The 144,179-nt window shown below is 41.0% G+C and overlaps 1 pseudogene; it reads left to right on the forward strand.

The window, feature by feature from the left end:
- The first annotated feature begins 81,394 nt into the window (after positions 1 to 81,394).
- Positions 81,395 to 84,156, forward strand: LOC142426715 (ATP synthase F(1) complex subunit beta, mitochondrial pseudogene; annotated as a pseudogene).
- Positions 84,157 to 144,179: the final 60,023 nt, after the last annotated feature.

Here is a 144,179-nt window from a genome sequence, read left to right on the forward strand (position 1 = left end):
TGGGTCTAGATGTAAGGATTTTTTCTTCTCTCTCTTTTTTTTAAATTGCTTAACACCCCCCTCCCCTCTTTATTCCCCACCCCCACCATATCCGTAAAGCTGTTGTCTTTTTCTTCTCTTTTATATCAAAGTGGAAATCATATTGAATACTGTAGTCTTTGATATTTATCAGAGTGATTTAAATCCTCTTTGCTGTCAGCAAGCAAGGTGAGGTCGTCTACGTATTGTAGGCCCTTGAGCCTTTCTCTAACCCTGCTGCCACCCCATCCTGCTGCATACAGTCCACCTTCTCAGATTATTTTCTCTACATTATTCATTTATAACGTATATCTGAAGGTGTAGTGCAAAAAGGATACAATCCTAGCACACCTTTCTTTATTTTTAAAAATTCACCCTTCCTTTATTGTGCTTGAACGACCATCTCTTGGCCTCTGCAGAGGTTCCCATGGGCACACTTCAGTGTTCTGGACTTGTCATTCTTCCTAGGGTTTTCCATCGCTTCTCATGTTCCACACAGGCTATCGTCTTTGCGTAGTCAAGGCAACACGAGTCAAACACTTCCTGCGAGTCTCTGCTTTCAACCCGCCCCGAGCCGGTGTCAGACTTGAGATCCCTTGTCGTTTATCCACTTCTGAATGCGGTCTGATTTACAGGTGGCCCCCCATTCATGTAATGCTGGGGTCGTTTTTAAAGGAAGTGTCACCAGTAAAATTTTACCTCCATATGATATTAATGATATTGTTGGATAATTTCTCCAGTTTGTTAGGTTACTTCCTTGGAATGTCCAGTGCACCAAATGTATTCTTGAGCTGGTTTCTATATTGAGTTTACAGACACTCAAAAAGAAAAGACCATAACCATTTTCAGAGGAGACCCTTAGGCATTAGGATGGAAGAAGACTCATTAACAACCTGTAAGATGCAGACGGCCACACCTTGCTGGCCGATATAGTAAAGTGAACTTTGTTTTTATTTAATCAGTGTGCTCAGATTATAGTGCTCAAATAATCTGAGCACTATATGAAGAAGAATGCTGAGGTTTTAGGATTGGAGGAAGACTCGTTAACAGCCTGTGATAGGCAACTTGCTCTTGTGTCTAATTTATGCCAAGAAACCCAAACAAAAATTACTTGGTCAACCAACTGAAAGGGATTTACTTTTGTACTATTCAAAATAAAAGTGACTCAACAAAATGGGATCATTAAACAATATCACTAATATTACTTACAAATAAAGGTTTGAAGATCATTCAAAATGGCTGCAGCAGCATATCAACAGGGAGCTGCCAGAAATCCAAGTTGGATTCAGAAGAGGACGTTGAATGAAGGTCCTGAAAGAATTACCCCATCCACATCATAAAGATCAATTCTATTATTAGGAGGAAATTATTTTCCCTGGTAGAACTTTGAGTCCATTCTAATTTGAGTGGCTCATCTTCTGGCATGATGTCAATCAAATTTCTACTGTTATTCATAATATTTTTACTGGTCCATTTGTAATAGAAGCTGGTCCCCAGGCCCTCCTTCATAGCCGGTGTTAGAGCTCCGTTGAATTCTGGACACCATGGGTGACTCTGCTGGTATTTAATGTACTGCTGACATCTAAGCCACCATAATGTAACAAACTGAAAGTAATAAAGAATGTTGTGTTGTGGTTATTGCTGTTTTCCTTATGCTGTTGTGCTATTGTTCTATGTAATTTTCAGCTTAGTAAAATGACATAGGAGGTTTAGTAAATATCAGCCCTTAATGCCTTATTGGCAATTTAGAAATGTGAAAATTTCTGTAAAATGTGTGTTTTATATCTTATTTTTGTCAAAACTAACCTGAGCAGATATAATATGCAAACACTTCATTGCAATGTATGATTACAGGGTAATTCTCAAACCACCAAAGTTTCTAGCATCATATATAATGTATCTACCATACTTAAGGAGTACTACTAACTCAAAGGTTAACCAGTCATTATCTTAAAACAAGCAGCCATCAGCTTAGTGAGGAATGTGGTAGTTACATAATCATGTGCAAACTTGAGGCTATTAAGAATGAAGGAATAAAGTTTAGCCTGTCAATCAGGTCACTGTTTGATGACTTCATTTGGAGGCACTACCTCGATAAAGAGCTCACTGGAGGTGGGACACACACACACGTTGCTTGGTATTCCTGATGACAAGACACATGAAGCTACACTAGAGCCCTGGAGCTGAAGGAGCCACACGGAGACCCATGCCAGCACTGAGATGCTTATACCACCACTGGATCCCCAAGACTTCCCACCCACTGACCTGTGATCTTCCTGCATTCAGCACCATTTCATGTGTTTCATGAGTTTGAAGAGGAATTTATAGACTGGTATGGGGCATATGGGGTAATATCAGACTTATGGACTTGATCTGGACTGGGCTGGGATGTTTTCTCAACATTCAATTTCTCTTCTATCAAAAAGCTCTTTCTTATACACATATGAGTGTCTCCCTGGATTTGTTTCTCTAGTCAACCCGGACTAACACAGACATCAGCTAAGTCCACATGGAAGAAGCACACTAGCCTGTAAACAATTAAGACCAAGAGTGGAGGAGGGAATATTATTAAAGCTTAAATTCTGAACACCTAGTTTGCAGAAGGCTATGGATGGTCATGTGGGTTAGTCTAGGTAGATTAGAGAAACAAATTCATAGACACTCATATGTGTGTAATAAAGAGGTTTATATACAAGAGCAATTGAAGACTGAGAAAACATCCCAGCCCAGTCCAGATCCAGTCCATAAGTCCAATATTAGCCAATATGTCTGCTATCAATCTATAAGTCCTCTTCAGACTTAGGAAACACATGTAATGATGCCAGATGTAGAAGACCACAGGCCAGTGGGTAGAAAGATCCAGTGGTGTTGTATGCATCTCAGTGCTGGCAGGGGTCTCCACGTAGCTTGTCCAGTTCCCAGGGCATGGGGTCTAGCAGCATTGTGCCATGTGCCTACTCAGTAGAGCATCTCTCAGCAAGTGAGATGAGAGAGAAAGTGTCTCCCACCTCCAAGGAGGAAAATAAAGGCGTTCCTAGAATTCTCAGGGGAAGGGCATGACCATACAGAGGCCTCATTAGCTATGACCTGATTGACAAACTAGACTAGACTCACTCTTAATCCTCTCAAGCCCCCAGTTGACAACAGAGTATGTAACTACCACACTGTGAAAGCCCGAAATCCATTTGTAGTGTTCTCACATGGATTATGTCACCAGTGAAACCTCTTTGACTATGACAGTTGACCAGGAATGAGACTACACTTGGTATCAGACAGAATGGATTAATGCAGATGTAGTTAGGTTAAATTTAACACTTTATCTATGTTCTCTCTTTTCCACTTTTAAAAATTTTGTTCTACTTTTTAATATTGTATGCTTTCTTTTTTATTGCGCTTTTCTGTTTGATTTTGTTATTGTTGTTGGAATTTTGTTTTGCTTTTGGTATGCTTTTTTCTGCGCATGAAATCCAGGATCGGTAAGATTAACAGTTATTTAGGATTACGGCAGGGGAAGTTGGGGGAAATGATGCACTAATAACAGTTAGTACAAGAAAGAAGAAAATGTATTAAAATGTAGTGTAGATTTTTACACAACATTTTCAATATAATTGCCCAACACTTTTAACATGATTAAACCATTGAATTGTATGATATATAGATAGAAGATAGATAGATAGATAGATAGATAGATAGATAGATAGATAGATAGATGATAGATAGATAGAAGCACTCAGCTGTCAAAACAAGAGGTTGGTGATTTGTAGAGGACCCCCACGGTTACATAGTGATTATACATTGGGCTACTAACTGCAAGGACAGCAGTTTAAATCCACCAGCCTCCTCATAGGAGAAAGATGAGACTTTCTAATCCCAAGAATTACAGTCTTCGAAACCCACGAGGGCACTTCTACCCTGCCCTAGACGGTTGCTATAATTCAGGATTGCCTCGGTGAGAGTAAATTAGATAATCCACTGATGAACACCCTGGCAATCTGTTCTTATAAAGATGAAAAGCTAAACAACTTCAAGAGACAGTTTTACTCTGTCACATGGAATCGATATGCACCAGAATCAGCATATCGCACCGACAACAAGACAATTCAAAAAGGATGTAAAATTCAGAAAGTGTTCATCTTGAACCTTTCCAGCCTCCTCCTGTGCTTCAGATAAAGAAAATATTGGTCCATATTCCTATTATCGAGCCATTGGTCTTTCCCTGGGCCTCTTAGGAACTTTGAATAATTGTGTCAAAATCAAGCAAATGGTTAGAGTGCCATGAACTTCATTTAGGCTCCTAGTAAATTCTTTATTCCACATGGCTAGCATCGGAGGAGGAAAGAATAAAGGAGCTTACAAACATGTATTTAAACAGGACCATGGATCAAATAGTCTTTAAGTAAGTTGTTAGGAAGTATGTCCAAATATAAGCTGCAATGGGAGCAAATCTGGCAAGTCCTTAGAACACACTGACATGTGGCCAGGATGTTCAGCATCAATCTCACCTTGAACTTTGACTGCAACCGTATGTGTGTGTGCTCACTTATTCATTTAATCTTTATCGATAAAATAGGCCCGCTCTCACCGACTGAGGTTTCTGTTTTGTTTTGTTGTGATCAGAGTGTCTTTAAGGTTGAGTGGCTATGTTTGAAGGACGGTGTGCTAATAGCAATCATGTCCTTTTCTGTCCAGTCCCAAATGGGTTTCATGCGACAAGATAATGCCTGTTTGGGAGCTAATAAGATTAACACAACTTTGCATGAGACAAAACACAAAATAACAATGAAGTGTTTAGACACTCTCAATCCCTGAGGTCTTATAACAAAGGGCAAGCATGGCATCTCCTGGGCCCTGGCCTCATTCTTACATCAATGATTACATTCAACCTTCCCGAATCCCCTCAGAGCTGTGCTTCATTTTTTATTCTCAGCTCTTGTATCACGAGCACCTGCCAAGTTTCTCTTAAATTCCTCTTGGATGAATTTTCAGGCAGTTTCCAAAGTCTCTCCCTTTTGTGCTAAGGGCTCTGCAATGTATTTCAGGTGAGGCATTTAAAATCCCACTCATAATTGTTTGAAATCTTCTCTCATTCCAGCTGTCAGGGCTTGACAGCCCAGGTTCTGTTGTTATGCGCTAGTAAATGGGAGCTGCTCACCAGCCTAGGGGTGCCTCTCTGTTTCCGTGGTGGGAAAATGGGTGAAGCTTATTGGGGATCCTTGGGGAAAGCTGCACCACAGAAATGGGAGTTTCAGCAAAAGCAATGAAAATAATCAGCCCCTTCCTGAAAGCTCGAGCCTACAAAATTGTTGAATGTGTTGACAATGTTGCATTTTGATGCTCCCATTGCTGTTTCTGAGTTTCAAAATAACTTTGAAAGGTGTGAATTTGTAGGTCAGAAGAGATGAAAATCACGTGGTGTGCTTGTATTTTAAGTTTGGGGTTCTCTTTAAAAACCCTGGAAGAGTAAATGTTTTGAAGACATTTAGCGTTTGGGGGTTTTTTTTGCATTTAGGTGAAGGTGCAGAGAAAGGAAACAATGAGTTGGCTTTTCTATCTGATTTCTATTTTCCATGGCTACCATCATGCCTTCTATTGCTAGATGCGGAGGTCATTAGAAAACAGCATTACTAGTCTAGAGGAAACAAATTTCAATCTGGACCAGTAATATATCTTACAGCTTCTAAACATATTGTATCCAATCACTTTGATATGCTTTACATGATAAGAGCAATTACAGAATATCTACAAGTGATGCTCTGAAGGTAATTGTTTTAATTTGTTCACACCTAGACACTGAATCAGGCTATGAGAAATGCTTCCATCAGTAGTTCTTTCTTCTGGAAATAGTCATTCGTTCAATAGATACAGCATGACATTCTTTTTCTGATATTGTGCTAAAAATAGACCCTGCAGCACATGTAACAAATGAGGAACTATATTTTCTAGCCCAAAAAGCTCAGAAGATGTGAAACCTGGTCATAACTAGTGATATTCATTAAGTCAGTTCATGACTAGGTAGGCTGTGCACCACACTGGTTTCAATGACTGGCTTTTGGGAAATAGATGAGAGGCCTTTTATCTGAGGCACTCGAACCACCAGCTGGTGGTTGGCAGCCAATCACATTAAATGCTTGCATCACTCAGGGGCTCCTAAGAGACTAAAATGCACAATAAGACATGCAGTCCCAAAAAAAAAAAAAAAAAAGACATGCAGTCAAGGTACAAAATACTTTGTTGTTGTTCCAACACATAGCAACTCTGTACAACACAGTAAAACAGTGCTATAGAGTTTTCTTGGCTGTACTGCTAACAGCATGATCAGTGGTTCAAACCCACCAGCAGCTAGTTTCTCAGGAAAAAGATAAGGCTGTTGCCCAAAAGATTTAGAGCCAAACTGGACAGCGTGACTCAAGACAAAAAGATTGGGAAGCACAACGAATAATCCAGACAAAAGGTGTCTAAACATGAATTGTTGGAGTTGTTAAAAACTCAGAAAAACACAAAAAACCTCACTGCCGTCGAGTCTGTTCTGACTCATCATTATCCCCGGGGACATGGTAGAGCTGGCGCTGTGGGGTTCCGAGACTGTGGCTCTTCACAGGAGTCGAAAGCTCATCTTTCTCTCAGGGAGTAGCTGGTGGTTTCAAACGGCAGACCTCATGGTTGGCAGCCCAACACGTAATCACTACATCACCAGGGTACCGACAAATCTATTTCGACTCATCGTGACGCTGGGTGACAGAGTGGAGTCACTTCACTGGGTTTTCTCGCTGTAATTTTTACAGGAGATCACCAGGTCTTTCTGCTGCAGATTCTTTGGAACGGAAAACCTTTTGGTTAGTCCATTCCCACCCATTGCCATCACATTGATTCAGATTCATAGCAACCCCACGAGAGGACGGAGAACTGCCCTGAAGTGTTTCCAAGGTTATAAGTCCTTAGGGAGGCCTATTGCCACATTTTCACCACTAGCCTTTCAATCTGCAGCCACGCACTTAACCAACCACTGAGCATCGTCGTTAGCAATGAAGTGGTTAGCCATTATGTCACCAGGCATCCTATAAAGGTAGGTAAATCGAGGGTGATTAGGCCGATAAAGTTAGCAATAGCCAAGTCGTGAGGCAAGATAGCCAAGAAGCACAATGCTAAGGAGTGTGAACTTTAATAATAAGCACTGGTGACTCGGTAAGAGTTTGGGGAACGAAATGGCCACAGCAGTATTTTGAGGCAGGGGAACCAAACAGATCGTCACTGTCCCAGCCCAGGTGAAAATAAATGGAGGCAGGAAGTAGAATGGTGGCAGGGGGCTGTGTGGTGAGTAAGTTTTAGAATAGGCCAAAATAAGAGGTCTGTTAGGTTGAAGGGGCCCGTGGAGCTGGGAGACATTGAGGATGTTGAGAAAATAATGAATTCCCAATGAAGGTAGAAGCAGGGGTCCAACTGCCTTAGACATGATTTCATACTTAGGAATGCTGGTGATCCATCAGCGGAGAAGTAGGAGGAGGCTTGGAGCACAATCCATTTTTCACCAAGAGACGAAAACGGTCTAGAACAGATAAGCCCCCAGGAGGTAAGTGTGCAGATTGTCAAATAACAGACCTTAGGAAAACAGTTTGGATGGAAAATGTGGCTAAAAAGTGTAAGTAAAAGTAGATAAATAACATTGGGGTAGCTTCAAATTTTCAACAACAGCTTTGAAGAGTACGTAAAAACTGTTTAGCCTACAGCAGCAACATGCTGAAAGTCAAAAAAGTTGGAAAACTAATGATTCTACCTAAATGAAGTAAATAGTATATTTACTTCCCCTATTAAACTGGCTGAGTCTGTATAACTAGATGTAAAGCTATATTAATTACATATATATTAATGTATAGAGAAAACCTATTGTTTTAATACTAAGTACTACATATGAAGGGGCGTCCACAAGTTTGTGGAACACGCAATTGAAAGATAATAGAACAGTTCCACAAACTATCGGAAACCTAATCATGTTACTATATGATTGACTTTCACACAAAATACATATTTTCTCCCTACAAAAATCACCCTGGTAATAAAAAACCAAAAGGTGTCAGCACTAATCAAGCAAAGACGGTGGACGGCAATGAAGGACGTGCTGTGACACGGTCTCTGGAGCCAGTGGCGAGAGAAAGGACGCAGAGGGAAAGGTCTCCCCCATATCCCCTGCTCTTCATAAGGTAGTTTGTGTCTTCCAGGTTCAGGGGTCTAGATGCATCAGGTTGTACCCCTTCTCCATCAGTAATGAAAAGGTCTAGTACCTCTGTCTTTCTCTGTGTGTCCCCTCTTGGGAAGGTTAGGGTGTGTTTTTGGGAAAATGCAACTATTGCTCACTCCCCAGCACCCAGGGCAGGACTACAGACATAGTCGATATTGGATATCTATTCATGCAACGAAGGAAGGAAGGAAAGAGAAACAGATGATGAAGCTTGCAATAAAAAAAGCCAGGTGTCGGCTACCTGGTGCTTTCACTGTGGATGGGCAAGTCCTAACACTCGGCAAAGGTAAACCGCAGTGGCTTAGTGACTTCTAGCTTGACTCTTAGGGATTGGGGCAACCTGCTGCTCTCCCTAATTTCACGTCCTCTGAAAAGGAACGCCCACCTGATGTGTTTCTGTCCAATAGAAACTAAGCACAGCTGACATTTTGAATATTCAGCAGACTGTCCAAGCAGAGTTGGCCCTTAAATCCTTTTTCTAATGGAACTGCCATCTCAGGTAAACTCGATCCACTGTTCCATGTTGACTACAAGATTTAAGTAAAAAATTAATTATTTGATAGATTTAAAAAATATTCATTTTTGTGTCAAAGTAACCGGTGTTGTTGATAGGTGTCATTGGGGTGGTTCTGGAGAAGATTGAAAGTACCCTGGACCACTAAAAGGACAAACTGACCTATATTGGAAGAAATAATTCCACAGTACCCCTTAGCTAGAAAGAGGGCAAGACTTTATCTTACATACTTTGCACACAGTGTCAGTAGAGACCAGTCCCTGGAGAAGGGCAAAGAAAAAAAGAGGAAGAACCTGAATGAGATGGATTCCCACAGTGGCTGCATCCATGGACTCAGACATAGGAACAATTGTGAGGCTGGTGCAGGATCATGCTGTGTTTCATTCTGTGGTGCACAGGATGGCTGTGGGGCAGAGCTGACTCAATGGCATCTAACAACAACAACAACAACATGGCATGGCAGAAGAACAGAGCATTCGGTTTTGGAAAAAGTACCGTCTGAATGCTCCTTAGATGCAAGGGTGTGGAGACTTCTGATGTTCTTTGGACACGTTACTGAGAAAGACTAGTTTCTAGAGAAGGACACTATGTTTGGAGAAACAGAGGGGCAGCAAAAAGAGAAAGGCCTTCAACAAGATGAACTGACACAATGACGGCAACCATGGGCTGAAATGCAAGTACCAGGCTGAAGATGGTGCAGGGCCAGCAGTGTGTATTCTGTTGTTTATAGTCACTGTGGATCAGAACTACCTGGACAGCACTTGACAACAACACTGCTTGTTCTGACATAAAACCGACATTTTAAAAATCTATCAAATAATTAATTTTTACCTAAAACTTGTAGTACACATAGAACAGTGGGTTGAGTTTACCAAAGATGACAGTTACGTTAGAAAAAGAATTTGATAGAGTATCTCTGATCATACATTTTGCTGAATATTCAAAAATTGTCTTCAATCGTCCTTATTCAATAGCCACCTTACACAGGTATATGATGCCACGGAGAATACCACTATTAGGGTCAGGCACACCTTAGTCCTCAAAGTAACATCCTTGCTCATCAACACTCTAAAGAGGTCTAGTGCAGCGGGTTTACCTAATTCAATATGTCTTTTGATCTCGTGACTGCTGCTTCTGTGAGCATTGATTGTGAATCCAAGTGAGACAAAATTCTTGGCGATTTCAAACTTTTCTGCATTGATCATCTTACCTCCTGGCCCAATTGTGAGGATAGAGGGCTTCTTGCATTGAGTTGTCACCCACACTGACGTCTACAGTCCTTAATCTACATCAGCAAATGCTTCAATTCTTCCTTACTTTCGGCAAGCAAGGTTGTGCCATCTGCATTCTGCAGGTTGTTAATAAGCTTTCCTCCAGACCTGAAGGCACACATTTCTTATAATTTAGCCTCTCATCAGAGAAGCAGGTAGTCCATGGTACGTTTAATATTCTTTTCCAGAACCTTAACTCAAATGTATTGATGTTTCTTCACTCTGTCTTATTCAAGTTTCGACTTTTACATGCCTTTGAGGTGAGTGAACATGGTATAGTTTGGCTCCGGCGGCACCTTAATTCTCAAAGTAACATTGTCATTTTCAAGACTTTAAAGAGATCTAGTGTAGTAGATTTACCCAGCGTGATCTCTGGACTCCCGCTTCCATGAGCATTGATGGTGGATCCAAGCAAGACAAGATCCTTGAGAACTTCAGTCTTTTCTTGGCTTGGTCCAGTTGTGAGTAGTTCAGTTTTCTTTATCTTGAGTTGCAATCCATATCGAAGGCTGCCATCCTGGATTTTCATCAGCAAGCGCTTCAAGTCCTTCTTACTTGCAGCAAGCAAGGTTGTGTCATCTGCATATAGCAGGTGGTCAGAAGAATTGGCCAAGGGTTAAAAATCTTCCAGGATTCCTTTCTCCAGAGTTATTAGTATTCCTCTATTTCTTAACGTGGTGAACTCCTACATCCAGACTCATATTGAAGATCATCACCTACCCCTATGGTCTTTCACAACTCTAATAAAATGCACCTTGCTCAGTATTCCAAAATATCAAGTGCTTGTTCAATGCCAGGCAGGACAGTCAATGGTTGATTTTCAAAAGAACCCTCCAAAAATTACTTTTTGAAGATACAAAAGTAAAGATTTAGAGAAGTAGCTACTAGGCCAAGATCACAAACAAGGAAGTGTCACAGATGTCTTTGCTTTGAGAACCATACATTCTTAGGCATAAGAAGTAGATGGAGGTTCAAAACCTAAGCCAGGGGGTTAAACTTTAAGGTCAGCGCTCTAGTTCCAAACTGTGTAAGGCAGAAGTCCAAACACAGTGACACACATGGAAGAAGTCGGAGGAAAACAAACAATTCACTGGGCACAAATGTCCAGGACCTGCAATTTGGGGGCATCAAAACCAATTTTAGTTCCCTAGGAAGAAGATAGGAAAAGAGAAAATAGAATTAAATGCACCATAAAATATTTTAGAAATACAAAATATAAAGACTATTTCCCTTAATGTATTTGACATTGGAAATATATCGGTCTTGAATGTCCTCTTTTTAACATCTTTGAAAACAGGATTTGCATATGAAATGGTGTAGCTAAACCAACATCAGGAGTCACATGAGATGTAGAATTACAGAAAGAGTAATTCTATCAATTTGATAAGAGTCAAAGAAGAAATTGCGTATAGACAAAACTAAATAGCTTTCTTTGAATATAAGATGCTATAAAAATCTTCATAAATAAGTTGAGTTGATAAGACTAACTTTGGCTTATTACCTCTTTCTATAAAACTCCTTTTCTGAGGGGCAAGAGATGCGCCGAAAGCACTGACAGGAATCAATCACATTGCTGAAAGGTTGCTGTTGGCCTACCTGATGCACCCATTGAGCTTCCAAAATGGCTTCTGTTCCCAGCATGCCTTACTCCGTTACTCCATTGAAATAGAAGGAGTAGACGCTATCATTTTGACACTAGATGGCACTACTACAAATTGGGATAGATGGTACTCTGTGGACCCTAAGCTTATAAATATAACACTTTAAAGAAAAAGCAATAAAGATTAAATATACACCAAAATACAATAAACATTACAGTGATGCCGAGAACAGTGCAAGAAACAAACAAAATACACTGAAATAGCATTGTCCCAATGGGGTATAAATCAATAAAGATCCTTCTTTATGACTAGATTCTCTCCCAGATATGCCAAGATATAATGTTATTTGCCCAGCATATTTTGGTCCCCACTATTTTTCCTCTCAAGCTACTGAAGTTAATATTTAACAAACACATTTTCTGCCAAGTTTTAATGTGATATCATCCTCGGAAGAAATAAAGTCCAGACATAATTTGTCTTTTTGGGCAATATTTATTAGTATTTTGACATAAAACCTGAATTATGATTTAAGTAAAAAAGGAAACCAAAGATCTAGAGCTCTTGGATTTTTTAAAAGATGCTTTCAAGGTTAGCAGGTACTGAATGGCAATGAAAAGTTGGACAAATAAAAGCTATATAGTGTCACATAATCTGTAATATTTCCTATAACTGCGGCTATTTTCAAAATAAAATTTTCTCACTGACAAATTTCATTTCCTCCTTTGGTTTTGTTTATACTTTGCAGTCCCAGCCGGCACAGAATTAAACCCAAAACTAGGTGTCTCTACTTCCTTTTTGACTCTTGATCGGTCCTTTGCAGCTGTGAACGTCCCATAAGACCTTTTTTGTTAAAAGATAATTTTTTTCGTGTGGTTGTGTGTATGTGTATTTCTACTTCACACAAAGAAAAGCCTCAACTTAGCGAGGAAACAACACCGCAGAGTTCCAATCAGGACGTTTCTGAGACGCCTTCTGGAACATCGTGGAAGACAGCGAGCTCCACGCTTCCCACAGCTGGCCATGCTTAAAAGCACCACAGGAAATGATCCAACTTCCAACCTGTCAGACTCTTCCAAGGGCAAATAGCTGCAAGCCCCTGAGGACTGAGGTAGATCATTTGCGATAGCTCGCTGGAGCTGGCGACTGGCTTTGGCCCAGCAACATCTTCAGCCTTGCATAACTATGTGTATGTGTGTGTACACAGACACAGAAAGAGCCAATCAACATGATAGGAACCCCATTGACATTCTGGTCTTAATTTACAGGAAAATAAAGTTAGGTGATAGCCTTTGGGTGAAAGCAAACATGACAATTACCAAAACAAAAACAAGGAGGCAGAAGAGGTGGCAGTCATTGAAAAGTCTACCCAAACAGCCCCGGAACTATTTATAATAAACATCCCTGGTCCAGCGAGAGGCAGTGAACAACACGACATGCTCCATCTTCCAGTGATGCCTTGACGACGGTGCTGTCTTTAATTGGGGCTGTTCTGCAGGAGCAGCAGAGGGATGGGGAGCATGTTTGTGAACATTAGCTTCTCTTCCAATGGTAAAACGGCCCAGGGAGCTACAGAGAGCTTGACGCCTTACAGCGCTACCATTTCTTCACAGTTGTTTGTTCTGCGAATACAGAGAGACCAAGGAAAATCTGAAACCCAAACAGAAGCAGTCCTTTCACAATGAGCCCCTACACTGAAGCAGATAACATTTGACAGGCTTTTGTGAGTAGCATAGTCTGTGGATTTTTTTCTCTCTCCAGCAGTGATATCCTTTCACCTCATTATAAAATATAACCTGTCATTGCTAAATTGGGGAGTTTTTCAACAGGGCTGGAAAGCTCATCTTTAATTATTGTATCGGAGAAAGCTTCTGAATTATCAGCTATGCAGAGAAAGGCTGAAAGACAGCCTGATCAGTGCAGGAAGCAGAGCCTCTCCTTAGTAAAGAAGCCACCGTGTTGGGTTTTCTGTTTCTCAAGTGATGGGGCTTTGATAGAGATGGCTTTGAAATCCCCATAAGAGAAAAAAAAGGGGGGGTGGGGAGCACTTCCCCTCGCCTAGGAGTATTCTGTATACAATTGACTGTCCATGCACAAATTGATGTAAGGGTTTTATTTGATTGCCAATCTCTGACTGTAAATAACTAGGCATGCACTCTAGGATAGACTTCAACAGGAGCTCTCCTTATACCAGCTAACAAATAGAAAAGTTTAGGTCAGATGGATCTGGTTCCAAATTCAAATTGCCACAAATCCAAAATCAGTTGAATATCTTGGCAATTGCTAGACCTCCCTAAGCTTCAATAACCTATGTTCAAACAATGGAGCTAAATAGCATAGTTATACCATTTCTTGCTGCCAGAGAGTCAATTATGACTCATTGACCCTGTAAAACATGGTTTCTGAGTTGTAACTGTTTAAGGAAGTAGAATGCCTCAGATTTTTCCTAGAGCCTGGCTGGTGGTTTCAAACTATAGACCTGTTGGTTACCAGCCCAATGCCTAACCCCTATGCCACCAGGGCTCCCTTACAATAGGACTGTTAAAATTAACTAGAATTTGGGGGACACTTATGTCACTTGATGCTATCCACAAAGATAATATTCTCCATACCGTTTTGATAAGTATCAACTGGGGCCCCAAATAAGCTAGGCCCAGATGTACCACTAATTATATTCCTTTTAGCGTATTTGTCGGCACATTACAATTATGTGTTGATGATTTTCTTTCTTCCACCTTGGGTTTTTCAGCATAAGTCATATACCTGAATTGTTACATTTTACCTGACACCCAACTATTGGTGTCTCCCCATCAGTATAAAAGAAGAGGGAGGAAAATAGACCACACTGAAAGTCATCGAAGAGAAAAGACTTCCTGGTTTTTAGAGATTGGTGGGATCCCAGAACTGTGGCCCTTGGTCACCCTTCAGGTCCAGAATCTGGCTCAATTTTCAATCAAACAGTAGACAAATCTTTAAGGGGGACAATCATGCGATTGAGGTACACATTTCAAGCATGCAATCATTTCCGATCAAAAGGGTAGCATTTACTGGAGTTCAGAAGGGGAAGGCAAGAAGGAAGGATGACAACTGGAAAGACAGGGTGAAGTGTGATAAGTGTTGCTACATGGAGAAGTTTGCAATGAATTTAGGTGCCGTCAAGTAGGCTATGACCGGAGAGACACGATGCACAACCGAAGGAAACCCTGCACAGTCCTGCTGCCCAGCTTACAAGTGCCCCTATGCTCAAACCCTTGTTGCAGTCACTTGCAATGAATGAGTGGAAGAAAAATGAGTATGAATTGTTGAAAGCAAAATGGGTAGTATGCTCCATAACTCTTAACCCAATCCACAACAGAAAGCTAAAAGTAGATAATAAAAAATAAAATGACTAAATGAGATCATGCAAGTGAAGTATTTGGCATGAGATGGAATGCATCCCAATCATCACCTTTTACTTAGATGACATTACTATGCATTATAATTACCACTCAATAAATGGTAGATAGTGTTACTAGAAATACATTGTACTAAATTTCTGATAATGTTAATGATAGTTTTGGATACAAATAAAAATTACATTTTCAAAGTCAGACTTAGTATTATATGTAGAGATTGCATGAAAATCTTTCAAGCTTATATCCCCTAGCTGCATAAATAGGATAAAGTAATAAATGAGTCAAACCAACAGACCCTTGGACATTTGAAGCACAAAACCTTATTTTAATTTTTAATTTATGTTCTATCAAAGTCAGTATTTCCTGAAATACACCTGTCAGAAGATGGGTTAGTTGCTGAAACTGTTTCTAAAACAAAAAAGCAAAACCTCAAAATAATAAGTCTCCATGAAACTTACTGGTATATTGCCCATAAGTCTGGGCAATAATAGTATATTCAACATCTTTATCTTGTAGATTCTGCAGATAAACAATGTGGAAAAGTCGTGTAGATAAGAAATCATGTTGGGAACCAGTAAAGAGGTCTGAAGGGCTGGACCCAATCTCAACTACATGGACAGTCCCCTTCTTCCCCCCAGAAGAATTTACTTCAGAGGACAGCACTGAAGTTACAGCTCAGGGAGAGAGACATGTCTGATCAGAGCACACAGAGCAAATGAAGGGGGAGGAAGAGAAAGAAGAGCACATCCTGGACCACCAAGCCTAGAGGATGATATCCCTGCTCAGAACAGCCATTGCACAGAGAGGTCCATATGGCAGGTCCCACAATGAAACACGACATCCCTCACTGACCTATAGGGGACAACACTGGAGACACAGAGTGGGAATTGCACCAGATCTGATCCCACCACACCAAGGCAAAACACTAAGGACGTGCAACAGAACAGCAAGGGGAGCAGAGCAAGGAAGTCCCAAGGGAATACCAAAAATAGACTTTGGGCCCAGGGCATGGCACCCCATCAGACTCAACTGGAAAACACTCCAAAAGGTCAACAGACCTTGAACCATTTACAAGTTTTCTCTCTTTTGTCACTTTTGTTGTTGTTTTCTTTTCTTTTCTTTTGTTGGTTTGTTTTGCTCTGTCTCGTTTTTTGTGCATGTTATTATCTCTGCAGGTCTATCTAGATAAGATAGGCTGGATAAACAATCTGGAGGTGAAAACAACCTGATGATTCCAGGAGGGACAGGGGAGAGGGGGAGGTAGGGGAAAGGAAGTGGATGTTAACAAACCCAGGAACAAGGGAAAAACAAGTGTTCCAAAATCAGCGGTGAGGAGGGTGTAGGAGACCTGGTAGGGCTTGATCCGGGGCAATGTAACTGAGAGGAATTACTGAAACCCAAATGAAGGCTGAGCATGACAGTGGGACAAGAGGGAAGTAAAATAAAATAGAGGAAAGAACTAGGAGGCAAAGGGCACTCATAGAGCTCTAAACACAGGCATGTACATATGTAAATATATTTAAATGTGATGATGGGAAAATAGATCTATATGCATATACTTATAGGCTAGGTAATAAGGTAGCAGATGGACATTGGGCTTCCACTCAAGTAATCCCTCAATGCAAGAACACTTTTTTCTATTAAACTGGCATTCTCTGACGCTCACCTTCCCGACAAGATCACTGAAGACAAAGCAGGTACATAAACAAATGTGGTGAAGAAAGGTGATGGAGCCCGGCTATCAAAAGATATAGCATCTGGGGTCTTAAAGGCTTGAAGATAAACAAGAGACCATCTACCTCAGAAGAAACAAAGCCCACATGGAAGAAGCACACCAGCCTGCGTGATCACCAGGTGTTGATGGGATCAGTTAGCAGGCATCAAAGAACAAAAAATCACATCACTGTAGTGGCAGTTAGATACTTGTCAATTTAAGGATTAAGTGTGGAGGGGTGGAGTCATTCAGGTCATAATCAATGAGGTGTCTGTGTGACCATAACCTTTTCCTACAGATTCTGGGAATTCTGGTATTTCCTCCTTTAGAGGTGGGAGACTCTCTGCTCACACCCTGGGAGACATAGCAGCTGACAAGACACATGGACCCACCCTGACGCAGCCCTGGGGGCTGGAGAAGCCATGCAGAGACCCCTGCCAGCACTGAGATGTTTCCAATGCCACTGATTCAAAGACTTCTTACCCACTGGCCTGTGATCTACATTCTGTGGGAGCCAGCCGACGAGTCGAACAGTCCTGAAAGGGGGAGCAAGGATTAAGGAAAAAAAGAGACAGAAAGTATTGGGAGGGCAACAGTCTGATGGACTGAAGCGCCCGAGTTTATTCTACCCACTCCTTATACCCATGCAGGAACAACCCGGGGTTAATTATCTCATTGTTAAGCAAGCACATTTGATACGCATAGCAACTCTATCTTCTGCCAAACTAGCCATCCTTGAGAAAATTAAACAACCTGTTTTTCCCAGACCTTGCTTACTTTCTTGTCCTTGACAGTCTGTTCAAAGCGTAAAGTCACAGAAGAAATCAGCAAACACTTAGGTCATGAGACTTCTCAGCCATTTCAAGGCTGAGTCTTAATGGGCTTCAACAACATTCAGCATCATTGCATGTGTTTCATGAGTCTGAAAGGACTTTATAGATTGGTATCGGATATATGGGCTAATATTGGACTTATGGACTTGATCTGGACTGGGCTGGGATGTTTTCTCAGTGTTCAATTACTCTTGTATATAAATCTCTTTCTTATATACATATGTGTGTCCATGGATTTGTTTCTCTAGTCTACTCAGACTAGCACAATTGTGAATGAGGGGGAGGGTGGAGTGGGACCCAAGGCAACTGGACATCCCCTTACAGAAGGGTCTTGGGGAGATGAGCCAGTCAGAGTGCAGTGTAGCAACGATGAAACATACAACATTACTCTAGTTCTTTAATGCTTCCTCCCCCCCACTATCATGATTCCAATTCTACCTTACAAATCCGGTTAGACCAGAGGATGTACACTGGTACAGATAGGAACTGGAAACACAGGGAATCCAGGACAGATAAAACCCGCAGGGCCAACAATGAGAGTAGTGCTACCAGGAGAGTAAGGGGAAGGTGAGGTAGAAAGGGGGAACCTATCACAAGGATCTACATATAATCCCCTCCCTCGGGAACGGACAACATATAAGTAGGTGAAGGGAGACATCGGACAGTGTAAGACATGACAAAATAATTTATAAACCAGCAAGTGTTCATGAGGGAGAGGGGAGGGAGAGGGAAAATGAGGAGCTCATACCAACAGCTCAAGTTGAAAGAAAATGTTTTGAAAGGCCAATTCCCTTTGGACTCTGCATCCCTGCTACACCGGGGAGCGGAGGGAGGAAGCCCTAGCTCTAGCTAATAAGCTCCGTTTGCCGCTTTTGCATCTTAACTGGTCATGCGTGCACCCAATTATGATTATTGCGAGCGCCCAAGGCAAACTCGCCTTCCTTCCCCAATCTAATACTTGGGGACTCGTCCGGGATTGGAGATTGAGAGCACGGGCCCTGCAGCGGACGCACGGACCGACCTTGAGGTAGGAGGGGTTTTTTTTGTTTTTTTATTTTCTAAAACTCTGTCCGGACACGTCTATGGGTGGCGCCATTAATTGGGACCAGAATACAACCGAGGCACACACACCAGAGCCGTCATTGGTTGGGTTCAAAGTGGAAGACATCCTCCTGTCCCCCTGGTAAGTTCCGGTTAGAGTCCTGACATGCCTTGAAACTCTTTATTGGGAAAAGTAGCTGTTTCACCACAACTTTCCATGAGAAATGGCTTTTACTTCCGTACCATTGTGATTCAAGCAGTTTCACATATCTCAGCTCCAAGTGTATCTCCAGGAGATTCATGAATATAAAGGAAGAGGCAATAATTCTGGCGTTTTGCCCGCCTCTAGTGAATGTGGCCTCAAACAGTTTTACTTCTCTCAGCTCGACTCTTAGTTTATCAACTTGCTTGGATGTAAAGAAAACAGAAAATCTTGCATTTCATGGGCTTCCCTTCTGTGTTGCCTCACCCAGAGTTACGCTTGTCATTTCTAGAGTGCCCCCAGCAACTGTGTTTTCTTTGGTCAACAAGCATTATCATTCCCCATAGTCAGTAGGTTATGGGAAACTTTGAATCCTGCAGGTTCCCGTACGTACTAATTACATTAAACAATGGAGCTTTATGTATCTTCCTGTTTTTCACAACAGGTTATGCTCATTGACATTGTTAGTTTATCATTCCAAAAGCCAATAAGCACAGGTGGTGTTAATTGAAGGGCGGAAGGATACATGCCTTGTCAGCTTAGCTTTTCAGGTTCTCAGGTATCTTGCTTTTGGAAAGTCAGTCCAAGGTGAAGATGCCTTAGCCAGTTAACTGCTATTGCTTCCAAGGCTCACGTACATCAAGAAGAAGCAAAAAAGAAAACGTTTTGAGAATGATGATGGCAACAAATGTACAAATGTGCGTGACAAAATGGATGGATTTATGGATTGTGCTAAGAGTTGTATGAGCCCCCAATAAAATTATTTTTTAAAAGAAATTATGTTTATTCAGTTTAGTACAGATTCCCCAAAACGATGATGAGACAGTTTTGTTTTGCTTTGCTTTTTTGCTATCAATGCACTAATAATTCACTAACTACTTATAGAACAGCCATATTGAAAAGTATTTTACATGTATTAACTCATTAACATTCACTTATAGTAATAGAAACTAGATGCAATTGTTCGTTCAACTTTACCTGCTCACAATCACTCACTTAGTGGTAGGAGGATTCCAGCACTCTGACACCAAAGTCATGTTCTGAATCATCACGTCACACCTGTTTCCACATTAGCTTATTACGTCCCTTAGACGTTTTCATTGGGAAACAACAGAAACCCCAACAAAAACTGACTTTGGGGTTTATGCTCAGTGAGAAGCCCTGGTGCACAGGGGTTAAGCACTCGGGTGCTAAGCAGAGGTCAGAGATTTGAATGGACCAGCTCTTCTGTGGTTCAAAAGGCCTGCTTTCTCTCTCCTCTTGGGTTGCTAGGAGACAGAAGCATCTCAACAACAAACTCAAAAAGCAGCATGAGCTTCAGACATCGAAACTACAGTTCCATTCTCTGAAATTCTCCAATCTCTTCCTCCACCAAATTCATCCTCAAGCTTGTTTTCTTTATGCTGTCTCTCCCAGGGAGTCTTCCCTTACCTCAAGAGGAGAGAACGCATCTTATTCCAACCATCAAATAGAATCCTAGGAGTCTTATGATAAGTTGCATGCTCATCTGCGACCGTTGACCGTGGCCATGAAAAATGAGAGGAGGTGACTGTTTTTTTATTTATTTGTGCTAAACCAATCATGAAGCCAGGGCAGAGATTGCCTTAGGCCATGTGGGACCCGTGTAGGAATCTGATAGCAAGGCCAATCCCAGGTAAACGACAAAGCAAGAACAGCCCCGTGAGTCATGTTTTTAAGCATAGTAATTCCCATTCAAACATAGGATAAGTGTTCTGTGCAAGACACTTTTAGAAGCAGGGCTCTCGGTTTTTCTTATCCTTACACCATCTGGTAGCTACATGACAAAATGGGAAAGAAAGGATAGTTAAGAATTTGAAGTCAATGAAGAAAGACAGCATTTCCAAGCCTTGTCTTTTCCCAGCCAATTTTGGATTTCCTTCCATCAATCCTGATGGTACCTAGAACAGAATTAGCACATAGAATTATTTTGACAATTTTTAAATGAAAAAACCCAGGGCAAAGAAAAGCTGACTAGACTTTTCCAGACTAAATAAAAATGTCTCTGTGATCTATTGTGTATTTTTGTATGAAGATACATAAGTATGCTTTCAATATTAAAAACAATCTCCAAAAAATAGGAAAATACAGACAGGAAAAGTCACCATCCTTTACCTAGTCCTCCCATCTTCCTTCCCAGAGGCCACTGGTTTGTGTGTGGACTCCCAAACCTTCCAAATACACATCCTCTCCCCATCTGTATATGCTGCTGAGTTAGTGCCAACTCAGAGTGATGCCATGTTTATCAGCATGCAATATACTCAAACATCAATATAAAATATATACTGATATATTCATTTTATAATCATATATATATATATATATATATTTGTTAGGTAAATAAGATCAATGCCTTTTTCCAGGTAAATATACATCTGAAAACTTCTGATCAGTGCACACTAATCTTCATTTCCTTTTAACTGTTGCATAAGATTCCACAGTATAGAAGTATCAGCAAGTTCATGTCCTTGTTGATTAACAGACACAGATTTCTCAATTTTTACTATCCCCTCAACCAAAAAATCAAGAAAGAAAGAATAGCTAGTGCTCAAAGAGCCATCGCACACATGCTCCTCCGTCCACATATGAATGTTTTCCTTTAAGATAGAGAACCTGCTTTTTAAAGGAGGCTGAGCACTTAAAATTTTGAATAAATTTGCCAAATTGCCCTCCAAAGGACTGCTCCCATTTACATTGCCACCCATGGGGACTGAGAATACCTGTTTCCCCACTGGATATTAGCAATCTTTTTGCATTCGATTTCAAAGAGTAATCAACAGGGCTCTAGTTAACTCTATGATGAAAGTGGCTCCCTAAGAGCTGTAAGAATGTATCATTAGAGTCTAAAGAAAACAATTATTTGGTGTGACCCCACTCTGTGATTGGCATTATAAGAATGAAAGAGAAACTCTCCTGATTGAATTCACCATAGACTTTCAAAGCATTAACAACCTGCCTTAACTTAGGTGGCTTGGGGAGGTCAAGTAAGGTCACTTATCCCCATTTTACAGATGCAGATGATTTAGCAAGTGTGATTTTCTATGAGGTAGAATACAAAAATTAAGAATGACAGTCCACTGGTTTAAACTTCCTATTCCTTCATTTACTGGTGTTCAGGTAGCTTTTCACATCCAGAAAAACAAAACAAAACAAAACACCCCACTGACCTGCATTCCTTCAGAGTGAACCAAAGGTCAGTTACTTGCATTAGAAACACATGTCTACTTTTGCTTCCTTTTAAAGCTGGCCGTGGTAAGCTTTGAACTTCTAATCACAAGGTCCATGGATTCAACCCACCAGTTGCTCCACAAGGAAAAGATGAAGCAATCGGCTCCTTTGGAGACCTACAGCTTCAGAACCCTACGGAGAGTCCTAATGAGGAGAAGTGGGCTCTGCAGCAAGGGTTTGGGTTTCTGTCTTTTGATGACTTCGAAATCGGTTAGGAGTCAAAGCCAATGAAACGTTCAGTTCAGGGTCATAGGGTGGTCTGTTCCCCTCCCCACTCCTATTGGTAAAGGCCATTACTGTCCTTTAGTTGGTTGGCCTTGGTGATCTGAAGGAACATGAAGAGGAGATAAGTTGCCATCTACGGAACTCGATATTACTATTCTCTATGGTCCTGGGTAGGCATGAACTGATTCACAGACTAGTGAAACTTGACATCTCTGTACAGTAGGTGAGAGAAACATTGGCAACTTCCTCGGGGAACTTCTGCGATCATGGCTTTGAGCTCAGCCTCTGGTAGATGTCCCAGAGGGAAGTCAGGTGGGCTTTTATGCAGGTCCTGTTCCCTGCAGGGAAGTCACAAGGTACCCAAACAGGCTTATTCACAGTCACTCTCAAGGAAATACTCAGCTGATGACAGCTAGTGCAGGGAAAGCGCGGGTCCCCATTCACCTCTGGGAGCAAGCTAGGTGCACACTTTGAAAGGAACACGTTCTTTTTTGTCTGAGTCCTTGGTTGCTTTCTCCTATTTCAATCTCAGGTCAATGGCTTGCAAGGACATCAGCGTAAATATGAAACAGTGGTGTGCTAGTGGCAAAGTGGCTGTCCACCAAAAATCAAGGTTTTTTCCCCCCTTAGAGCACCAATCCATAACAAGTTTAAGAGTAAATGTCAGTAACCTTCTCCATCGACAAAGACTCCTTTACTCTCCCTCCTGCTTCAGTATCCTGACTGGGAGGCACAATCCTGTTCCACATTACCCAGGCCCCATCAGCATCGCCTATTTCCTGTCTAAAGCGTTGACACATTTGTCCCAGCAGCTAAGGGGAAGGGAAGGAGTTGAAACAATTTCACAGCGCTGGTTGTGACTCACGTGGCCCCAGTGTAGCCCCGTTCTCCCAACAAAGCATCTGCACGAGCCCTCTCCCCTTGCACAGTGTGAGGCAGAAAGGCTGCAGACCTTGAGCTCCTTCATCGATTGACAGATCAGTAGAGCACATGATGCTTCAAACCTTTCATGCCAACTTCCAAATGAAGTGATGACAATGCTCTGTCACGAGACAGCCTTTTCCTTGATGAAATATTTCCTTTTAATTTATTGCGGACCTTGAGGGATTATGATCATGTCAGCAAGAGGGTGGCCATGAGGGCGAGAAGGGAGGAAGGGACCCAATCAAATGAGATGGGGTGTGGATTGAGGATGGTAAAGAGCACGTCTAGTCTTCTGGCTGTGTTGCCCTGCTGCTCCGCCTCCCGTGGAGATCTACAGATGTATGACTCTTTAGAAGCTGTCAAAGAGCTCCGACTGTTTTCTAACACTTGACTCTTTTAAGTGGATGGACCTGGGTGAAGATGCAGATGCCTGTGGTTGAGTGAGTCTGTAAAAGAAAATGGTATGACAACTTGCATGTTCGGAGGGTCTGTCTCACATAGTTCATGGTCTTTTATAACCCTGATTTTTCCCCTCACAGCCTTGATGGCATTTGAGAAGAAAATAGGGGAAAGGGCAATCTGTACTAGGTGGTGGGGGGAGGGGGGAAATACTATTTTATTATTTCTTTTCCCAGGGTGACTAAAACACAGGGTGTTTATAAAATTGCCCTTTCCTTTTAGAAAAAGAAACTCTACCCCTGTATTGTAATGAAAATGCATGTTGAACACTACAATTAAAAAAACGCATCCTCCCTAAATATCTTCGCTTCCCTGTCCTAAGTGGGGGGGGGGGGTGAATTGATCTCACAGAAGCAGTCTCAGGATCCTGTCTGCATTCTCTCCTTCACTCTGCTCCTAAAATCCCCCTACAGCTCAGATTAAAAGAACAAACAAATGACTTCCCCAGGTGAGCCAACAAAGAAATGACCCATGGAGACCCAGCCCCCCAAGTTCCACTACAAGCAGGCCATGCAGAGGTAGGCCCTGTGGACACAAGAGAAGGATGCAGTAATGGACACTCAGAGATCATGGTAATGGGCAACAGAGTGGATCACCTTCCTAGCACATCCCCCTCAGAGGAGATTTTTTTTTTATTAAGAAGGGTTTTAATGACTGAATGGTAGAACTACACCCAAGATTATGGCTCAGGTATTGTCAGGGGCATTCTTGAGGACTCATACACAGAAAGTAGTGGCCTTGATAATTTTTATTGTCTTTTATATTACCATCCTCAGAGGCTCTAAGGACACCCACTTTTCCAAAGTGTTCCTGAAACATCACTTAAAGTAATCCAAACTTGCTGTTGTCCAATCAATTCTTACTAATGGTGACACTACAGGGCAGGGTCAAACTGCCCTTGTGGGTTTCCAAGGTTGTAACTCTTTATAGGAGTAGAAAGTCTCACCCTTCTCCCAAAGATCGACTAGTGGTTTTGAACTGCTGACCTTCTGATTTGGAACTCAGCACATAACCGCAATGTCACCAGGGCCCACTCTGAATGTTTCTTATAATATCATTGTCTCAGACTCTAAAGAGGCCACTTTTCCAAAGAGTATCTGCAAACACCATTTGGGTTCTTCCAGTTTTGAGAAGGGCGAATGGCATCCTTCCTCCCCATCTGCCTGAAATGTTGACCCCCTCTCAGGAGGCTAAGGCACTGTGGAGTGGGAGGAAGTGAATGTGTGTGCTTCACAAGATGTGAACTGAAAAAAAATGGTACTAAGGGTCTGTTATGACTAAGCTGAAATCCCTCTCTGTAGCAACTGAGTAACATGACAGACTGGAGGAGATCCCAAGCAGCCTGCGTACTCTCTGGGTGCCAAGGGAAGTTTTGCAGCCTATAATTCAAGTGATGTGATCAAAATGTGTGAAAAGCTGTTGAAAAAAAATCCTAATGTCCTCATGTTTTTCTGCCCTATAGAATGGAATTGTAATCTACATTTTTACATGTCCTCCATATGTGCACTTTTACGTAACCTCCATATGTACACGTTAAGAGAAAAACACCTAAGCATTCGAAACAGATCTAGTAAAAGTTCTTGCCCCTTTACTGTTTCTAGCAATGCTTAAAAAAATATGGGCTAGATTGTAGATACTTGTTATTTTGGGTGATAGGAAAAAATAACATAAAAATAGGTGTGGTAAGCACAGGTTAAGCAAAGCAATGTCCCTAAGAAGTGCTCCAGAAAAAAATGATGTTTGTACTAAAGACTTTAACATATATAATTTGCAGCAACATTAGCAATGACCAAAAATTGATGTATGGTCACATATGTAAAGGTAAACACAAGTGTATACATAGGTGAACACAGATATATCTGTATGGAGAAGTACAAATATGTGCATATATCCACAGACATTTATAGAATACACAATTACAGATCATTCTAAGATTTACCAAACACCTTCAACACTGTTTTTTTAGGTTGGAAGGATTAGAGCCACAGTCTCGTGGGACTATTCACTCACTGAAATAAAGTAGTTCACAAAGTCTAGGCTCTGCTTCCTAATAAGAGCAGTAACACCTCAGGTCTTAAATGCTTGCGGCCAATAATCTAAGCTACAACTGTTGATTTCTATTCATCGGTAGTAAAAAGGAGGGGATTCCAAGTCCCAGAGAAGGAGCTAGTCGACAGAACAAGTAGCCTGTACAAGCCATAACCTCATCTATCCTGGGACAAGAAGGAGTTGACGCCTCCCCCCACTGCCTACTGCTCTTATCAGGGCCACAACACAGAGACCCCGAAAGAGCACCAGACAAACCAGACCAGAGCGCGCATTCTTAAAAAGTCCAAGCTGATGGACACCCCTTCCAGAGGGGTAGTGGGGAGGAGATGGGTCACTCAGGGTTCAGTGTAGCAACAATGAAACTAAAAACCTTCCTCTAGTTCCTGAACGCTTCCTCCCCTCCCAATCATCATGACCCCAATTCTACCTTGCGGACCTGGTTATACCAGAGGATGTACAGCGGTGCAGTGGGGATCTGGAGGCACAGGGAATCTAGGACAGACGAACCTCTCAACACCAGCGGTGGGAGTGGCGACACCAGGAGGGAAGGGGGAGTAGAAAGGGAGAACTGATCTCGGAGATCTATGTGTAACCTCCTCTCTGGGAGATGGGCAATGGGGAGGCGGGTGAGGGGAGACGCCGGGGAGTGTAAGATAAGATATAATAATTATTTATAAACTATCAAGGGACCAGGGGTGGGATCAGGGAGGGAGGGGGACAGGGGGGAAAAGAGAAACCGAGCTGATTCCAGGAACCCAACTGGAAGGTGAATTATGAGAATGACGAGTGCAACGAATGTATAAGGGTGCTTTGCTCAATTTATGTATGTACAGACTGTGATAAGAGCCTTATGAGCCCCAATAAAAAGATTTTTTTTAAAAGTCCAAGCTGAAAGTAGTGCTTCCAACTAGACAACATTCTCAGACGATTACCCGAGATCCTCTTTAAACTTTGAACCCAGATGACCCCCTGACACCACCTTTCACAAGATCAGAGAATGGAAGACAAAATAAAGGCTCCATTGCCTGTGAGCAGAGTACGATACTAAAAAGCATCCACATGAGATTCAAAGGTCAGCACGACTCTAAAGCAAAGAGGAGAAATAAAACAAACTTAATACAATTAAAGAGAATGCTGGCATATTGTGATAAATATAACTAATGTAACTGAACCATTTGCATGGAAATTGTCAAATAGCCTAATTTATCATGTGAACTTACATCAAAAAGGCGATGAAAAAAATTATAATTGAAAACATATTGCTGATAGTATTGCAGCAATTTTGTAATTTTGATTAAAAACACAAAATGCTTCTTGTTCCTAAATTAGGATCGATATTGTGACAGTATCAGCATAATGCCTGAGCATGCCCATGGCTGGCCCAAGGTAGAGACAAACAAAGAGATCGTGAAGAAAGAAAATATGTGACGTCAAGTGGGAGACTCTAAGAAAGGAAGGGAATGAGAAGAAAACGATGAAGATGGTGAAGAGCTGAGTTCAAACAAATCTAGTGCCCAGTAATGTCACTATTGTGTTAGAGTTCCTACACACACACACACACACACACACACACACACATCACTGATCAAAGGTGGGAAAGGGAGACTGCTATTGTCGATTGTTCAGAAAGATAGCACATTACTATAATTAGGAAAGTTTTGTTATTTTTAAGAATCATTGTCATTATAAGTAGTCATCTTGTAGAGGCTAGAAAAAGAGACATAAGTCAGGGTGCAGTATAGCACTGATGAAACATACAACTTTCCTCTAGTTCTTTAATGCTTCCTATCCCCCGCCCCCCACTATCATGACCCCAATTCTACCTTAACAATCTGGTTAGACCAGAGCATGGACATAGGTACAGATAAGAGCTGGAAACACAGGGAACCCAGGACAGAATAACCCCTCAGGATCAATAATGAGAGTAGTGGTACCAGGAGGGGAAAGTGGAGGAAGAAAGCAGGAACCTATCATAATGATCTACATATAACCCCCTCCCAGGGGGGTGGACAAGAGAAAAGTGGGTGAAGGGAGACATCAGTCAGTGTAAGACATGAAAAAATAATCATAATTCATAAATTATCAAGGGTTCGTGAGCAAAGGAGTGTTGGAGAAGGAGAGAAAAACTGAGCTAAAATGTTTTGAAAATGATGACGGCAACAACATATGTATAAATGTACTTGACACAATGGATGTATGTATGGATTGTGATAAGAGCTATATGAGCCCCCAATAAAATGATTTTTTAGAAAAAGAGACGTAAGTAAGTCGACAGCTTTATAGCTATGAATGTGTCCTATGGTTATTAACTTACTAACTTTTTATTCATGCCATTTCTGCTCCTAAAACCCAAGGCAAGTCAATATTGGAACTAATATCCAAGTCTATTCACTATATTCCCTTAGTTCTTTAGGCCTAAATCATTCTCCTCCGGTTTGACACTCTAAGACAAACCACTGCTTGACAATCAGCAGTTCCGTATTGACCCTTATCAAGTTGTGGTGGTTAAATTTTATGTCATGTAAAAATACCTGGAGGAAGGCAGGGATTGAGCCTAAACTATCCATCAGATTACAGCCTGATGACACCTCATTAGGGGTGTGGTCTTTTGGAAGACCCTGAGCAGAAGTTAGTTCTCTCTTGCTCCTTCACCCTCTGCTGGGTCAGATCCTGCATCTGGTACATTGACCTGTTGTGTAGTTTGCCAATCCCAGGAGCTGTCAGAGGACTGCCAACCTTGAATGCATTAAGCTTTGCTTCCACCAGTCTGTGGCCCCCCCTGTTGTTCTTCTTGCTTCCTGTTCAGCAGTGTCAACATCAATATGAGTCAGGAGAAGCCTCCAGTTTACATCAAACCTATGGATTTGAGCTGGACTGGATTACCTAGTTCTACACCAATGGAAGCCATTTCTTAATATAATTCTCTTTCTATAACCACACACATACAGACATCATTGGTTTTGCTTCTCTAGAGAACCCAACCTGACACACTTGTGTATCTGGTGTCCATAATTCTCTGATTAGACCCATTCTTCTTCATTCACAATGAGGAGGATATACTGCCTTGCTTCCATTCATAAATGCTTATTGTTGACACCACACTCTGATCTTAGAGATGCGACCAGGCAGTCTGATGCATAAAGAATAATTGATTGCACAACTCATTTTAAAGGTGATTTAACCAATGGGGGAAATGTTTTAAAACTTATGTGGTATAGATTGTACAATTCTCCTTGATATGATTTAATGCCTGAACTATTAAAGTGTTTGCTATGTAAATTAATTTAAAAAAATAAGAATAAGCTATAGTACTAATCGGCAGAAGGTAATATTGATGGCTACTTTTTCTACAAAAATATGATAGGTCTGGAAGGGATTTTGAATTTCAAGGGATTCTATCCAAAGTAACATAATTTACTTCATCAAGGAATTGCCAAATCATCGGCACCAAAAGTCTCGTGTAACTTAGAGACTAGTGGTTTCCAAATGAAATCAAACTACATGTTCTCATGTTGAAAAAATATGCTAAATGGTGTTCAAAAAGAAATATTACAGAGTTTTGTGTTTTCCTAAACAAAATCTTGGAGGTCAAAATCCATAATCAAAGGCCTGGTTGGTTTGACTGTTTCTGGAGACTCTGAGAAGGAACCATTCCGATCTCTCTTCTAGCGTCTGCCGGTTGCCTTGCCATTCATTGATTTGTTATTATATCATATCAGGCCAGGTCTTGGCATTCTTATCTTATAGCTAGGTCACTGCAAACTCTGTTCCATGTAGACACGCGCTTTGTTAATTTTCTGGGTATGTTTTTTATCTGTGTCTTTGTATTATACGCTCCTTTATCTTACAAGATTTTATCTTTATCGTGGAAAATGTATTTACAGCACAAATTCACATTGTAGCTTGGTTTTCCAATCAAAAATAAGAATAGCATTCTAAGGTCACCAGAAAAAGACTCCAGACACAGAGGAATGAATATGTTTCGAGATCTGTGGGGCTGCCCCAATCTCAGCCAAGTGCACTCCCTTCCCCACAAGAACGCACTACAGAGGACAGCACTGAAGATACAGCCCAGGAGAGAGGGGTGTGCCTGTTCAGAACACACAGGAACAAACTAAGAGGGAAGGAGGGAGTACACCTCATCCTGGTTCACCAGCCCCCAAGGATGATAATCCTGCTCAGAACAGCCAATGCACAGTGAGAAGCATAGGGCCAGACCCACCACAGGACATAGTGTCCACTCACTGAACCATAGTGCTACGGGGGCAACACTTGAGACACAAGGCAGGATTTATGCCCGACCTGACACCCCCGCCCCCAACACACACACACACACACACACACACACACACACATACACACCAGGGAGAAACACAAAGGGAGTGCAACAGAGCAGCAAGGGAAGCAAAGCAATGAAGTCCCTGGTGAATCCCAAAAATAGACTTTGGGGACAGGGCTGTGCACCTCATCAGACTCCATCAGAAAACATTCTTAAGGTCAACTACAGGTCTGGAACTATTTATAGGCTATTTTTTTCATGTCTTTCTATATAAGATAGGCAGGATAAACAATCCTGAGGAGACAACAATGGGACCAACAGTTCCTGAAGGACATGGGAGGGGGAAAAGGGGGGGGGGAAGAAGCCAACAAACCCAGGGACAAGGAAAAAAACAAGGGACCTAAACTTGTTGGTGAGGAGAGAGTAGAAGGTCTGCAGGTGCAATGTAGCCGAGAGGAATGACTAAGAACTGGATGAAGGTCAAACATGATAGTGGGACAGGAGGAAAGTAAACAGAAATAGAGGAGAGAACTAGGAGGCAAAGGACATTTATAGAGGTATAAATACAGACATGTACATATGTATATATATTTATACATAAGGATATGGATATAGGTCTGTGTACATATATTTGTTAAGTATTAAGGTCGCAGATGGACATTGGGCCTCTACTCACATCCTCCCTCAATGCAAGAACACTTTGTTCTAATAACCTGGCATCTTATGATTCAGACCTTCCAGATACAATCACTGAAGACAAAATGGTTGCATAAGCAAATATGGTTGAAGAAAGCTGATGTTGCCCAGCTATTAAAAGATATAGTGTCAAGGGTCTTAAAGGCTTGAAGATAAACAAGTGACTGGGTAGCTGGGAAACAACAAAGTCCATATGGAAGAAGCACACCAGACTGTGTGATCACGAGGTGTCTACAGGATCAGGTATCAGGCATCAGAAGACCCAAAACAAACAATCACATCAATGCAAATGAGTGGGGATGGAGTGGAGACCCAAAGCCCTTCTGTAGACAATTGGACATCCCCTCACAGAAGGTTCACAAGGAAGGGCCAACCCAGCGAGGGTGTAGTATATCACCAATGAAACATACAACATTCTCTAGTTCTTTAATGCTTCCTCCCCCTCCTACCTCCGATATCATGACCCCAGTTCTACCTTACATATCTGGCTAGACCAGAGCATGTACACTGGTACAGATAATATCTCTTGACACATGTAATCCATGACAGATAAATCCCTCTGGAACAATAATTGGAGTAGCAATACCATGAGGGTAGGGTAAAGTTGGGGGGAAATGGGGGAGAAAGGTTGAACCTATCGCAATGATCAACATATAACACACACACCCATCTCCGGGTGATGAACAACAGAAGCATGGTTATAAATGGAGACAGTGAATGGTATAAAATATTAAAATGTAAATTAAAAATTTTCTAATATATTAAAATAATAATTTATCAAGGCTTCATGAGAATGGGAGGGTTCGGGAAGAAGGTAAAAAAGAGGAGCTGACTGGTACCAAAACCTCAAGTAGAAAGAAAATGTTTTGAAAATGATGTTGGCAACATATGTACAAATTTGCCTGACACAATGGACGTATGGATTGTTATAAGAGCCCCAATAAAATGCTTTATTTAAAAAACTTGAAATCTTAAAATTAATATCTTACTTTGAAGATTAAGGTATGTCTGACCTGACCCATGCCATGATATTTTGTTATCTCATCTAAATGGGAAAGCTGGACAATAAATAAGAAAGAACAGGACTGATTTGGATGATGAAGTTGAACAAGAACATTGAGAATACTATGGACTTCCAGAAGAAGGAACAGATATTTCTTGGAAGGAGTACAGACAGAATGTTTCTTGGTAGTGAGATGGCAAGCCCTTGGACGTGTTATTAGGAGGCACCAGTCCATGCAGAAGGACATCATGCTTGTTAAGGTGGATAGTCAAAAGGAAAAGGGAAGGTCATTTTTTAGTAAGATTGACACTGTGGCCACAAAAATAGACTCAAATGTAGCCATGATCGTAAGGGTATGGCAGAAATGCCCATGGGTCCCCATGGTCAGAGTCAACTCGAAGGCACCAAACATGGTAATGAAGCAGAAGTTTGGAAATGCTGTCAATGAAGATGTTATAATTAATAAACCAATAAAGTCTGAACTTTAAACAATAGCCAAAATATTGAGAAATCTCTTCATTAGTATTAAAAACCACGATTCAATGAATAACTATTATAAAGAACAATATAAGAAAAAATAAAATCATATAAAGAGAACTCAGGACAACAATAATAGAAATGAATCCCAGTTGGACAATGTCTATACTTACCCAGCTAATATTCTCACTGATCCTGAAGGAAGTAGAATTTGTGGTTAACATTGTGCCATGACATAGAGTAATTAAGATTGATATATTTGCACTCATGATTAAGTTAACCCTTTTCTAAGTGGATGACTTAATCATGAGTGCACAATTAACCCTATACTAAAGACCACCATTCATCTGTCAGTAGTTTATATCGTGGTGTCTTACATACTGGTGTAATGCTGGAAGATTTACCAAGGGTATTTCAAAGGCCACTAGGATCTCCCATCATGGACAGCCTTCGATGGAACTTCAAGAATAAGATGACTAGGGAGAAAGTCCTAGCAATCTACTTCTAAAAAAAACTGGCCAGTGAACCCCTTGCTGTTTGGCATGGTCCGCTGGAGATGCACTCAGAGTACACCGAGAGAAGACTGCTCTCCAAGATTGAGACGACTTCAATGATAGAGATGGAGACAAGAGTTTGCGACAGATGGAGCATGTCTCAAAAAGAGAAGAAACATCTGTAAACATGTATTAATAAATATAACATGGAATGCACAAGCATAAATCTAAGAAAATTAAAAGTCATAAAGCATAAAATAGAATGTATAAAGCTTGATAATCTAGACCAGTATTGGCCATTCGAATCAGATAATCATAAGGCCTACTGAAACTGAAATGCCAAATTCATTATCAGACAGGGAATTTTTAAATCTATCATAAATTACAATTATTCAAGATTTCACACAAACCATTAGTGCCAACGATTGAAGATTTTTTCCAACTTGTATAGTCTAAATTGATCAAACATTCTATCCAAAGGCATTGATACTTACTTGTGATCAGAATACAAAAGTTGGGAAACAAAGACCGAGGATTGGTAGTTGAAAATAGTCTTGGTGATAGACGTGACATAAAAATTGCATGGTAAAAGATTATTTTAAAAAGCGTATTCACAGCTATTTTGTTGGGGGGTTTTTTGAAAGCAAGTTCTTAAACCTGATCAAATAGAGAGCACAGTAATCAAATTGACTACATCTGTGAAAAGAAATGATGGAAAATCTCAATATCATCTATCTGGCAAGATCAGGAACCCATGCAGACAAATCATCAATCTCTCAAATGTGAGATGAAGTTGAAGTCAAAGAAAATGAGAAAAATTTACAAGACCCAGGTATGACATGCAATATATCCCACCTGAATTTATAGGCCAACTCTAGAATAAGCTTGGAAAATTGAACATTTATGACCAGAGACTAGACAAACGGTGGGATTACATCAAGGACAGCATACGTGAAGAAACCACAAAGCCATGAAAAAGAGAAGGAAGAAGGCAAAGGGCCATTGGGGATGTCAGAAGAGGCTCTGAAAACTGTTCTTGAACATACAATAGTTCAAAATGAAGTAAGCAGATGGACTTTGGGCCTCTACTTAAATCTTGGCTCAGTATAAGAATGGTTTATTTGAATAATTTGGCATTGTATGATACTCAAGTTCCAACACAATCACTAAAGAAAAAAATGGGTGCATAAGAAAATGTGGTGAAGAAAGCTGATGGTGTCCAGCTAGCAAGAGATAAAGTGTCTGGGATCTTCAAGGCTTATAATTAAACAAGCAGCCACCTAGCAGGGAAGCAACAAAGTCCACATGGAAGAAGCAAGTCAAGCCAACTTGTGCAATCATGAGTGATCAAGAGGTATCAGAAGTTCGAAACACACAACTAATTCTATGTGGAGGAGTGGGTGTAGTGGAGACTCAACGTCCAGCTGCAAGATGATTGGACAGTTCCTTTCAGAAGGGCCACACAAAAGGGATGATAAATCCAGGGCATGGTATAACACGGATAAGCCACCTGTCTTCCTCTAGTTCCTTAATATTTCCTGCCCTTACTAGTAAGGTTTTTATGTGCTTTACCTCATTGATCACATTAGGTTTGTGTACGTTCATTTGTAGATATAGGATCGCTCAGCATATGAAGGTCAAGAGATGGATGGCCCCTCAGAGACAGTGACAGGAGAGGGAAGGAAGGGAGGGAAGGGTAGGGGATTTGATAGCATTGATGATTGTATAGTCCCTCCCGATGGGACTGAGCAACAGAATTGTATGTGGATGGATATATTGGAATGTGTAAGATATGTCGATAAAACTATTATTTTTTAAAATGATGTAAAAGAGCTAAATAGAAGATTTCAATGAGAGGTTCCAGAAGACAAAACTCAGTGTTATAATTAAATTTACAGAGACTGGGAATAAAAAGCCAAAGGGAAAAAATACACTTGTTTTTCAAGCTGAAAGAACTGAAAATTTTCCAAGACCTGAATTGCAATATTGAAGGAATCTATAAAAAGAGTTCAATAACACAGGAAGCATCAAAAGAAGGTGGAAGGAATACATAGAGTTACTGTACCAAATGGTATGGAAACATTTAACATTCACCTATTTCAGGAGGTAGCATAAGATCAAAAACCAATGATGTTGAAGGAATAGGTCCAAAGTATAATAAAAGCACTAGTAAAAACCAAAGTTGGCAGAAATTATTGGAATATTAAGATTTTTCAAAAATTGATGCAGTGCTGGAGGTATTTAATTGTTTCTTGTAATAGTCAGAATTAGTAAATGCCAGCACTGAAGATTAAGCATGGTCCTCAATTCTCAAATCATGCAGGTTTCCCATAATGACGTTTGGAATTTAACAACGTTGATAAGGGAGGAGTAGACTTATATGGAGGTAAAATTGCAGGTAAATGACAGAAAGGTGGCCTTTGAAATAACTTATTCTGGGGCAACTGGAAATCATGTGGAACATGAAAGAGGATCACTGTGTCATGCTATATCCAATAATCAATGTGAGCTGAAAAGAATATGTGAGGCTTGATGAACTATCTGGAGGAAAAACAACGGGACCGACAGTTCCGGGGGGACTTGGGGTGGGGGGGTAGGGAGGGGTAAGAAAGTGGTGTTAACAAACCCAGGGACAAGGGAAAAACATGGGACCCCAAATGGTAGAGAAGGGGGAGTGGCAGGCCTGGTGGGAAATGATCAAGGGTAAGGTTGCTTAGAGAAGAGGTATACTCTAGCCCAGGTGGTGATGAAGCATGGTAGTAGGGCAGGAGGAAGGTCAAGGGAGATGGAGGAAAGAGCTAGGAGTCAAAGGGCATTCATGGAGGTCTAGACAAAGACATGTACATGCAAATATATATAGGAGGTTGGGGAAATAGATCTTTGTGTCGATATTTATAGGTCAAGTATTAAGGTGGCAGAAGGACCTTGGGCCTCTACTCAAACACTCCCTCAATGCATGAATACCTTCTTTTATTAAATTGGAACTCTACGATGCTCACTCTCCCGACACAACGGCTGGAGCCAAAGTGGGTGAACAAGTAAATGTGGTGAAGAAAGCTGATGGTGCCGGCTCTCAAAAGAGATAGTGACTGGGGTCTTAAAGGCTTGAAGATAAACAAGCGGCCATCTAGCTCAGAAGCAACAGAGTCCACATGGAAGAACACACCAGCCTGTGTGATCGAGTGGTCCCAAAGGGATCAGTTACCAGGCATCAAAGAACAAAAAATCATATCATTGACTGCACACCTCCATGATAGGATCGCTGAAGACAAATGGGTGCATAAGCAAATGTGGTGAAGAAAGCTGATGGTGCCCGGCTATCAAAAGAGATAGTGTCTGGGGTCTTAAAGGCTTGAAGGTGAACAAGCGGCCATCTAGCTCAGAAGCAAATAAGCCCACATGGAAGAAGCACACCGGCCAGTGCCATCACGAGGTGCCCAAGGGACCAGGTATAAGGCATCATGCAAAAAAAAGATATAAGTGTGTGTATGTATGTGTATATATGTGTATATGTATATATGTATGTGTATATATGTATATATATATATCATATTAAATGAAGGGGGAAGTGCAGAGTGGAGACCCAAGGCCCAAGTGTCGGCCAATGGAGATCCCCTCATAGAGGGGTTAAGGAGAGGAGATGGGTTAATTAGGGTGTGAGGTAGTATCGATGAAGAACACAGCTTTCCCCCAGATCCTGGATGCTTCCTCCCCCCAACTACCATGATCCGAATTCTACCTTGCAGGGCTGGATAGAACAGAGGCTGTACACTGGTACATATGAGGGTTGGAGGTACAGGGAATCCAGGGTGGATGATACCTTCAGGACCAAGGGTGTGAGGGACGATGCTGGGAGAGTGGAGGGTGAGTGGGTTGGAAAGGGGGAACTGATTACAAGGATCCACATGTGACCTCTTCCCTGGGAGAGGGACAGCAGAGAAGGGGGGAAGGGAGACTCTGGATAGGGCAAGATATGACAAAATAACGAGGTATAAATTACCAAGGGCATATGAGGGAGGGGGGAATGGGGAGGGAGGGGGAAAAAAAAGAGGACCTGATGCAAGGGGCTTAAGTGGAGAGCAAATGCCTTGAGAATGATTGGGGCAGGGAATGTATGGATGTGCTTTATACAATTGATGTATGTATATGTATGGATTGTGGTAAGAGTTGTTTGAGTCCCTAATAAAATGTAAAAGAAGAAAAGAGAAAAAAATGATTAGGGCAAAGACTGTACAGTTGTGCTTTATACAATTGATGTCTGTATATGTATGAACTGTGAAAAGAATTGTATCAGCCCCAATAAATTGTTAAAATAAAAAAAATATTACTAATAAAACACAGAAGCTTATCTTTATGCCTCCAAGATATCTAAGATTATCTAAATAAGGTGTAAAAAATATAAGGAGAAGATAAACTAATCTACACATAATTTGCGAACTTCTGTTTATCAAAGAGCCCTATGCCAAAATGAAAAGACAAATCATAACTCTATAAAGACAAGACTATTTAAAACTTATAAGAGCAATAAACCACAAGTATTTACAATTTATAAAACATTCCTACCCCAAAAATGGGGAACAGAACCTTTCAAGTAAATTTTGGGAGATAAAAGATCAGATACTTCACTTTGGAAGAAACCAATAGATATTAAACATATAAAAAGATGCTCCCTTTTATAAATCAGGTACATGACTTGACAAACATTTAATAGATAATATCAAATTTTAGTATAGGTACTGATGGGATAAAAAGTGGTTCCACGATCGTAGAAACAGGTTCATTGTTTTGTGTTTAAGATGGGCGTCCTCACTGACCTTGGTGTTAGCCTAACAATGAAAACAATGTCTCAACGAAGGGAAAACTCGCCGACCAAATCCACTGCCATCACATTGATTCTGACACATAACAGCCCTAGAGAAGGTCCCCAAGACTTCCAAGAAGAAGAACATTTCTCATAGCTCTGAAAGTTCACACTCCAAAGCTATGTGTTGGCCTTGTTGATTCGTTCTGTGGGCCAGCCTCTCAGTGTCTGCATCCTTGGCTTATCCATGGGACCCCAGCTCCTATGGTCCTTCTCTAAGACATCACACGGAGGTGCTCATGCTGAGAACCCAAGCTATTCTGTCACAGCCTCAAGAACCTAACAAAAGATGCCTCTATTTCCAGACAAGGTCATATTTACCAGTATAGAAATCAGGACTTCTATATTTCTTTTTAGAGGACACAATTAAATCATAATCCATTCCTATGTACATACCCTAGAAATAGTCTTGCATATGTAGCCAGAGACGTTCAGGCATATTTATTTGCATTTTATACGAAAGCAAAACCTGAAAACGACACAAATGTCCATGAATAGGAAATGTATAATATTGTGCATTATTCATACAATGGAATTCATTGTACTAGTGAAATCTAATGAACTATAGGTATATGCACATATTGTGAAATCCCACAAACATGTCAACTGAAAAAAACAGACCATAGAAGATATACCATATATGAGCTCAAAATCATGACAAAAATTGTTATTTAAGGGTACTTACAAGTAACATAATACAGCAAATTAAAAAGCATGAAGGGGATTCATTAAAATACAAGACAGTTTTCACCTTAGAGAAACGTCCTCCTAAAGCAGCAGATAGATTTAAAGATATCGGTGACGTTTGATTTCTCAGATTATATGTGGGCACATTGGTCTTATTCTTTATAATTCATATCTAAGGACGTGTATGTATTCAATAGTTAATATTTTTCAATGGAAAGGAAAAAGAACACTTCTCAGAGATATTATTGAGTAAAATCCTATGCAAAAAAAGGAGCTCTTGGGTGATGCAACAGTAACATACTTCACTCCAAACTGAAAGACTGGGGGTTCAAGTTTATCCAGAGGTTCATTGGGAGGAAAGCCTGGTGATGTAAGTCCAGAAAAGTCAGCCATTGAAAATCCTACAGAGCTCAGTTCTACTCTGACAAAATTAGGGTTGCCATTAATCAGAAAGGACACACAGCAATTGGTTGGTTAAATAATAAAAAGCACTCAATCCCTTAATCCTATTGAACTTCCTTCCCGAGTTCCCCACAATTCTTTTCAGATGTAACTAAAGGCTACTTTCCAAGATGCCAGTCACCTACTGCCCAGCCCCTTCTCTCTGGAGGCTGTTCTGCTGCTGCTAATCCATATGTGCTTCCTGAAAACCTTTAACCGCTCCTGTCACCCAGAACAGCATGGCTAGGGTACTGCTCCTAGCCAAGCAAAACATTTGAATTGTATGGCAATTGGTAGTTGCCGAGTATAAGCAAAGTGAGAGGCCTCCACCATTCCATTCTAAATAGGTGTTGCCTGGCCTCGTAAAACTCACCATGAAGCCAGAGTATTACAAAGTTTCTACTTAATAGAAACCTCGGCTACTTCTAATACACTCTTCAATGAATGACTCAAAACCAGTCTTCACAACTCAGTAAGACACTGACTTCCTTTTTCTCCATCTTTAGTCTCCTGCTTCCACCAAATTCAACTCTCCTACCACTCTCTTGTGTGTAAGAGAAATGGCAAATACAGAGACATGAGGGGTGGAGAGAAAGGATGCGGGCTATCATCTACACTTGGTACCTGAGATCTCTTGTAGAAAATGTCATCTCTAGCAGCTACTGAATAAATTTATGGGCTGTTTCCTAGAAGACGCCTCCTTTAAAAAACCTTCTTGTGTTCATAAGTTTTTAAACACTTGGAAATAAATCGGTCACACCTTTCATTTTCCTTCTCAAACCTGAGTGAATATAAAACTGCTGTCCAGAATAAAAAGAAACAAAATATTTTTGAAAGATGGAAACCCAGGCTTCCCAATGAACAGATTAATGTTCACTCTTTAAGCAGAAATTGGAATATCTTCAAATATCAGCCTTAACTCTCCACAAAGAAATAGGTTTGGTGTGACATGCAAGAGAATATGGCTTTTCAAATACTGGTTGCTTATCTTAAATTTAATTAGCGCCTTTTATAAAAGACTGTCAAGTGTATGTTGTACTTCTCTTCAATTCCTAACTGCAGTAACTGAATAAATGTGGTTGTTCACCTCGTTTGAAAACAGGTATCATACATACCCCATGACATTTGTATTTTTCTTCTACCTGCTAGTCAATCAAACTAATAGTTCTTTAATGAGGGTATATGCAAATCAGATCATCACTGATCGTGATAAAGTTTAACTACTCAAAAAGTTCAAGAACTTTCTGCAATTAGCTATCTGTCCTGAAAGTGATTAAAGGTTACATCTAGATTTTATGTATTTCAAGATTTTTGCTGAGCTTTTTCTACAGTAAATCCACATATTTAACCTTCTCCTAGCGATTGAAGAAAAATTATTTACATAAAATGGGAGGCTAAATTGTAACTTACAGAGTTCTCAATATAAACAGTTATTTGCTTCCACGCACAAGAGCAACGATCTTGGTTTTTTCTAGGCTTTCGCTATTACCTATTCCCCAAAATTCCAGAGTCCTTAAAAATCTGCCAGCTCCTCTGACCTTTTCAAATTTCTGGTTTCTAAATCTCTTGCAAACACAATTAAACAGCATCAAGAATAGCTAACATTTTGTCACAGAACAAAAGCACTTCCTTATATCAGTGCATATCTAATTGGTCTTTTGACGCAACACTCCAGACAGGCTACAGAAAAAAGGCTTCAAAGTTTTAAGCAAAATGACTCCTAAGAAGGACTCTGGATTTCGTACGGTCAAGTCGCCTCTGACTCCTAGCTGCTACATGAAAACAGAACAAAACACTGCCCTGGCCTGCACCATTCTCACAATTGTCACTTATCAATGTCCATAAACGCAGGCGCTGTGACATCCAACTCATAGAGGGTCTCCTCTTTGTTCCCGCCCCTTGAGTTTCCCAGGAACAGATCTATCCCGATATGTCCAAATTACGTGAGAGGAAGTCTCTCCTTCCTCGAGTATAAAACATACTCTGGCTTATATTTCCTCCCAGGGAAATTTGTTGGTTCTTCTGACAGTCTGTATTATTTGCAGTATTCTTCACCAACACCATAATTCAAGTGCATCTGTTTTCTGTGGTCTTCCTTGTTCATTGTCCAGCTTTCTCGTGCTTATGAGGCAATTAAAATACCCAGGTCTTGGAGTCAGGCACACCTTAGCATGAACTGCAATTCTAATACCCAATGAGAATGCATGCAGATTCAATGCAGCCAATTTGCTCTGGAGATGTTCTAGAAATTCAGGAGGATATACTCAAGGTTATATTTGGCTCTCATGAACTTGTTTTAATTTTCTTTAATTTTCTTCAGCTTCAGCCTGAACTTGCATATGAATAATTGGTGCTCAGTCCCTGGCCTGCTTTTAGCTGTTGATCTTGGCTTCTCCGTCTTCTCTTCCCACAGATGCAGTCAGCTTTATTACCATGCATTCCAGCTGGAGAAGTCCATGTGTTGGACTTTCGTGTTGTTGAGCAAGGTATTTGCCATAAAGAAGTCACTGGTCTTGCAAAATTATCTCCTGTGAGATCTAGCTAAATTTCTATCACCAAAACCATGTTTTCCAGTTCCTATCCTTTCTCCTTTGCTTCTAAGTTTTGCATTCCAATCATCAGTAATTACCAGTGCACCTTCATTGCATTTTTTAAATGTCAGAAAGAAGACATTGATGTGCATCTTCTATGTCTGCATCACTAGCATTAGTGGTTGGTGCATACATTTGATTAATAGTTATACAGACTGGATCTCCTTGGATATGAACACATATTATCCATCGCAGGCAGCACCACCCATCAAGATAGATCTTGAAGTAGCCACTTCCAAACCTAAGAAAAGAAAAGCATGGAAATAAAATTCTATTAATAAGAAATGAAATGGATGGGATTGCAAAGGAACCAAATGAGATACAAAATATGAAAAATTGTATTTTGACAAATGTGAAAATCTAAAAGAAATTGATACACTTCTAGAAATGTATTATCTACCTGAATTATCACAGAATCATGTAGAAAAAAATCAACAAGCCTAGTACAAGAGAAGAAAGAGATCTAGTCACAAAAATCTGCCAACATCAAAAGGATATCCACATAGTTTTACTGGGGAATTCTATCAAAAACTTCGAGAAGACTTAATACCAATTTTATATAAACTATTCCATAATATACAAATGGGTATGCACTGCCAAACTCACTTAATGAAGCAACAATAATGCTGATACTTTCACCAGGCCAAGACATCACCAGAATTGAAAATCACAGAGCAGAATATCTAATGAATAAAGATGCCAAGATCTTCAATAAAATACTCGCCGACAGAATTCAACTTAGCATCAAAAAAATCGTGATCAAGTGAGATTCATATCAAATATTCAAGAATGGTTTAATATTAGAAAAATCATCAATATAACTCACCACAAAAATAAAATAAAGGAGAAGAATCATATGCTGAATATGCAGAATAAACCTTGTGAAAAATGTCAATATTGCTAACGTGACTTTGCGAATTTAATGTAATTCAGAGTCAAATCCCACCACAAATTTTAAAGAAGTGGGAAAAACTAGTCAATTTTCTATGGAAAGGAAAGAGATGTAGGATAAGTAAAACACTATTAAAATATAAAAACAAAGTAGGAGGCCTTTCACTCTTAGACCTTTAAACCTACCAGAGAGCCATGGTATCAAAAGAGCTTGCTACTGGTACAATGATAAATATGAAGACCAATAGATTAGAATTGCAAACCCAGAAATACATCCAAGTGCCTATAGATACCTAATTTTTATAAAGAACTAAAACACATTAAATGTGTAAGAGATAGCGTTTTCAACAGATGGTGTTGTATATTTGTATCACAACTTACAAAAAGTGCAACAAGACCCGTTACTCACGCAATGTACAAAAACAAACTCAAGGTGGAACAAAGACCTAAATGTAAATCACACAATTATTAAGACCATCAATGGAAAAATAGGAATGAATTTAAGGACCCTAATACAAGGCATAAACACAATACCAAACATAATGGAAAAAAATACAAACTACAGAAATAAGTAAAGAACTAGAACCCACTATAATATGACACTTATGTACATCAAAAGAGTCAACAGAAAACTCATGGAATGGGGAAAATATTCAGTAATAATCCATCAGATAAAGGGCTGATGTTCAAAACTTAAACACATCTACAACATCTTAACAAGAAAACATACACACACAAAAAAGAAAACATACAAAGAATCTAATAAAAATATGAGCACAAGACATGAATAGATAATTTACCAAAGATGACATCCAGGTAGCCAAACCACGTGAAGAAATGTTCAAGATCATTATCAATAATGATAATATGAAAAATGAATACAACACAGACACATATACACCTATGCTCGTTGCTGCAATTTCCACAATAGCAAAAATATGGAAATAAACCCAAAGCCCCAACTATAAACAAACTCTGCTATATTCATACCATGGAATTTTGTGCATCAATAAAAAACAATGACAACTCTCTTAAACACCCCAAGCCATAGACAAAACAGCAAACTCAGTCAATGTTACAAAGATAAATATTTAGTGTCATCATTGTTATAAACAAAAACGAAGAAGATATGTTTCATATACCAATAAATCAGGCTTTGATGAGGCCTGGGGTGGGGGCAGGAACAGGGAGAGGGAAGAGATAGGGAGACAGAAAATATGGACAATGTAACAGGATATTATTGTTGATTTCATTTCTTGAGTCGAGTTATATAATATATGCATAGCTTGTTTCTTTTTTTAAAAATCCCACCAGATTCTTTATCCTTCAAAACTAAATAGTGGTTTGAGGGGTTTAGAAATTAAAAAATTAAAAAAGAGGAAAGGTAAAATTAAAACGGACCTGAGGGCTTTAGTGCCAATCAAGTTCATCCCAAACAAAATGAAGACACAACAAGCAAATTTCCTTCTTGATTATGAATGCAAGCCATTACTTTTGAATCTGTCATTTCCTGCATAATAAACCATATGAATTTTTTAATTCAAAATGTCCCAAACCAGTCCGTTTTAGTTGATTTAATGCCTGGGATATTGATCTTTATGAATTCCATTTCATTTTTCATGCGTTCCAATTTTCCTGGACCTACACTTTGTACATTCCAAGTTGTAATTATGGATAGATGTTTGCATCTGTTTCTTCTCCACTTGCCCCAATCAGCAAATGCCAGTCCCGCAGGTTTTGCTTCATCTATGTCGCATGGTCTACTCTCCTTTGAGAAGACAGCTCTTCCTGTCATATGTTAAATGCCTTCCAACTTAAGGGACTCATCATCCTGCACTATATCTGATGATATTCTAATAGTATCCATTAGAATTGCAGTACCTGATGCTGCTTCAATGTGATCCATAAGGTTTTCAGTGGTTAATTTCCTCTGACAAGAACGGCCTATCGCTTCTTCAGAGTCTGTTCTTAGTCTGGCGATTGTGCTGAAACCTGCTCACGTTGGGTGACCCTGCTGGTGTATGAAGTACTCGTGACAAAACTTCCAGCATCCCAGCAACACACATGCCACCACAGCAAAGCAAACTGCCAGGCACGTGGTAGACTCGCAGATACGTATGTGCACACAAGGTAATAATGAATGTATTGGCATGGGAAACGTCAGGCGACGGAGAATCCAGGTGAGAAGGGTTTAGGAAAGGATGGATGGAGCCGTGGACAGCCCTTCGGGGCCTCAGAAATACGGAACAATCTGATATGAATGGGGCTTCCTTGGCAAACGATTTCTGAAAAAATAAAACTGCGAGGAAATTAATTCTCTCATCAGCAGCATACCACGTGTGTCACAACCAAAGTCTAAACTTCACCTGATGGGCAATAAAAAAGCAAAGAAAGATGCAAGGGACCAGCACGACCAGTCAGTTCTGTATAATGAGCATCAGGTAACTGTGGAGGCCAGACAAAGACAGAGAACACAGTTTGAAAACTATCCCCAAAACCCTGACAAGAGATTTGGCTCCTGCTCCTTGGGGGGCATGGTGGAAATGAAGTGGTTAAAACAAACAACATGCTCCGATTCCTCCTGAATGTGGAAAACCGGGTCAGATTTGGTTTGGGGATCATTTTTCCACAACAGCAAAGAGTCACGCCAAACCATCTGATGCATTTTCTACATTCGAGTACAGCAATAAAATATGGGGTCTTAATTGCCCCACCTGGGAACTGACCAGAGCCTAATTTGGGGCCATGATGCCAAGTAGTAAGGAGCACTGGAAACAATTTGCTTTTAACTCTCCCTTACACAAAGTCAAGTCTTAATTTTGCATGTGTTGAAAGTGAGTTTTTCAAAAAAGATCTAAGATTAATGACTAAATAGCATGGACAACAGATGTTGTGTTCGTCCACGCATTTCTAGACTGTGCCCAGGATGCAAGTGTGTGTGCTGCATCTATCCTTGGGGGTGTAGAAGGGCAGAGACATCAGTGAGATGGAACAAGTTTCCTGAGGCAGGGCGTGAAAGATCAACAGCATTTGATTCTGGCCAGAAAACTTAATCCAGATAGTGGAACGTTCTGATCCCACTAGCAAAACTATAGAGATTAGAAAATTCTCTTCAAGGTATTTATCTCAAAGCAGCAAAAAGAGAGTCAATTTGGCCTAAAACAGAGGAAGGAAAGCTATGAAGTATTGTCTGTGCCCCTGAACTGACCCAGAGCAACCAAATCAGCCCAGAAAATATTGAGAATGAGAGCAGAAGAGATTTTTCCATAGTGATAATGTCTTACACTGAACCTTATCCTTCCCACGGTTTACTTTGCCTTGGGCCAGTGTAGCCAATGTGTGGTGAACATATAGACCTGTCTACAAAAATTCAGTAACTCACAAAGTGTCCTAGAAAGTATAAAAATGCGGATAACAACCCTGTATAAGTCAGAAATGGCACTCGGCCATGAAATAATCTGCGAGGTCTGTATTGTTTTCATAGAGAAACATTATATTAAAGGAAGATGATTTGTAGTTTGGGTAAGGCTTTCTGATGACTAATATTGTGTGTTAACATGGCTTGACCATGATCCCCAGTAATGTTTGCTTCCCTTTCATGTTATTAAGTGGTTTAATGACCTTCTCTTTTGTGATAAGATGTAATTATCCTCCATCCTCCGTGTTATAAGCACTCCTGATGGTGTGGTGGGTTGTGCATTGGACTGCTAAATACAAGGTCAGCATTTAGAAACCAGCAGCAACCCCACAGGGAAAAGATGAGGCTTTCTATGACCATAAGAAGTTACAGTCTGGGGGGGAGGGGAGAGGGAGGGGAAAAAAGAGGACTTGATGCAAAGGACTTAAGTGGAGAGCAAATGCTTTGAAAATGATGTACAGATGTGCTTTGTGCAAAGAATGTACAGATGTGCTTTATACAATTGATGTATGTATGGATTGTGATAAGAGTTGCATAAGTCCCTAATAAAATGTTTAGAAAAAAAAGTAAAAAAAAGTTACAGTCTGAAAACCATAGGGGAAGTTCTACTTTGTCTTATATAGTTGCTATGAGACAGAATTAACTCAGTGGCAGTGAGTTTTGTTTGTTTGGGGTTTTTTTTATTATTATTGATGTGCTTTAAATCCTAACCTCTAGATGATTTTGATGCAGAATTAATGTTGGGTGTATTTACAAGAGCCACACCCTTATTGAATTCACACCTTTACTCTGGTCATGTCGTGGCTCATTTCGCCTAGAATTAAGTCACAGTCTCACTGTGAATAGGGTAGTTTCCTTGTGGATGTACCCTGCATCCAGTATTGTAGTAAATGGCATGGAGGCCACATCCGCCCTCCTCTGGCTTCCCTATTGTCACGAAGCAGTGGTCAGACAGGCTTCCACCCTCCATTCGTCTTTCCCCATTTTGACACCATTCATTCTAGGGCACTCATTCTATGCTGGGCTCAGTAATCCATTTCAATGGCTACACAGAACTCACAGGTAATACTCAAAATTAAGTGGGACTGGAGGGTGAGGAGTGGTTTAAGGAAGTGAAGTCATTAAACACCAGAATCAGGAAATGTCAAGGATACAATCATTGGTCCACAGCTGCCCTTCTCAACCAGCAGCCAAATCTCTCGTCAGTCTTTAGCATCTCAGCCACTTGGCCCCTTGGCCTTTGCCTCTGTGAGCCAGGAAGCCAGCCCATTGCTCTGCTCACAGAGTCATAGTCTCAGCCCTACTCTTCTATTCTGTCTCATGGCTTCCCTGCCTCAGCCTCTGGTGCTTTTGTTCTCAACCTCTGCCACGTTGGACAACAGACAAAGAGCTCGAATGTGCCATCCTGGGGATTCTTCCTGGAATGGTTCTGGATTTCTCTCTACCCCTGCTTCAAAGATGGCTCCTTCTAATAGTGGTAATACTATTCCATTTGCATAGGTCCACCCAATCGTTTGGTGGGATTTATCGAGCCTTGGATGTCAGAGACGTATTAATAAATTTTACTATAATATATATAGTATATTCAGGCAAAGCTCTCCCTTGGTATGAATTCTGCATCTGGCTGCTCATCCTCTAATCTTGATTCTTAAGACTAGCAGTCTGTCATCTGACATGCCAACCATGTCATCTGACATGCCACCTTCAATAGCCTTATGAGTCAGTAGGCAAACATCTGACTTGCCAACATGGATATCCTCCAGCTTCTGTGGTCCCATGAGCCTGCAGCCTGTCGCCTGACACACACACAAGTCCTATATCTGTATGTGTATATTGGAGCCCTAATGTAAGCACTGGGTTGCTAACCACAAGAACAGCAATTCCAGCATTCTAGCCTATTCGATTCTACAGGAGAAGTTGAGGCCGTCCACTTTGGAAGATTTGTGTCAAAAATCATACCAAACAGATACTATGTCCTATAGGGTGACTCTCATCAGAATTAACTTGATGGCAGTGAAGTATCTACACACACACGTGCACACACGTGCACACACATGTATGCGCATGCATGTACACGCATGTGTATATCCCCAGAAACACATGTATACACACAGATACATGTCTGTGCGTGCACATGTATGCACACACAAACACATGTATGCACATACACATATACACACAGAGAAGCAAATGCTGGTTTTGCTTCTCATTTAAGGTTTAAACTTCCATCCCCATTTTAAGATATGGGCAAACAATAAAATCTTAGAATCATAAGCTTTTGTAAGATCCTTCTATAACCACATGTGTAAAATGTTAAATGGAACCAATGATCTATTTTAAACATGAAGGCCTTTAGAAAGAGCAAAAGCTTTTGATATAAGCAGAGTAGTAATTATATTTGATAAGCATCCAAATTATAGAAAAATAGATAATATAAACATATATTTGGTATTATCTATATATACAGACCAGGAAAATAGTTATCTGATTGAAAGCAAACTTATCAAATGTATATTAATGGCATTTTTGTTTTTTTAAAAAACAGCTGAAAAGATATGCATCAAGCTAATAATATTGGCTAACTTAGTGGTTGATCGTGAGCCAACACTTTATTTTATGAACATTGATAGTATTTTGTTTTAAGGAAAAAAATACCGTAATTTCATTTAAAAACAAAACAAGTAAATAAGAATATAGTTCTGAAAGTATTCATCTTACCTCTAAGAAAGATAACACCTGAACACAAAATCTTCCCTTCAATCAGGTTTTAAACAGCATTCCTGATGACACCCAAGGGACATGACCCCGCAAGGCTGGGCTTTAGAAAAGATTTGCCAAGATGCCTGTGGACTAAAACTATTATCTTTCACACCATGTTAGTGCGAAGCCAAGTCTATGGAATTCTCAGATCTTCCTTAGGCATGGTTGCATTTCTCTTTCCTGCCTCTTCTGACCAGTTCCCACCCTCCCTTTTGGACAAACTGGGATGTACAATAAATAATCCTTTTGATGGTAGGTGGACAGTGAGTTTTGTGAACTAGAAACGCATGTTGAGAGCTGTATCTTGAGTATATCATTTTGAAAATAAATGGTTACTCCACCCTCTTTGCATATCAGTCGAAGATCAAAGGCCCAAATGTATTCATTCAATTTTTTCAGCCTATTGGATTTTCCTAAATCATTGGCTAAAAAGGCAACTTAGAAAATAGATATGTGGAGTTCACATATAGAAAATGAGAAGGTACTTCAAACAGCTATCCAATAAAGTACAAATACACCAATGAAAGGGAAAAAGTCAAATTCATCTCTAGGAGCAAAACTTCCAAATCTGTAAGACCTGAAGACTATCTAGATGTAGATTAGCCCTTCACCCCATCTTGGATATTGTCAAGCAAAGTTCACACCGAGTTAGCGAACTGAATTTTCTCAAAATCATATAAATTAGTGTAGGTCAAGAAATGAGGAAAATTATTTCTTTCTGTCTATTCCAAAAATTATTTTTGCTGAAGTCATAAATGTTTTTGTTTTAAGGAGGAAACCTTCATTTGTTTGGAATCTAAAAAGACTGAAGTAAAGAGATAAATGAAAAAGTGCCCATCACAAGGAAAATGATGATGCAGTAGAACTGCGTAGGATTATGAAAGGTGCCTGTGATATAGATTCTTAATATCTTATCCCTCCTGCCCATTTATATCTTAGTAATCCTTGGTCTTTCTTAAAAAATGTGCTAACCAGGTCTTTATTCAGGTTTGCAGGTGTGAGAAGCTCAGTAATCACCAAATGTTCTACAGGCCCTTATGCCTACAGTGCAAAGGGCACATTGCATTCTTCCCTAAATAGCTTCCCATAAATTGTCTCCAATGCCTGTCAATCTGGATAGTTTCTGAGAAATATTTAAGTAATCTCTCATCTGAGACCTATTACCTTGAAATTAAGAGTCACTTCCAAGTCAGAAGTCAGAGGTCATCTCTGGAACAGACACATATATCCGTTTTTAAAGAAGTTAATTTGATGTCAAGAAAATGGAAATTCCACTTAATAAGCACATGAGCCCACAAACCAATGAATTGTTATTGATTGGTAGGTTAGGCAGGACCATCTTTTTACACTGAAAATGCTAAGGGAATGGGGTATTACCTGCCAAGAGAGTTTCAAAGAACCCATGGAATCTAAAGTGCTTTGTTGATGAGGGAACTGATATTCAGAGTTAGATTTGAAACCGCTTTTTAAAGAGTCCTACAAAATAATTATTCATTGCTATCTATACTTACAAGTTATATATTTTTTCTCTTATATTTTTCTACATTTCCCCCCTGGAATATCAACTCAGTTTACTAGGAGAATCAATGTTACTGGCAAACACTCAACACCTGAGTCTTGAAGTCTTCTCACAGGTCTTCAGCATATCGAAGTGCAGGTGGCCAGCGGCTTTTGAAATAGAAATATGAAGAGCTGAGGTAGATTAAGACTCAGGTAACCAAAAATAGAGTCAAATGCTTCAGAATGGTAGTTGAAACATAAAGGTACTTTGGGAGTCAGCAAAGTGAGAAGCAATTCAAGCTTCAGATTACAAACCTGAAACTGTTTTTCACCATTTAAGTCACCAGTTTAAAAAATATTGAGACTGTGCCGTGAATAAATGACATTTGCTTACTTTTTGAATTCTAACTGATCTAGGTCAACTTTTATGAGCCTCAGTACCGATCTCTTGACGTTTGTAGTGAAGGTTCAAGAATTGAATATAGGCAGAAATTTTCGAACATAGTCTGAAATGTAGCACACAATCCTACATGTAGTGTGCACGTAATGAAACCCATACAGAATACAAATGAGAAAAAGGGATAGTAAACATTCAGCATAAATAGAATTTCTGCTATGTGTTGACAACACTTGGATGGGCTGATCTGTACGACCACTGGAATAAATTTACTCCCCCTTGCCGCTGACACCTCCAGGGAGCGGTTTTTGTTTTTGTGTAATAGGGTGGAATAACAACAGAAGTCCAGAGCCTGCGCTGGTGGAAGGGAGACAACGGTGCACAGCTCATCTCAATGTTTTGTTCAATGACATCCTGTTGGTAGTTTGAAATGTGCCACGGAAATCAACAAATAATATGCATCAGATTTCCTTTTTCTTTGCTGCCCTTTTGTCCAGAGAGATGGCTGTTAGACATAAAACAGCCTATCCAGGCCAGCATTTTAGGAATTAGGAAGATACAAGAGGAAGTGCCGTGTAGTCAGAAGGCCGAAGAAGGAATGAGTGAGAAGGATAGTCAATGTTGGCAAAAAGTTGTGATTTTTGTGTTGTTAGGTAGTATCAAATCGGTTCCAACTCAGAGAACCTAAGGACAAAAGAAACACCACTTGGCCCTGGGCCAGCTTCACAATTGTTTGTATGTCTGAGTGCGTTGTTGCAGCCATTGTGTGTCAACCTAGCTTGTCCACGGCCCTTCTCTTTTTCACTCCGCCCCCACTCCCGCCCCTGATACTTTACCAAGCATGATGTCCTTCTCTGGGGCCGGATCTCTCCTGATAACATGTCTACAGTATGTGAAGCAGAGTCGCAGCAGCCTCACTTCTAAGGAGCATTCTGGCTGGACTTCTAAGACAGATGTTTGTTTGGCTGGCAGCCCATTGTACTTTCAGCATTCTCCACCAACAGCAGAGTGCAAATGGATCCATTTTTCTTTGGTCCTCTCTAGTCAATGTCTGACTTTCATATGCCTAGGCGGTGACTGAAAATACCGTGGCTTGGGTCAGGCACACCTTAGTGCTCAAGGTGACATCCTTGCTTCCCTTTAAAGAGGGCTTGGGGAGCCCATTGAGTCAATGCAATGTGTTGTTTGATCTCTGGACTGCTGCTCCCAGGAGCGTTGATTGTGGATCCAAACAAGATGAAATTCCCACCAACTTCAAGCTTTTCTCCGTTTATCATGATACTATCTATTAGTCCAGTTGTGAGGACTCTGGGTGTCTTTATATTGAGTTGTAATCCACACTAAAGGCTGAAATCCTTTATCTGCATGATCAAATCGGTGACATTAAATTTGACAATTAGGAGATTAATAGCTTTTGTGAAAAACTTCAATCCAGTGGTTGATAAAAACAGATAGTTGAATCATGGTTGAAAAGATAGGAAGAGAAGGCGGGGAGAGAATGGGGCAGAGAGAGAAGGGAACAAGAGTAACTGGGTCACGGTCTAAAGAGAAAGCCCGGGCTCAGGAAGCTTTCCCAGGGATGGCACAGGAACAGGGGTGAGCCCCTGAAGCAGCGACTGGGACATGATTGAATGAAGCCACGGAGAAGAGTGATCGGAGCTCTCGGAACCACATAGCAGCTGTGAGGTGAGGAGTGGGTGTTTGTGTACACAGGGCGGGCACGTGTGTATAAGGGATTCTTTTGGGAAGGCAAGAGGACCAATCAGAAAGCTGAGCCAAACAGGCAGAAGTTAGAAAACATTGTAAGGGGGGAATAAAAGGATTCAAGGAATGGGACATGAAAAAGCAGAAAAATGCCCCCATGCGATGTCTCTAACTGGAATAGGAATCTGCTCAAATAAGTTCAATATGCAATAGTCTAATGCTTTCACTTCTACATCTCCAACTGAGCTAGAACGCCATCCAAAGTAGCAATGTTTAATTCACTGAGTGTGGGGACCTAGTCGTCATTATTTCCACATGGATAAGTGTTCCTGCTTTATTTTGTCGAGAGGAACGATAATTTGAGTGGGTTATTTTTACACAGCGAGTTTAAACATTTGATAAGATATCAGACCGAAAATGGCACCTGTCATTTGTGTGCTTAGCGTTCGCAACTGCACTCTGCCCACGAGAGCATGCAAAGCCCCGGTAGAAGACTACATTGGTGCCCTGGTAACTGGGATAAAATCACCCTGTACAAATACATCTGCCACTTACCGTCGAAGACAAGTCTTTCATTAATGAGGACGGCAGTTCTGTTTTCTTTTTTTATTAGTTGCTTTAACCTAATGTGCACTTTCCAGCGCCACTAAAAGAGGAACAGAAAGGGCCAGGTGAAAAATAAACTTCCACGGGCGCTGTTTGCAGAGCTGTCTCTGGTAAACAGTCAAACTCACCGGGTTCTTATATCATCATTTGTCTGCACCTGTCTCTGAGCAGGAGGTTTTGTGCTGTCATAAGCAATTCTTAATTTCCATCAATAACCTTTCATTTCAAGCTTGGCCAGTTTGCATTATGAATGTGAGAGCTGAGAACCATCCTTTCTGGAAACTGGAAAGTGGGGGGGGGGGGGAATAGCTTAGAGACTGAGCTAACCTCAACCCTCATAGGTGAGGTGGGACCTAATGTGCAAATCAGAACATTTGGGGTCAACTCTTGGGAAGCTGAGCCCTATCCTGTGACAGGACTGTTACTGAGGGAACTTATAGGGTGTCCACAGTCTACCTGGAGTGCACTGGGTGTCACTCTTAAGGGTTGATTTGTGCTGTGACTCACCCATTGGGTTTGAACTAAGAACGTAGGGATACTTATTAAAACTTCAAGAACAATTCTGGGGTCACCTAAGGAGATGCCATTTTCTCTATAGAAACCAAGTAAGGACAAAAAGGTGGAAGGGATTGGAGAGAAAATATTGGTTCTGATTTTTTTGCAAGAGAATAGCAGACATTCATATTTGGGTGCAGGCGGAGTAAAATGGCTAAGAAATTATTTTTCAATTGGGTCAAGAGAAAACATAGCTCAAATCATCCATACAAAGTATCATCTAGCTTAACTGGAGAGCAAATGTTTTGAGCATGATGAGGGCAATGAATACACAAATGTGCTTTACACAATTGATGTATGTATGGATTGTGATAAGAGTTGTATGAGCCCCCAATAAAATGATTTTTAAAAAAAGAAAAAACAAAGAAGTTTCATCTATACGGAGAAATGCTTGAGCATGGGATGTGTTCAATCTATGCTCCTTGTCTACCTAACTACCTTGCTGAGCAAGTCAGACAGTAGAACTGTTGCCGGTGAGAACCCTGGCTTTAAACAAATGAAAAATAATAAGACGCAGCATGCAAACTATACCAATTGCAATTAACGGAGAGATAATTGTAAGCGGGAAGATGTTGTCTGATCAAAAAATGAATCAACCCCAACTTTAAATCATAACAAATAGAGAGTGCTTCCGATGGTAGTTTTAATTTGTTTCTGCTGATGAGCAGGATATATCTTGTTATCAGCCTGAAAGGGAAAAGACCAATTGAATGCAACTGCATTACTTTCCATTCTCTGTGACCCCAAATTAACCGCTACATGTGGGTGGCTTCTCAAAATCACACACTGGCTTTCAGAAATGAGACAAAAAATTAATGGGAACAGGTCTAATGTTAATTCGTTGCTCAGGTAAGCTTGCTGCCATGCTGTGGAACATAAGTGGTAGGCGTAACTGGTGGGCTCACGACTGCCAAGAACAGTTAAATGACTCTACCTGGTAGCTAAGTGGAGGTCCCTCTGGGATATACGTCTCCAGCACTAAGTGTGATGTGAGGAAGAGGCTGAATTCTATGGAAACACTGAAGCATATTGTGCTAAGAGATTTCGAAAATAATTCTGCCACAGTTTGAGTCAAACATACGCATGTCTTAACATTTAAACTAGCATCCTAATTAACACATTATTAAAATTCAGCTCACAAATATTTTCAGCAACTTCGATTCGGCAGAGTCAATTCTTTCCAACACCACTGATGCTTCACAGACTTTTCTGATTGGGGTTGGCCCCTCGGGGCTAGACCAAAATACACCATAGTGTGGCCCCCAAAGCAGCTGTGGCGAGAACCCATCGGATGCATTTGAAGTTGAGTGAAATCAGGAGGGGACATATATATCCAAGTGGCCTGGAGCATAATGACTGCGTGATGGCGGTGGGAAGAGGGCTGAATTCTCGACAAAGCCAGGATCCCAGCCGTGAAGACATCTGGGGATGAATCCAAATCAGAACACAAGCAAGGGCATGGAGCAAGGGCAAGAAAGGGCCTGGGCAAGGGCAAGCAAGAAAATGGAGGCCAGGTGCCATGCAGAGGGCAAAACAAGAGTTTGGACCTAAGGCCATGCCTTCAGGACTCCGTGAGGAACTGAATCTTCCTTTATGTAGAGGCAGGATCAGCTAAAAGGACCAGGTGAGATCACACGAGTGTAACCCATTATAACCTTCACTCCCTCAACATCTAGTTCAGGCAGAGCCAAGATTTCATAAAGTTGATTAATCCGGCATGTATTGATGTGTGTGTGATTTAGGACAGTTCTTAATTTCCTATCTTTATTGGTAGTTCTCGTCGGGGTTTTAAACTGTAGGAGCTCTCACCAACAGAAGTCTGCCATCTTATTTTTAAATCTACCATAAGATTTTCATGGATATAAGCGAAGGCATAAGGACATATCATTGATCAATGTGTGCATTCATTTATTGTGCCAACCTGGCTGATAAACACATGTGGGGTTAATTGAAGGGCGGAAACATAAATGGCTCAGTGAGCCTTGCCTTTTGAGTTCTCGAGTCTCTTGCTTTCTGATGGTTGCACCAGGGTGCAGCTGCCTTAGCCAGTTCCCTGCTTCAGTTGGCAAGGCTCACTTCCTGCAAGACATCCCTGAGGAGAAGCCACATGGACCTACCTCGAGGTAGCACTGGGTGCTGGAGCAGCTGTGTGAAGACCCCTGCCAGTGCTGAGATGTTTACACATTCACTGACTCTGCTTTCCTCCTGAAGTCGGCGTCATAGTGTGTGTTTTGTGAGATGGAGGAGGACTTTGTGGATTGGTGTCGGGCATGTGGGTTAATGTTGGACTTGTGGGCTTGGGCAGCACTGGGTTGGGATGTTGTCTTGATGTGCACTTAAACTTTATATAAAACTCTCTTATACCTGAGTTTCCGTGGATTTGTTTCGCTAAAGTTCCTGACTAACAATGCACATAGAAGAGATAGGCCTGTCTTTTGAGTTCTCTTCTGTGGGAAGCCGCAGCTCTCGCCGCCATTACCAGATGGCGCCGGGCAGTCAGGGCGGTGGCCCAGTTAAGGGGTAAACAACCACTTAGAGCATGCGCACTGCTTAGATGACGTAGTCATAACTCCACCCTGGAGTATGCTAATAAGGGTTCTGGCGAACGCACCAATCAATGCACAGCACGTCCCCATAGAGCGCATATAAGCAGCAGTAGTTTGGGGCTTCGGGGTCTTTTTCCGCATCTGCAAATCGAACCCGCATTAAACGCCTGTGGAAGAATCCTGTTGTAGCGCGTCCTTGCTGGCGAGACTGAGTGCGCGACACTCTTCCACATTGTTTTTCTACCTTCTAATATATTTTAATATTTTGAGAATTATATATTATGTCATAACCTAAATAAGAGAGCTATTAAAATTTGTCAGCAAACCCAGGTTAATTATTGTGTTTACTCTTACTAAGACATTTTTACAAGTGTATTTTTTTCTATGTTAAGAAGTTATTTAGTTTGAGCACTATAAGAAAATATAAACTTTCATACACAAGTGCAACTTAGAGATTTCAACAAATTCAGAAGACATTATTATGGCAAATATTTGCCCAGAGTTTTCTAAAGTTCACAGATCAAGGACAATTGCTTTCTCATTTTGGCTCCTCACCTTTATAACTCTTTTCTCCCCAAAGATTAGGTACAGGAGAAGAGCCACAAGATTACTATGGATCTGTATACAATTGTGGAAAGCATCACAGGCAAGAGATGTTATTAAAATGAATATTTCAGAAGGTCTGGGGTTAGGATGGGAATCCTTGGGTGTGTGCAAACAATTATGTACTCATCTACTAACCAAAGGGTTGGTGGTTTGAAGCTACCCATTGCTGCCTCAGAAGAAAAACCTGCTTATCTGTTGCTGAGAGGTCATCGCCTTGAACAGACTCTAGGGCAGCGAAGTGTCGTAACTGATTCAATGACAAGTGGTTCTAAGTTCGGGATTAGTGTGAAAATCAACAGACTTCTTCGCACTCAGGAATCAAGATGAGGCAGAGAGACCAGCTACATAATCACAATGGTCTGTCCCTTGAGTTTGGACCACAGAGAAGTTGAGAAGAAAAAGCAATGGTCTTCCTCCTTTCTTAAAGTTGAATCTCTTCCCTTACTTCGAGGGAGAACCCCTTCAAGTTTTGGAATCTTTGCTATGCCCTCATCGTAAGTTCCTTTATCACCAGGGTCGATTGCCGAGATCATTTTGCAAATTTCAATCCCAGGGTTACTCCAACTATGGAAAAGCAATTAAAAGGTGTCTTCGTATTTAACTGGAGCAAGATGAGGAACTGTCCTGACAAACCAGAGGAAAGAAATTCTTATCAAAAGTTAATATTTCAATAAGGTACGATTGTAAGCTATTGCATTATCTAGAAAGGGATTTGTAATCAGCTACCGACAAGTGACTTTATCATCCCTCTCAATTGCTAAAAACAAAAACAGGGACAGGGTGGCTTGGTTGCCACAAATATTCTGGTGTTTCGTGTCTCCAGTTTCAAATCTGTTTACTTGCTTTCTGTGCCGACATTTCAGGAAACGTAGAGCAGGGGCTTGACAAGCTTAGTGTCTTCCATAGCTGGCGAATCAAGCTGTCAGGACTTGCTATTGTTAAACTAGCCTCACCTGCCCAAACACCACCTTAAACAAGCTCACAATGCCTGAAACAAACGGAATGTCAACCACGAGTGTTAAATCAGCCCAGGAACTGGTAAAGACTGATGTATGTTGTTGCTTAGTCTGATCAAATATTGAAATGTTATTATAAGCCTACAGTTTGACTTTCAAGTACATACCTGAGTGTCAGGGCTGGTCTGGGGTGGGGAGCAATGGGGTAGGGGGAGGAGTAGCCTGTGTGACTGAAAACAGATACATTTTCTTAATGTTGTGTTCTTACACTCACTGCTCCCCTTCAGCCTGCCAATACACATGGGTAAAAAAGAATTAAAATGCCAGAAGTCCTTCCGCTATCAGGTACTCCAGAAGAAATGTAAATTAGTGTATGTCAAAGTTATGGAAAATGAATTGAAGTCATTAATGATAACGGATTATTCACAAAATGTAACACTTTTTCCAAAGTAGAAACTCAATCAATATAATGCAATAAATCAAGCATGATTCAGTACAGGAAGCGACTAGTTGCTAGTTCACTTAAAGGGGTTCAGGATAAAGCAGCAGAACAGATTACTGTTTAACACATTTTTCACTAAAAATAGATAAAATGTCTAATTTCAGGCTCTGAACAGAATGTGTTTTAATGTAATTTCCTTGAAAATTGCTGTTTCTTGTGCACCTCTGAATATGTACTCAATGTGAATTAATTATTGCTGGTTCCTTGTGTTACATTTTATTCATTTAAGATAAAAATTAAGTGTCCCCTAGATCTTTTTACTCAAAAAGGGAAGGCATGGGCTATGTCACTAGTCTGGTAGACAGTCCTAGAATCAATGTCACATGTGGGAATCTTTCTTCCCACCCACCCCCTCTGTAAAACTGGATTCTTTGGTACCATTTATGCTTTATGGGATTGGACCTCTGGGATCTGTGATAACATTTGCTCCCTTTCTTTGGAGCTTTTTCCTGTTCGCATTTTCATTTCAGTGTTGCTGACCATTTTCTATTATCTCTTCCTTCTTTATGTTTCTGGTGTATTTCCCTTTCAGAGTCTCGGTGAAGAAACTGGAGAATAAAACTATGTAATATAGTCTTATTATCAGCAGAACAAAATGAAGATGATCTGATGAGATGAATCACTGAAGGTTAATAGCTTTTTTAAAATCAATCTTCCTTCAAAGGAAAAGGCTAAATGGCTTTAGTGGATGAAACGCTAGCCTCTCGCCTCTGAGACCATAGTTCAAGTCTAAACTGCGAAGCCTTAAGCGACATGTTTACTGGGCAGAGATCAGTCTCTAGTGGACAGAACTCTGCACTGCATGAGTTTTAGGCCAGGCCATAACCTTCCGCAGCCCCCTGCCCACCCTAGGCTGGGGGCTGACATGTTCCGGGATTCCCGTTCACCCAGTCCATTTGGAAACAGTCCAGGTAGGAGTTAGCATCACTGTCATCGAGAGACGGGTGTGTTTTAGAACTGCTTCCTCACATAGCAGCGGGATTGAACCACCGGGTGGCTGCTGTTTCCCGATTCTGACCTCCCAGCTATAACCCGAGCAGCCCGACTTTCCTCGCCTGTAAACCAAGGGACACCTTTCCCTGTCACTTAGCAAAGGAGACCAAAAGGCATTGATCACTTGGTTCTTCCACACTAGCTAAGGCCTCCTTCGCCAGTAGGTGGTTACATATACAGAAAGGCAACTTCAATAATTAAACTCGAATGTGTCCAAACTGAGTGAGGAGTCACACGTGTGCGTGGCTCTGTATGGTACTCGTGCATACATGTAGATGCATTAAAATGTGTGGAATCATGTCTAAAATGAGAAAGTTGGAGGAACCCATTTGTGTATTCGTCTGTTTACCCTCCATCACAGGCTATTTCAGGGACTTCTTTGTGTTCACTCCTTAGTATGGGGTTTCTGTTTCCCTCCTTCAAGGGCATGGTCTACTGCATGTTGAGTAGCCGAAAGAGAGATCCATACTCTTTACAGAACACATGCATAGCCAAGGAAGTTGCAGTCAGCTCGGTCTTATGGGAAGAGATGTGTATATTGAATAATCTTACTGTGGTGTCCAGCTAAAATCAGCACTTATTTCACAGTCTCCTGGCGAGAGATGTTTATTCTGTGCCTTTTATGCATTTTTTCAATAACTCACTTGATAGTGCAGCAAGGTTTAATTGGCAACCATTTGGACAGGGGACGGTATTTGCATGCAAGGAAATGAGTATGTAAAGTTTAAAAGTAGGATCGGGTGAAAATATTGACACATCCATGGCATTTCTGTATGCCTCCATAATGCTTTATTAATGATTGTTGTTTGCTGCTAATTCAAACCACCTGCAAATCTCTTTGTTGTGATTAAAGCAGGCTTTTTCCCCCCAGGCTGATAGATGGCTCTGTAATTTCGGAGGAAATATAGTAAAGGTCATGAGTTAATACATCCTCTGGTACTTTCTCTGCCCATCCTTGCCTTCCTAAATGGGAGGAAAGCTGCATTGTATTATTTCCCTGTCTTTGTAATGTCCATTCAAAATGAAATTAAAGAGTGCATTAGGAAAAGAGTATCTATATGTACACATAGCAAAATCCACACATATTCTGTGCAGTCTATTACAAAAATTATACAATTGCCTTTTGAGAAATTTCATACAAAAAATATTTCCTTAATAACCTATGAATATCACTGTCTGAATCAAGTATTATTATCCCTTTTAAAATTAAACTATCCACAAAACATGCATTTACTTTCTGCTATACAAAATGCTAATAATGCTTTTAGAATGGTCTTTAAAAAGTCTAATTATATCATTTAAAAACTGAGAGACCAAAGGGCAAGCTAAATTCTCCTAACATAAATCAGACTTTTTTTATTTCAATGACTTTAAAAACCTCAAATGCAGTAATTTTAATAGCAATGAAAGAATGAATAAGTCATAACTCCACCTGATCACATAACTGTCTATAACTGTTATTAAATGCTCCAAAATAAGTGAACTCATTATGTTTCTGCACTGCTTTTAGCTAATCTAAGATTCTGCTCACTTAATCATGCAGAGAAGGCTGGGGAGCAGCTTTAGACCCTCAGCAAGGTCACTCCAATGCCTTTTTCCCCTGGTCTACGCTGATCATTTAAGAACAGCACTTTGACCTGAAACTGATGCTGTCTCCTATAAGCTTGCCTGTTTAACCCCCAGAGAGCTGCATCTCAGACCTACATTTGCACCGCCCATTGTCATAGCTGCCGCAAACTAAGCAAGACTCGCTGCTCAACAAAGAAGGACTTGCCCATCAGAATCTGCAAATGCCATGTGCCCAGCGAAGCCACCTCTTACCTGACACGCCAAAAGACACACAATGAGTGATTTTAAAATGACACCATCCCTCCCTGAACACTTTATTAAGTTTTAACTGGCTGGAAAGCTATGGTGATTACATGGTTGCTGTTTTATTTTACTATGTTTTCACCAGACCACATAGAATCCATGGGCAGCATGTGTCTAGTGGTTCAGTTCCTTAGAGTAGAGGTTGAAGTTGTTCTCACTTCAACCTATACCCTGAGGAAAGCCTGGTGAGGTTCCAGCTTACCTCCTAGGTTTTATCAATTATCCTTGTCAATGAAACAAATGCCCATTCCAGTCTTGGAGAATATTTCTTCGTGCCTGTCAAACAGGCATGAAGTGAGTACAAAAGAAAGGATCCTAAACTCCATTCTGGAACCTGGAGGTGCCTGCTTCCTGCTTTTAAACAAAGCTGCCTGTGAAGAGAACACACGCGGAGAAGGCTTAGGGACAAGTAAGAATAAGAAAAAAACAACCGTTGATAAGCAAGGGGAAAACAAGAAAGGGAGTTATGTACCAAGAGGAGAGAGAAAGAAACAGAGAAAGAGGCAGGGGAGGAAGAGGAGAAGAAGGTGGAAAGAAAAAGTCAAAAGGAGATGAGATTATTAAAATCCATACAAGAATTATTTTTAAAGACAACTTAGTTATGGAAAATGGGTAAATCAAAAGGGATGTTGATGCCTGTGGACTATCCCTGAAGAGTCCTAAAAAGGGATGAATACACTTTGAGTCTTGAACTTGAGTGATAGTACTGGACACGATGACTTCCCGGGGGTTCTTTTCAAAGTCTGACATACAAATGACATGCACATCAATCCAGTACATGTCCATAAGCTTCAAGTTCTAGCATAGCACTTAGCTGATGTCCTCAGTTTCTGGCAACTTTGAATGATCCTTTCTCAGATCAAAAAGTGAGGAACTTAATCCCAGGCCTGAATACCATGACATAGTTAGTATTTTCTCCATGTCTTTTTGAACAGTTTAAAAGACTAAACAGGATGCATCATGCTAAGAATGATGCTACATGTATGCTAAGTGGAAGCACACATGGAATAGTATCGAAAACACCCATTGCCTCCTTCCTCATGCACTATTTGTCCGTGATACAATCACAAGCAAATCAGAAAGAGTGTTCAGTAGGATCATGTAGGAATATCTTTGAGTTTCTCAGAGAAAAGTGATATACACAGCGTCAGTACTGGATGAATTCCAGGGGTGCTTCCACATGTAAGGAGGGCTAGGAAGAAAGCCCTGACCTTATAGTTCTAAAGTCCACCCAGAGCAAAGCCTATGGACCACACTAATCTTGTTCTCAATTAGAGGAACAGGACTTCATTTAGTGGGCACGGGTTGTATTAGTAGAGTACTGACGTAAAGTGTTGCTAAAATAACAACAAAGGTGAGGATTAAGAAATGGAGCGGGGCGTTGTTAGTTGATTCTGACATATGGAGATCCATATGTGTCGGAGTAGAACTAGCCTCAGAGTAGGACCATTCTCCACAGCATTTGTAGATAGCTGATGCTTCAGACTGATGCTTCCGAAGTAGATCTTTAGACCATTCTTTTGAGGCATCTCTGGACAGACTCGAAGCTCCAGCCTCTTCATTAGAAGTTGCACTCACCAAAGTAATCATTTGCACCATCCAGTGACTCCAAGATTTGATCATACATATGATAAGATATTACATATGATAAAATATTGCTTACAACATTAGCAAGTGAGACTGATTTGATTCACCCAGACCCACAGCCTTGGAGTAGAATCTAACTCATAGCAACCCTATAGGGTAGAGTAGAACTTCCCAATGAGGTTTCCAAAATTGTAAATCCTTATGGAAGCATGCTGCCACATCTTCCTCCCACATTGTCTGGTTGATTCAAACGACTGACCATTTGGTTAGCAGTCAAGCACTTTAACCATTGCATCACAAGAACTCCTTGTTACACACATACACGCACACACAACTTCACTGTCATGGAGTTGATTCTAACTCATAGTAACCCTATAGAATAGGATAGAACTGCCCCTGTGTGTTTTCAAGACTATAACTCTTTATGGGAGTATAAAGCCTTGTCTTTCCCCTAAAGAACAGCTAGTGGTTTTGAACTATTGACTTTACAGTTAGCAGTCCATAAAACCAGTAGCCACAAAACCAGTAAGACTCCTTTCATTTGATACCTAAAACTAAAGCCAAACTCACTGCCACTGAGTCGATTTTAACTCATCTTTCTCCCATTTGATTCATTGAGTCCCAAATGTGTGCCTTCTAAGAGAAAGTCAAGAATGCATTCAATCAGGGTTTCCCACTGTGTCGTAGAATTTTATTAGCGTCATGCTTTTCTTGAAAAGTGAGATTTCCCATAGTGACAAAAGTTTGGAAAAGATAGCCTGGCTTTACTTTCTTTTGATATTTGTAATTCATAATCCTGTCATTAGGATGCAGGTCTAATTTTTTTAACTCTTTGTTTCCCAAACTTATGTAAATGTGATCTTTCTTTGTACAATACTTAACTAATGATTTTAGGGACCTAGTTTTCATTTGTAAGAGGGATTAATTTCACAGAACATAGTTTCCCCTGTCAGCTGCTGTAAGAAAATGTATTTAGAAAGGTGGAAGTTCCCGATTTAAACTACTTATAAAGTGATAAAAGACAATATAAATGTAAGGAATTATTATTGTCATTATTATTCCTCCAGAGAAAATTCCAGGTATGAATAACTAGTCACTAAAGTGCTATCCAACATGAATCCATTTGATAGTATCTATAAAGATAACCCTATGTATGAGACATTGTTATTACTCCTGTTCAAACCACATAAGGGAATATCGAATGGTCTAAAAGCAGCAAAGGTGCTTTTCAGGGTCGTTTCCTCTCAGCGCACATAGTCACTCCCTATGCTGAGCAAGTAGTCCAAGAAGTGCCTATAGGAAGAAAGACGTGGCTTAAGTACTGAAGGATGAATCATTAACAACCTGCGATATGCAGGTGATACCACCATACTTGCTGCAAGTGAAGAAGCCACGAAGCACTTGCAGATGAAGACCAAAGATTAAAACCTCCAATGTAGGTTGCACCTTAACATAAGAAAATGAGAAACTTCCCAAAGATTCCAATAGACAACATCAAGGCAATGAGAGAGATGATTGAGTTTGCCAAGGATTTCATTTCACTTAAATCCCCAGTCAATGCCCACAATTTGAAATTGTATTGCATTGGGAATATGTACTGCACAAGACCTTTTGAAGGGTTAAAGAGCAAATATGCCACTTTGAAGAATAAATTGCACTCCATTCAAACCACAGTATTTTCGATCACTTCATATGCATGTGGAAGCTGTACAATGTATATGGAAGACTGGGGAAGAATTGGTGTGTTTTAATTATGGTGCTGAGAAAGAATAATGAACATTCCATATGCACTGTGATAAGAAAGGGACAAGTCTGTCTTGTTCGTCAGCGCATTCATCAGCATGCTCCTCAGAAGCGACAAGAAGAGACTTTATGTCACATATTTTAAAGATGTAAGACTCGGTAGTGTTTTGTTCTGTTGTAAGTAGTGTTGGGGTGACACAGACTCAACTCGACGGCACGTAAAAAACAACTGCTATAAGAAATATCTATTTCACTAAGTTATAAAATGTCCACAATTGACATAAAAGTATCATTGAAGAGAGAATAAAAGTACAGTCATATCATAACCACCACAATCACTCCTACATAATTACCACCACAACCACATCCTCCATATTTGATCATTTCATTCATCTTCAAATTCATCTAATATTTGTGCCTGGTTAATGGTGGAGCTAGGGATGATTTAAATTACCTGCTTTGTTTCATTCAATAGGATCGACTGACTGGAAACAAAGCCAAGCTTTGATTAAGCTCAATATCCTCAAGGACCTTATGATAGAGGAGATGAAAAGACATGCCGTCTGTTTAAAATGTTCACCTAAGGCAGAGGTGTGTTAGACATAAAATCAAAGTGGAAAAGAAAATAATCATCTTTTAGAGATGATAGAGAGATATGAACCTTCTCCTTTGGGTTTGAAGAGCTACAACTTTATCCTAAGCACCTGAGCCTCCAAAGAAGTCAAATTAGCCATTGGAAATTAGGGGTGTGGGGAGGATGACATCAAAATACCATTTAGCTTTATTTAATCTTTTAAAAATTGTAACTGTAAATATGTTAGGTGTATTTATAATTTATAATAATAAATGCAGAGACTGGATAGTATATATAAATCTGCATGTAAAGGTTAGTCAAAGTACTGCTACAAAATCACAAAAACCTTTATTAAATAAAAATATCAAAATAAAGCTATTGTTGATAAGGCTTCAAGATGGCATCCAGGTAAGCAACCCATAGAGGGAGTTTCGGTGAGTCTGGTGTTCAGGAGATCAAGTGGAAATGTTATGGTGAGTGGAAAAATGCCCATGAGGAGCCCTCCCTGTCCAGGAGGTGGCCCTGCTCCGCATCTGCTTTTTTCCAAGCCTTGGAGATCTGGGTCCCCATCTGCTCCCAGTCTACGCAGTGAGTGGTACAGTGGGGAGTACATCCTTGGTTCAGAGGGCATCCTTCCCTCAAATCTAGCCTAGCTCCAGAACCCAGGGGACCAGCAATCCAGTTCTGGGAGTTCACCAGCTCATGTTGATCACACCACCTTAGACCCCAACGGGGCCACCGCTTGCCCATTGACCCCCACCCCCTACAGCCCTATCACTGTATCGGGAGCTATCCACCAATTTGATTAAGTTTCCCACAGCTGTCCCCACTGGTGCTCACAACTTCTCATCGCTCTGACCACTTAGTCACCACAGCACCTGACTACACAGCATCCTGACCCATCTATATAGTAGGCCACAGGCAGCCCATGAAAACACCATTGTCAGTCACACAGAGAATGAACGCAGGGGCTCTTGGTCTCCCAGAAATATTGCATCCAGCTCTTCAAAATCATCACATAAACAACAATATACCGTGTCACTCCCAAGACACACCACAACAGCAGAGCTAGCAACACTCATAGAATAAACTGATGTGTATCTGCCACAAAAAGAAATTTTCATATGGCTGCTTGCAGTTATACAGCAGATGAGGGAAGCTGCGCAGACTAAGAATGCAATGATTAGAAGAGATGAAGTTCACAATAGAGGGGATGCAGTCCATGCACTAAAGAGAAATACAGGAGCTAATGCATGAAGTAGCAGAAGCTGTACACAAGATCACTGATCTTACAAACAGACTAGAAGAGGCTGAGAACCATATCAGTGATCTCAAAGACAATCAAGTAGTCCTCAGAAAATGAGAAAGACAATCAAAGAAGATAATAAAAGAGGTGGAAGAAAACCTGAGATAATGACACATACTATGAATAGGAACGACAACCAAAATATTGGCCAACTGGAACAAAACACAGGAAAGAAGTCAACAGCTAAACTAACAAGAGAATTTGTGGAAGAAAACTTCCCCACCCTAATGAATGAGAATCAGTCAATCTTACAGGAAACAGGACACCAATTAGACTAAATCCCAGAAAGAACTCACGAAAGCATATAACAGTTAAGATATCCAACTTTGAGAAAAAATATAAATTCCTAAGAGCAGCAATAGAAAGGAAGACAGTCATACACAATGGCTGTCATGTAAGAATATGCTCAGACCTATCAACAGAAACCATGAAGAGGAGGAAAGAGTGGAGTGACATTTTCCAAAAGCTGAAAGAAAAAAATGCCTCCCCTAGAATTTTTTTACCATGCCAAATTATCTGTTAAGATAAATTATCTGTTAAGATAAGGGTCCTCCAGGACAAGGAAAAACTTAAACAATATGCTACAAGACACCCAACCCTGTGGAAGATCCTTGGTGACTCCCTATGGCCAGAAGACCAACATCCACCAAGCACAAATAGGAGAACAATATATAGCCCGACTCCAACCAGATGCCAATGAGCTGATAACAATCACCAGAATAACATGGCCTCAGAGGGGAAAGAAGGCAACAAAGAAGACCCCCACAAAGACACAGTACAGTGATAAGAAGAGCGATAGCAAAACGCCCAAAACAAAAGGCACAGGGTATCAGCAATGAATCCACAGACTGTGATAAGTCTAAATGTCAACAGCCTTAACGCCTACACTAAAATAAAAAGGCTTGCAAACTAGCTTGGAAAACATAACCCACCCATCTATTGCCTGCAGCAAACACATCTTAAACTCACAGATAATAATAAACTAATAAAAGGATGGTGGATGATATACCAGGCAAAGGACAACTCAAAAAATGCAGGAGTCACAATCAAATTAATCTCAAGGTTCAAACCACAAAAAGAGATAAGGACAGGCACTATATGACCCTCAAAGGATCACTTTTCCAGGAACCAGTGAGCATAATAAATATATATGCACCAAATGAGAGAACCGTGAAAGTTGTCAAACTATTCAAACCATGAAAAAAGATATCACAGATTCAACAATTATAGTAGGTGACTTTAATACACAGCTTTCAAAGAAAGATAGATCATTGGGAAGGAAGCTCAACAAAGAGACTATAGAGCTAAACACTACAATTGGGCAATTAGATCTGATAGACATATTTTGAGCTTTCCATCCAAATTTTTAAAAATCACATTCTTCTCAAGTGCACATGACTCATTTAAAAAATAGACCACAAGCCTGAGTAAATTCAAACACATAGCGATTACACAGATGTCTTTCTTGGCTCACCATGCCATAAAGCGGAGGTTAATCAATGGACCACCAGAAAAATAAGAGCTAACAATTGTAGGATGAATAATGATCTTCTACGACATGAGTGTGTAGGAGGTCAGAAAGTTTCCAGAAGCTAATGAGAATACAACGTATCAAAAACAATGGGATACGGTGAAAGCAGTCATCAGAGGTAGCTTGATAGCAATAAGGGCATAAATGACAAAGGAAGAGAGGCTTATGACAGATATGCTCTCACAAAACCTCCAGCAACTAGAATGGAGTCAACAGAACAACCCCCCCAATAGCAAAAGAAAAGAAATAATAAAAATCAGGGAAGAGTTGAACCACTGGGAAGACAAAAGAATGATGCAGATTAATGCTGTAAAAAGCTGGTTCTTTGAAACATTCAACAGAATCAAAAGACCACTGGCAAGCCTAACCAAAGAAAGAAAAGAACAAACAACAATAGCCAGGATGAGGAATCACAACAGACCCTAATGAGATTAAAAGGATAATCACAAAGCACTATGAAAGTCTGTACTCTAATGAATTCAGCAATGTAGAAGACATGGCCAAATACTTGGAAAAACAATCCCTCCCTAGACTATCCCAGATTGACGTCAAGAACCTAAATAAACCCAAAGCAATAGAAGAAATAGATATGGTTATCAAGAAGCTACCAACTAAAAGGCTTCACATGAGAATTCTACAAAGCATTCAGGGAAGAGCTGACACTGATCCTCCAAAAGTATTCCAGAGTGTAGGAAAGGATGGAGAATTTCCAAACTCATTTTATGAAGCTAGTATAACCTTGACACCCAAACAGGGCAAGTAACCCACAGGAATAGAAAACTATAGACCGATATATCTAATGAACATAGATGCAAATATTTTCAACAAGATATTGGCCAATAGAATACAAAAGTATATAAAACACATCATCTATCGGGATCAGGTAGGATTCATCCTAGGGATGCAGGAATGGTTCAACATCCAAAATCCCATCAGTATTAAACACCACATTGATAAGAAAAAGTGTAAGAACCACTTGATAGTATCTATAGTTGCAGAAAAAGCACTTGAAAACATCCAACACCCATTCCAAATGAAGACACTCAAGAGGATAGGAATGGAAAGTCAACTCCTCAAGTTAATAAAGCTATCTAAGAAAAGCCAACAGCTAACCTCATAGTCAATGGAGAAAAGACTAAATAAATCCACTGAAAAAGGGGGCCAGACAAGGGTATCTCTTGTCCCCACTTCTATTTGGTATTGTACTGGAGGTCCGAAATAATAACCTAAGACAATGGAAGGACCTCAAACGTATGCAACTGGGAGAGGGGAGGTGATATTATCATTACTTGCAGACGACATGATTCTGTAAATTGAAAATTCCAAAAAGCTCCACAACCAGAGTACTGACAGCCATAGAGTAATGTGGAAGAGTGGCAGGATACAAGATCAACAGAGTTGATTGGTTTGCTGAATACATCAGATAACACCATTGAAGAGAAGATCAAGAAGACAGTACCCTTCACAATAGCCAAGAACAGATTGAAATATCTAGGGATTTATTTAACCAAGAAAACAAAAGACCTCTACAAGGAAAACTACAAGACCCTACGTAGGAAACCAAAAGCAACCTCCACAAATGGAGGAATACTCCATGCTCACGGATGGGAAGACTAAATATAGTAAAGATATCTATCCTACCCAAGGCACTGTATAAGTTTAATGCTATCCTGATTCAAATACCAGCAACAACCTTCTTCAAAGAATTGGAAAAACTGACCATCAATTTCATATGGAGAGTGAAGGAGCCCCACATTAGCAGAGCTTCAAGAAGAAGGACAAAGTTGGAGGGCTTGCTTTATCTGACTTTCACACCTATGACACAGCCACAGTGGTCAAAACAGCATGGTACTGACATAATGACAGATAAACAGACCAATGGAAAAGAACAGAAAACCCAGAAATAAAACCATCAGCCTAAAGATAATTGATCTTTGAGAAGGGCCCCCAAAGCATCAAGTGGCAGGCTTTGCCCCACTTAACAAGTGGTGCTAGAAACAATGGAAATCCACATATAGAAAAATTAAACAAGATGTCTACCTCACCCCATGCACAAGAACAAACTCAAGGTGGATCACGGACCTAGAACTGAAAACCAGCAGGACCATTAGTGAAGAAATCCGAACCAACCTAAAAACCTGGGCCCAGGGAATACAAAGGTTGACTGCAATAGGGCAGCGTACACACACAGGAGAACCTGAAATCGACAAGTGGGATTTACTAAGGATAAAAATACCTGTGTGCATCAAAAGACATTACCAAGAGGGTAAAAAGGCAACCTACAGACTGGGAGAGGAGTTTTAGCAATGACACAATAGACAAAGGGTTTATGACAAAACTCTACACTACCCTCCTTGCCTGCAAAAAAATAGGAAAACAGTTAACTCCTCGAAGAAGTGGGCAAAAGAACTGAAAAGAAGCTTCACTAGGAAGGAGACCCAGATGGCCAATAAACATATGAGAAAATGTTCCCGATCATTAGCCATCAGAGAAATGCAAATCAAAACAACCATGAGATACCATCTAACAACTTTGAGGCTAGTCCAAATAAAAAAATCAGAGAGCAACAAATGTTGGAGGGAATGTGGCAAGATAGGAACTCTCCTACTTTGCTGGTGATCGTGTAGATATGTACAGCCACTATGGAAAGTGATCTGGCGATACTTAAAAAAAAAAAAGGAAATTGATCTACCTTATGACCCAGCCAAACCTCTACTAGGCATATACCCAGAAGAGGTACGAAATAATCCACAACCAGTCGTATGTGCACCAATGTTTATTGCAGCACAATTCACAATCACAAAGAGTTGGAAACAATCTAAATTTCCATCGGTAGATGAGTGGATCAGTTAACTCTGGCACATACACACAAGGATGTGTACTATGCATCACTAAAAAGCACTGATGAGCACATGAAACATGTCTTTCCATGGGAAGAGTTGGAGGAAATTATGCTAAGTGAAGTAAGCAAATCACAAATACAGCATGAGTCCCCTGAGGTAAGTGTACTCAGCACGGTAGGTATAGAAGAGAAGTCACCTATGGCACAACATTTGGGTTGAGATATGGGGAGCTGGGAGGAGGTTGGACCAAACCCAAGGAGGTATATATTAGTCCAACATTAAAACGGGGAAAGGAGGGAGGGAAGGGGGCCGAAATGGAAATGATGATGGAGGGAGCAGGACACTAACCCACCCAGGGGGAGAGTACTGTTCTTGTCTGCACAGAATTGGGAGTGGACACGCAGACCCCACCATGATGCATCAAATCACGAGGACAACCTGCGCACCTGGAAGAATGCATGAAAAGAGAGAACTATATAGGGCTATCCCCAACCATAGCCAAACTGAGCCCCTCCCTGGAAGTGAGTGTGGCAGAGAGCAGCACTGAACCAACAGGCTGGGGAGAGGGGCCAGCTGCCACACCCAGATGGAAACAGACTGGGAGGGAAGAAGAGAAAGAGAGCCGGACTGGACCCCACACTGGCACACCAGGTTCAGAGGATGATGTCTTTGCAGGGAGGTAATGGGGCACAGAGGGGACTGGCCGGCTGACAACAGCTCATGTCAGATTGTCCCCTTACTGAAGCAGAGGGAAACAGAGGACATTTCTGAGGTCACATGGTGGAGTGCAGTGTGAACCCCCAAAGCAGAGCAAACCAAGAAGGGAGCATACCAGACCAGCAGTTGGAGCAAGGCAGAGCTACGAAGATTCAGAGGAGCCCCCAAGTCTTGAAGGCCAGTAAACAGACCGGGATTTTTGTATATTTCTTTTCTTCTTAAACTGTTCTCCCTTTTCTTTTTCTCGTTTCTTCTCCTTTTCTCTTTTCAATCTTTCTTCTTCCAAAAAAAATCAATTTGGACTATGTCATAGTTGGTGTGCCTAAGGGAAATGCCTAAGGAGAGAGCAGCGGGACCAACAGTCCTGGGGAGACCTTGGGGGGAAGGGTGGTGGGGAAAGGGGGAGCAGGCAGCACCGTGGACAGGGGAACAACTGGGGTGTTGGAGTCAATAACAAAGAGGAGATAGGGATCCGGGTGGGGGTGGATGTCAGAGTAACAGCAACTAGTTAAGAGGAGGTGCCAAGAGGTAGAAATAAGGAGAAAGTGAAGGTGGGACAGGAAGAAGGTAAAAGGAAACAGAGGAATGACCTAGGAAGCAAAGCAATAGATAGAGGTATAAATATAGCGCTGAACATATGTAAATACATTAATCCCTCCAAAATAGAGGCATTGGCCCATGTACATATATTTATACAGCAATTCACTGAGGTAGGGGATGGACTTCAGGCTTCTGCTCATACCCTCCCTCAATACAAGAACACTTTGTCCTAACAAATTGGCAGTCTGAGATATTCACCCTCCTGACACAATTGCTGAAGATAAAACAGGTGCATAAGCAAATGTGATGAAGAAGGAGGATGGTGCCCAGCTATTAAAAGATATAGCATTTGAGGTGTTAAAGGCTTGAAGTTACACAAGTCACCATTCAGCAGAGAAGTAAGAAGTCCACATGGAAGAAGCACCCCACCAGTGTGATCACAAGGAGTCATAGGGACCGGGTAATAGGCAGCAGCAGACACATAACAAACAGACAAGAACATATTTTTGAGAATGTGGGGGGATAGAGCAGAAATCCAGAACCCATCTGTAGACAATGGAACATTAGCCCCACAGAGAGGCCACCAGGAAGGGATGAGTCAACCAGGGTGCAGTAAAGCATAAATGAAACACGTTATATTCCTCTGGTTCCTTGAGGCCTCCTCATCCCCCACTATCATGACCCCAGTGCTGCTTCTCAATTCAGACTAGAGCAGAACATGTACACAGGCATAGATAAGACATGGGAGCTCATTATACACAGAATCCAGGAACAGGAGTGGGAATAGTGATACCAGAAGGGTAGGGGAAAGAAGGCAAGAGGAAGGGAGAAAGGGGGAACCAATTGCAATGATTGACATATAACCATACACCCCCTCTACAGGGGGAAGAACAACAGAAAACATGGGGGAAGGGAGACAGTGGCAGGTGTGAGAGATGAAAATAATTACAATGTACAATCTATTAAGGGGTTTTGGGGGGTGTTAGGAGATGGAGGGGAAAAAGAGGAAGTGATACCAAGGGCTCCATTAAAGTAAATGTCTAGAAAAGAATGAAGGCAATATATGTACAAATTCACCTGCTGCAAGCGATGTATGGATTGTGTCAAGAGTCCCCAATAAAATGAAAAAGAAAAAATGGCGGTTGTTTCTTGACATAGCTTCCATCTAGGTCTATGTACTTCTGGAGGCACGGTTTCCATCTCTCTAACCTTTCCCCCATAAAATTCTGTCTGCTTTGATTAAACCACATCAGAGTAGCAGTTTGGACATCCTCCGGGAACTCAAAATCATGTCCCTCTTAAATGATCTTTGCATTTGGGGAACAAAAGGTGTCTGAAGGGGAAGCATCCCAGCAGAAGGGTGGATGGGGGAAGGTTTCCCTATGAAATTCACATCGAACCCCCATGGATGCCTTTGAAAAATGAATATGTGCAATATCATGATAGAAAAAGTTTCCTCAGCACGACTTTCCTCGCCCTTTTTTCACCAATGCAATTTTCAATTTTCTTAAAATTTCTTCATGGAAGCCCCCATGATCATCCTGTATCCTCTGAGAAAAATCAATTCAGATTACCCCTTTGACTGATTGACTGTAACATTCTGATCTGACGTCCCTGCTTTAAATTTAACTGGTCAATCCGATCACCTCAGAAACAAGAAACCAAATCAGAAACCACTGTTTTTATTTGACCTTGCTCTCTGGATCATTTTGGTAAATTTAAGACTTATTCCTGGTTACAATTCATTCTATAATATCTTCATTGACATTTCTCTTGCTTACAAGATTGCTGGAAAGATCTTTCTTTTCAGTATCCTTCTAAGAAAACTTAGAAGGAGTCCTGGTGATATAACAGTCACGCATTGGGCTATGATCAAGGTCAGCAGCTGGGAACCACCCGTCGCTCTAGTTCCCTAAGTAATTACCGTCTTAGACACTCACAGCAGGTGGTTCTACTCTATCTTTGGGGTCATGATGAGTTGGAATCAACATGATGGCAGTGAGCTCAGTTTTCTTTTTCGGAAGGAGCCCTGATCTTATGGACAATGGGTTGAGTGATGAGCCGCTAACTGCAAGGTTAGAGCTTCAAGCCCACCAGTTGTTCTATGGGAGAAGAAATGAGACTGTCTGCCCCCATAAAGGGTTCGAGTCTTAAAAATGGGTGCATAAGCAAATGTGGTGAAGAAAGCTGATGGTGCCCGGCTATCAAAAGAGATAGTGTCTGGGGTCTTAAAGGCTTGAAGGTGAACAAGCGGCCATCTAGCTCAGAAGCAAATAAGCCCACATGGAAGAAGCACACCGGCCAGTGCGATCACGAGGTGCCCAAGGGACCAGGTATAAGGCATCATGCAAAAAAAAAAGATATAAGTGTGTGTATGTATGTGTATATATGTATATATATCATATTAAATGAAGGGGGAAGTGCAGAGTGGAGACCCAAGGCCCAAGTGTCGACCAATGGAGAGCCCCTCATAGAGGGGTTTAGGAGAGGAGATGGGTTAATTAGGGTGTGAGGTAGTATCGATGAAGAACACAGCTTTCCCCCAGATCCTGGATGCTTCCTCCCCCCAACTACCATGATCCGAATTCTACCTTGCAGGGCTGGATAGGACAGAGGCTGTACACTGGTGCGTATGAGGGTTGGAGGTACAGGGAATCCAGGGTGGATGATACCTTCAGGACCAAGGGTGTGAGGGACGATGCTGGGAGAGTGGATGGTGAGTGGGTTGGAAAGGGGGAACTGATTACAAGGATCCACATGTGACCTCTTCCCTGGGAGAGGGACAGCAGAGAAGGGGGGAAGGGAGACTCCGGATAGGGCAAGATATGACAAAATAATGATGTATAAATTACCAAGGGCATATGAGGGAGGAGGGAATGGGGAGGGAGGGGAAAAAAAGAGGACCTGATGCAAAGGGCTTAAGTGGAGAGCAAATGCCTTGAGAATGATTGGGGCAGGGAATGTATGGATGTGCTTTACACAATTGATGTATGTATATGTATGGATTGTGGTAAGAGTTGTATGAGTCCCTAATAAAATGTAAAAGAAGAAAAGAGAAAAAAATGATTAGGGCAAAGACTGTACAGATGTGCTTTATACAATTGATGTATGTATATGTATGAACTGTGAAAAGAATTGTATGAGCCCCAATAAATTGTTAAAATTAAAAAAAAACACATAACTAAATACCTAAAGAAGTAATGCTGGATCGTTAAAAAAAAAAAAACCTTCTGGAGCACTTCTGTTCTGTGCACAGGGTCCTAGAGTTGGAATCCACCGGAAGGCAGTGGACTCGTGCAGGGAGACTAAGATAAAGCATATTGCTCAGAGAGCTTGTCTGCAGGCACCCTCTAACTGCAGAGACACGCTTAAACATGGGGTGTGTATGGGGGTTTCTTGGAATTAACCTGTGCGTGTCTGAACAAGAACCCCCAATTGAGCAGATGCTGACTCAAAATGACCCATCAGGACAGGGGCGAACCTCCCTGTGATGGAAACTCTTTACGGGAGCAGAATGCCTTCTTTTCCCCATGAACTTGACTCCCAGTAGCAACATTTTTTACTTACACTGGTACTAGTCCCTGCATGTTACAAATGATAAATGTTCTTGGGTGCTAACCAAAAGTTTGGAGTTCACCTTGAACCACCTCAGAATAAAGGCCTGGCAATCTTATTTATGAAAAATCAGCCTTTCAAAGCACTATGGGGCAGAGTTCTACTTAGACACACGTGGGATCACCAGGTGTCAGAGTTGAGTTCACAGCAACTGAACTGAAACACTTTTACAACTAAATAAAAATGTACGTTGGAGAGGGGGCCATGCTCAAAGTTTTTTTTTCCCACCAGTGAAAGTGTGCTTGTATAGCCTACCATTTTTCTAGGTAACTGGGAGTTTATGAAGAGTTTTATACATGGGAGTTAATTGATTACAAGCCCATAAGTTGGCCCCAAAATGTTCTGTACTTAGCACTCTGGACCCAAGTCTTCTCTCCCTGGCCTTATATACTTACTGGCAGTTTATAGCTCTCCTTCCCATAGGTACCCAGGCTACTTCATCTATACAGAGACGGTGCTCAGAAAATGTGGGGTGCATGATAGCTGGCACAATCTAAAGATGTTTCTAAATGCTGACAGCATAAGTTCCTAAGAAGCGGTACTGATGTGGGAAACCTGTGGGTTCTACACAGCAGACGGAGTGAACGTCAGAACCACCTTGCAGGTTTTTCCCCCCAAACAGCATCTAATCCATATCATCATCAATACACACCTCCTCCGTCTTGTAAATCCATTTTAGAATATGGGGCGCCGGGCTTTTAAATGATTCATTCTGGTCCCCCTCTGCTGAGAATTTGCATTTTCACCCCAGATACAATGAATGGGCACCTATGTTTTCACAAAATCACAAAGTGAATCAGGTGTTCTAACAATCTGTAAGAATCCCCTGGGGATCAGGTGCAACTATAGATCCTGATTGAGTATCTCTGGGATATAAGTGGGAATTTCCAGAAGGTGGTTGAACCAAAATGAACAAGCTCATGTCCATAGTTCAAAGGGACTACACCATGAAAGGAGTGGGTCCTTGTTTTCAAAATCCTTCCTATAACTGCACAGAGCCTTTCCCCAAATGCACCTAAGTAGGTGGGTGGTGCAGTGAAATTCCTTGCTGTGGCTCTTCTATCCATAGTCTTTGTAACTCCCACCAGGGACTCGTGGGAGCACACAAATGAAAGCTTTTTATACCCTTCTGTTGGTATAAAAGTAAACCATCTCAGAAGCTGGAACAGGAGAATCCCTACAACATTCAAAGAAGAAGAGCCACCAGCAGAGCACGTTCAAAGTCCCTGCCTGAAGTGACAAAGGTTACCGCCCTGAGATACGGAGCCAGAGCAGAGGAGCTGTGCTGAAAGCATGAGACAGCTCGAGGAAGCTTTCTAGTCCATGTAAATTGGAGTGCCTTCAAGCAGGACACTGGCTTACTGAGTGAAGTGCCCTTTGGGCATTTACCAGCATTAAGAGAGATTTGGGGCACTTGCCAGAGCAGGGTAGAAGTCAAAGGACCTTGTGGCTGAGAAGGCAAGGCCCTGACAGTCATGACAGTCTGCATGGCTGAGAAGAGACACCGTTGCAGACAATAGAACTGTGTCTTATAATGCTTTCTGTTCCTAACTTGTGGCAACCTGCTAACACCACCCACCCACCCAATAAAGCCCTATAATTGTGATTATTCGTTGCAAAGGGTTATAGAAATCAGCAGAAACGTCATGTCATGGGAGGGATGGTTGGTATCAGAACAGGATAAAGAAGGGTGAATGGTGGAGCAGGTCAGATGCCTGCATCATAGGACTCATCAGTGAGCAGATGTGCAGCTGCAGGCTCCTTCTCCATTGTGTAGCCAGAGAAGGTCAGATAGCTCTTCAGTGCGTTATGGAGAGATGCAAACTGTTAACATGCTCAGATGCTGACCCAAAGGTTAGAAGCTCAGGTCCATTTAGAAGCACCTTGAAAGCAAGGCCTGGCGACCTCTTCTGAAAATTCAACCATGAAAGAGCTGGTGCAGCACAGATCTCCCATGACTGACAGTTGACTCAGATGCAGTAATAGGCCCTTTTATTGGGTGATCTGAAGCCAGATCGCTATTTCCTGAGCCAACTCCACCATTTTATTTCAGTGATTCTCAAAGTGTGGTCCATGGAACAGCAGTCACAACCAGGCAACTTTCTACACAGAGAAAGACAAGTTTGAGCCTGCTCTCAGACCACGAAATCAGAAACGCTGGGAGGTAGGCCCAGCAATCCGTTTTAACAAGTCCTTTCCGAGGCCCACTAACTCCTCCACTCTAAAGACAGGATCTTTCTGGCTTGTTCGCGGTCACCTGAAAGAACTTCTCAAGCTTGACTGCTGATTCAAGTCGTTTCATTGAAACACATTACCTATCCCAGGTGGTGTATTTGCTTTAATTGAGTACTAGAGGGGCTTGGATTAAAAGCGCATGTGAGTTATGTACAGAAGTAAACCTAAAACATAACCCAGTCTAAGACCATCTGCCCCTGCTGCCACCCTCACATACAGGAAATGCACAGGCTGTTAGCAAGACAACTATTCTTCCACTTCAACCTTGTGCAAGGCACCCAAACAATGCAACTGTGTATTTACACACCAGCACTCCCACAGATTTGGGATACAGAGTAAATAAATGTACAGTATAAACAGTATATATTTTAAATAGATGCTGGGTTTAAAATAATTGATCAGGGTGAAAAATTAAGATGTACACAAAAAGGATTTAAGGACATAATGCTATGAATATTTTCTGTGGTACAGCCATCATAAATGAATCAGAAACATGCATTTTATTTATTTTTAAAATCCCATAATGGATGCTCCTGAACAAAGCTGTAATTTCCATGAAAATGCTCTTGAAATTGACTACCATATTTTAAATACATTAATTCATTATAGTTTTCTCCCTATGTTTCCTCTCATTTTTTTCCTGGAATGGCATAAAACCACACATCATGTTTTTTCATATAATTTTCATCTGTTTAAAGTGCATTGTGGTGTGATATATGTGTTTTCTAAACATATTAGTGTTACGAATATAGTTCATTATTTTGCTTAATATTCCACTTAAATACTGTTTTCTAGAATATGATTTTTTAACTTGCTATGAACAAACACATGAGAAATATGTTCACGATCACTAGCCATCCAAAAGATAAACCTCACAACAACGAAGAGGCATCACCTTACACTGACAATGAGAGCCCAATTAAATAAACAAACAAACAAAATAAATAAAACAGAAAGCAACAAATGCTGGAAAGGGTTCAGAGTGTCTGGAACTCTCTACACTGCTCATGGGCTTGTAAACATGTACAACTCTTGTGGAACGTGATATTGTATGATCTAAAACAACTAGGAATAGGACTCTCATTTGGCCCAGCAATTCCTCTGCTGGGTATGCGTTCCAAAGAAGAGACACAGTGCTCTCCCATGTTCATTACAGCACGCTCAGAATAGCAAGAAGCTAGAAACGGCCCAAATGCCCACCAGTGAAAAGGGATAAAGAACCTCAAATACATACATACAATGGAATACTATGCGTCCCTAAGAAACCAAGATGAAGTCACAAAGCGCCTCATGACACAGATGAACCTAGAAATCATTATGCTGAGCAAACGTAGTCACTCACCAAAGGACAAAGATTGTACGAGACCACGACTGTAAGGATAAAACCCCAGACAAAGGCAGGCATCTGCTCTCCGGTCATGTAATCTTCTGATCCAGGTTCCCAAGCAACAGGTGATGCTGGGCTTTCCTATGGCTCACAATCCACGTATCACTCTCTTATTTACACATCTTAAAAACCACTCCATCAGAGGAGGCTCACTTCAGCTGGGGCCAGTTTCTCCTGTTGGCGGCAGAGAAAGACTAATCAGTTCCTGCCAGATAGCAGAGTTCCATCCTCACCCCAAATCAATGGGCACTCCTACAAGGATGCTCAGTAAAGCTTAAGGGGAAGTCAAGTTCAGAGGTGGGCGGTAAAAACATGTATGGCTCAGAGAAGAAGATTTCACTTTTGTTGGTGGGTAAAGCAGAAGTGACAACCTGCCATGGAGAGACAAGCTTAATATTACTGATACGCACAAACCCCCAGTGAAAGAGTACACGGTGTATTTATATTCCTAATCAGACATTTTTGACTGAGCTTCTGTCGAGCACGTGGTGGCCCAAGCCATGTGAGATAGGTAACTGGGACTTTAGATGTTGTCCTTGTGAGATTACACAACATCTTTCATAGGCTATGTCAGAAGGATTCTAGTTGGAAACCCCAGTAAGTGAACTGAACTTTACTTAAACATCCCCAGAGCAGATTGAAGGAACTCAAATTACCCCCTTGGATGTAAGACGGAAATGCCCTAGCGTGGCAAGAAGCAGATGTCTATTATCCCCAAGGTTGTGGATTTAGATGTCATTGGATTTGGACTCAAAATCTCATGCTTTGAGGGTGCAACAGAAGACTGCCTTCATGTGATATCTTCACAAGAGCATTATTGAAGGTTTGGGCCAAATCGCCAACCCTTATTATTTATATCAATAATGTCTTGTCACTGACGTTTTTAATCTGTACACATCAAAGATCCATGTGCCTTAGTATAAAAAGCTGTCCTATACATTTATTCTTTTTCTCAACAGTATTATAAATACTATATACTAAATTACTAGATTTATATATAGCTAGTTTTATAATACTGTAATTAAAATTATGTAGTGCCCAATGGAGATTATTTATAATATTTCCCATTAAAAGGACAATGGTGCCTGTAAATATATCAGGAACCTATATAAACGTAAATATATGGATCTATTTTGAGCTTGCCCTTAATTATAAGCCCTAATCTAAGAACAATTTGTTCTTAGGACGTGCCCCTACTCAACACTCACCCTCATTAAGAGATCACTGATGGTATGCGTGCTGTAGCAAAGTGTGATTGTGTTTGTCCGGCTTGACTAGAGAAACAAATTCATAGACACTGATATGAGCATACAAGAGCAATTGAATATTGAGATAACATCCCAGCCCAGTCCAGATCAAGTCTACAAGTCCAATATCAGCCCATATGTCCATTACCAATTTGTAAATTCCTCTTCAGTCTCACACAACACATGCAAAAACGCCACATGCAGGACAATCACAGGCCAGTGGGTGGAAAGTCTTGTGCATCCAGTGGCAGTGGAAGCATCTCAGTGCTGGCAGGGGTCTCCACCTGGCTCCTTCACTGCAGGGCTCTAGCATAGCTCCATGTGTCTTCTCAGCAAGCATCATCTCACTGGGAGTGAGTCTGTGTTCTGCCTCCAAGCAGCTATTTATCTCCCCAGCGCCTCCAAATGAGGTCATCAAGCCATGACCTGATGAACAGGCTAAAGTCCACCCTTCACTTTTAAGTCTCAAATTCACAACAGATTATGTAACTACCACGGTGACAAAGAACTCATACGGTACCCAGTTGTCAGAGAGAGTAGCATCTATGTCTACAAGGCTTATCTTAAAGTGCAGTCACAGCTAAGTTCACATGGAAGAAGCACAGCAGCCTCTGTGATCCTAAGATAATAAATAATTAAATCCAAGGGTGGAGAAAGAGGTTGTTGGAGACTTTAAATTTGGACCATGGGTTGCAGGAGGCTATGGATAACAGTGAAAGCTCAAAATCTATTTTCGGGATCCCCCTGCATGGATTAAGTTTCTAGTGAATCCCCTCGGACCACTGACACGGGATGTGAACGGCCTTGCTCTCAGAGGAGCGCGTAGCAAAGTGGATCAATGCAGATGTGCTTAGGGTACCATGCAAAACCTAATAATTTGGTCTCCCTTTTGACCCATTTTCCATTTGTTCTAGTTTTTATTATTTTCTGCTTTCTTTTCAACTGAGGTTTTCCTGTGTTTTATTTTGTTAATGCTGCTGGGTTTTATTCCCCTATCATTTTCTTCATATGAAATCCAGGATGGAGACAGTAACTGGATTAATAGTTTCTTAGAATTATAGCAGGGAGGCTAGGGGGTAATGGGGAGCTAATAATAATGAGTAAAACAATGAAGAAAATACTCCAAAATTTGATTGCGGTGATGATCGTATAACTCTTTAGATTTGAAACATTGAATTGTATTGCATATGACATATATCAATAAAGCTAAATTTTTTAAATAAGTTTTAAGAGTTGCTACTCCCTTTAAAGAATTCATGTTTGAACCAAATTATGGCTCAGTTCACACACATTCAATTCTCTGGGTTCACTGCTTGAACTGTGTCTAAATGGGGTCACTATAAGGCGTGGCAGGTTTGTACCCACAAAATTGTTAAAGAATCAAAGTTGGTGAAGCACTTACTTGGTTTTTTGTTCTCTGTGTAAAAGGATTCTAGAGTCTTGAAGAGGCTGGCCCTAAACAAGGTACAGAGCTTGGGAGCAGAGCATGTGGAGAGAGGCTAACACCGAGGCATGTGGAAACAGGTGAGCTCCAGCGATGCTATCAGAAGGAAAGGTCAGACTCGTCCAAGTAGCTGACCCGGCTGTGACTAGAAGAGAGCAAAGGTGGGATCCGGGGCTAGAATGTTCTTGGACTTAGTCTAGGTATGATCACATGAGTGTCCAGCTTGAGAAAAGCAGCACGTTTACTTGACGCAAGTGTTTTGAGATGTGACACCTCAGTAGAACTTCCATTAAAAAAGTGAATACTTGCCTGAAAGTTAGAAATAATAAAGGTGCGGTCATATTTAAGCTTGATCTTCAGGCCATATTTTGATATTCAGTTCAGTCTTGGATAATTGATGTGCTTCCAGGAATGCCCCTACAACAATTCAGGTGACAAGACATCAAGCTGAAAATCACTGAAGTTTTACAAAGAAAACTTAGGAAAGAAACCAGTAAAAACAGGCAGACACAGTCATCCACCTTTTTAACACAACTCCTTGCTGTGGTGTAGGTGCAATAAGTACAGAAACAACTTCCTGGACTTGGGTATCCTGTAATCGGATTCAGGTATCCTGTAGTTGAATATCTTACTCAGGAACCGTATAGAAAGCACAGCTGTTGCCACAGCATCTCCAAAACTAGTGGATATGAACTGCAGCCCTTGTGCTCAGCCGCTGCGTGTTTCCTTGAGGCGCCACCAGAACTCCTGTTGTCAGACTTCCTAGACTTTATATTAGAGTGGTCAGATGAGCCCTTTCGAAGGGAGGTGACTTTGGACAGGGGCCCGCATCAAATGATGGAGCAAGCCCTGCATAAGCTCGCAGAGGAGAGATCCAGACCCTGGGAGGCAAGTGCAAAGGTTTGTTGATTGCTACAGTTAGTAGAACCTGCATGAAGACTTCAATGGTTAACGTCACGGGGCTCCAGGTGAGTCTGCAAAGAAACAAACACACAAGCAAACACAATGGCACAATGTTTCCAACGTACAGTGGCCCTCTATGACAGGGTAGATCTGCCACTGTGGTTTTCTGAGACTGTAACTCTTTTTTTAAATCATTTTATTAGGGGCTCATACAACTCTTTTTACAATCTGTACATACATCATTTGTATCCAGCACATTTATACACATGTTGCCATCATCATTCTCAAGACACCCACTCTCCACCTGAGCCCCTGGCATCAACTCCTCATTTTCTCCTCCCTCCCCGCTCCCCCAGAACCCTTGATAATTTATAAATAATTATTATTTTATCATATCTTACACCATCCGACATCTTCCTCACCCAGTTCTCTGCTGTCCATCCTCCAGGGAGGAGGTTACATGTAGACCTTGTCACATGTTTCCCTTTTCTCCCTCACCCTCCCTCCACCTTCCTGATATTGCCACTCTTACCACTGTTCCTGAGGGCCTCATCTGTCCTGGATTCCCCATATTTCCAGTTCCTATCTGTGCCAGTGTACATCTCCCAGTCTAGCTGGTTACATAAGGTAGAATTGGGATCATGATAGTGGGGGAAAATTGTATATTTCATCGTTGCTACACTACACTCTGACTGGTTCGTCACTTCCCCGCAGCCCTTATGCAAGGGGATGTCCAATTTCCCCCTTATGCAAGGGGATGTCAATTTCCCCCTGGGTCCCCACTCTGCACTCTCCCTCATTCACAATGCTATGATTTATTTTATTTTTTGCTGAGACTGTAACTCTTGACAGGTGTAGATAGCCATGTCGTCCTCCTGAGGAGTGGACAATGGAAACAAAAAATATTTTCTCCTATTCATGCTGAGGCACCTGAGTTCATGGAGATGAGTGTTGAGCAGGAAATTGTAGGTATCAAGGTTTGGATCTGCTGGCTCCCTATGCCAAGGGTGGCAAAATTGGACTTTTTGGTAGTGCTGGAGTTGGCAAGGTGGTGTTGATCATTGAATTAATCAACAATGTCAACAAAGTCTATAGTGGTTACTCTGTTTTTGCTGGTATTGGTGAGAGGATCCATAAAGGCAATGGCTTATACCATGAAATGATTGAGTATGGTGTTGCCAACTTGAAAGATGCTACCTCCAAGCTCACACTGGTGTATGGGCAAGTGAACAAACCACCTGGTGCTCATGCCCAAGTAGCTTTGACTGGACTGACTGGCTGAATACTTCAGAGACCAAGTAGGTCAAGATGTGCTGCTGTTTGTTGATAGCGTCTTTCACTTCACCTGGGCTGGCTCAAAGCTGTCAACCTTATTGGGTTATCAGCCTACTCTGGCCACTGATATGGGAATCATTTTGTAAAGAATCACCACCACCAAGAAGGGAACGATCCCCTCTGTGCGGGATATCTATGTGCCTACTGATGACTTAACTGACCCTGTTCCTGCCACTGGCTTTGCCCAGGTGGGTGCTCCCACGGTGCTGTTCCGTGTTATCGCTGGACTGGGCATCTATCCATCTGTGGATCCTCTGGAATCCACCTCTGGCATCATGGATCCCAGAATTGTTGGCAATGGGCATTATGATGTTGTCCGTGGGGTGTAGAAGATCCTGCAGGACTGTAAATCCCTCCAGGATCTCCTTGCTATCCTTGGGTGTGGAAGAACTTTCTGAGGAAGACTAGGTACGCTGAGGTCTTCTCTGGCCCTATGGGGTAGCTTGTGCCCTGAAGGAGCCCATCAAAGGTCTCCTTTTTGGCAGATTTTAGCAGCTGAGTATGACCATCTCCCCGAGAGGGCCTTCTGTCGGTGGAACCTACTGAGGAAGCTGTGGCAAAATCTGATAAATTGGCTGAAGAGCATTCATGAGGGAGTCCTTTGAGTCAGCTGACCCCTGTGAGCTCTCCTCTCACCCCACCCCCTAATCCAAAAAGCTTGTTTTCTGTGTAGGTCACACAAGAGCCTTGTTTGAAGAGGTCTTCTGTCTAGAGGCTATTTAAGGTTTCCAATAAAATGTACATCCCTTTAAAAGTACGATGAAAGTAGAAGTTTGGGAGCTAATTGCTTCCTATACATCTTTTTAAGGAGCAATGACATGCTGCAGAAAAGACATCAGAAAGCACCAAGCCCAACACCTCACCTCCTCTGAGACATTCCTACTCCTAGCCACCCTATGGAGGGTTCCTGATACTGTAAATCTTTACGGAAGCAGACAGCCTCCTCTTTATCCTGCAGGGAGACTGCTAGGTTTGAACCTTTGACCTTGCTGTTTCCAGTCCAACACTTAGCAGAGAGCATAAATACACTCTTTTTTTTCTCTTTTTTTCATTTCCTAAAGCAGCAGGGGAAGGTCATGGAGGTCTCCAGAAAGCTTACATTATAGCTAGACCAAGTTATAGGGTTATTCCCTGGTTGTTCAGCTAATTGAAATTCTAATCCCACAGGTAGCATGACTATATTTTCTTCACTGGAAAAAGAAAATAAATGCTTCAGCAAAATCAAGGTTTCTATTTTAGCTCTTGAAAATAAAATTCTACTGGAAAAATAAAAGGCACCCTTGGTAACCATCAAAAACTATTTCTTTTAATGTGAAACCCATTCTTGACTTTTTATAATAGTGATCTCATACAATATTTGTCCTTTTGTGATTGATTTATTTCTCTCGATATATATGTCTGCCAGTTTCATCTGTGTTGCTGGGTGGTTCACAGACCCATCATTATTATATAATCTTGCATGTATGCCAGTGTGTGTGTGTGTGTGTGTGTACACCATAGTTTATTTGTCCACTTTTCCATTGAAGGGCCTTTAGTTGACCTCTTTGCTACTATGAACAGTGCTGCAATAAACATGAGTGCGTATCTTGGGGTGGGAGGGAAAGGAAGCATAAGGCACTAACTAGAGAATAGACACATTAACTTGGGTGAAGGTAAAATAAAATGGTAAAAGAAAAAAGTCATATTTTGAAAAAATTTTAGATGACCTAGTTGTCCTTGATTAAAGAAATGATTGAATGATTTCAAAATAAAAACCCTCACTGCCAATGAGTCCATTCTAACTCATAGCAGCCCTCTAGGACAACGTAGAACTGAACTGCCCTTGTGAATTCTCAGGATTGTAATTCTTAATGGGAATAAACATCCCCATCTTTCTCCCACCGAGTGACTGGTGGTTTCAAAATGCTGGCCTTGCGGTTAGCAGCCCAAATTGTAACCCTGAAAGCAAACAGCAATCAAGCCAGTGGAATAGCTCATCATCACCTTGCCTGACAATCATTTGTCAAATCTGGGATTCCATTCTTGGAAACATTTTTCAAACTTATCTGTTAGATGGCTGACCTCCCTCATGATTTTCCTCACTACTTCTATGTGCTCAGATTGCTGTCCCTTCGGGTACCTCTTCATTTGCAGAAGCAAAAAGAAAAAAAAAGTTGCATGGAATGAGGCCAGATGAGTAAGGTGAATGGGGCAAAAGAGGCATGCTATTTTTTTCCAAAAACTGGTGCACTGGGATGTCTGGGTGAGCAGGGGCACTGACCTGGTGGCAAAACCAGTCCCCCATTTGTCACAAATTAGGAATTTTGTCACACACTTTAAGCAATCTTTTCAGAACCTCTAAATAGAAAGCTTGATGAATAGGCTGGCCTGGTGGAACAAACTCCAAGTGCACTATCCCCCTCACATCAAAAACACAAGTGAACATCGTCTTGATCTTTGGTTTCCCTTGACAAGTTTTTTTCGGGCAAAGGTGACAATGGCACATTCCACTGGCTTGATTAATGTTTGCTACCAAGTTTGTAAGAATACAAGTAGCACCATGTCTCCTTACCAGTCATGACCTGGCGGGGGGAAGGGGGGGTGGGAGGGTGACCTGGGTTTCTTTGGAGCTTTTCTTTCAAAGGATGACATGTTTCCATGTTTCCACGCAACACTCCTTCCTGATCACTCAGAACCCAAGACACCAATTTCACAGTGACCCTACACCTTCCCAAATTTTCCTGTGAAATTTGCTGAACCAAGCTCTAAACAAGTCCAGGTACCTTCCTCATCTCTTCAGTGGTCCATCATTGGTCTTTGAGCACAAGTGCATGAATTTTGTTGAAATTTTTGTCCCTTCAGGAAGCTGATGGACCCCAGAATGAGATTTGTCATCAAGCAACATTTCACCTTTTTAGAAAAGAGAGAACCAGTCGCACACTTGTGTTTTTTCCATAGCCCTGTCTTTGTAAGCTGTGTTCAACATCACATCCATTTCTGTGGCCATTTCCCCAAGCAGGAAGCAAAATTTCTTAGCCACACACTGTTTCCCTAAATTAGCCATCACACACACACACACACACACACACACACACACACGCACATCAAACAAAACTGATTTTATGAAAAAATTCACTGTGACCAGAGAGAACCTTCCCAGGTGATGCCATTGGGTGCACTAACTCAGAGCAAGTTGCTCCATGCTTGTCCAGCAGGGAAAATGCTTACTATGAAAGCTCTACCCAGCAGAGCTTTGTTCCTTTTTTTTTGTTGGTTTGTTTTTTGGGGCGTGTGTGTGTGTGTGTGTGTGTGTGTGTGTGTGGTGGCAGTGGGATGGAAGCTAGCCCCTCCTATTTTAGGCCAAATAGCAAGCCTAAATAAATTTACAAATTTATTTACAATGCTATAAATTAAAAATCAATAGGAAGATAAAGGGAATACAATCAAATCCATGGAAATGGAATAACATCCTCCTTAGAAAATACTGGATAACAAAAGAAATAAAGAATTAAATGTAAAAATTCCTTGAATAGAAGAAGAATTTATAGATCGGTATCAGACATGGACTGAACTGGGATGTTTCCTTAACATGCATTTCCCCTTTGACATACAGCTCTCTCTCATACACATATGGGTGTCTTTGGATTTGTTTTTCTAGTCAACGCCGACTAACACGAGGCCTGATACCAAAACCAAACAGACATTTAAAAACACAAAAATAAAGGAAGTTATAGGCCAATATCCCTTATGAAGATACATGCAAAAATTCTCAACAAACTCCTAACCAATATAATGCAAATGTTTCTTTAAACTACACCAGTACCAAGTGGGATTCTCACCAGACATACCAGAAGGGTTCAATATTAGAGAACCAACCAATGTAGTACTTTCACATACCTAAGCCAAAGAAAAGGACCACGTGCCATACTATTAATGCAGAAATGGCATCTGACAAAAGCATCCAAAAGATAATAACCGAAGAGAAAATCTTCAATGTAATGAATGGCATATATACAAAGCAAAAATCATTTAAATGAAGAGAAATTAAAAGCATATCCCTTTTGTATGAGAAATAGACAGTAATGCCCTTTATCATCATATCTATTCAAATATTGTGCTGAAGCTCTTAGGTAGAGTTATAAGATGAGCAAGGGAAGTTAAAGGCACCCAAATTTGACAACGAAGTAGAAAAACTCTTATTTGTAGGTGTTGACAATAATGACAAGGATGGTAAAGCCCTCTAGACCATCATTGGCTCATAGGGCATGAATCAAAATGAGAAGAAACAGCTACAAAAATTGATTAGTAATTACAACTTAGACATGGGAGGCATGAATCTAGGAAAACTGGAAGTTGCCAAAAATTAAGTGGAGCACATAAACATCAACACTCTATGCATTAGTCAGCTAAAATGGAGTAGTATTGGCCATTTTGAGTCAGAAGATAATATGGTTTACTCTGCCAGGAATAACAAAATCAAGAGTAATGAAGTAACATTCATTGTCCATCCACACACATACAAGGAAATACAACTGTAGTTAATACAACTAATATTCAAATGTATGTGTCAAGCATGAAAATCAATGATGCCACAATTAAAGAATTCTATAAATGTCTTCTTTCTGAATTTGATCAATTAAAATGCATTGGTAATTATTGGTGATTGGAATGAAAAATTTGGTCCTGAAGAAGGAACTGCAGTTGGAAAACATGGTTTTGGTGACAGAAATGAAGTCTGCGATCACAAGACCAATGATTTCTTCATAACAAATACCTTTTTTCAACAACATATCCCCGTGGACCTCTCCAGATGAAATACACAGAAATCTAATTGACTACATCTATGCGAAAAGACAACAGAGAAGCTCAGTATTGGCAGGTAAAATTAGGCCAGGGCCTGACTGTAGAACAGACCACCAATTGCCAATTTGTAAGTAGAGATTGAAGCTGAAAAAAAAATTAAAACAAACCCACAAGAGTCAAAAAATTATCTCATTTATCCCACTTGAACTTTGAGAACATCTCAAGAACAGATTTGATGCACTGAGCAATAATGCCATCAGACGTGAATAGCCGTGGGATGAGCAAACATGAAGAAAGCAAAAGATTGAACTGATACAAAATCACGGGAAAAAAAAGTAACTAGCTGACATTCGATCATTTCACCAGGTAGGATACGAACAAAAGCCAATGGTACTGATGGAAGAAGTTCAAGCTGCACTGAAATAGTATCCAAATATAAGGTTTCAGGAATTGATGGAATGCCAAGTGAAACATTTCAACCAGCTGATGAAGCACTAGAAGAACTTATTCTTCTATGCCAGGAAATTTGTAAGATAGTTACTTGAACAACTGACTGGAAGAGATACATATCTGTGCCCATTACAGAGTAAGGTGACCCAACAGAATATTCATACTATAGAATGGTATCATTGATATTGCAGGCAAGTAAAATTTTGCTGAAAAGGGAGTTACCAGAAATCCAGGCTGGATTCTCAAGAGGAGGTGGAACAGGAGCTATCATTGCTGAAGTCAGACAGCTCTTGGCTGAAAGCAGAAAATACCAGAAAGATGTTCACTTGTGCTTTATAGACTCTGCCATGGCATTACATTGTGTAGATCATAGCAAGTTATATATGTCCTAGAGAAAAACAAGAATTCAGAACACTTCAGTGTGCTTCTGTGGAACCTGTCCATGCATCAAGAGGCAGTTAGCAAACAGAACAAAGGACACAGTCTGAATCAGGACAGATGTGTGTCAGTGTTGTATTCTCTCATCACACTTACTTAATCTGCATGCTGAGCAAATAACCAGAGAAACCAGATTATATGTAGAAGAATTTTGCATCAGGCTAAGAGGAAGGCTTACTAATAACCTGCAATATGCAGATGATACGATCTTGCTTGCTGAAAATGCGGAGGACTTGAATTACTTGCTGATGAAGATAAATGATTATAGCCTTCAGTATGGATTACAATTCAATATAAAGAACAAACAAATCCGTCTTAGAAGAAGTATAGACAGAATACCCCTTAAAGGCAAGGATAGCAAGATGTAATGAGAAGTACTTTAGACATGTTGTCAAGAAAGAATTGTCCCTGGAGAAAGACATCATGTTTGGTAAAGCAGAGGGGCAGTGAAACAGAGGAAGAAGGCCTTCAACAAGATGTATTGACACAGGGACCGCATCAATGGACTCAAACATCACAACCATTCTGAGGAAGATGCAGGACAGGGCAGTCTTTCCTTCAGTGGCACGTAAGGTCACTACGAGTCAGAACCCACTCAACAACAAGATCCTATACACATAATAGACCAAAGACTCAAAAAGAAATTGTAACTAATGAAAAGATCGAGCACTGTGGCTAAGTACAATATCAAAATGCAAAAATCAGCTTAATTCCTTTTGCTGAAAATAGTAGCTCTGAAAAGGAAATCGGGAAATATTATTTACTATAGCCAACCAAAAGCTGAAATGTATCGGAATAAATATAGCCAGAGAAACAAAAACCATGTACAATGAAAATTATAAACAGGACTACAAGAAACGAATAAAGACCTAGATAAATAAAGGGATACACCAGATTTGTGTTTAGGAAGATTTAACATATAAAAATGTCGACACTACTCAAAGAAATTTATAGGTATAATGAAATCCAAATATAGATTCCAACATCATCTTTTAAAGAGATGGAAAAACTCAACATCAGTTTTATATGGAAAAGAAAACGACCCTAAATAACCAAAGAACTACTGAATAATAAAAGTAGGAGGCCTCTTACTTTCAAAGCTCAAAAAATGACAAGTCAAAACACTGTGGAACTGTCACCATGGCAGATACATGGTGCTGTGGTTAGGTACCATTTAGTCGACTCCAACCCATAACGACCCTGCGCACAACAGAATGAAATGATGCGCAGTCCTGTGCCATCCTCTCCATTGTTCTAATACCTGAACCTATTGATGCCGTCACTGTATCAATCCATACCGTTGAGGCCTACCCCCTCCTTCACTGCTCTTCCACTTTGCCAAGCATGATGTCCTTCTCCAGGGACTGGTCTCTCCTGACGATATGTCCAAAGTATATAAGATGAAGTCTTGCTATCTCTGAGTAAAAGGACCACTTGGCCTCACTTCTTCCAACACAGATGCTTTCAATATCTTCCTCCAGCACCACAATCCAAATGCATTGATTTTTCTTTGGTCTTCCTTCTTCAATATCCAACTTGCACATGTGAGGCAGTTGCCAACACCATGACTTGGGTCAAGCACACCTTAGTCCTCAAAGTCTCATCCGTGTTTTTCAATCCTTTCTCCATTTATCATGATGTGACCTATTAGTCCAGCTATGAGAATTTTGATCTTCTTTACATTGACTGTAATCCATAATGAAGGCTACAGCCACGTTCATTAACACCTCAACAAGGAAAAGACAAATAATTGAAGTAAAAATGTGGCAGAGGACATGGCAGAGATTTCAGCAAAGAAGAAACATGCGTACCCAACAAATATATGAAGACATGCTCAGAATTAGAATTATTAACAATTTGAGATGTAAATTAAAAATTGAGATACCACCTTACTTAGAAATAATAGAAAAATTAAAAAATATCAGGAAACAGCAAATGCTGGTAAGGGTGCAAAGAAACTGGAAACCTCATACTCTGCTGTGCATCGCTAAAATGGAGCAAGCACTGTGGAAAGTGACTTGGCACGGCCTAAGAAAGTTGAGTCTAGATATATCATGCAGCCTAGTAATCTCTCTCTTACTCCAGAAAAATAAGAAATAAACAAACCCATGTTCATCATTGAACTATTCATAATAGCAAACATCCCCATCGGTGGAAGAATAAATAAATTTGGGTACACACACACAACTAAATACTATGCAATGTTAAAGAATAATGATGAATCTGTGACATACCTCAAAACATGGATTGACCTGGAAGATATAATGCTCTGTGATATTAGCCAATCACACCAAAAATATATATTATTGATGCAATAAAGTTATAAAGGGGTACCCTCCAAACAATTCTTTTTCAAACCTATGTATTTAATTAAAAAGCAAAAAAAACCTTATCACCTTCAAAGCACTCTCTATTACACTTAATAAATTTGTCATATCTGTGATTCATTCTTGGAAACATTTTTCAAACCTATCTGTTTGGATGACTAACAGCACCTCCCTCATTTCCTTCCTCACCACTTATATACCCTCAAATCGCTATCCTTTCATGTCCCTCTTCACTTGCAGAAACAAAAGGAAGTTGCATGGAATGAGGTCAGGTAAGTAATGTGCATGGGACTAGAGAGGCATGCTGTTTTTTTTTTTGACAAAAACTGGTGCACTGAGATGGCTGCATGAGCAGCGACACTGTCCTGGTGGCAAAACCAGTCTTCCATCTGCCACAAACCAGGACTTTTTGGTCACACACTATTATGTAATTATTTCAGAACCTCTGAATAGAAAACTTGATTAACAAGAGGGTATTGGAAGGAGATGAGCCAGTCAGGGTGCGATGTAGCAATGATGAAAAATACAACTTTCCTCTAGTTCCTAAATGCTTTCCACACACACACACACACACACACACACACACACACACACACACACACCATCATCCCAATTCCACCTTGCAAGTCTGGCTAGACCAGAGGATGTACACTGGTAGCGATACGAACTGGAAACACAAGGAATCCGGGGTGAATGATCCCTTCAGGACCAGTGGTGTGAGTGGCAATACTGGGAGGGTGGAGGGAGCATGGGTTGGAAAGGGGGAACTGATTACAAGAATCTACATGTGACCCCCGCCCTGGGGGACAGACAACAGAAAAGTGGGTGAAGGGAGACGTCGGACAGTGCAAGATATGACAACATAATAATTTATAAATTATCAAGGGTTCATAAGGGAGGGGGGAGCAAGGAGGGAGGGGAAAAATGAGGACCTGAATCCAGAGGCTTGGGTGGAGAGCAAATGTTTTGAGAATGCTGAGGGCAATGAATGTACAAATGTGCTTTACACAATTGATGTATGTATGGACTGTGATAAGAGTTGTATGAGCCCCTAATAAAACGATTTTAAAAAATCTGACCCGGTGTAACAAACTCCAAATACACTATGAGTCAACATTTTTATCCATTCAGGAAGTTGACAGACTCCCAGAATGAGGTTTAGCAATAGACATTTCTCCTTTTTTGAAATGAGAAAACCACTAGCACACTTGATTTTTTTCCCCCATAGCACAGTCCTTGTAAGCTGTGTTCAACATCACAACGGTTCCTGCAGCATTTTCCCTGACCAGGAAACAAAATTTCACAGCAGCATGCTGTTCTCCTAAATCAGCCATCACAAAGAACAAGATTCGAGCAAAACTGCTTTTATGAAAAAATGTAGTGTGACCAGAGAACCTTCCCAGGTGACTGTCACTGGGTGTACTCACTCAGATTGAGTTACACAATGTTTCTAGTGGGAAAAATGTGTATACAAAAACTCCGCCAGGGGAGTTTTTTTTTCCATTTGCGGGATGGGGGGAAGCTAAGTGGGTTAAGAATGAATAAATGGAAACAGGAAGTAGGAAGAAGTGGGATGAGCGATGGGTACCTTGAAGGGATTGCAATGGATGAGTTCAACAAAATATCTATGAGTTGTTGAATATAAAACTTGTGATTTTCTTGGTAAATCTTCACCTAATTCACATTAAAAATAAGTAGAATGCACACTATATGCCAGCATCTTGTTGTGTTTTCATGCATAATTTCATTTAATCTTCAAAGTAACACCATAAAGTCAGTAGAAAAGGAGACAGAGTCAAAAGGCACTAACTTGGCCAACTCACGTGGTAGACCCTGAACTCTATTTGAGTCTAATTATTTCAAAAGAATATTCCCTAACAATGCATCCATTTTCCCAAACATGACAAATAGGAATCGCTTACAGGATCATTATTTTGGAAAATTCTATTATCTATTCAGCCCACTGGCTAATCTACATCCATATAGATTTTTACTATTAGTATTTAGTGTGCCCTACAACCATGTCATTAGAATTATTGTCATCTTCAATTGTAACCTGAGAATAAGAATTGAATATCGTAGAAAAAGGCTTACAGGTTTTTTAATGGTGTTTGTAACATTGATGAAATACAATCCCCCAACTTTTAAAGTTTATGAGTCTCTGAGTAGTACTAATGGTCAAGCATTCAATGACTAGCTTAATGGTTGGTTTTCAAACCCACTCAGAAACACCTTCTAAGACAGGCCATATGGTCGGTTTCTGAAAGGTTACAAACCATGAAGTATAGTAGTATCTGGCTCACGTGGGTTCTCCTAGAGTTGGCCTCAACCCAATAACAATGGATACAAATAAAACAATGAACAAATTAACACCTATTCAGAACACTTAGTTAATGCTATAATGAAATTTTTAACAAACTACATGTAATTAAAATTTTAACAAACTAGGCACCATCTTTGTTTCAATGTGACTATGTACTAGCCACTTGGACCCTATATTTCTATCTCTTTATTGTTACTCAGTGACAAATCTTAGAGTGTGCTGCGGAGTTTGAATGAATAAAATACACCTGAAGTGCATTTAGTGAGTGAGTTGATTTTTACAAACAAAATGGTGGCCTGGAACGCTTTTTAAATAGATACAGCTTCTCTATTTAAGGAAGTTCCACACACTGTGGCAATTGAGTGAGAGAGAAAATGCCTCTGATGAAAAGGAAGGCTAACATTTACATCTGAAAACTGTTGCCGTGCCATGTTGGTTGACAAGTGATGTGGATAATTTTATCCCCTCGAGGTTTACAATTTGCAGAACTAGTATTTATGTTGATCTCATCAGAACCAAGTGAAAAAGGGTAGACATTACCTAAATATCATGCCTAACATGGGAAAAAATACATATGGAAATGGGCTTCGCTTTTTAAATTACTTTTAGAAAATTGGCTTTTTTTCACTGGTGACTCCCCCTGCAGGAACTTGATTGGCACCTGGGATCTTCTCTACAGGTAGAAAAAACCCGTTTTCCCTATTTTTTCTCATATTCTGTTCATGGCGATGCTGAAACTCAATTGAGTGATAGTTACTTGGTTGAAGAGAAGGTGTGGAGGACAGTGGGCCCAGGTAGTATACCAGTCATTGTGAGAAGCGTAAGGTACATTATATTGGTTCTCTATTGTAAAAAGAAATGTTAGTACTAAACTCTGTACCTTACAAACAGATTTCACACACATCCATCTCATCACATTTAACATTGGACCTATCCTAGAAAAATCACTTAGGAGGTTCAAGGGAACAATGGCCCCTACTTTAGCTTGCATAGTGTTATTTAACTGCCCTGGAGATAAGTTGCAAATTAGCCCAGTTATCACACACCTCCGTGCCTCCGATGCAGCATTTTCCACTCAGCGGTATATCCTAATATGACTGCCATACAGTCCATATGACCTAATATTGTTATGTTTCTCCAAACTGAGAGTCACCTAAAGTCTCTGCATCACTCTTTTCCTTGTGAAGAGAAACATCTCTGAGCATACTCATCTGTACTCTTTTGCGGGGGTTTCCTGTTGGGCAAACTTTTCACCAGAATTTTTTGTCATATTAATTAGTGGATTACTGAAGCCTCACATTATATCCTCCCACTTGGACACTAGGAGCTCTGATAGCGGAGTGTGTCATGCAAAGTCCACAGTTCGAAACTGCCGGCTGCTCCACGGGAGAAAGAAAGACTTACAGTCGTGTCCTATAGGTTCGTTATGGGTTGGAATAGACTCAATAATACGTTTTGGTTTTACTTACACTCATAGAACCATTTTCATTTTGTCTTATTTGTCATGGATCTTATGACAAATACCATGGGTCTTATGACTACTTTGCTGAGATGACTCAAGATTCTGTCTCAGTACTTAAGTCAACTACTTCCCTTACGCTGGTAGAGTTGTACGTAAAATCAATGGGAAGCTACTATTCATCTGACATAATAGTTTTCCCACAACTTCATTAAGAACCTTGCAGAGCTATTGTGTTAGTTAAACCCCACATTGCCTTGTTAATGGCCATAATTAGATGCTGCCTCTGGAAATATGGCTGAAAGAATTGAAAAACTAATTTTTAATTTGTTTAAATTTATATGGTCATATGTGTCTATTTTTATTGCTGCTCTGTACTGTGAAGTCAATTCCAACTCAAAATAATAATCATAATATAGGCCAAATTAGAACTCCTTCATTAAGTTCCCAGGGCTGTAATAGTTCTGATTTTTCTTAATGACCACCACTCACTTGAGATGCAATGTTAAAAGATTCTATGGGTAAAATATCTATCAGACAAAGATAGAAAGAATACACAAAGTCACTGTACCAAAAACAATTAGTCAAAATTGTACTATTTCAGGAGATACTGATGAGCAAGAGCCAATGGTCCTCAATGTTCGAGCTGAACTGGATGCATTCGCCAAAAACAAGGCTATAGGAAATGGTGGAATACCAATTGAAATGTTTCAACAAACAGATGAAGCATTAAAAGCACTTACTTGTCTATGCCAGGAAATTTGGAGGACAGATACATGAGGGCAATGAATGTACAAATGTGCTTAACACAATTGATGTATGTATGGACTGTGATAAGAGTTGTATGAGCCCCTAATAAAATGATTTAAAAACTGACTGGAAGAGATACCTATTTACATCCATTCCAATGAAAGGTAACTCAACAGAATGCTCAAGTTAAAGAACAATATCATTGAAATCACCTGCAAGTAGAAATGTTTAAAATCATCCAACAATGGTGCGGCAGCACAGGGAGCTGCCAGAAATTCAGGTTGGATTCAGAAGAGAACATGGAACAAGAGATATCACAGCTGATGTCAGGTGGATCTTGGCTGAAAGCAGAGAATACCAGAAAGATGTTCACTTGTGTTTTATTGACTATGCAAATTTATTTGAGTGTGTGGAATATAACAAACTGTGTATAACCTTGAGAAGAACACTTTATGTTTATGTAGATCTTGTATGCTGATCAAGAGGCAGTTGTGCAAACAGAACAAGGCAATATGGCATGGTTTAAAATCAGAAAAGGTGTGCATCAGGGTTGAATCCTTTCACCATATTTATTCAATCTGTAGGCTGAGCAAATCATCAGAGAAACTGGGTTATATGAAGAAGAATATGGCATCAGTAGTGGAGGAAGTCTAATTAACAACCTGTGATATGTACATGGCACAACCTTGCTTGCTGAATATCAGGCGAACTTGAAGCACGTGATGATGAAAATCAATGATTATAGCCCTTAATGTTGTAATATTAAAGTTTTTATGCCAACATGGTTCCCATATGAACATGTGGGTGGAGCTCAGCCTATCAATCAGGTCGCAGTTTGATTGGAGGGCAACCAAGCTAAATGGTTCTTCAAAGCCGACCTCTGTCTCTCCTCCCTGGTGACTGGACCAGAGCGCAGCTGCCTGAGTTAGCTGCTCTGCACTAGTGGGCCCAGCCACCCCATGGATCATGGTGGACGGGTCATCATGCTGTGCATCGCTATGTCTTGAGGCTCCATCACAATCTGCTTTGCTGTGCTGCTGTGCTATTGACCTCTGCTAGGTCTTGACATCTCATCTTCCTGTTGTTGCCACCCACCTTGCCACGTTTTCTGCCTGCCAGCTGACTCTGTTCATCTCTCATTCAGGCAGATTCCACACTTCCCACCAGCCACTTCCCTGTCTGCTTTCTTGACCTTGGACCAGTAGCCAGTGTGGGCTGGAAGGACCTTCGGTATATTAACTGTCCCATGAGAGTCAGTTGGATTGAGCCCTCTCTACTGTTGTGTGGACTATTTAGCTGTTGTATTCCTTCTCGCTATATAAACGTATCCTTTTACATATATAATCATGTGTCCTAGTTTTGTTTCTCTAGAGAACCCTGCCTAACATAAGTAGAGATTAAAATTCAATGTATAGAAGACCAAAATTCTCACAATTGAACCAGTTGGTAACATGAGGATAAATGGGGAAAATGTTGAAGTTTTCAAGTATTTTCTCTTGCTTGGATCCATAAGCACTGCCCATGGAAGCAGCAGTCAGGAGATCAAAATGTATGCATTGTAATGGCTAAATCTGCTGCACGAGACTTCTTAAGAGTGTTGGAAAACAAGATGTTACTTTGAAGACTATGGTGTGCCTGTCCTAAGCTGTGACAGACCTCACATAAACGTGAACGTTGGACATTGACTAAGGAAGATAAAAAAAACTCTTCATTTGCTGAAATGGTGTGGCTTGAAATCAAACCGCTGCAAATATCCATTAATAATCAGAATTTTTAATATACAAAGTATGAATCCATGAATATTAGAAGTCATCAATATGAACTAGATGCATAATGATCGATATCCTTGTCATTAGTGAGATGAAACAGACTGGAATTTGCCTTTTGAATCAGAAAACTTAGGCCTGAGCTTTTTTTTAATGCTAGGAGATTTTCCATGAGCTAGTCAATTTCATCTTTTCTTATGAGTCTGCTGAAGTTTCATACGTCAGTCTGTATTAGTTTGGGTACTAAGTGTGCCCCTAGAAGTAGCTCCACTTCTTTTAGGCATCAGTATTTTTTGGATGACAGTCCTTCAGAGTACTGTGGTTATCTTGTTTTTCCATTTGGTTCTGTTGTGATGTTACCCATTTCATTTGTATTATTTCCATCTTCTTTTCTTTGCTAGATTTGCCGGTGGCTTTTCAATTTTGTTATTCCTTCCAAAGAACCAACTTTGCATCATGCTGACGCTTTCCATTGTTTTTCAGTTTTCTGTTTCATATATTTCTACTCTGATCTTAATTATATCTTGCCTTCTGGTAACTATAAATGTATTTTTATTGTTGGAGATATTGGGTGTAGGTATTGATTTTTAGTCTGGTTTTATTTTTCATGCATGCATTTATTGCTATTGATTGCCCTTTGTAAAGGAAGAGCCAGAGTAGATCCCATTCTGGTGTGCCAATCCTTGAGGACAGTGTTTCTGCTCTGAGCAGTTTGTCCCCAGAGATGTTTCAGGACCGGCCCCAGCTTGAGATGTGACACCCTCTCCCTAGATGACCGTGCTGCAGCGGGCAACCTTGAAGATACAGCTTAGGGCGAGTGGCCTGTCTGACCCACACACATGGGGGCAAATCAAGAGGGGAACACAACAACCCAGTGATGGGAGTGAAGTCATGAAGTCTCTGAAGTATCCTGAGTGTAGACTTCTGACTCAGCAGGCAGTGCTGGCACCCCATCTGAATTGGTCGGGGATTACCCACAAGGGGATACACTGAATGTGTAAAGGCTGCAGGAATAGCAATGGAGATGTTTAGGGTGCTTGACTGTCAGACCCAAATGCTGAAGACTGAAAGGGTGTATGAGTTGTTGGGTAAGTGGCACCTGGGATATGCAGCCCTGGCAGAAAGAGGGACTGGACAGATGCTTTATAAAATGTCCTTCTCCAAATTTGACAAAGAGATATTCACCTGCTTTGTGGCAGAATCCCTGTTTGTCTTGTGACTAGCTATATATATATATATTCGTTTGTTTATTTTTGGTGTTTACACAAGATAGACAAGATAGGAAATCTTATAGAGGTAGTGACTTGTCTGATGATTCCTGGGGACCATGGGAAGGGAAGGGGGTGGTGAGTGGGGATATCAGTCTCTAACGTCCTCTTCAGACTCACACAACACATGTAATGACACTGAATGCAGGAAGATCACAGGCTAGTGGGTAGAAAGGCTTGTAGATCCAGTGTAAGTGGAATCATCTTAGCCCTGCGGTGAGTCTTCACATGGCTCCCCCAGCACCAAGGCTGTGGCTCCAGCAGCGTAGCACACCTGGTGTGTCAGCAGGAAGACTAAAAGAGTGGGTATCTGGCCTCCAGTCAGCTATTCATCACCTTCATGCCTCCAAATGAGTTCATCAGGCTGCGACCTGATGGTCATGCTAGACTCCAACCCTTCACGAGTAGACAAGAGATTATGTACCTGCCACAGACCACCCCCAGTCAACTTGATACTTTTACAAAACTCTTTAGTCATATGTAATTTTTAACAAAACATTAATAAAATCATATCTGTACCTAACAGAATGCAATAAAATACATACAATTCAATATGCTAGGACAGGAAGCAAAAATGCTGCAAGTGGAACACTAGGAGTAATGGTGAGTGGTGCGACTCCAGCTTCCACCCCTTGGTTCCTAGCCCCATGAATTCTGGCTATTAGCATTATAGCATCATATATTGGCCGCTGGTTTAGAGCATATACAGCTACCTGTAGAACACTGGCCCAGCCACCTAATTGGCACCGTAATTGTGTCTTTAGGAGATCATTTCATCGTTCTATCAAGCTATCTGCTTCAGGATGATGAGGAACATGATACGACCAGTGGATTCCATGGGAATGGGCCCATTGCTGCACTGTATTTGCTGTGAAGTGAGTTCCTTGATCTGAAGCAATGCTATGTGGGATGCCATGCCGGTGGATGAGGCATTCTGTAAGTCCATGAATAGTAGTTTTGGAAGAATCACTGTGTGCAGCCAAGGCAAATCTACAGCCAGAGTAGGTGTCTATTCCAGTAAGAACAAAATGCTGCCCCCTCCATGATGGAAGTGGTCATATGTAATCAACCTGCCACCAAGTTGCTGGCTGATCTCCCCGAGGAATGGTCCCATATCTTGGACTTACTGCTGGTTTCTGGCAAATGAGGCACTCAGCTTTTCATGTTGTGTGCCCATGAATAACCTCCATCCCTGTCACCATGTCCACTTTGTTCATGTGCCCATTGGGCGATAACAGGGGTGGCAGAGGAAAGAGGAGGACCAGTCTCCACAGCATGTGTCATCTTAGCCACTTGATTGTGCAAGCCCTCCTTTTCAGAAGTAACCCTTTGGTGAACATTCACATGAGACATGATTACCTTTACTTTCTTGGCATATTCAGAGAGGTCCATCCACATACCTCTTTCCCACACCTCCTTGTCACCCATTTTCCAATCATGTTCCTTCCAATTCCCTGACCATCCAGTGAACAATATACAGTCTCACACCTGGCTATTTTTCCTTGCAGGCAAACTAAACATCCAGGTACACTTCTTGAAGTTCTGCCCATTGGGAAGATTTCCCTTCACCACTGTCCTTTAGGGAGATCCCAGAAAGGGGCTGTAGTGCTGTTGCTGTCCACTTACGAGTGCCACCTGTATATTGTGCAGAGCCATCCGTAAATGAAGCATGACATTTTTGGTCTTCAGTTAAAGTTGGTAAGGAACTCCCCAGGAGGCCATAGGTGCAGACTGGGAGAAAGAAGGTAATATGACAGGAGTGCAGACTGTGAGCATTTGGGCCACTTCTTCATGTAGCTTACTTGTCCCTTCAGGGCCTGCTTTGGTTCAATCTCATATATACCACTTCCATTTAACAATGGAGTGTTGCTGCGCACATCCAACTTTATGGGTCAGACAATACCCAGTTCATGATGGGTGGTTCGGGTCTCATGGTGACTTGGGGGCCCGTGGTGAGGCATCCAGTCTCCACCAAGGCCCAGTAACAGGCCAACAGCTGTTTTTCAAAGGAGTAGTAATTGTCTGCAGAGGATGGTAGGACTTTACTCCGAAGTCCCAATGGTCTACGCTGTGATTCACCAATAGGGGTCTGCCAAAGACTCCACACTGCATCTTTATCTACAACTGACACCTCTAGCACCATTGGGTCAGCTGAATCATATGGTCCCAGTGGCAAAGCAGCTTGCACGGCAGCCTGAACCTGTTACAGAGCCTTTTCTTGTTCGGTGACCCACTCAAAATTGGAGGTCTTTCATGTCACTTGATAAACAGGTCAATGTAGAACACCCAAGTGAGGGATATGCTGCCTCCAAAATCCAAAGAAGCCCACTAGGTGTTGCGCCTCCTTTTTAATTGTTGGTGGGAGGGGGGGTTGTCAATTCAAGAGCTTATTATTCACTTTAGTAAGAATATCTCCACATGCCCGACACCACTGGACCCCTATAAATTTTATTGAGGTGGAGGGTGCCTGAATCTTTGTTGGGTTAATTTCCCAGCCTCTTGTACACAGATGTTATACCAATGAATCTCAAGCCTTTGATACATTCTCCTTCATGGGTCCAATCAGCATAATGTCTTCAATATAATGGACTAGTGTGACATTTTGTGGAATAGACAGGCAATCAAGTTCCCTTTGGACTAAATTATGGCACAGGGTGGAAGAGTTGATGTACCCTGGGGGAGAGTTGTGAAAGTGTTTTGTTGTCCCTGCCAGGTGAAGGCAAACTGCTTCTGGTGGTCTTATGAGACTGGTATTGAGAAGAAGGCATGGCCAGATCAATAGCTGCATACCAAGTACCATGGGAAGTATTAATTTGCTTAAGCAATGAAATCACATCTGGAACGGCAGCTGCAATTGGAGTCACCACCTGGTTAAGTTTAGAATAATCCGGTGTCATTCTCCAGGATCCATCTGTCTTCTTTACAGGCCAAATAGGTGAGTTAAATGGGGATTTAGTAGGAATCACCACCCCTGCATCTTTCAAGTCTTTGATGGTGGCACTGATCTCTGCAATCCCTCCAGGAATGTGGTACTGCTGTTGGTTTACTATTTTCCTAGGTAATGGCAGTTGTAATAGTGTCCACTTGGCCTTTCCTACAATGATAGCCCTTATTCTACATTTCAGGGATCCAATATGGGAGTTCTGCAAGTTACTAAGTATGTCTATTACAATGATGCATTCTGGAACTGGGGAAATAACCACAGGATGGGTCTGGGGGCCCTCTGGACTGTGTACCTGAGCTAAAACTCCAGTGATAACTTGACCTCCATAAGCCCCCACTCTGACTGGTGGGCCTATGAAACACTTTGGGTCTCCTGGAATTAGTGTCAGTTCCGAGCTAGTGTCCAGTAATCCCCGAAAAGTCTGATTATTTCCTTTCCCCCAATGAACAGTTTCTCTTGTGAAAGGCCACAGGTCTTTGGAGAAGGCTAAAAGAAAGACTAACAGTATAAACCTTCGTGATGTAGCAGGGTCCTCCTTACAAGGGACCCGGCCTCCCCTTCATTCAAGAGTTGTGGGTCTATAAACGGACTCAGGTCTGGAATTGATTGAGCAATCATAACTGTCTATTCTGCTGTTCACCTGCTCTACCATTCTTCTGCCTGTATAGATCATGTAAATATTTAGTAGGCTTCCCATCTATTTCATTCCTAGGGACACCATGGCTAAGAAGCCAATGCCATAATTCCACACGAGACAGGTTGCTTTGATTACTACGGAAACCTTGTTGTCTCTTATAACCACGCCCACCCTGTCTCTGTTGATTCAGTGCTGACCCCTGCCCTCTACCACCACGGGGACCCCATTGTGGGCAAATGTCGGAGTTCTCTTAGGGCAGTGCTCACTGTTAATCCTGGTGCACATAAAATAGCAATTATAGGAGTCTTAAGAGATGCTGGGGCCACTTCACAAACGTGGTCCTTATGGTTGTGGTAAAGGGTATGTCCTCAGAACACCCTCTTTTGGGGTCTATGGGAATATCCTGATATTTCCATTCCAACATACCAATTTCTTTAAGATTTTGGTTGCCTTCCTCTACAGTGTACCCAAGTAGGTCAGGGACTTCAAGTTGGTCTAATCTAGGCCATCTGGCAGTCCATGCTTCAGCGAACCAACCAAATAATGAATTAGATGCTCTCTTACCCTCTCTTACAGAGACATTGAAAGAAGAGTCTGTGCTTAGTGGTCCCATATGCAGAAATGCAGACCGGTCTAATATTATGTTTAGTGCACTCGTATCCAACACCCTTAGTAACCATTCCCAGGGATATTCCCCAAGCTTCTGCTTGTACTTATTTGAAAACTCGAGCAGATCTTTGTGAGTATAGTGTGCTTCTTTTTGGGTAATCATCCCAAACTCACCTTTAGGAGCTTTCTGAGACTTAACTTTAGTGACAGGTCCAGAGGAAATAATGGGTGGTGAGGGTGTTTCCAGGGTGCTCTCAGCAATGTCTTGTAAGGCATCTCCCTCAGGCAATGCTACCAATGCAGCCCCACGCAGCATTTCAACTTGAACAGTTTGGCTAATCTGCTCAGGTGTGGATTGTTTTATTGATAGTGAATTAGTACCTTCAGCTGGGAGGGGTGGATCTATTGACTGGGGTGGGTCAATTGTTTCTAGGGGCTCAATAGCCTCCTTTCCTGGCTCATTAACCCATATGTTCTCATACCATGTTTCAGGGTCTGAACTTTTTCCTTTCAGTGCCCTCACTTTGGTATCAGACAGTGCTCTAGATCTGCAATTCAACTGACGTTGTAATTCAGACACTTGCCTAATGAGACCCTGGACCTGGTTCTCAGCACTGTCAGCTCTATTAATAGAGGAGAGAAGGCTCTCCTTTGTAGCACAGGCAGAGCTTTTAAATCTGTTAGTCGGCACCTGAGGTGTGCTTCTGAGGTTCTGAGACCATCCCTCGCCGTAATCACAGTTTCCATGATAAGAAGGACCAGCCAACCAGCTTCCCTATACTTGTCATCCTGACAAAACCCCTGGAAAATATCAAACAAACGATCACTTAGAGCCTCTCCTTTAACCAGCACCTCATCTATCGGTGGTGCTACTATAGATATTAGCGTTGCTATTTCACACCATGGATAATTATATAAAGATAGATAGATAGATAGATAGATAGATAGATAGATAGATAGATAGATAGATAGATAGATAGATATAGATATCATAAGAAATAAACAATTAATCTATAAAGCAGTACAAATGGCACAATGCAACTCACTCCCATGAGAGAGCTGTGAGACACTGGCAGTCCTTCAAGTCTTGAGGGCCATCAGGTAGTCCTCTGTAGAGAAATTCAGGCTATCTGGGCACAGGCAGCAAACAGCAAGGCAAGTCACCAACAGGCAGCCAGATGACAGGGTCCAACAGTCGCCAGCTCAAGAGATATAAGTTCCAATAGTGTGGCGAAGCAGGTCTTGAAAGAACCTCAAATTACAGTGACACAGTCCACGGGTTAGGTGTCCCACAGGTAGTGTAGCTTGCAAATTGAGGCACAGAACAAGCAAGGCAGCCGCACACTGGTCTGATGGTCAAAGGGCAAGAGACAAGAAAGGCGAGGCTCGTTAAGCCATTTATCTCTCCGTCCTTCAACTAATCGCACATGTGTTCATTGGCCATGTTGACACAATAATCCTACCTATCACACGCAGTGAGGCCCCAAAAGTCAAGTATAATGTGTGACCCAGGATGACATATGCTAGAGTAGATTTCTATTTATAATAACCCTATGAAACAGGATAGAACTGACCCTGTGGGTTTCCAAGTCTGAAAATCTGTATAGGAGTAGAGAACTTTGTCTTTTCCTACAAAGTGGCTGGTGGTTTCAACTGTTCATCTTCTGGATAGCAGTCCAGTGTGTTCTACAAAAGTTGATTGTATAAAGATTTCTGGGTCATTTTAATATGTTTTATCTGTCCTCCCTATACCTCATCTTTGTTTATAAGCATAGGTATACATAAAAACTAAAATGATATGCAATATTAGTACTAATTATACAAATGGATTTCCAAAATTCCATGAAAATTTTTCATATTTTAAAATTCCATTTGCTATGGACTTTTTGAAGCCACCCATCATAACCATAAAAGTATTCATAACACTTTATCATATGTATACTAACACTTGGAATTTATAGATTTGTCAAAGACCTACAGGACACTATAAAAGTCCTTCAGCAGAGCTGCTATGATAGCCAAGTAGATAATATTGAATGTTTTCACAGAAACTTGTATTTAAAAGGCACAGGAACATGGGTGGATGGGAAGTTAAGTTAATAGCCAAACACATCCAATGAAAAGGAAACGTTCAAACAGTACCTTGTGTATTTTCACCGGACAGCTCTGGTTTTGCCACCTCGACTGTGGATAAAGGAGCCCTGGTGGCCCCGTCTGTAAGTGTGGGACTGCTAAACGCAAGGTGGGCAGCTAAACCCACCAGTTGCTCCACTGGAGAAATGAGACTCATTGCTTTTTTGAAGATTGACAGCTTCAGGATCCCTTTATAATCATTGCTCTGACTAAAACAGATGGGGATTTCTACTCCCTTATAGAGTTACTGTCTCAGAAACCCACAGGGGCAGTGCCACCCTGTCCTATATGGTTTCTATGAGTCAGCATTGACTCAACAGCAGTGAGTGTTTTATGTCAACATGGTATCTATGGCAGTAGGTTTGGATTTATTATTAATACTACCTTTACTATTTAATATTACATTCTTCTTCTACAGACATATCTATAAATTAGATGTTAAGAAATAAATTCTAGCTCTTATTCTACCACTAAGGATATCATGGAGTTAATTTCTCTGAATTGAAGTAATAAATAGGATTTTCCAACCCAAACATGCTTGGGTGTGTATATAAAATTGAAGTAATCAGATGCCTGCCTATCAACCTTCAAATAGTATTGTCAGGATGAAAAGCAAAGTGAAGTTGTACAAAGGAATGCATTTTTATCCTATTTGAGTTGAACTAGAAAGTAAGTGCTAGACTTCTAGCCAAAACATTAGCTGTACAAACTTACCAAGAAGTACCTAAGAAAACAGGTCTGGCAAAACACCCCTGTCTTGAAAACCCTGTGGAGCAGCTCTATCCCGAAACGTGAGATCACCAAGAAGGAAGATCTACCCCAGCAATAGCAGCTTTGCTTGGCCGAAGCGGAGATAAAGGGAGGACGATCGATCTAGTTTCCTCCATTCCACCGTAGGAAGAACATGATGTAGGCACTAGAATTCTGGGACTTAGCTGGAGAAATGGCTTCATGATCCCTAGAGATTTGGGGTGTTTTTGAAGGAAAGTTTTCTTAGTCTGAGTTCTCTAGAAGAATAAAACCAATGAAAACACACACCCATGTATATTTGTATCTCTACACATAGGACATGTGGCTATCTACACGTGTGATATGGAAAGAGACTTCATTCAAGGACATGCTGAACCTAATTGTGAAGAGTAGGTCACGGTGCTTGTTGGAAAATTCCATATCCTCAAGTGTCAGAGAAGCTTCTGCGAGCTCACAAGAGTGCAGGGATTGACAACACAACATTTATTTGCAGGTCAATGTATTCGACAGACTCACACTCTACTATCTTCGGCTGAGTTGCCTAGAGAAGTAAAACCAATGACACCTAGATATGGATGTAGAGAGATAATTGATGTCAAGAAAATGGCCTTGGATTTCTTAGCTTCTCCAGCTACAGGCTTGACCTGGGGACCTCGGGTTCATTGGCCTTGGCAGTCACTAGTCCGTAGTCTTTCTTCTCATCTTGCGTCAAACTCTGAAGCCACTCGTCAGGAGAAGCCTCCTGCTTAACAGCTGACCCACAGTTTCTCATAACAAGCCTATGTACAGTATAACAAAACACTGCCAAGTTCAGAGTCATTTCACAATTGCTATGTTTGAGCCCATTGTGGCAGACACTGTGCCAGTCCATCCTGCCAGGATCTTCCTATTTTTCACTGATCCTCCACTTTACCAAGAGGGATGTGCCTCGTTAGGGACTCTCCCTTCTGATAGCATGACCCAAGTGCATGAGGTAAAATCTCTCTCTTAGCTTCTAAGGAGCATTCTGTTTGTACTTCTTACAAATGTGTGTGTTCTCCAGGCAGTCCTTTCTATTTTCGGTGTACATCAGCACCATAACCCAGATGCTTTCATTCCTCTGTGGGCATCCTCATTCACTGTCCAACTTCTGAGGGGACAGTTGAAAACACCCTAGCTTAGATCAATTGCACCTTAGTCCTCAAAGTGACACAGAAGGCCAAGTTACAGACAAGTGGCACTACACGCTAAGTGTCCCGGGTGAGGCCCAAGCCCGCATCTATCTAAAGGTGCTAAGAGTTTGATGTGATATGGTTCCAAAATGCAGTTGTGTGATTATTTACCATGGAAACTAAAAATGTATCTATGCTCGCCCCAGTTCTATCCTCTCCTTTTTTCAATTCTTAGTAAATTCACCCAAATCGATTCTTTGCTACTTCTTCTGTGAGTTCATCTACGGTGGTGATCTTTATGGAGGGCCTTGGGAAACAGCTATGTAAGGATAGGCCCGGGGACATGTGGCACTTCACAGAGCTCCTGGTTTGTGATTTTGAGTTAATTCCAAGTCAAAACCACCCTGCAGGACAGAGGGGACCATCTGAAGGGTTCTGTTGTCTGTGCAGAAACAGACGACCACATCTTTCTCAGAGTTTCAAATGGCCAGTCTTTCAGTTAGCGGCTGAACCATGAACCGTGATACTACTAGGACTCTTGTAGGGAAAGTTAATGCACTGTTTATAAATTCATTCATAGATGCACCAAGGTCAGATTAGTAATAGCATCATCTACTTAAAGTAGGTACCTGATGACTATAACTGGATTTCTGAATAGCTGAAAGCTTTTTGACATTCGACTACCCATTAGCTAAATTTAAGTCTACAAAAGGATGGAACACCAATTGAAATGTTTCAGCAAGTGAATGAAACATGGCAATCCAATCACTTAGTGTCTATGCCAAGACATTCGTAAGCCAGCACTTGGTCAAGGGACTGGAAGAAAGTCATTTTTTGTGCCCATTCCAAGGGAAGATGGCTTCACAGAATGCAGAAATGATGAAACCGTTTCAGTCATATCAAAGTAAATTTTTGTTGAAGATAATTCAACAATGGTTACAGTAGCATATCTACAGGCGGTTGCCAGAAATGTAAGCCATATTTTGAAGAGGATGTTGACAAGGAATATCTTTGTCGATGTCAGATGGGTCTTGACTGAAAGCAGAGAATATCAGAAAGATGCTTACTTGTGTTTTACTGACTACGCAAAAACATTCAACTGAGAGGAACATAATGGAAACAATAGGGATTCTAGAAGACTGCATTGGGCTCATGAGGAACCTATATGTAGAACAAAAGGCATTTATTTTTTAATATAATGAGGAAATATTGTGTGCTTTAAAATTCAGGAAAGGCATGTGTCAGGGTTGTATCCCTTCACCATACTTAGTAAACATACACACAGAGAAAATCATCGGAGAAACCTGACTGTAGGCAGAAGGACGTGGCACCAGGACTGGAGAAAGGCACATTAAAAACCTATAATATGCAGATCACGCAACCTTGCTTGCTCAAAGCAAGGAAGAGTTGAAACACATTCTGGTGAAGATAAAGGTTTGCAACCTTCAGTGCAGATTACAACTCCGTGTAAAGAAAAGCAAAACCGTCACAAGTGGACCAAGAGCAACATCACGATAAACGCAGAAAATAGGGAAGTTGTTAAGGATTTTGTGTTGGTTGGCTCCACGGTCAGGACTCATGGAAGGAGCAGTCAAATCAATGTACTTCATTAGGCAAATCTGTAGAAGGAGGTCTCTTTATCGTGTTGAAGATCAAGGATGTCACTTTGAAGACTACTGTGTGTCTGACTAAAGCCATGTGAAAGCTGGACAATGAATAAAGAAGACCAGAGAAGACTAGATGCACCTGAACCATGGTGCTAGTGAAGAATATGAATAATACCATATACTTCCAGAGCACAGAAATATGTTTTGGAAGAATTACAGCCAGAATGCACTTGGACCTTATCTCTCTTACTCTGGACATGCGACTAGGAGAGACAAGTCACTAGAGAAGGACATCGTGCTTGGTACAGCAAAGGGGTAATGAAAATGAGGAAGACCTTCAGCAAGATGGATTGACACAGCGACCATGGTCGCAAGCAGAGCAACGCTTGTGAGGCTGGTGCAGTACTCACAGTGCTTTTAGGCAGTGCTCATCGGGTTCCTATGGATCAGAACCTGTTCAACGGCACTGAAACCACCAACGAGACTACTCCTCACAGAAGGAGAAATGAAGTCGTTGCAGCCGCTTTGGTAAGTCCTTCTTTCAGGGCAATGGCAGCTGACTAATTCTGAAGTCGACTTGAAGCAAAAACACAGGTGCTACTTGGACCCACGTGCTGGGAGTTTTTGATGAATTCATGATTAATTTTCTCCTCTGAAATACACAGTAGTCAGAAACTGCTTTTTAATCATCCCTCTTTGTCTATTTTATATGAATACCAATGGATGGTGCAATATTCGTTTAAAAAACATTTAGAAGGAAAACTCATCACCGGTTGCACATTATTTTTTTATAAATGTCATTCTACATTTATACCGGCAACTGTAGCAATCTATGCAAACCAGATTTGAATGGTTCGCATAGTCGAGTATTTACAAACACCTTGGATGCTTTAGCATTCACACTCTTTCTTCCTGCCACAGCAAATTTGAATTGGATACCACAGCTGCTGTCAGATCCAAACAGGAGTACATCCTTCAGCTGCCGCCCCCTACCAAGAACGCCAGGCGAAATCTGCCCATCTTTCATCCACATCCCCTACTCTGTAGCTCACAATTAGTATTTTCAGTGAAAAGGGAAAATCTAAAGGAACCAGAAGTATCACTTCTTCCCCATCACTAATGGGACCTAAGAGCTGTCAAAGGAACAAACGAACCAATATCCATCCCAAAAATGCTTGGCTCCCCTTCAGCCTTAGCATGCTTCCCCCTCTCACCAACACCATCACTTTACTTCTCAATATACAATCAAAGAGCCCAATGGAAGTTACCATATTTCAGTGGGATTAGAATAACACCAGCCTCGTTTGGAGTACCTTCCCCATCGGTCCTTATAGCTTACTGCCAAAGCAATGGGACTGCAGGAGGGTATTATAGACTTTCCTTCAGGGTGACAAAATAAAACAATAACCCTGTGCTATGCTTTTCTTTCTACTCAGAAAATAAAAGTCTTTACTTGTAGGAGATGAGTGTGAGCATGATTCAGTCATGCAGCTGCTGTGGCTGCTTTAATCTAACCCTGAGCGTGGTTGGGGAGATTTTTTAATAACGACACTTTCAGAACAACTCATTATTATGGGGATTTTAATATCTCTTGTTGATCATTTTTCCTCTGGTAACAGGTAGTACTACAGCATGCGCCAAAAAGGGATATAATGAAACCTAATGTTAATACGAATGACTCTCTCACGGCTAAATAGGTAATACTGAAAACAAATATTTTTGTGTTTGGAGCAGATCCTCTAGAGAAAGGCATAGGCAATGTGAATAATGAGTGACAGTTTCTTAAAGGTTAATATCTTCTGTAATCTATTTCCATAACAGAAAGGGAAAAATACTATATTAAGCATTTGGGTATGCTTTGGGGATTAGAGAAACAATTTCAACTATTATGTATATCTTAGACCATAGGGAAAACAGGAAATTCTACACATACATTTTATTTCATAAAACACAGAAGTGCCTGGAATATATTTTTTCTTTCATTTTAAAGAAGCGCCTTAGATGTACGTGTGTGTGTGAGTGTGTATAGCAAAGCAGAGAAGGAAAACTGCCCTTAATACTGGACTAGGGGCTATGATTGTCACGTCAGGTAATGAAACCATTAAATGCACAGTATTAAGAAGAGACAAGATGCAATTAACCAAGAAATTACTCTGATCTCAGTGACATTTTCAAAAAATCATAATACAATATACATCGGGCGGTGTGATTGACAGCCTAATCCAGTTTTGATGGGACGCAGTCCACATACTGTGAGCAAGGCAGTGCGTGTCCAGATAAAGCTCACAGCTGTGAGTCTCTGATATGTCCTTACAGCCTTGTCACCCAGGAAATTCCTCAGGTTTAAAAGATGATGAACGTATCGACCATTAATGACAGGATCATCTCCTGCCCTGAAATAAAATGTACTAATCCCTTTTGCTAGGTCTATGAATTCCTAATATAAATTATATAAACTCTAGTAATTCATCTCTGTTAGCACAGTTGTGTTTGGAAATTGTACAGCAGTCTTTGCCCTATTTGAAATGCTAGATGAAAGCAAGACGTGCTCGCTTAAGCTGCAGCATAAAGTAATTTCACAGAGGGGACAGAATAACTTGTGGATAATGAGAACTACAGATATAAGAGAAGGGAAGTTTAAAGGTTGTAAGGTGCCCAGCTAGATTTGTTATATGTCTGCAGAGTCCAGGAATACAAACGTGCAATTTTCATTACGCATGGGTTCCCTAATGTTCAATGGCTAACTAAAGCACATCCAGAAGTTGTTTGCAACTACCAGTCATAAGGAATGAACAATTCTCAATCAGAGACCTCAGAAATTTCACATCAACAAAGAATAATATTAATGAATAGCTAAGGAGGGTGAGGTTCATCAGTTTCACAACAATATGTCATTGTGCTAATGAAACATCTCCAGCATTAAAAAAAATGAAACATCTCCAGCATTAAAAAAAAACTGAACAAGCATTGCTGACAAGTCAACAATGACATTACAGTACACAACGGAGATCTATATGGAAACAGAATAGCATCTATTTCTCACACATAGAGTCTGGTAGTTTTGAACTGCTGCACTCTTCATTAGTAGCTGAGTATTCAACCCTATAGCACCAGGGCTTCTTTCTTGACAGCAGGGATCGACACACACATATGTTCTTCATCAGATTAATACAATGCAATTTATGACATATCTACATACAATGCATAGCCAAAAATGAAGTATGTGGGATTGTCCAAAATCCACTATTATCCCATGATAATAAAACACTTAAAAGTTAGAGATAGAATTATTAATGTATTTACTAGCTAGTCAATATTACCCAAACTGTTTCCTAATGGTTTTTTTATTTTAATTTTGAATTTACGTACTAGAGGATAATTTCAGTTAAATTTTGTATCTATGGAAACAACTTCTTCAAGAAAAAGTATAGCTTGACTAAGATTTGCTCTCAGAAATATAACTTAGAGCAGTGGTTCTCAACCTGGCTAATGCTGTGGCCCTTTCACACAGTTCCTCATGCTGTGATGAACGCCCCAATCATAAAATAATTTTTGTTGCTACTTCATAACTGTAATTTTTACCACTGTTATGAATCAGGCGACCCCTGTGAAAGGATCATTAGACCCCCAAAGGGGTCGTGACCCACAGGTTGAGAACTGTTGACTTAAGGCAAAGTAGACTATATGCATAAGGACATCACTAAGCAGTCATCAGATTCATTTTAAAATAAATATACTAGAGTTTTCTCTTTGAGGAAAACAACTAAATAATGCTGCCCATTACTCAGAATATGTTGACAACTGCTTTTGGGGATTGTCTTCTAAATAACTGATTAAAGGTATAAATCTCTCCTATAATTATAGCACAATAACAACAAATACCTTCACTTGGTTTGCTGTCTGATCAACGGGACCTCAAAGGACTATCTTCCCTATAATCAATGCCATCTTCACTTGCTAAATATTCAGCAGCACTACCATTCCTCAAAATAATTTGGACACAGGGCAAGTTATTGGGAAGTTTGCTAAGTAGTTTAAGTTGTTGAATACACTATTAATTTTCTGAAATGCAAATGCTCAACTAATTCACAATAAAACATTTAAAAATAAAGAAAGACATGCAGCATTATTTACCCTAGCCAGAAAGTAGGCACAATTTAAATGTCTATGAACAGATGAGTGAACAAATAAACAGTGCTACATGGACATATGGTTCAAGGAACCATTACAAAGGAGCCAACCACAACATGGACGAATCCCAACATGTGTGTGAAAGTAAGTCAAAGGGGTCAGACACAAAAGTTCACACACTGTATAATTCCATGCATGCAAAGTGTCTGGAAAAGGGAAATCTATCACAGAAGAAAGAACCTTAGAGGTTGCCTGAGGCTTAGGGTGGTAAGAGGGATTGACTATAAATAGATAACCGTTATTTCTTTTAAAAAAATCATTTTATTGGGCGCTCGTACAGCTCTTATCACAATCCATACATCCATCCATTGTGTCTAGCACATTTGTACATAGGTTGCCATCATCACTTTCAAAACCTTTTCTTTCTGCTTGAGCCCTTGGTCTTAGTTCATTTTCTCCCTCCCTGACACTCCCTCCCTCATGAACTCTTGATAAATAATATATTTTTTTCAAGTCTTAACACTGACTGTTGTCTCCCTTTATCCACTTCTCTGTTGGTCATCTTCTCGTGGCAATGGAAATGCTTTCAAAGTGGATTGTAGTGGTGGTTTCACAAGTCTGTAGGTTTACAGTGACTTCTTAATTGAAAACTTAAAGCAGTTGAATTGTATGCTATGTAAATTAGACAGACTTCAATGAAACTGTTCAAGAGAGAAAAACTTCAATGCTGATTTTTTTTTTTAAGACAAGGAGAATTTTAAACAGAATGAGAGGGTGGGCCATTTACAGAGGGCCTATTAAGGAATCAGCATCATGAAGGCTTTCTGAGGAAAAAGCTTGATGGGAACAATTATGATATTAATTTGAAATAGCAGTTGTTCCTTTGTGGCTAGCTCGCCTGTGTGTAGTCATATGAAAAGGCATTTCATTAGCTAATGGCTACTGTTGCCTTGAAATTGGGTCTTAGCCCAAGCAATGAAACTCAACCATCTTCCAATAAATTAGCAGCTATATAGTTTAACTAAACAGGAAAGCAAAGCAGCTGTGTTACACCAATAGCCTGTCCATCTCGACATAAACATTGAACAGAAAGCATTCAAATATATACATTTGTCCTTTCTTCTCTCCTCCTTACCTTCACAAAACTCAACCCTCCGTTCTGAGCTAATGGTAACACCTGTTTTGAGAGCTCTCTAGTCACAGAAGATGAGAGGATCAGTTCTCTTATGTCTGCCAAGCGTGTTATAGGAAGAACCATTGTCACAAGATCAAATGCTCACAGTGTACCAAAGGCCTCGCTACTTGCAGGGATTAAAGATACTCCACAGGTATGACTGGATACATCTGACTCAAGCCCCTCAAACTTCAGCAGCTTTCAGGAAACTTGAAATTTGAGCCAAACCACATTTTATTCTGGTGGAGGGGAACAGGAAAAACCCAAGCGTATACCCGTTCCTTGGAATGGTTATATATGTGCACAATAGCCATTGAGTAGAAGACAATCATCTTTAAAAGTCACATACAGGGAGTGAGGGGTAGGGGGTCAGGGACTGTGCCACTTAACACCCAGTTTTACAAACTAGTGTAATTGAAATGCTCAAAATCGCTTTATGTTTCGTCAGGGTCATGGAACTGTGGGTATTAACTTGCTCAGTAACTTGTTACTGTTTAAAAGGTGCTTATTCTAGAATGATTATTTACATTTGCACGTTGAACGCATTTGATCTGAAACCCCACGAGGCTTTCTTTTTATTTCCGGCTCCAGCATCTTTTCATATCACCTCCAAAGTGTGTTCTGTTTACAATGCTGGTGGCAACATTGAGCTATCAACTCCTATTACTCTGTTTCTCAAAAAGCCCTTTCAAGGCAGAAACTGATGGAATTGCTAGTGTTAATAGCCAGGAGAAGGTCAGACAACAGCCACAACCTTTACACAGTCACGAATAACATTTACAAACGAAGTTACTGTGAACACCCAGCTACCCAGCTGTCTTGACCGGTTTGCTCACTTTCCCAATGGAGTCAAACGTTTCTTCCTTTTCCTTTGGAAAATTCATACTTGTACTTCATGCAAATCTAAGTATGATTCTCCCTTCAACGGAACTAAACATCATTGACCTGAATTGTTTCCAATTGCTTTAGATTATCCACACTGTAATCCATAACAGCACAAATCATTGGAATTTAGATTTTCCCTTGAAATGGAATCTTTTGTGGATTACTTTGTGTTATTTAGAGAAAGACAGCATAAGTAAAAAAGATTACTCTGATTTTAAATGGGTCAAAAAGTGAAAAATGCATAGAGATGGCAGAAGCATTTTGGAATTCCCCCCCCCCCCCCCAGGATTTCACAAATTTGTCATTTATATTCTATCCCTGGGAAATCAACGGCAACTTGGGCAGTGTGTGCTAAAGCAACTAAATGACTGCCAGTGTCCTTGCTGGTCACCCAGGCCGACACATTTGTCTATGTACTATGAAGGGTTAAATGGAAAAGAAGAATCAATTGTCTCGGGGTCATTGGCATCCCTAACTTGAAAACTTAGCAGCTCTCTTCTGTGTACCAATTATGAACTGCAGTCTATTAAAAATACAACCCTTGAAATAAAAAAAAACATTACACACTCACTTTAATGATTCATGTGACAAGTCTCTTTTCAAAACAAAAATACATTTGCAGCAGCAATTTCCACAAGCAAAGCCTAACTATTGTACCTCTCTGTGCCACAGTCAGACCTGGGCAGACAGGTAGAAATGAATAAAATAAAGGAACATCTTTGGACATGAATTTTAACTTTTAGAGGAATGGAGCAGCATTGTTACACAGAAGACTAGTATCCCACTTCCATACCTAACAGAAACCAAAGCAGGTGAAACAGGCCTAAAGATTCCAGGCAAGCCGGTGTGTTGGCAGTGTTACCTTCACAAGAAGCCTGGAATCACAGAAATGCTACTCCTGATATCTGGATTAATCTTTAGGCTATAAATGCATAAGCAAATCCCTATTCTGGAAGGAGTAAAGAGGTAAGGAGAAGGAGAGTGAAAGGAAGGGGAAACAATTGCAGAGACAAGAAAAAAGGACCTGTCTTAATCACTTTCTAAGGATTAAAGGACGACCACCCACTCTTTGATTTTTATATAAAAGCAATATTGATCACCCTATTTCTTTTCTTTAAAAAAAGAACAAAACACCTGTATCAGCTATAAAAGCATGATACAATGCTACATGTCCAAATTCAAACCAAGCTCAATGTTACTGAGGCCATTTCAACTCACAACAACTTTATGGGACAGAACTGCCCCACAAGGTTTCCTCAGCTCTAATCTTCAGGAAAGCCATCGACGCCTCGTCTTCCCTTATGGAGTGGATGGTGAGTCCCGAACATACGAACTTTTGTTAAAAATGAACACTTCCACCACTGCGCCACCAGTGTGCCTCCATAGAGGTCAAAGGGACTAAAAATGTGCTTGTATGTTACTGATGATGTCATTAAGGGCCAGGGTTCAGCGAAACGCGAGAACTTAGGGAAACAGAATTGCTTCTGGATTTCCTGAGCTAGATGATTTTTGTTTTCCATTTAAAGCAAATATTAAAAAAAAAATTCTGTCAAAATCCTAAATAGCTTTTTGACAGGTTTGTTGTGGTTAATTAATTACTTTCATTTGCACTAAGTTGCATGGTTGAGGATGAATGGTACATGATAGCAAGGCCAGCCTCTGCCGGGGAGACCTTTGGTGGTCTATGCAGTCTGCTGCCTCATTACCGAACTAGCTATCCACAGGAAGCCTGACGTTGAAAGGTACGGCACGTCCCATAACACCCTCCCCTAACTGAGCTGATTGTAGCTTCTTCCAAAAAGTGATGATTATGAGAGAGAGAAAAGCAAAACGGAATGCTGTATGAATATTTCATGTAAATGAAAGCAGGCACTTAGCGACGAGCATCTTGATTGATGCTCGAGTGCCTCTAAATGTCTTGACATTGAAGGGTTCCGATTCCCCTTCCCTCGCTGACTGCTTCAAGAGCTGCATTTAATAGTGGAATGCCCCATACTTAGCTGAAGGACTCTTTATTACCGGCTGGCATTAAATAAGACCACAGGCCTCGGGTTAGCATAAATGAATTCGAGATAAAAGAGAATTTTCAGAGGGGACCCTGAATGAGATACGAGAGTTACGTTTATCTCGGGGTTTATATTTTTTTTCTCCTTCCTAGAGCAGAATTGTTTATTTTTCACTCCTCAAGAAAGGACCCAAGGACACAAGCGCTATGGGGAAACGTGTTTCAGTGGGCAAAACAACACAAAGGGATGTAATGGGGGGGGGGGGCGGGCAGAGGTGGCCTCCAAGTCACTTTAAATAAATAGCAGCAGCAGTAGTATTGTGGGGAGAGCGGGAAATACAAGGAGGGTGCCCCTCGAGGCAGCTTTCAGAAATCCCATCATCTTAAGGAAAGTTGCCTTTCTCTCAAATAGTGCACAGAACCATCAGTCCCTTGCTCCCCCTCCATCTATGCAAGTTTTCTCTTCCAAACATGTAAGGAGTCCACTTCTGTTCAGTAATTCACACAGCAGAATCATTTCAAAATACACGTTCAGAGTTGGTACATTGAAGGCTTTAGAAATGCAGTCCTGGGGCTGAGGGAGAAGGCTGGCCATCAGAGGTCTGCTGATGGCACAGGGCGCCACTCCCCCACCAATGACTTAGGTCATCTTCTGCCAGAAAATTCTTGGGAGAAAGTCATTTGCTTCTGCCAGTGTTTCAGCCTCCACTGGGTCGTCAAAACTCATCTGCTCCTAGAAAGTCCAGGAAGTCTCTATGAGCTGTGAGATCACTAGAGAAATTTCTGGGCTTGGCTCGCTCCACTGATTTTGATCCAAAGGCCCAGAGCCTAGCACTGGCCATTCCCGCATGCCAAGAGGGCCCAGCCACAGAATCCTCTTCCCTTCTGCTAGCATCTTCCAATGACAGAGAGGAAGGGTATGTAGATAAAGAAAGTATCTAACAATCCTGAACAGACTTGAGGCTTCCAGGTACATTTAAAGCTTCACTTCAGCAAAATGGGGGCCCATGCAGCAATTCAATCTCCCTTCTCTTCTGACGCTCCATGAGCTACTCTTGGGGACCCTTTAAAAGGAGAGCTGAACTTACCCTCGGGTCCAGGAACAATACACCATGCTGGGGGAGACAGAGACACATGCTCGTGGATTTAAGAATGAAGAGCCTGACATGCTTTCGAGTCTGGTCAAATATCTATCACTGAATCACAAACTGGGAAAGACTGCTCACAATCCATCCCGTCTCCTGATTAAGCGAGGCAAAGAGGAACGGGCCCCAAACCACAGACTTAAAGAGCATCAAAAGCAGGGGTAGACGTTCAATTTCATGAGTTCCAACCATCTTTCAATGCCACCCCAAATATTCTGTCATTAATCGATTCATTTCATTTGAATTTGTAGTGTCTGTCTTTCAAACGCCTCATTTCCCATTAGGAATCCTTGACTTTTTTGTATGTTAGGATTCTGGTCTCTTCTCACACTTGTTTAGGAAGACATAAAATCCATGGGCAGCAATGTCACTCATGAATCCCTCACATGTATTTATATAAGTTTATAAAATAGGCTCCCATTAGTTGTCCAGTCTACTCTTCAGAGGAAGATATCTCCTGCACTTTAGAGAGAAAGGCACGGAGGTTGAATGACCTGATTGAAATTTGGAATGGAGGCTACATCTTGTGCCGTTAAGGCCATTGATCATTATTCATCATTCCTTCTTGAATCAGTATTTAGTAAGGACCCCCTGAGGACATGAATGGCTCAATGGCAGAATCCTCACCTCGCACAAAAAGGGCCTGCCTGTGACTCCTGGCCAATGCCTCACACGAACAGCCATAATCCATCAGTCAGAAGAGGCCTGTGCGTTCCCCTGGTGCCGAACTAGTTTCAACAGATCTAGTTCCAGAAGTTAGCCAATGAGAGCCCTGTGGGCCAATCATGGAGGCGGTGCAGGACTGGCCAGCATTTCATCTGGTTACGCACCGTCACCTTGACAGCAGCTAGCAATAGCAAGTACCGACTAGGTGTCAGGCTTCAGATTCAATCGCAGTATCACTTAAAATATTTTGACAGTATTTCCTACATTGGAATTTCATGTTTCCATATTTGTTGAGCAATTTTTGCCTAATAGCCAATTAGAAATAGGGTCTAGGAGCTGACATTTTGCTTGCTTAATCTATATTTCCTATCGTAATCTTTTTCTTTCTCTTTTTTTAAACAAATACCCCATACTGGACACATCTGACTTCCAAGTGAGGCCTTTGTGTAAATGCCCAGGTACAAAGAAGCATTCACTTTTCCAGTGTCATTAGAACTATAAGAGAGAACAAAGAAACCTTGCAGTCCCGCCGGGTTTTAGTGAGCTGCACAGTCTGCCAGTAACGTGTGCAGCACCCAGGGCCACAGGAAGCAGGCGCGACGTCAGCTGCACATGGTGGCGGCAAAATGACAAGCTATGCGTCCCGGGTGCTCTGACTGCTATTATTGAAATTAAACACAGACTTAAGCCCACATTCCACAGGCACCTATGCCACAGACTCAAATCACTCTAAACTGGGGCGTCCATCTTGCCGCACTAAACCTGATGCTTTAATTAAGTTTGGGTGCCGCCGAGGACGGCTGCCCTGAGCCACAGGTCACTTGCCGCCTGCCAGAATGCAGTCCTGGCAGCCAGGCTCGACGGGCAGCAGCTGCTGCCATACGTAGACACTTATGAACAGAGATGCACTGAATTTTATTGTCGTGGCATAGATCAATTTTCAGGACAGAGTCCTTAACCATGTATTCAGGGGCTAGGTACAAAACCAATTTTATCTGCTTCAATGATGTGTGAACTGTATGAGGAAAGACATCTCCCAGCTCTCCGATAGCTTATCTTCCCCGGTGACCATTTGTGCATGCGCTTGTAAATATACATATTTTACAAGGGAAAGGAGGGGGAGAGAAATTCTCTCTAAACTCTCCTTTGAGATGACCTTGAAGGAGGAACATTTGAATCTTCCAGGAAATTAGCAGCCAAGTGTATTTCGATAATGATGGGTGGGTGGGAAGTGCCAATCAGAGACCTGGCACTATCCCGGGTAGCAAGCTCTCAAAGAGAATGTTGCTTGTTTGTTTTTCCCCCCACTGAGGCCATTTCATCAAGGAGGCAGAGAAAACCAGCTGCTTAGTCCTGGAAAGCAAGTCCTTGCCCCTACACTGGTGGGCTTAGCTGGTAAAGAGGCTATTGCAAAGGGAGCGACCATGAAAAGGGATGCGGACTTCATATTTCCTCAGGCGTGTAAGCCTAATGAACATCTAGAGAGAAATGAAAAAGGCTTTTCAAGCAAATGTACGAGTAATAAGTTGCCCTCCCCCAGGAGACCAGTTGCAGGGATGGCAGGACAACAGCCGCTCGGGTTAACCATCACTTTGTGTTGCTTACACCAAGACGATAGGAAGAAACAAAGGACAGTGTGTTTGGTAAAGGTATAGGGCCAATGGAAATCAAGGAAGGAAGCCCTCAATGTGCTCTATTCACATACTGGTCGTAGGCACGAGCTCAGCCATCTGAAGGCCACAGTGCAAATGGCCAACACTTGGTCCTTCAGGCATGTGATTGCCAGGAGGTGGAGCCAACTCAACAGCAACAGAATCTGAATGGCAGTCAGACGGGTGGTGGCACGCTCTCCTCCCGCCTCCAATCTGAAGCTTTCTGGCTATATCGATTACACACACACACAATGCAAACTCACAGCCATCAAGTTGATGCCAACTCATAGTGACCCTATCCGAAAGGGTAGAACTGCCGTGAGTTGCTGACGTTGTAACTCCACTGGAGCAAAAAGCCCTGTCTGGCTCCTGTGGAGCTGCTGGTGGTTTTTGAACTGCAGACCTTGGGTTGACAGCCCTATGCTTAACCACCATGCCACCAGGCCACCTGGCTCATGGATGTTCATATTTCACCCTTTTAAATATACTTTTTACATTTCAATCACTTCCTCGGGTCTGCTCCTATATGCAAAACATAAGTTCAAATATACAGTGGGCAGATTTCCTGTGAATTGAAATTGAAACAGACCTGCAAGCAAGAACTGCTTTTATTCCCCAGTCCAGAGATTGGCAAACTTTTTCTATAAACATCAGGTAGTATTTCAGGCCTCCAGGGTGATAAGGTCTGTGTCACAGTATTCAACTTGGCCATGGTAGCTTGGAAGAAGGTCATAGACAAGTAGTTGTGACTAGGTTTCAATAAAACTTTATTGTGGACACTTAAATTTAAATTCCATAATAAATTTTATATACCATGAAATAGTCTACCTTTGATTTTGGTGGGTCATACAAAAAGAGAGAAGTAGAATTTGGGCTGTAATTTCCCGAGCCCTGGGCCAGAAGGAGTATCCATCCTCGCTAGCAAGTCAATTCCAACCCATGGTAACCCGCGAGGACAGAAGAATCTCAAAACTATCAAGTTTTGCATAGTACTATGCTTAGCTTATTAAAAGTATTATATACATGTATATGTTTCCAAAATATGTACACCACTCTACAGCTATAAGATAATGTAACTTTTATATTTGCAAACATTGGGCAAAACATCTAGTGGAATACTTTTACTGTGGAAGATTCCCCAGGCGCAAAGACAAGAAAATGAGGTGGCCAAGAATAAAACTAGGAACTTTAGAAGCATATTAAATCCTCTAAACTATATCATCACAAACAACTCTGGCTATATGCAATATTCCAGACCATCAGAGTACTAAAGTTCAAGATTTAACATCTTAATTCATCACAAATACTTTCCATTTATATCCAGGTATTTATGCATTTCAAGCAATAATAAGGTATACCACCAAATAATGGTGATCTCATTACTTCTCTCATTTGTAGGCACTGAGTCCACCTATACTCAATAAAGTTCGGGGGTGAAGGTGGGGAGGCAGCACCATGGTGCAGACAGAGGGTTTAGGTGTCACACTTGGGTTTTTATCCTGGCATTTTGGTCCTAGGAGTCCTTGGGTGGTTACATAGCAAATAATTCAACTATTAGTCAAAAGGTTGAAGGTTTGAAACCCGTCCAGAAATACCTTGGAAGACAGACCTGGTGTTGTGTCTGAAAGACCACAACCTTGAAAATCCTCTGGAGTTGTTCTACTCTGCATAGATGGAGTCATTGTGAATCTGCAGATTCAGTAGCAACTAACATCAAACCGTGGTCCGATTTATCTCTGTAGGTTCTAGAGCGCTGTGCATGGAAATCACAAGACCTAACTTGTGAGATATTTGTAAGCTTAAAGAAGATAGCACATAGTAGGCCTGACTTCTGGTGGATGCTCAGTAAATCATCATGCCCTTTCCAAAAGAAATACCACATTCAAAGAATGATCTGAAAACAAAAGAAGTTTGCTCTAAAGTGGTGAGTTAACATCCTTGCTTTGCTTCAGGCCCCACATCTCTGCAATGGCGCAGTGCAATCAATTTTGGATGTGCTATTTAAAGAGAGGTCTTGTGCTAATTTGACTTTCCTCCCATGAGGGTGGCAGAGTGGTTACACGTTAGGCTGTTGCTAATCGAAAGGTCAGCAGGTCAAAAGCACCAGCTGTTCTGGGGAAGAAAGAAGGCTTTCTACTACCACAAAAAGTTACCGTGTCAGAAACTCACAGGGACATTTCTACCCTGTCCTATAGGGTTGCTATGATTTGGAATTGACTCGAGTAGTGAGGTGAGCTCCTTTCCCAGCCACGATCATACTTTAAATTATTGGGATGAAAAAAACTTAGAGAAGAGCTACCACAATACAATACCTGTCTCAAGAATCCATATGGTAGTGCCAATTCCAGGACAGACCTATTCACAGCAGGCACCATTATGGAGTCAACGGCAATGATACTTTTGGCCATGTAGAAAAATCAAAGACACACTGTCATCAAATAGATGCTGACTCATATGGGCCCTGTATGGAGTGTCAGACACTGTAAATCTTTACAGGGACAGGTAGTCATCATGTTCCTGGAAGGTTTGAACCCCTGACCTTACAGGTCACAGTCCAACACTTATTCAACAGTATCACAGAGAATCAGTATGCTACTCTTAAGAAAAATAAGAAGAAACTCTATTCTAACCAAGAACCTGAGGCAGTCTATGATTAAGTGGAATTTTTTCAGAGGAATTGTGACTAGAAGTGGCCTTTCCAGTCCTTGCTTCAATCAATCTTTGTTTCTCTGGCCAGCCTTATGTTCATTGCTGGAAACGCCCACATCAGAAAGCCACAGTATTGCTGGAAGCCACCTCACATTCTATCAGTAGAAACACATATGAACACCCTCAAGAGATATGTAATAGTCTCAGCTGTGGTTTCAGGTAGCACTTTACTAAGGAGGTAAACTTTGATCTAAAGCTTTAAAAGATGCGTAGGAGCTGGTCAACGTTAGAGGGTTTTTCCAGGTGGAGCAGAGAAAACTCGGGCAGGCTTTTTCTCCATTATGACAAGTCCCTGGATACCTGAGAGTCTGACGGGGTAGTATATTGTGTGTCACCACTGGTATGTCCTCTGCTTATGAATTAACTACAAAGCATTGCTATTTGCATCCCCCACTAAACTTACTAGTAGTGTTGTGTGCCATTCAGATCCATTGTGGCAGACAGGATGTACATTGATTTTCATGATTCCATCTCACTCTTCTGAGATAGTCTTGGTCTGAAACCTGCACAGAAATCTGTACAGCACCATACCAATACACAAGCCTCCATTAACAGGTGATAGCTGTGTTGGCCAGGAATCAAACTTAGTCTCTTGCATGAAAGGTGAAAAGTCTACCAAGGAACTAGTACAGACCCCCTGAGAGCAGCATGAATCTCTCAAGGGGGAAAGGGATCATCAACACAGTAAAAAGTGAACCACAAATAGAGAGGGTTATCTATTTAACATCAGAATAAAGAAGTTTTAAATAGAGTTATAAGTAATTTATAACTCATAGGCTACTTATACAAACCGCTGAGACTTTTTATAAAAATTAATTTTTAAAGGCACACAATAAGGGATGAATCAATATTTGTTCTGTGAATTAAGGGGAAAATAGGCAGGTATATAGGCAATATTAGCCTACAGGCAAATAATAGTCTGGATCAAATTGAGGCTATAATTATTAGCATTGGTTACCACCAGAACAACCAGTCCTACTAGCAAGAGCTACCTGGAATCAGTCCTATGGTTCCAAAGCAAGACTGATTTATATTTGGGGTAGTTCTGCACTGTTGCTGCTGCTTTATAACTGTAGAATACAAAAAATATCTGAGTATCAAAACATTCTCAGCATGCTAGAGTTGTAAATTTGACCCCCACAAATAAATTTTTGATAGCATGATTTTTACTTAGCAACTTAGTTTCCTTTATTATAATTAATCATAATCCCTAAACCCGGCCAACCTTTCTCATTTTGGAAATCAAAATAAGTCTAATTAAAATTTCAAGTGTCTTACTAACCCCTAGAGCTGAGATATTTTTAAAGAAAATCTTTAGTGTGTTTATATTGTCATTTACTTTTTATACCCAATTTTCTGCCTTCACTGGTTAGACAATTAAATAGTTTTCAAGTATGTAGAATACTGAGAAGCATGAAATTTACATAAATAAAATAAATTAACACAGTTAAAAAATACAATATTGCCTCCTGACATCTCCATTTTCAGATGTCATCAACAAATAATCAAGACACTAAGTCAGAGTAGGCATTGTTCCTTAATAATTGCTTAGAGTATCATAGATTCACTAATCATTACAATATTATACAGAAATTTATTTTAATCCAGTGAACATATTGCTAATGACTGAACCATCTAACAGCATCATCTTTCCTAACAGCAGCAAAATGCCAGGGAATTGATTTTAATTAGATTTTAGAAAAAGAATTATGTGGAATTCAAATATGTCATCCTATTTATATGTCAAGGAAACTGAGAAAAAGAAAAACAAGCTAGGTGGTTAACTGGACTTTGTATAGAGAGAGGTCTACATTTGGAAATCTTCGATTCATTTTGAAAACTTTCATCTGCACACACATACTTCTGCGGAGGCTCTTACTTTATTGTATATCTTCTGATGGATTTCCCTCTTTCTCCCTTCACCCATAGCAATGATAACCACTAAGGCAGATCATTGGGATGTCTCAATATCAAGAAAAATGATCACTTTCCAAATTCTTTCTTTATGTAACCACCAGGGAATCAACTTACATGTAGCAAGGGAGTGTTGAATTTTGAATTGAGAACTGACTTAATAAGAGGTTTCACTAGACAAAATCGTCCAAGTAGACAAAAAAGAGAAGGGTCGATAAGGATATGCTGCATTAACAAATAAAATGGGAGACTTCCGGGAAGATGGTGACAGATTAACACACGTCAAAGGGACTCCACAGAAATCAGCCCAGGAGAGTTACTTAGGGAAATTAAACACTGCTGGATCGCAGGGGGAGCATCATAAAGATAAACAGGCACAGACCCACAAGGTTTTGAGGGGCAGGGGGCTTTAGACTTACCACAGTGGAGGCCAGCCAGGGTTTGACCTTAGCCCGTCACTGTCTTGGCTGGAGCCAGGACCATTTGGAGCCAGCACTGGGGCTTTATCTCAACACAGACACAGCTTACTGCCACCTCAGGGCAGGGACTAAAACTTTGCATGCAGCTTCACCGGCAGGGGTCTGGACTCAGCTACATTGTTACTTTTGTTTCCCTCTCTTCTCTCTATTCCCCCACAGTATTAGCAGACTTACTTTTTAATTTTTTTCCCTCATCTTTGTCTCTTCCCTGTTCTCTCACACTCCACTAACAACCTCCAGACCACTCCCTTTAGCCTAGGGAATTTGTGCCTGCACCACACCCTGTTAGATGAGCTCCACTTTGTGAAGCTAGCCCAAAGCTGGGGAAAGCCTTGCCTACCTCTACCAGGGGATATTCTGCCCTACTTCTTTGTGGGAATTCCTGCCTATGGGCCTGGAGGAGCTTGTATTTTTCCTCTCTTGCCCCATGTAACTGAGGAAACTTCCTCCCGCCTACCTTAGTGCCTCACAAGACATAAGGCAGCTTTGCCAACACTCATCAATGCTCCAAGCTGCTGCAGGAACTTCTGCCCCACCTCCGCAATCCCAAAGCAGGCAACTCACCAGCCTTCTGCAGCACGCCCCTGCGGCACTCCCACAGGAGGATAAGGCAGAAGGTTAATTCCATAGTGAAATTAGCTGTAGGCAGATCAAAGAAGCATTCCTACAAGTCTCCCAGAGAGTCAGTCAGTGGTCTTTGACTCCCTGGAAAATGGCACATGGCTCCTCTAAACCAATGCAACACAAACAGCCATCAGCCCCAACGACCTAAACGAACAAACAGGAGAAACAAAAGGCAATGGCAGAACTCATCCTGAACATAATGACATGCATAAAAGAAGCAGACATTGAGCTGCCACAGAAAGAAATTTTCAGAATGCTGCTTGGAGCCTTACAGGATATGAGGGAAACAATGCAGAAAAAGGATAAAATGATAGAGTCCATAGAGCAAAGGGGAATACAATTGCTTAGAGAAAAGAGAACAAAATCCAGTAGCAGACACATGGACCTCGAGAATCGACTGAAGGAAGCAGAGAACTGCACCAGTGATTTGAAAGACAGGCAAGCAGACTTTAACAAATGTGAACAAAAATCTAACAAGATCATCAGAGAAGTTGAAGAAAACCTAAGAGCGATATCTGATGCAATGAAGAGGAGCAACATTAGAATTATTGGCTTACCGAAGGAAGACACAACAAAGAAGTCATCTGCAACAATAGTGAGAAAATTCTTGGAGGAAAACTTTCTCAGCTTAATGAATGAAAATAAGGAAACCATTCAGCAGATTGAAAGAACACCAGCTAGACTAAATCCCAAGAAGAAGTCGTCAAGGCACATAATCATTAAACTATCCAACTTGGAGGAAAGAGAAAAAATCATGACAATGGCTAGGGCAAACCAAACAATCACATATAAAGTTTCCCAAATAAGAACATTCTCAGACCAATCAGTTCAAACTATGAAAAAGAGGAGAGAGTGGAGTAATATATTCCAAAAATTGAAGGAAAAATGCAAACCCAAGAATACTCTACCCAGACAAATTATCGGTCAAGGTAGATGGAAAAGTAAGACTCTTTCCAGACAAGGAAAAACTTAAGGAATACATTAGAAGAAAATCAGCTCTACAACAGATACTTACCAACCAAGTATGGGCAGAAGAACAACACTCACCAAGCATAAATAAGAGACTGCCACATAGAACAACCTCACACAGAGGGCAACAATGAGAAAACAGACCCCAAGATAGCATTGGCTTAAGGATGGAAAGAGGTCAAGAATCACACACACACACACACACACACACACACAAACACACAAGAAACTAGTAAGAAAGGAAGTTAGGAAAACACTCAACACAAAAGGTACAAGTTGACATCACAGAGGCCGCAGATGGGCATAACAACCCTGAATATCAATGGTCTGAACTCAGGTATTAAAAGACTGAGGCTATCAGACTGGTTTAGAAAGCACAATCCAACAATCTGCTGCCTACAGGAGACACATATCAATGCTACAGACAAAAATTAGCTAACATTCAAAGGCTGCAGAAAGGCATACCAAGCAAACAGCAATTAAAAAAAACAGGGGTTGCAATCCTAATCTCAGATAAAATTGACCTCGGGTAAAAGAAATAAGGAGGGACATTACATAATGCTCAAAGGAATGGCACACAAAGAACCACTAAGCATATATATATATTCCCTGAATGAGAGACCCACGGAATATGTCAGCCAAACACTCCAAAAGATGAAAAAGAAATCACTGCCTCAACAATCATAGTGGGTGGCTACAATGCACTGCTCTCTCAGAAAAGATAGATCACAGGGAAAGAAACTCAAGAAGGAGACTAGAGATCTAAACACTACAATTAGACAACTTGACCTGATAAATATTTACAGAGCCTTTCAGCCAAATAAAAAGAAATTTGCATTCTTCTCAAGTTCGCATGATGCATATTCAAAGATAGACCACATGCTAGGGTATAAGACGAATCTACATAAATTTAAGAACCTTGGTATCATACAGACCTCTCTCTCTCTGACCACTGTGCCAAAAGACTGGAAATCAACAAAAGGAAGATGAAGAAAACAAGAGCAAACAATTGGAGGATGAAAGGAGTGCATACTGGCACAGATCAGAGATGAAATTAGGAAATTTCTAGAAACCAACGAGAATGAGACCTTGACGTACCAAAACTTACGGACCACAGCAAAGGCATTTATAAGAGGAAGTTTCATAGCAATACATGCACACCTGAGAAAGAAAGAGAGACTCATGAAGACTGGCACAAAATTTACAATTAGAGCAGAATCCGCAGGACAATCCTACTAATAGCAAAAGAAAATAAATAATGAAAATCAGAGCTGAGATTCAGGAGAAGGCAAATAAGAAAGCTATGGGGAAAAAATTGATGCTGCTAAAAGTTGGTTCTTTGAAAGGATAAACAGAATCGACAAACTGCTGGCAAACCTAACCAAAGAAAGGAGGGAACAAATTACAATAGCAAGAATAAGGGTTGAAAGAGGGGACATTACAACAGACCCTAATTAAATCAAAAGGATAATTACACAGTACTACAAAGGATTGTACTCCAATGAATTCAACAACTTGGAAGACATGGACAAATTCTTGGAAAAACAAGTCCTCCCTAGGCCCTCCCCAAAGGATGTCAAGAATCTCAACAGACCCATAGCAACAGAAGAAATAGATAAGGTTATCTAGGGATTACCAACAAAAAAAAAATCCCCTGGTCCACATGGCTTCACTGGAGAATTCTACCAAGGATTTAGGGAAGAAATTACACTAATCCTACACAAACTCTTCCAGAACATAGAAAAAGAGAGCAAACTCCCAAACTCCTTCTATGAAGCTAGTATAACTCTGATACCCAAACCGGGAAAGAATCCCACAGGAATCAAGAACTACAAACCAATGTCCTTAATGAACATTGATGCAAAAATCCTTAACAAAATACCAGGCAACAGAATATAGAAGTATAAAACACAATTCACCATGGCCCATTTGGATTTATACCAGGGATGCAGGGATGGTTCAACATACGAAAGAATATTAGTATTATTCGTCACATTGACATGAAAAACTATAAGAACCGCATGATAATATCGATAGATGCAGACAAAGCATTCGACAACATCCAATTCCTGTTTAAGACACTTGAGAAGATAGGAATGGAAGGAAAATTCCTCAACACAATACAAGCTATATATGAAAAACCCACAGCCAACATGGTAGTCAATGGAGAGAAGACTAACACAATTGCACTGAAAAGGGGGACCAGACAGGATGCCCCTTGTCCCCACTCTTATTTAATATCATGCTGGATGTTTTAGCTAACACCATAAGGCAAAGAAGAGACATGACAGGTATTCATGTGGAAAAGGAAGAGATGAAACTATTGTTATTTGCAGACGATATAATTTTATATATGAAAGTCCCAAAAGCTTCACAAGGGGAGCTGAAAGCAATAGAGGAGTTTGGCAGAGTGACAGGATACAAGATCAACAAACAGAAGTCCATCAGACTGCTATTCACATCGCATAAGATCACAAAAGGGGAGATAAAAAAGGTGGTACCCTTCACAAGCCAAGCACAAATAGAAATATCTAGGGATACACTTGACTGAAAGAACAAAAGATCTAGATGAGGAAAACTACAGAATACTATTACAAGAAACCAAGAGTGACGTCACCAAATGGAAGAATATTCCACGCTTGTGGATTAGAAGACTCAATATAGTAAAAATGTCAGTTCTGCCCAACGCACTATATAAGTACAATGCAATCCCGATACTATTACCCTCATTTTTCTTAAAAGAAATGGGAAAAATTGATTACCAACTTCATATGGGGAGGGAAGAAGCCCAGAATCAGCAGACAACCCCTCAAGAAGAAGGACACAGTGGGAGTGCCTGCTTTACCTGACTTTAGCACATATTATACAGCCACAGTTGTTCAAACTACATAGTATTGGTATAATGACAGATACTCAGACCAGTGCAAAAGAACTGAAAACCCAGAAATAAAATCCTCAGCATACAGACAACTGATCTTTGATAAGGGCCCAAAAAATATCCAATGGGAATCAGATGCCCTCTTTACCCAGTGATGCTGAGGGAAAAAATGGATATCTACCTGCAGAAAAATGAAGCAAGACCCCTATCTCACTCCATTCACAAGAATAAACTCAAGGTGGATCACAGACTTTGAAGTTAAACCCCAAACTATTAGGGCCATCAGTGAGGGCATTGGGACCAACCTGAGAACTTTGGCACAGGGAATACATAGATTATCAGAAATAGGGAAGGACACAAACACAGAGGCACAAATTGATAAATGGGATGTACGGAAGATAAAGCACTGTGTACATCAAAAGAATTCACCAAGAGAGTAATAAGAGAGTCCACATACAGGGAAAACATATTTAGAAATGACACATCATACACCTAACACCCTCAAAGATAGCCCAATTCAAAAATCAGAAAGCAACAAGTGTTGGAGTGGCTGTGGGAAGACAGGAATTCTTATCCACTGCTGGTGGACCTGTAAGTATGTACAGCCACTATGGAAATCGATCTGGTGATATCTAAAACAGATGGGTATATACCCAGAGGAGGCAATAAAGAAACGAAGGCCAGGCATCTGTGCTCCAATGTTCATTGTGGCACAGTTCACAATTGCAAGGAGTAGGAAACAACCCAAATTACCATCAACTGATGATTGGATTAAAAAGCTGTGGTATATACATACAATGGAGTACTACGCATTGCTAAAATCAGTGATGAACGTATGGAGCACATCGCTGCATGGGAAGCACTGGAGGAAACCATGCTAAGCAAAGTAAGCCAAGCACAAAAGGGCAAGTACAACATGAGTCCACTGAGGTAAGCTTTAAAAAATGCAAACGGAGCATAGGGGAAAAGCTACTGTAGCCAAGTAAAAAGGAGGTGGGAAAGGAAAAAAAAATGGGTAGCAGGTGCACAAGGTACTAACCAACCCAAGGGGAAGGTATTATTTATATCTCCACAGCGAAGGAGTGACCAGAGTTCAATCCCTTGCTCCAAGATGTGAATGCAGCATGCCGGCGTCAAGTAGGGAACCAGTGGAGAAGTCTGAGGGGCCGGCCCAAAAACCAAATATTTGGACACCTGCCCCTCCCTCCAGAAGAATTTATCTCAGAGGATGGCAATGAATTTGCAGCTCCGGGAGAGGGGCATGTCTCATCAGAGCACACATCGGGAGCAGATGAAGAGGGAGGAGGAGAGAGTGGCGCACATCATGGTCCACCAGGCATTGAAGATGCTGTTCCTGCTCAGAGCAGCCAGTCTACAGAGAGGATCAAATGGCTGGCCCCACGATGAGACACAACGTCCATCACTGACACATAGCTCTACAGGGGACAACACTGGAGACACAGTGTGGGAATTGTGCCCAATCTGATCCAGCCACATCGAGGCAAAACATTAAGGGGGTACAACAGAACAGCAAGGGAACGGAACAGCAAGGTCCCCATGGAATGCTGAAGGTGGACTTTGGGGCCAGAGCTTGGTGCCCCAACAGACTGGACTGGAAAACACTCCTAGAGACCAACAAACAGTCCTTGAACTAACCACAAGCTTTTCTTTCTGGTTGTTGTGTTTTGTTTTGGCTTTTGTCCTTCATTTGTTGTTGTTTTGTTGTATATTGTTGCTTGGTTTTGCTGTCTTGTTTTTGTGCGTGTTATTTTCTCTGCAGGTGTGTCTAAATAAGATAGACTGGATGAACAATCTAGAGGAGAAAACAACGGGTCCAACAATTCTGGGAGGACATGAAAGGGGATGGTGGAAGGAAAGGAAGTGGTGTTAACAAACCCAGGGACAAGGGAACAACAAGTGTTCCAAATAGGTGGTGAGCAGGGTGTAGGAGGCATGGTAGGGCGTGATCATGGGTAATGTAACCAAGAGGAATTATTGAACCCCAAATGAAGGCTGAACATGATAGCGTGACAAGAGGAAAGCCAAAGGAAATAGAGGAAAGAGCTAGGAGGCAAAGGGCATTTATAGAGGTCTAAATAAAGGCATGTACATATGTAAATATATTTATAAATAATGATGAGGAAATAGATCTATGTGCATATTTTTATACGTTTAGTATTAAGGTAGTAGATGGACATTGGGCCTCCACTCAAGTACTCCCTCAATGCAAGAATATTTTGTTCTATTAAACTGGCATTCTATGATGCTCACCTTCCCGACAAGATCGCTGAAGACAAAGCAGGTGCATAAGCAAAGTTGGTGAATACAGCTGATAGAGCCCAGCTATCAAAAGATATGATATAGTGTCTGGCGTCTTAAAGGCTTGAAGGTAAACAAACGGCCATCTAGCTCAGAAGCAACAAAGCCCACATGGAAGAAGCACACCCGCCTGTGCGATCACGAGGTGTCGAAGAGACCAGGTATCAGGCATCATCAGAACAAAAAAAATTATATCATTGTGCATGAAGGGGGGAATGTGGAGTGGAGATCCAAAGCCCATCTGTAGGCAATTGGGCATCCCCTTACAGAAGTGTCTCAGGGAAGAGAAAAGCCAGCCAGAGTGTGATGTAGCAACGATGAAACATACAACTTTCCTCTAGTTCCTAAATGTCCCCTCCTCCCCCGACTATCATGATCCCAATTCTACCTTATAAATCTTGCTAGACCAGAGGATGTACACTGGTACATATAGGAACTGGAAACACAGGGAATCCAGGGCAGATGATCCCTTCAGGACCAGTGGTGTGAGTGGCAATACTGGGAGGGTAGAGGGAGACTGGGTTGGAAAGAGGGAACCAATTACAAGGATCTACATGTGACCTCCTCCCTGGGGGACAGACAATAGAAAAGTGGGTGAAGGTAGATGTTAGACAGTGCAAGATAGGACAAAATAATAATTTATAAATTATCAAGGGCTTGTGAGGGAAGGGGGAATGGGGAGGGAGGAGAAAAATAAGGAGCTGATGCCAGGAGCTTAGGTGGAGATCAAATGTTTTGAGAATGATGAGGCCAATGAATGTACAAATGTGCCTTACACAATTAATGTATGTATGGACTGTGATGAGAGCTGTATGAGCCCCTAATAAAATGATTTTTTAAAAACTTTTTAACAAAGGGGAAAAATGAGACCATTTTTTAGATGAAGAAATAGAATTAGATATGTGTTTTTCCTGTAGAATCCTAGCAATTCACATTTTTGTTACGCTTTATGATCTTTCAGGACGCTGACAGCATAGCTCTTTGTGCATTCTGACCACATTGTTTCACTGGAGTCAGTGAGGCTACTGCCCAGTCATTAAAATCCATAAATGCTCTTGGAGTTTTTAAAGGAAAATTTTCTAAATTACTGTTATAATTTGGGTAAATAAAATGCGGCTTAATTATTTCAACTATTACTTTTCTCACTTTAATAAATAACATATTTTATGTCAAAGGCAAGCAAACAAACAAAACAAAGCAAAAAATTTTTTTTAAGTAATTCTGACCCCAGGCAAGGATTTGAACTTAGAATTCCCTTAAAGCCCTAGAAACAATCCATATTTGGGGTTGGAAACCTTTAGAACTTTCGGTTGACCTGGAAATGACTACCTTTTCAGCTACTGCACATCTGATGGGCACTACCACATTTGAAATCATACTGTCAACGTTGATAATATTGCCAGAAAGGAAGGTTACAACTCTTGCTATTCTTCCTTTTATTCGCATACTTAGCCATCTTCCTGCTCCTTTAAGGTTTATTGAATTGCTTCTGCTTTACCCACTCCATACCACAGTGCTAGAGTCGCTCTCTTTGATGTGGCACAAAGGCAAAATGCCCGTGCAGGAAGCACACAGAAGCATGGCAAACACCGTGGCAACCCAAAGCTCGAGGAAAGGAATGCTAGGTAGAGAAAGCTGAAGCTGTCAAGGATTTTGTTTTGCCTTTATTCACAACCAGTGCTCAGGGAAGCAAGAGTCAAGAGGTCAAAAAGCGAGTTGCTTTATCAGTGGTTCTCAATCTGTGGGTCACAACCCCTTTGGGGGGAGGTGTCAAATGACCCTTTCACGGGGGTTGCCCGATTCATAACAGTTGCAAAATTACAGTTATGAAGTAGCAACGAAAGTAATTTTATGCGGGGGAGGGGGGTCACCACAACATGAGGAACTGTATTTAAGGGCCACAGCTTTAGGAAGTTTCAGAACCACTGCTTTAGGTCAATCTGCTACACAAGACCTCTTTAGGGTATTGAAAAGCAAGGAGGTTACTATGAGGACTCAGGTGAGATGATCCAAGCCATGGTATTTTGCATTGCCTTACTGAAATTTGGACACTGAATGAGGAAAACTGAGGAAGAATGGATGCAATTGAATTGTGGCACATATTGAAAGTACCATGGACTGCTGAAAGGACAAACTAATCTGTCTTAGAAGTAAGGCAAGAGTGCTCCTTGGAAACCAAGACGTCCTCTTACATACTTTTTACATGCTGTCAGGAGAGACCAGTCCTTTGAGAAGCGAGCACATCATTCTTGGTAAAGTGGAAGTGTAGCCAAAAAAAAAAAAGAGGAAGGCCCTCAACCGAGGGTTTGGCACAATGGAAGAAAATACGGGCTCAGGCATAGGAAGAATTATAAGGATGATGCAGGACTGAGCAGTGTTTCCTTCTATTATGCACAAGGTCACTATGGGTCTGAATGAACTTGGCAGCACCTAACCACAACAGTATGTTATCATAAAGGTATAATGATTATCCTTGCCAATCCCTCTATTAAGAACTGCAGCTAGGAAGGAATTATGTTAAGCGAGGTAAGCCAGACCCAAAGGGAGAGGTACAACATGAGTCCCCTGAGGTAAATACAATCAGCATGACAGAAATAGAAGAATAAACATCCATCTCATAATAAATGGGGGGAAGCATAGATAGTTGGAGGGAGGGCAGGCCACACTTAGAGAGGTACATGAGAGCCCAGCATAAAGAAGGAGAAGTGGGGCAGGGGGAGGGAGAACCGGGATGGGGAGAATCCAAGTGGATGGTATGGGGGGGAACAGGGTACTAACCCACCCAGGGGAGAGTATTGGTTGTGTCCCCACAGAACTGGAACATGCATACGGACTCCACCATGACACATCAAACAAGGGAGCAATGTAAAGTACAGAGGACTACACAAAGAGGCTGGCCCAATCCAGAATTAGCCTGACCCCCACATTCGAAGGGAGTAGCACAGAAAATGAAAATAGATCATCTGGTATGGGAAAGGAACCACACCACATCCAGAAGGAAGCTGAAACAGAGGAAGGAGAAAGGACCTGGGCCCACCAAGCTCACAGAACGATAGCCCAGATTGAAGGGCCCATCATACAGAGAGGACCATATAGCTGGCCACACTGCGAGATGCGACATCCTGCACCAACACATGGCCCTACACGGGGCAGCACTTGAGACACAGTGGGGGATGTGCGACTGAGCTGGCCCCACCACACTGAGGCAAACCCTGGGGGCGTGCAGTAGAGCTGTGGGGGAAGCAGAGCAAAGAGATCCCGAGGGAGTACAAAGGATGGACTTTGGGGCCAGGACATGGCACCACACAAGTTTCATCTGGAAAACACTCCTAAAGACCAACAAACAGACCTTGAACTACTAGCAATTTTTTTCTTTTTTTGCTATCTTTTTGTTTTGTCTTTTTTACCTTGTAAATTTTGTATGTTAGTGGCTTTTCTGCTTATCAGCATGTCAGTGTTGCTGCTGTCAAAGCCATGTTCATATGTGCCACTTGGGCACTGTCAAAGTCATCTGCATTTGTATGCATATATTACTATATCAGCAGATCCACCTAGACAAGATAGGCTGGACAAATAATGAGAGAAGAAAATAACGGGACATGAGAGGGACATGAGAGCTTGGGAGGTAGGGAAAGGGAGGAGGTGTTGGCCAACACAGGGACAAGGGAAGAGCGAGTGGTTCAAAACCAGAGGAGGGAAGGGATTGGAGGACTGGTAGGGAGTGACCAAGGGCAAGGTAACTGAGAGGAATTACTGAAACCAGAATGAAGGCTGAACATGGTAGTGGGACGGGAGGAAAGCAAAAGGAAATAGAGGAAAGGAGTAGGAGGCAAAGTGCATACAGAGAAGCCTAAATACAGACAGGTACATATGTAAATATATTTATGATTATGGGGGAAATAGACTTATGTGCATATATTTATAGGTTCAGTAGTAGGGTAGCAGATGGACATTGGGCCTCCTCATGCATACTCCCCCAATACAGTAGCACCTCGCCCAGCTAAACGGTCATTGCATGATACCCACCTTCCCGACATGATCACTAAAGACAGACGTGTGTGTAAGCAAACGTGGTAAAGAAAGCTGATGGTGCCCGGCTATCAAAAAGATATAGCATCTTGGGTCTTAAAGGCTTGAAGGCAAACAAGCAGCCATCTAGCTCAGAAGCAACAAAGCCCACAAAGAAGAAGCACACAGCCTAAGCGATACAAGGTGTTGAATGGACCAGGTAGCAGATACCAAGGAACAAAACAATCATTGTGTGATCAACTTCCTCACATAAACACTGAAGACGAAGGTGTGCATAAGCAAGTGTGGTGAAGAAGGCTGATGGTGCCCGGCTACTGAGAGATATAGCGTCTGGGGACTTAAAGGCTTGAAAGCAAACAAACGACCATCTAGCCCAGAAGCAACAAAACCCACACGGAAGCAGCACACCAACATGGGTGATCGTGAAGGGCAGAGGAGACCAGGTCTCAAACAACAAAGGCGGGGTGGTGGTGAGAATCACATCACCGTGAATGAGGGGGAGTGCATGATGGGGACCCACTTCCCATCTGTAGACAGCTGGACATCCCTTGCAGAGGGGTAGTGGGGAGGAGATGAGTCACTCAGGGTTCAGTGTAGCAACAATGAAACTCAAAACCTTCCTCTAGTTCTTGAACGCTTCCTCCCCTCCCAATTATCATGACCCCAATTCTACCTTGCGGACCTGGTTATACCAGAGGATGTACAGTGATGCAGTAGGGATCTGGAAACACAGGGATTCTAGGACAGATGAACCCCTCAACACCAGTGGTGGGAGTGGTGACACCGGGAGGGAAGGGGGTGTAAAAAGGGAGAACAGATCTTGGAGATCTATGTGTAATCTCCTCTCTGGGAGATGGGCAATGGGAAGGTAGGTGAGGGGAGACGCCGGGCAGTGTAAGATAAGATAAAATAATTATTTATAGACTATTAAGGAAGCGGGGGGAAGGGGGGAAGGGGAGGGAGGGGGAGGGAAAAAAAGAAAACCGAGCTGATTCCAGGAACCCAAGTGGAAAGCAAATTTTGAGAATGACGAGTGCAACGAGTGTATAAGGGTGCTTTGCTCAATTGATGTATGTATGGATTGTGATAAGAGTTGTATGAGCCCCAATCAAAAGATTTATTTTTAAAAAGATAAAAAACAAACATTCTTTTACTTAAGATAAAATATTAAATAAAAAAGAACTGCAGCTAACGTCGATTAACAAAAACTCTAAATAGAATTCCAAATGAACTTAAGGCAAATGCATCTAATCTGAGAAGTGTTTTAAATAACAGTATGATATAGTACTAGACAGAGATATACACAAGGATTAAGTGGAAAAGACACAAGAAAAGGGGGTGGGGTTCAGCGACGAACCCGTTAAAAATTCTACAGAGAAAATTCCTGAGCTAATTCTTTTTCTTTCTTAAAAAAATCATTTTACTGGGGGCTCATACAATTCTTATCACTATCCATACATACATCCATTGTGTCAAGCACATAAGTACATTTGTTGCCATCGCCATTCTCAAAACATTTGCCTTCTACTTGAGCCCTTAATATCGACTGCTCATTTTCCCCCTCCCTCCCCACTCCCCCTACCTCATGAATCCTTCATAATTAATAAATTATTATTATTTTGTCATATGTTACACTGTCCGACGTCTTCCCCTGCCCTCTTCTCTGCTGTCCATCCCCCAGGGAGGAGGCTATACGTAGATTCCTGTAATCAGTTCCCCCTTTCTACCCCACATTCCCTCCACCCTCCAGGCATCGCCACTCTCACCACTGGTCCTGGAGGAGTCATCTGTCCTAGATTCCCTATGCTTCCAGTTGCTATCTGTATCAATGTACATCCCCTGGTCCAGCCAGATTTGTAAGGTAGAATTGGGATCATGTTAATGACTCAGGAGGAAGCATTCAAGAACTAGAGGAAAGTTATATGTTTCATCGTTGCTACCCTGCACCCTGACTGGGTCATCTCCTCCCCACAACCCTTCAGTAAGGGGGTATCCGGTTGACTACTGATGGGCTTTGAGTCTCCACTCTTCAGTCACCCACATTTACAATGATATGTAAATTAAGAAGATAAATAGGTGTCTACAGGAATACAATTGGATGAACTAGCAAGTGCAGAAATTTAGAGGAACGGCAGGCATTTCTGTGCAAGTTCTCGTGGAAGGAATTGTGATGGAGGGTAAGCATCCCTTTGTACATCTTTCCAAAAAGCATGAGTTTTACTTATAGGTCAATGGTTCTCCAACTTGTCATTCCCAGAATCCTATTCTACTTCAAAAATGACAAAAGGCCCCCAAGAGTGTCTGATTGGGTTATGTAACACATTAAAATTAAATGGATAAATATTTAATACGTTATTATTTAAATAGCTACATGTGTATCATTTCTATATTACTTATGAAAACATAACTGTTTTCCCCCAATATAATTACTATTTTATTTTCAATATTATCAAATCTTATTAAAAGGAGACAGCTGAATTTTTCTATTTCTGCAATCAATCTGTTGGGATAGCTCCTTGCCAATCCACTGGAGCCATTGGAAAACTCCATTGTTTATCCATGAGAAAATGAGAGTGGAAAGGGTAAATAATACATTAGGTTTCTTATAAAATAATTTTGATATTGAAGTTCCCCTGAAGGAGTCTCAGGGACCTCAAGAGATTTTTAGGACACAATTTGAGAACACCAACACTGTTGTATATCCAAAAACCAAAACTCAGATTCAAAAATTAATTTCCATTGAGTCAATTCTGAATCATGACTTCTGAGACTTTAACTCTTTATGGGAGTAAAGTCTTTCTGCCATGAGCAGCTTGTGGTTTCAAGTAGCATGTCTTCAGTTGGGCAGCCCATCAAGTAACCCTAGCCACTAAGACTCCTTAGGGAACCAAATGGATGTTTACACAAAGGTCATGACTGACCATATTTGAGTTTTTGAAGATCATATTTCAATTTGTACAGATTATGAAAGGATACTGTTCATGTGTTTTGAATCGAAGGCTTTTACTATAGATATATTGATTTTTAGCACCACCAGCACAGCATACACTTCTTGAATTATGTTCAATATTTACCTGGATTATAATGAAGAGATATAAAATAATTTTGAATAACTTCAGGCCAATCAACTTGAAAGTTTGAAAAAATAAGCAAATAATAAGAAATATAGAACCAAAATTTACACACACATACAAAACAGAAACTCTAAATAATCTGATCATTAGAACTAAAATGTCTAGATAACTAGAACTAGAATATGTCTGATAACTAGAACTAATAAGCATCAAGATAATCATATCATTTATTTACCCAAAAACACAAGCCAAATTTACTCCCATCGAGTCAATTTCAACTCACAGTGGCCTTAAAAACCAGGATAGAACTGCCTTTGTCGGTTTCTGAGACAGTGACTCTTCATGGGAGTAGACAGTCTGATTTCCTTCTTCGGAGTGTTTGGGGGTTTGGGGAACCCTGTGGTCAGCTGCCCAACTTGTAACCCCTATACCAGCAGGGCCCCTTCACTCATTTACAGATGGCGTCAACTTGTATATATTAGGTGTCCCTTCTGACTAACCCATGCCCATTCCTAATCTATTGTTAAAGGCCCTGCATATTGACGTGACCTACATGCACGATGATTGGCTCAAGATCAAACACTTTTTCTGCAAGCAAAACGCCTCACCCAAATGGCTTCTCTATTGAGAAATACCAAATATTCCAGGGATATTAAAAAGAAGAGGAATCACAATCCACCTTATTCAAGTGTCTACATAACCTTGGCACTCAACCCTAACAACAATTGTACAGAAAGGAAATTAAAAGACAGTCTCAGTTATTAAGCTCGATGGAAAAATCTTCAAGTAAATGTCAGCAAACTGAATGTAGCAATATACAGCAAAAGATAATATGCCATGAGCAAGTCAAATTTATCTAGTGAGGGCAGAGTTTCATTCATTTGGGGAAATCAATCAATATAATTTATTACTTTTAAAGATTTAAAGGAGGAAACTATGTAATCATCTCAATAGGTACAGAAGAAGCATTTGCTAAAATGTGACTTATAGTCATGGAAAACATACAAAAAGTCAAAGCAAACAAGAAACAAAAGGAATTTGAGAAAGAATGTCTTTTTAAAAATTTACTGTAGGCATCACATTTAATTGTTAAATATTGAAAATCTTTCTTTTCATACAAGACATGAGACATGCATATTTACAATCCTCATGTCTCTTCAGCAATGGTCTGAAAGTCCCAGCCATCACAGTAAGGGGAAAATGTTATTATTTGTAGATGGTAGCATCATGTAAATTCAAAAGAATATGCATATAAATTTTAGCATTAATAACAGAGTTTAGTAAGTTGGCAAGATATTGAGTCAACATACAAAAATCAATTATATTTCTATATCCCAGCAACAAATAAGAAGAATCTGTAATATAATTTAAAATACCATTCATAATAGCATCAGACATATGAATTACCTAGTAATGAATATAGGAAAAGGTTCCAAGACTCCTAAGGGGAAAATAATAAAGTCTATTGAGAAACATTAGAGAAGACCTAAATGAATGGCAAGATGTTTCATATTCATGGATTAGAAGACTTAATACTGTAAATTTGTCGATTAAATCTGTATAAGTTTCCTAGAACTGCCATAACAAATATTCACAATGTGGGTAGTTAAACCAGCAAAAATGTATCCCTTCACATCTGGAGGACAGAAGTCTGAAAGCTAGATGTCAGCAGAGTTGGTTTGACACCCTCCGAGACAGAGAAAATGCATTTCATGCTTCGCTCTAGCTACTGGAGGATGCTCGTTACCCTTGGCATTCCTTGTCTCGTAGCTGCATCACTCCACGTTCTGTCTCCTTCATCACAGGAGTTTACCCGCTGTGTTGGGCTCTTCTTGTTTTCCATCTCTCGTGAGAACACTTTCCATTAAATATAGGGAATGCTGTGAGGCAGGATGCTCTTATTTCGAGATTTTTATGTTATTTGTATCAACAAAGACTTGTTTCTGAAAAAAGTCACATCTTAAGCTTTTGGGTGGACATATCTTTGGGGATCTACAATTTAATCCATTATAAGCCCTAATTCACTTATCAATTCAAAGCAATCCCAGTAAAAATCTCAGCACATTTTTGTGATATCTGACAAGCAAATTCTAATATTTATGTGACAATGCGAAGACAAACGAACTGTCAGAATACTCTAGAAAATGTACAAGACGAGAGAACCTGTTCTACTAGATCTCCAGCGTCATTTAAGCTACAATTATTAGCATTCCGTCCTATTGGTGCTGGCCTAAACAAATTGCTCCCAGAAAATCTAAGAACCATTCCTAGAAGTTTACACATGTATGAAGACTTAATTTTTTTGAAGACTTAATTTATGACTAAGATGCAACTTGAGAGCTTTGGCATTTAAAAAAAATAAAATGTTGTGGTAACAAGAGATGATATCCACATGGGGATCTATAACTCACACTGAAGATAAAATCACTTCTAAGTAGATTAAAGCCGTACATATGAAAAGCAGCACTATTAAGCTTTTAAAAAGTAATGGAGATGGATATCTTTAATCCTTGGCTTAGGGGAAGGCTTTCTTTAGTAAGACACCAAAAAAGTGTCAATCCAAAAAGATTGAGAAATTTCGTTCCATTAAAATCCAGATCTGTTCTTCATTAAAAGGCAACGTAGAACGCTTAAGACAATGCAAAGGGCAGCACTGGGAAGATTGTTAAGGGAGGGAAGCAGTTGTTCAAAAGAGTCCATAAATTTCATGAAAGGAATAGGAATTCATGCTAAAGAAGAATGCCCAAAGGGTTCTACCAAAGCAAATGAAATGAAATATGAACTTAATTATCTGAGAAACGATAAAATCCATCTAAAAATACCAAATCCCTCCAGCATATTTGCCATGGAAACCAAAAGGAAAGGATGGGAAGGAGGTGAGGAGGGAGGAAGAAAGAAAAGCTCACCAGTAGATCTCCGGTATGAGCCAACGTTCAACCAACTCACTTATCCACAAGACAATTCTGACTCATAGCAACCCGGTAGCACAGAGTACACGCTCCCGTGAGAGTTTCCGAGGCTGTAAATCTGTATGGGTGCTACTTGCAGTGTCGTTCTGCCCTAGAGCAGCTGGTGGGTTTAAAGAGCCAACCGTTTGTTTGCTAGTCGAACCCTTTACTATGAACCTTCAGGATCAGCATCAGGATCGGACCGGGCCTACTTCCGTATCAGCATCTAGTTTTAAAAACATAATATGTGTTTCATACAACTTGTTGAAACACACAGAAAGCAAACACTATATGATATCCATATGGACAAAACCATCTACCTTCAGTAATAATGTCTAAAACTAACCTCATTTGCTTTCAGCTTGAAAATTCTATTTTTTAAATCAATAGTGAATTTTATTTTAGAGTTGGAATGCTAAAAAAATTTCTTTTATTTACAAGGTGAAAAGCATTTCAGTAGCTCAAAGGCAAAATATCCAATTTAGCAAGAAAATAGTCTTCAATGAAGAAGCACACGTTTTTCATTGGGGGGAAAAGTGCTGATTTCAATCCCATTCAATTGGTTTCAAATACTATCACTTTGAAATGAAAAAAGCAAAATGATATTTATTTGAGTGGAGAATATACCTGTTTTATCTGAACTGATGTATAAGCTATAATTCCTTTACATAACCCCAAAACAACTTTTAAAACCCAGAGAGGAAACAGTACAGCAACCCCCTTTTGTAGATTTAGAAAGGGGAAAGAGAGGATTTATATCAATAATGAGAATACCACTTATTTCCAACAGGCTATAAAAAGATCTACAAGTATGCCAAACCACAAACTTTTGGAAACGCCTATATGGCATGATTTATTGACACTACGTATCTGGGGCACTTGGCATATATCCAACTAATCCCAAACGCTTCTTCAAAGAAATTTAATTCACAACACAAACAAAAGGCAACCCTCACGAGTGAAAACAATATTTAAGTATGTGCACGAGAAATTTCCAAATGCACAATCTACATAGTCTATAAAGAATGTTGGAAAGACATTGAAATTTTCTAGAGGTGAGGCAAATATTTTAACATGGATATCACAGCATAGTAGTGTAAAAGTGTAAAGAAAAGGTTATTAATGCTTTTTTATTAGGTTGAATATGGAGAGAAAATTTGGCTAGGTTGTGTCCAATCGTGGAGTCCTTCAAACAGATAAGGCACAATCCATACTCTGGTGGCGGCTTCCGGCAGAAGATTTCAATGTGGACAGCCTTTCCCAAGTGGAAAACAGGGCCGAAAAGACAATGGTAGGTGAATGGAATATTCTGAGGGGGAAACAAAACTCAGTGGTTCATAGAAAATTAAGGACACTGGAGTCAAAGAACCTTATTTACGTTGAGCAACTTTTTATTTGCTTATCTTGAACGGCTTTAAACCTCTGCAGGTCATATTAGAGTCCTAACTTGTTGGGCTATTTTTCTCATGACCGAACAACATGGCATCCTGGGGTGCCATGCCTTGCCTGAGGACAGCGGGTGCTGGCCCTGTTTTATTGTATCTGGTCTGCAATTAGGTCTCATGTCTCTTGGATGAAAACTCAGGTTCTGATCCCAATCATGAAGTAGTAAATCTATTC

Source organism: Tenrec ecaudatus, chromosome 14 (assembly GCF_050624435.1).
Source record: "Tenrec ecaudatus isolate mTenEca1 chromosome 14, mTenEca1.hap1, whole genome shotgun sequence".
In the NCBI taxonomy this organism is placed as follows: domain Eukaryota; kingdom Metazoa; phylum Chordata; class Mammalia; order Afrosoricida; family Tenrecidae; genus Tenrec; species Tenrec ecaudatus.